The sequence below is a fragment of the Capricornis sumatraensis genome, chromosome 21, assembly GCF_032405125.1.
Source record: "Capricornis sumatraensis isolate serow.1 chromosome 21, serow.2, whole genome shotgun sequence".
NCBI classification, from domain to species: domain Eukaryota; kingdom Metazoa; phylum Chordata; class Mammalia; order Artiodactyla; family Bovidae; genus Capricornis; species Capricornis sumatraensis.
Genome location: NC_091089.1, coordinates 39,343,988 through 39,488,166, shown reverse-complemented (window position 1 = coordinate 39,488,166; position 144,179 = coordinate 39,343,988). Strand labels below are relative to the sequence as shown.

The following is a 144,179-nucleotide window of genomic DNA, read 5'->3' as shown; positions in this document are numbered from 1 at the left end:
TCATGCTTTATGAATGAAAATGGGCCCAAACAGTGAGATTTTTTATGAGGTTTCAGGAAGAGAGGTGCCCTTTTTTGCTAGACTTGAATAGGAAAATATATGAAGAAGAGTTGTAGCCTCCTTGGTCTAGATTTTGAGCATCACATCAGTACTGAGGACTTTAGAGCCAAGAAATGGAATGAGAGGGATCAGATCCTGGTGACATTGTTAGAGCTCCAGCATCAAGCTTTGCTGAGACAGGAGTAAAGCGTTATTGAGGAATAGTACTAGTGAGAGGAAAAGGGAAGAAGCAAGATTGGGCCAGAGAAAAACTGGATATTTCTTCTTAGCACTAATGGATTAATTTCCTAACAGTATTTCAGGCTCCCAGGCATGCAGCTGACTTCACTATCTTACAAAGTGTGCTTGTTTTAAGCCTACCATTAAGAGGGCTGCTGCCTATTTGACTTACTCAGCTCTACTTCCATAACCTCTTTCATTCTGTTGAGCCCTTAATTTCATATCTCTCCAATGAGACAAATTCTTTGGCAGAAGTATTTAATATCAACTAAAGAAAGTAGAACTGAGAATAAGGAATGTAAAATTTGAGTCAAGTGGCTTGTCTTCTGTAGGTCTCAGTTTTCTGTCTTGGTAAATGAGGGAGGGGGTCCAGATGATGTCTAAGATCCTTCCAGCCCTTAGATTCTAATATGTTGTGGAAACAATTTTGATTTAAGGATTTCAGTTTCAAGGTGACTTTGAAAGGCTACAACACAGTTTAGCTAGATAAGCGTTAATAAAACTAGTAAGGAATTAAAAGAATAATCAATTAAAAATGGATTCCAGGGCTCAAGGATATTATGGAATAATCTTGCAAGATGAAGCCAGAATTAGAGACTGTGGGATAAATGAGGAATGAAGTGATAAAATATTTGGAGAGAATCAGATATTGCAATAGAGGAAGTAAGAATAATTAATTCATTTATTCCATCACATATTTGTTGGAATGTTGTGTATGCCACACCAGTAGGCCTTAGGGATACACAAATATGAAAGACATTACCCATTTCTTTGAGAAGCCAATAATTTAATTATGGAGATGTATTGATAAACAAATGCCATAGTCTAACACGTGCTTCACTGGAATAAAGAAGTCACAGATTTGTAGAGGAGCTTGTATTGAAGGCAACACTCTATTTGAATTCTATAATTGGACTCTACAGTTTCTTTGATAAGTTATTCACACATGAAATGTATATCATAAATTCATAATACCAAATTAATAGAATTTCTATGATTAAATTTATTTCCTAATTTAGCAAAATACATGCAATGCCAAATTTTAAATTTGGGACCAAATCTTTGTGTTTTTTTGAGAAAGATGGGATAAGAGAGATAAAACTCTGAAAAATTAAATCTTGCAATTACTGGAACAATCTTTACCAAGCCCAGCCAATGCCTTGTTATACTCTAAATATAACTTGTCATTTTATGACAAAATCCAATTTTGAGATTAAGTGAAAATCCATTTTAATTTTCAGTTGTTCATCATACTCGAACACCAAAAATTTACAGAAGGCACTTTCACATTTATTTTGTGTCAGGTGATGAGGAATTATACCCTCTGCATCCCTAGAAGATGGTATGATTGATGAGCTGTTTCTGCAGGCAATTGGAATAGACATTATTAAATAATGTATTGTCTTCACTCATTTTAGCTTAACAAGATTTCACCCTAAGTCATCTCTGAATATCACCCCCAAAGAAATTTAATTCATTGATCTTATGCCTCAAAGAATGATTCTATATGGTAGCTGTCTGATGGTTAATATATTTCATGACTGATAATTGTTCTTGGTGACTAACAGAAATTCTCAAAATAATCTGTATTTTAGAGATTAAAATACAACATTTAATTTTCAATATAAGGAGCAGGCAACATTTAAAGCCTGAAGTAAAGGACAAAAGCATAATGAGAAAAATCAAAAGAGCATAAAGAGGCCATAACAATGTAACTGTTTCAAAAACATTCTCTTACTAACGCTTAGCTACAGCCAGCCAAATAAAAATAAATTGTCTTAATGTAGCCAAGTTAATGTAATCAAATTATCAATTAAAAAGAAGCAAGGGGAATTCAATTTGTTCTTGCTAGTTGCCAATTCTTTCCAGGCATGCTTTGAAATTTTGGTCTTCTGTAGACCTTAACTAAATAGTTCTGTTTTTCCCACAAACTAAAATTAGTAGAATTTGATGGTGAGAGGTGGAAATATCTGCTTTTGTAGGAGAAAATGTTTCAGTACAGACATTCATCTTCTTCAGTGGTTAAGGATAAATGTATTTGAAAACTAGGGACAGAACAGTTCTCAAGCTTTGTCTATTCTCTTTTATCTTTGCATTTATAAATATTCTGGTATAATGTTCATGCCAGTAAAATGCTGGAATCTTAAATATAATTACCAACCAAATCAAGATGAGAACATTTCCATTATTCCAAATTTTCTTCTTGCCTTTTCCTAATTAGTAAGACTCTCTCCTCAGAGGTAACTATTTTTTTAACTTCTATCATGATATATTACCTTTACCTGTTCTTGAACTTGATATAAATTGATAGTATAGTTCTTTGATGATGACTTTTAAAATCATGTCTATATCATCACTATAAATTTGTTTAGGTGTCACAATATACCAGATTAGTGCTTCAAACTCATTATGTTCTGTCTCTCCAGTATTGGATTTTCTGTCTGTGTTATAATTAAAAGTGGATTACTTTCACTTAAGTTAAATGACTCTGAATTTAAATGGGATGGGTATGAAGCAGTTCATTTTGGTGGAATAGTGCATCCTGGCAGATCAGGGGGCATCAATTAGGCTAACAGGTAGGCAGAGGGGCTTGCTGTGCTGAGGGGAGGAGAATCATTGACATGTTTCTAAGTCTGGGTTGTTGGACAGAGACTATATTAGGTTCTGTTTGCAGAGATGGGGTACATGGTGAGGCCTACATTTTGGGAGCAGGATAAGAGCCAATATCTGGGATGAGGGGTCAGGGATGAGCAGGGAGAATGTGATGCACCTGAGGGTTTGGGCCATAGATCTGCTGTGATGGTTGATACCAGCCTGCAGACAGAGGTCAGGTGGCTCCCTCCCCCATTCTGGAAGGTGACACATAGAAGTTAGGAAAAAGCAGGACCAGTCTTCTTAGAGTACCTACAAGATAAAGGCCCGGCGCCTGGGCAGGGCGTATGTGCCTCCCGTTAGCTGACCTGCGCTTTTGGTGGCTTCAGCTGCCAGCACCCTGCTAGATGCACTCTAAATTCCAGGGGATCAGAGCTCTGTGTGAACTGCTTCATCTGCCTGCACTGTTCTTCCCCCTTTACCAGCTGGAATAGATGATCACGTACAGATAGGGAGAAAGCAAGCTCAGACCATTGGCTTGTCTGGACACTCCTCTGAGCTCTGTCTCTTACCAGCCTTGTGACCCTGGGCAAGTTACTTTACTTCTCCAAGTCTCAGTTTCTCTTTTGACCGCAGAGGGACATAACAGTACCTACCTCTTGGGGTTAAATGAGATAAATTCTAAGTGACTGGTTGCCCAGTTGGTCACCATTTCCTCCAGATGGGAAAGAATTTATTTAAACTATAACCCCTCAAGAGTTTGGGATGGACATGTACACACTGCTGTATTTAGAAAGAAAAACACCAATACAGTATACTAACACATATATATGGAATTTAGAAAGATGGCAATGATGACCCTGTATGCAAGACAGCAAAAAAGACACAGATGTGTATAGCGGACTTTTGGACTCAGAGGGAGAGGGAGAGGGTGGGATGATTTGGGAGAATGGCATTGAAACATGTATACTATCATGTAAGAATCGAATCACCAGTCTATGTCTGATGCAGGATACAGCATGCTTGGGGCTGGTGCACGGGGATGACCCAGAGGGATGTTGTGGGGAGGGAGGTGGGAGGGGGGTTCATGTTTGGGATCGCATGTACACCCATGGTGGATTCATGTCAATGTATGGCAAAACCAATACAGTATTGTAAAGTAAAATAAAGTAAAAATAAAAATTTAATAAAAAAATTATATCCTATTACCACAGGAAAAAACAAAACAAATGGATAACCAACAGGGACCTACTGTATAGCTGAGGGAACTCTGCTCAATGTTATGTGGCAGCCCAGATGGAAGGGGAGTTTGTGGGAGAATGGATACATGTGTATGTATGCCTGAGTCCCTTTGCTGTCCACCTGAAACTATCATAATATTGTTAATCGGCTATACACCAACACAAAATAAAAAGTTAAAAAAATATAGGCCCTCAAAATTCAACTAAAATAACTCTCTATTCAAAAGCCTTCTCTGATCCTACCGGGAAGAGTAAAGTTTTCACATAGCCCTGTTACAGTATTTCCCACACTTGTGTGTGTTCAGGCGCTCAGTCTTGTCTGACTTTTTTGCAACCCCGTGGATTATAGCCTACGAGGCTTCTTTGTCCATGGGGTTCTTCAGTCAAGAATACTGGAGTGGGTTGCAATTTCTTCTCCAGGGGATCTTCCCAACCCAGGGATCGACCCCAAGTTTCTGACATCTTCTGCATTGCAGGTGGATTCTCTACCACTGAGCCGCCAAGAAATTCAGAAATTCACACTTAAAAATAATAATTTACTTTCTAACTCCTCCTCTGGACACTATACCACCTGAGGAATGGGACTATGTCTTTCTCAGTTACAGTTCTGGTGCTGCCATGGGGTCAGGTACATAGTGGGCACTCAGGAGATTTTTGTCACATGTGTGAATACAGCCTGGCATGCTGCAGTCCGTGGGGTTGCAAAGAGTCGGACATGACCAAGCAGCTGAACAACGGCAACCATGAGTAAAGTCTGTTATTTGGCCATGATATGTTGTACCTCATTGGTTTTTGGTAATTTTCCTTCAATGCACGGTTCATGCTCAAGATTATTTCATAGGGAAAGTATGAGTTTCACTGAGTCTTTCAAATTTACCCGTTGAGTTACTCTAGCTACCTTAAATTGGCTTGACAATCAACACCAACACAAAATTACTATTTATGAACTGATTCTCTGTTGGAAGGCTCAGCAGTGACACTGTGAAAATAGCTGCAATTTAGCAATACAGTAGCATTTGCCTCAGTGAAGGAGTTAGTATAAATAATAACCTTTAGCTTCAGCTGATCCCCTGGAGGAGGAAATCGCAACCCACTCCAGTATTCTTGCCAGGAAAATCCCATGCACAGAGGAGCCTCATGGGCTATAATCTGTAGGGTCCCAAAGAGTCAGACAACTTCAGAGAAACTGAGCACAGAGTGCACAGCAACTTCAACTGAAACCACAAAACCAGTGTCAGACTTCCAGGATGAAGATTTACACAGGAGCCTGGCTATTCATTTCACATTCTGCTTTCACTATTGCCATAATATATAAGTTTAATTCCTGACCATGAGTCCCAGGGCTTGAGAAATGACACTGGCAAAACAGGAAATGTTTCCCCTTACCAGAAATGTAACTACAAGGTTCTTTTGATATTGGATTATTAATATTGTGCCAAAAATAAAGCTTCTCTGCATGCCCACCAGCAAGGGAAGTAAGATGACAGCCACAGACAATTCCTGTAATGGTGCTCACATTTTCCACTCTTCTCCCTGCCTCTTCCTAATGTTTTCCCTAAGGAGAAACACACAGGCGTCCTCTATGTGCCACAGAACAGTTTACATTTAACTGTCTTTATCTACAGAGCAGTTTAAATTCTAAAGAAGCAAAAGTGAAAGTGAAGTCGCTCAGTCATGTCTGACTCATTGCGACCCCATGGACTGTAGCCTAGCAGGCTCCTCTGTCCATGGGATTTTCCAGACAAGAATACTGGAGAGGGGTGCCATTTCCTTCTCCAGGGGATCTTCTCAGCCCAGGGATCAAACCCGGGTCTCCTGCATTGTAGGCAGACACTTTTACCAAACATCCCTAGTATATTTATCTTATAAATGGAAGTCTGTAGCATCTAATTTCCCCTCCCCTTAAAAGTTATGACCAACCTAGATAGTATATTCAAAAGCAGAGACATTACTTTGCCGACTAAGGTCCATCTAGTCAAGGCTATGGTTTTTCCTGTGGTCATGTATGGATGTGAGAGTTGGACTGTGAAGAAAGCTGACCACCGAAGAATTGATGCTTTTGAACTGTGGTGTTGGAGAAGACTCTTGAGAGTCCCTTGGACTGCAAAGAGATCCAACCAGTCCATTCTGAAGGAGATCAGCCCTGGGATTTCTTTGGAAGGAATGATGCTAAAGCTGAAACTCCAGTACTTTGGCCACCTCATGCAAAGAGTTGACTCATTGGAAAAGACTGTGATGCTGGGAGGGATTGGGGGCAGGAGGAGAAGGGGATGACAGAGGATGAGATGGCTGGATGGCATCACTGACTCGATGGATGTGAATCTGTGTGAACTCCGGGAGTTGGTAATGGACCGGGAGGCCTGGCGTGCTGTGATTCATGGGGTTGCAAAGAGTCGGACACGACTGAGCAACTGAACTGAACTGAACCCGCCATCTCTAGTTGCCATGAATCTGATCTCTCTTTATATGCATTTGTTTGTTTCTCTCTCTCTCTCTCCTAGGATTTTCATAATGTGTATATTGGTCCACCTAATGGTGTCTCGTGAATCCCTTAGACATTTTCTCCCCACTTTTATTCAGTCTTTTTGCTTTTCGTTTCACTGACAAAAAATACCTTTGAGTTTATTGATTTTTTTTTTAAGTTTTATGAGGTCTCTTGAACACTGCTACTATATTAAAAAATTTTTTTTATTAAAAATTTTTAAACTTTTTATTTTATATTGCAGTATAGCTGATTAACAATATTGTGATAGCTTCAGGTGGACAGCAAAGAGACTCAGCTATACATATGTAACTGGGAAGGGTTAATTTTAAATTTTCACTGGATCTACTTCTGTGACTTTAACCCTTTTTTGTTACTAAACATACATACATTAAGGCCTGTCTCAGGGAGATTGAAGCTTCCCTGGCAGTTCAGTGATTAAGACTTTGAGCTTCCAGCGTTGAGGGGTGCGGGTTTGATCCCTGGTCTGGGAACTGCTGTGGGGAGGAGCCAAAAAAAAAAAAACCCCAAAGAAACAGTTTAGGACCTCAATGGCTCAGATGGTAAAGAATCTGCAATGAGGGAGACCCAGTTTTGATCCCTGGGTCAGGAAGATCCCCTGGAGAAGGGAATGGGTACCCACTCCAGTATTCTTGCCTGGAGAATTCCATGGACAGAGGAACCTGGAGGGCTACAGTCCATGGGGTTGCAAAGATCTGACACGATTGAGAAACTACATTTTCTTTCAGGGAGATAACATGAGTCACCCACCTGTGAAGGACTGTAAGGAAGTGAGACTAACACATTTCACCTGGCCGAGGCTTGCCATTCTAGGGGATATTTGCAAGGATTGAATAGTCTTTTTACTTTGTTTCCTCACCTCCCCCTTCTCCGATCCATAAAAGAACCTGGCAACCAGGTCCTGACAAGATTTTGAGATCTAGCCTGCCAACTTCTTGGTCAGCTGGCTCCCTCAGTCTTCCTTGCCTCAACCTCTCATCTCTCGGATTCATTAGCCTGCTGTGTGGGGAGCAAAGCTAGCTTGGACTCCGTAACACATATATTATACATGTATCCATTCTCCCCCAAATTCCCCTCCCATCCAGGCTGCTACATAACACTGGACAGAGTTCTCCACGTATACAGAAGGACCTTGCTGGTTATCCGTTTAAAATATATCTGCTGCTGTACTTTTCAATTCAGTTATTGTATTCATCAGTTCCAGAAATTCTATTTTTTAAAACACTATCTCTACTGATATTCTCATTCTGTTCATGCACAGTTTTCCTGGTTTCATTTGGTTGTCAGTTTTCTCTTATGGTTCAGTGAGCTTCTTTAAGATGGTTATTTTGACTCTGTCATATAATACTTAGGTCTTTATTTCATTAAGGTAGGTTTTGGTGCTGGCCTGAGGGAAGAGCTATCCTGGGTTAAATGCAACAGGTTTCTTTATCCATTTCAAGAGGCTGGGCTTGGCTTCACACTTGTCTGGGATACTGTGATTTCTTAACTAGTTTCTGGAGTTCTTGTAAAGGCTTTTTAGATGGTATGTGTTGTTAAATTGGTGTTTCCTTGGGGGAATGAAGTCTGAGGGTTTTATTTTGCTATCTTGCTGAAGTCTCCCTGTAGATCATTTAAAAAGTGTATCCTTTTTACTTATTCGTAATCTTCACAATATGAGTGGCAACTATGCCTGAAGTAGTAATGTTTTAAACATCTCAACGAAATATACAGACATTGTAAATTTTATCCTGAGAAAACCTTGCAAGAGAGCCATTCTATTCTTTTGTTCCAGTTTAGGTAAAAGGTTATCTAAGAAGTTAAAGTTGCCCAAGGTTAACATTAAGTTGGGATTCAGCCTCAGGTCTGCCTGGCTCCGAAGCCCCTGCTTTTCTTCCTCTACCCTGTTCTGCTGTAGGTCTTTTGGCAAAGAACACACATTATCAAAATATATTTGTCACAGAGAGGTTTGTTGTATATATTACTTCTGAAATACTATTGAATGTAACTACCAGTATAAATTACTGCATTAGTAATGCTTTCGATGTGAAGAAGATTTTGGTTGGCTTATTCCCTGAATTTTGCACCTTTTTACTAACAAGTTTAATTTTGTTGTTAAAAGTTTGGGTTAACTTAGATTTTTCTAATAATCACAACGTTGCCATAGGGCATTTTTTTCTTTGCATTCTTGTTTATTAGAATAAAATATGCAGCCACATTAAAAAAAATCTACCAATAGATTTATTAAATAGACAATGCATACAACTGGAAACAGTATTGGCATTAAATATAAGAGCATGATATTTACCGCTACTGAAAGATATTCATATATTAAAAATTAAATAGAAAGCAATCAACAGCATAATAAAACTGTGAAGAAAGGGGATTATTTATAAAGTTGGCTCTTGGCTAGCATCTGAAAACTTAGAAGGGCCATAGGGTATTAACTTCAGTTAACACATTACTATTCTGTTATAGACTTCAGAAAAAAAGATTTTCTCTAAAAATAATAACTTATCTGCAGGCCATAAGCTTGATGCATATCCAAATTAGAGCAAATATTGAAGATTGTCAATTAATGATTATCATTCAACTCCTCTAACTTTACATGAAAAGAAACTAGAAAAGCTGTTAGAGATTCATGGGTATGCATAAGTAGTGATGGTGGAGAATTACCTACCACTCCATTTTTCCATGCCTATTTAATTTTTTTTCTCAAGGAATCAAATATCTTATAGGCATTCTATAGTTAATCTCCATATACCTTGACATTTCTCCATAATTCTGTTTAATTAGAATTAACAGTGATATTAATTATGCAGGCAAATGAAGAATCACTGAGAGTTCCCAGCCTGGCTCTACCGCTTACCACTGTGTGACCTTAGGCAAGATCCCTAAATTTTCTTCATCTCCAAGAAGGGTCTGGGAAACAATAGAACATATTTCCTTGCTGAGTATCAAGGTTTAAATACAATAAGTCAAAAGTGTTTGGAACGTGGAGATAAACCAATGAATGTTAGTATATTTTAGGGAAGGCTGGTACAACTGGAAATGTTTCATCAGTTTATTTAGAAGAGACAAATCTATATTTAAATTCTCCTGAGACATGGAATAAACTTTAAAGAGACAGTGGGATATTTTACAAAATAAAATATTTCTAAAATATGAAAACACCAAAATGATTTTCAACTCAGAAAGTATTGAACATAGTTGCTCTATAAACTTTTATTATCTATCCAGGTGTATTGGGGAAAGCAAATCAAACCTTTGCTCAGGCGATTACAATATAGTTGGGGAAGCCTGGCATGTTTTGAGAAAGACAAATAGAATGTTAAGTGTCAAAATGAGCGGAAACTTGCAATAGGAATTCTACAAAACAGAGCATGGTGAGGGGTAGTGGTAAAAGGCAGCCTCATGAGGAAGAGCTCTGAGCTTGGGGAGTTTGACTGGAGAAGAGAAGACCCTTTAGATGTGGGGCATCGTGGTGCATGCATTCTTCCCTGGTGGCTCAGCGGTAAAGAATCAGCCTGCCAATGCCTGCCAGTGCAGGAGATGTGGGTTTGATTCTTGGTTGGGGAAGATCCCCTGGAGAAGGAAATGGCAGAAGGAAATGGCAAGAATCCAGTATTCTTGCCTGGAAAATCCCATGGACGGAGGAGCTTGGCAGGCTACAGTCCATAGGGTCACAAAGAGTTGGACACGACTTAGGGACTAAACAACAACAACAGATTGTGTTAAAAATTAGCAAAGAGCTTTACAAACATCAGTGATCTATGAATTATCTTGCACACTTATTAAAATGTGTCATCTGACTCACAGGTATAGAGAACAACTAGTGGTTACCAGTGAGGAAAGGGAAGGGGAGAGGGGCAATACAGGATTAAGAGGTACAAACAATTAGGGATAAAATGAGCCACAAGAATATATTGTACAACATGGGATATACAAGCCAATATTTTATGATAACTATCAATAGAGTATAACCTTCAAACATTATGAATCACTATATTGTATACCTGTAACTTCCGTAATATTACTCTATATAAACTATACTTCCATAAAAAAGCAGACTACTTTTTAAAATATACCTTATCGAAAATTAAAGTGCAGACAAAAAACTGAACAAAATTTTTTAAAATGTATGAAAGAAAAAGGGCCAATAACTCAAATAATCATTATTATAGCCATCATCAATGACAAATGCTAACCTCCTTAGTGTAATAGTGCTAATGAACCAATTAACGAAAGGCGATGACCATATAGAAAAATGAGACTAATAAAATTTTATAAAGTGGGGAAATAAAAATTTAACACATTTATTTATTTGATAAATGAAAAAATATTTTTACCCTCATATACAATGAACTGTAAACTAAAAAACAAAACACCAGTTTTTAGCTATAATTTGAGAAAAAAATTAAAACTGTAAATTAATTTTTTAGGGGTATAAATATATACCATATTTCAGAAGTGATGTGGCTGTACACACCCAAAGTCTTTTTTAACATATGCACATGCATGCAAAGTCATTTTAGTCAAATCTGACTCTGTGCAGCCCCATGGACTGTACCTGCCAGGCTCCTCTGTACTGAGATAATAGCCAAATGATTGAGAAACATGTAAAAACTAATGGAGAGCCTATCCCTGGCCTTACCAAGTAGTTAGAAAAGTATTTTGGACCTGTGCAGGAAAGTATATGAAAGTCCATCTGGCTAGTTTACAGCCATTGCCTCCCATTGTTTTAGTCTGGGTTTTCTAACTAGTTAGATTTAACTGGATGGGACAAACTAAATGAGTGATAAAGATGCATCATGACTCTGGGGACTTTGCCTTTCTTACTGTTTAATAATTTGATTTGTAGATTGTTAAATGATTTAAATCCCAGGAAGTATAGAAGGCTCTTAAACTTTTGCTTCCACTGGGCTTTTTAACCCAAAGAGTCAAATGACAGTCTGTGAGACAAATGATAGTGACTTTGTGAGTTTTTCTGGCTTTTCGGCATGAGATTAAGAGGCCAGACATTTTCTGTTTGCAGAGATCAAGTATTAATAATAACAAGAAAGCCCACGTTCTCTGATGTGGAAACAGGAAGTCTGTAAATCTTTGTATCCTGCTCTGTTTCTATTTCCTGACAAGTCGACTACTGGAATGGCCATCCCTCGGAGCAGTTATTCTGACAACATGAAAAAAAAGGAGTTGCTTTCATTTATTTCCTCATTTCCTCATGGGAATTTCCTGCAAGCATGGATAATAATAACTTGATAAGCAAATTATTCTGTATATCTTATTTCATGTTTTTTTCTAAAGAGGCGCTTTCCTTGTTATCCTACCCTCTAAAATTGTAAAACAGTAAAACATTCATGTCTGGTGGACTCCTTGCTTTCCTTTTTCACAAGACAAAGGCACTTTGTTCTGACAAATGTGACAAACCAACTTTAGTTGTAAACTAAGTAGCCAGATGATATAATATATTATTAAGTATTTATGAAGTAATCTGGGGCAATATGCAGCTGGTCCCCTGTTCCTTAACAGATGTAAGAATTCCCAGGGTATTTCCCTGATTGATTACATGAATTTCCTTATTACAGTGCTATATTTGAACACAAGCCTTTAATCATCTGATGCCTTTTCTCTGCAAGACCATCTTTCTGCAATAAAAGGGCATCTGTTTTAACAGCAGAAACAGCATTTATCCAGAGACATTCTAGATAGAAATAGATTAAAATATAGATTGTATACTAGAATTACTTAATTGGAGTTGTTTAATTGTTTGTTTAAAATGAATCATGTTGTCAGCAAGTCACTATATGTATGTTAAACACCCAGCTATTCCTTAGCATGAGGAAGCTATCTTTGGGCTTTCTCCCCAAAATATCAGATTTTTTTCCCTTACATACTATATAAACTCAGATGAATTAAGAAACTCACATAATGCTCTTCAGATAAATTTGCCTTGAACCTGAGATTATGTCCAAAACATGGAAGTCTAAAACCAAACTATCATGAAAAATTCCAGTGACTATAAATAGAAGTTCCAAATTCAAAATGTCATTTCAACCTTCTCCATGTCACAGCTTGACTCTCATAATTGCTCTTGTTGCCTTATTTTCCTTTAGTACACTGTGACCATTTCCTGAGGTGACTGGGTACTGTGTGATCTTTTTCACTTACATTCGGTATCATCGTATGAACATTATTTTATAGGGAAAGAAGCCTAGTCATAACATAAGTAACTCAACATAGCCGACCTTTAAAACTGCTGGTTGCCTTAATAAGACACCAACACTGCCAGCAGCAATGTTATTCTTAAGCCTCTTAAGGGTTCATTTCAGTGGTTGTTTTCCATTACATCCATTAATGTAATCTACACAGCAGGGCTGTCTCTAACTATGTTATTAATTATTATGATGTCCTGCTATGGAAATTGAAATATAGATATGGATTTCAAGACCTTGAATGGGAACATAAAAACAACCAAGTTAAATCATTTCATTTAGCAAAGCAGCGAGTAAAAACAAACGACTTTCCTAAACCACACAGCTGTGGCATAACTGACCTTGATTTCCAAGGTCAGCACTGAATGGAGCAGAATTGATGGTTTTTGCTGACACTTATTGAATAAATTACGCTAGAAACCTTCTGCTACTATGGCTATAGAATCAACCTGAGGATACAACAACAAAACATACAAAATTTTATATCACAGAGAAACAATGGGACATTTTCAAAATTTTCATCATTAATTACATATCAGCTTCTATATTTTGCTTTCCAGATGGCACAATGGTAAAGAATCCACCTGCCAATGCAGGACATGCAAGAGATGTGGGTTCGATCCCTGGGTTGGGAAGATCCCCTGGGGCAGGAAATGGCAACCCATTCCAGTATGTTTACCTGGAAAATCCCATGGACAAAGGAGCCTGGAGGGCTACAGTCTGCTGCTGCTGCTGCTGCTAAGTCGCTTCAGTCGTGTCCGATTCTGTGTGACCCCGTGGACGGCAGCCCACCAGGCTCCCCTGTCCCTGGGATTCTCCAGGCAAGAACACTATAGTCTATGGGGTTGCAAAAAACTGAACATGGCTGAGCAACTGAGCGCACACACAACTTACGTTTTATTATATAGATGCAGAAATGTTTCACTAGTAATTTCTATAGACCACATAAACTGAAAAAATAAAAGGTTAAACAGCTACTATTTAAGTCTTTTGCTATGTAGTTCAGAAATAAGAAATTAGGATTTTCAAGTTGAATAGCAATTTCTTTGAAAAGTCCAAAGAAAATTATCACTCTACCTAGAGATGAGGCCAGAAAGTCACACACCTATGAAGACAATAAAAACTTAAATTTACATAAGAATAAGACAGGTTTATCTCTTCTTCCCCAAAAAAGATTTCCTTCTTTAGTAGATGTTCAAGAGTATTTTATGAACCTGCGTATGAGAACAGAAGGGCGAAGCAAATTCAAATAGTTCATTCAGATAAAATCTGTGTAGCCATTAAATCTCAAAACCTCAGCAATATCTACGGAGTTATTTATATTTCCCTGTGCTCTAAGTTCATGTTAACTATTTCAATCTGTACCTATTTATGATGGTTTCATCTCTTTTTTAATTCCCACTTCTCTGGCCTCAGGGAAAATGCCGACTTTCAACTATCATTTGAAATTAACTTCTCTTTTTCTTATATGTTAAAACATGACTACACCTTTAGTTTATTGCAAATATCAAAGACAGCCAGTAATCTCTTCATCATTTCCCCAACTATGCAACTCAAAGTACGTCTGTTTCCATCTGAAAATATGCTTGCTGATTCCCAAGGCTAAATCCTGCTGTCCTGTAACCTAACTCTCTGCCTTCTCCTCCTGTATTTACCCTCAGTTTATTTAGTAAACAGCCCTCTTCAGTCACCTGGTGGAGTTTTTCTCCTTGATCCATAAACATGTTCTGGTTACTTCTAAATTGAACAACATTATTTTATACTAATGCCTTTTCATTTTCACCCTAATGCCTACACACTGGAAAAGACTGATGCTGGGAAAGCCTGAAGGCAAAAGGAAAAGAGGCGGCAGAGGATGAGATGGTTAGATTGCATAACTGACTCAAAGGACATGAATCTGAGCAAACTCTGGGAGACAGTGGAGGACAGAGGAGCCTGGCAAGCTGTAGTTTGCAGTTGCAAAGAGTCAGACATGACTTAGTGACTGAACAACAATAACAATGCCTTTTCGGGTTCTTTTCTTGCATTTTTCAGGCAAACTGAGTTTATCCATTAAAAGGCACATTATAACAGAATGCTTAATGCCATGGGGGAAATGTTTAAAATATATTTTAAAGGTAAATACAAAACCAAGTAGACAGCATGATTCCAATTTTGTGAAAAATATGTATGTTTACATAGTAAAAGCTGTACAAGGCTATATACACACAAAGAGAGACACACATACACCCAGAGAGATAGAGGTATGAGACAGAGAGAGAGACAGATTTTTCTGGGTAATGACATACATTTTTACTTGAGCTATATCCAGTTGCCTAATTAAGTTAAGTGAGGGAAAAATGTGCAGTACTGGGGAGGTTGCCACTGTAAGGACAAGGTCCAAAGGTTTGGGGTCAAAGATTAGGGTTCAAGTTCTAATTCTGTCACTTACTAGGTTAAGGGATGTGGCCTTAAGCAAGTTCCTTAACCTCTGAGACTCAGTTTTCTTCATCTGAAAATAAGGATAATGCTAAATATTTTATATACTTTGAAGAATTAGTGGTGGGCTTTTCCAAGGATGAGTTACCAATGAGTCATTATAATGGATGCTATTTACCCATCCCTGGTAGAATGATAGAATGATGTTCTATCCATATTTCTCCAAACATATGTGGGTGACCAACTGCCAGAGGGCATAGGGCTTCAGCAGGAGAAACTATAATAATTGCGTGTTTCAGTACAATTAGCAGGTGATCGACTTCACTCTTTCTTGGCAGAGAGTATGCTCCATTCTGGGCTTCCCTGGTGGCTTAAATGGTAAAGAATCCACCTATAACACAGAAGACCTGGGTTCAATCCCTGGGTTGGAAAGATCCCATGGAGGAGGAAATGACAAGCCATTCCAGTATTCTTGCCTGGAGAATCCCATGGATGGAGGAGCCTGGTGGGCTACACTCCATGGGGTCATAAAGAGCTGGACATGACATGACTGAGTGACTAACACTTTTACTGTCCATGTTCCATTCTGCTCTTTGCTGTGGGATGTCATTCTGGGGCAGAAAAACCCAACTCCTAAACTCAAGTGTGCTTTGGGATAAACTCTTCATTTTTACTTTATTAAAATCTAACCCCTATACATTGAGTCACGTGTCTTAACCTCTCATAGAATGGAATTTCTGAAAGTTATATATTTTTCAAGGGTCAGTCCAGGATATACACTGCTCTTGATTTCAATAAATGAGAAACAGAGCCAAAGTCAGAACAGACAGGAGGAGGGATTTTTTTCTCCGGGGTTTAGAGTATCTAATTCCAGTCTGTTTGTTCATTCATTATTAACTTGCCTTGCTTATTATTTGGTTTCCTGGTGAGACTCATAGGGTCGTCCCAGCTCATTCTCTGAAGGTTTATTCTCTCTTTTGGTTGAGTGCACTTTTATTTCTTTAGCAGCATCTCTTTTGTTTTATAAAGCCTCAGATGATATTTCCAACTCTCTTCTGATCCGTTGCATTTTTAAAGGAAAGAAATATTGTGCTAAAGCTAAAGAGACTTTGAAGCAGCAGAGCATATATAATTTATGTCAAAGAAGGGTGAGTGAAACCATCTCTGGGACCAGCTGGTTTTAATGTGTCTGAAAGCTCAAATTTTTAGAACATGACCACATAAATGTCCTTTAGATTTGTAAGCTTGATCAATTTGCTTAGATATTTTTGGACCGGAGAACTTTACAAATGACTTCTATTTCGAAGAAAATGAAACAAAAACAAGTGGGAGTGTGCTGCTTTTGAATTTTTCCTCTTTTAATGGAAATCAGAGAGGCAGCTGCAGTGTAGACAGGACTGATCACATCTCCTGGCAGGATCTGTGCCAGTGCCTGCACACACCCTTCCTCCATTGGACTCTCTGCAGAGCAAGGTGGTTCAGTTCAGTTCAGTTCAGTCGCTCAGTCATGTCCAACTCTTTGTGACTCCATGGACTGCAGCACACCAGGCTTCCTGTCCATCACCATCTCCCAGAGCTGCTCAAACTCATGTCCATTGAATCAATGATGCCATCCAACTATCTCATCCTCTGCCGTCCCCTTCTCCTCCTGCCTTCAATCTTTCCCAGTCTGGGTCTTAGCCAGTGAGTCAGCTCTCTGCATCAGGTGGCCAAAGTATTGGAGCTTCAGCTTCAGCGTCAGTCCTTCCGATGAACACTTAGGACTGACTTCCTTTACAATTGACTGGTTTGATCTCCTCACTGCCCAAGGGACTCTCAAGACTCTTCTCCAACACTACAGTTCAAAAACATCAATTCTTTGGTGCTCAGCTTTCTTTATGGTCCAACTCTCACATCCACACACAACTACTGGAAAAACCCTAGCTTTGACTAGAAAAACTTTTGTTGGCAAAGCAATGTCTCTGCTTCTTAATATGCTTTCTAGGTTTGTCATAGCTTTTCTTCCAAGGAGCAAGCATCTTTCAATTTCGTGACTGCAGTCACCGTCTGCAGTGATTTTGGAGCCCAAGAAAATAAAGTCTGTCACTGTTTCCATTGTTTCCCTATCTATTTACCATGAAGTGATGGGACCGGATGCAATGATCTTAGTTTTTTGAATGTTGACTTTTAAGCAAGCTTTTTCACTTTCCTCTTTCACCTTCATCAAAAGGCTCTTTAGTTCCTCTTCATTTTCTGCCATAAGGTTGGTGTCATTTGCATATCTGTGGTTATTGATATTTCTCCCAGCAATCTTGATTCCAGCTTGTGCTTCATCTAACCTGGCATTTCTCATGATATACTCTGCATATAAGTTAAATAAGCGGGTGACAATGTACAGCCTTGATGTACTCCTTTCCTAATTTTGAACCAGTCCATTCAGAAACGGCCAACGTGCTTTTCACATTCCTATACTTGTGGCTCCAGTGGAAATGAGTTGGGAGCAGTGCCAGGGAGCATTATTTAGGGTCTCTTGGATAGAAACTGAGTTGTGGGTGAATGTAAGTGTGTGTGTGTGTGTGTGTGTGTGTGTGTGTGTGTGTGTGTAGGGCCTGGGGAGTTTAAACATATGCTCTCAAAGGTCATTTGCACTGAAGATGGAAGAGGTGAGATAAGGAAGGAACAATTATTGAGCAGCTCTTAAGAGAAAGGGTGGGCTTCCCTCGTGGCTTAGCTGGTAAAGAATCCGCCTACAATGTGGGAGACCTGGGTTCCATCCCTGGGTTGGGAAGATCACCTGGAGAGGGAAGGGCTACCCACTCCAGTATTCTGGCCTGGAGAATTCCATGGACTAAATAGTCCACGGGGTTGCAAAGTGTTGGACATGACTGAGCGACTTTCACTCACCAAGAGAAAGGGCACTGTGTTTTACAGATGCTTTCTTATTTAATCCTCAGTATAACTCTGGGAGGTAATATTACTTAGGAAGCTGAGGCCAGAGGTGTTGAGCAGCTGGCTCATGGTCACACAGCTAGTAAGAGGCAGCACTAAATTCTGCCTGGCAAGTCCTGGTCTTTCTGGGACACTACCCCATGGAGTCTCAGTAACTGACCCTCTCTAACCCTGTGGTACTTTCCAGGTTCAAAGACAGGAGCTGGGTCTCTTCTAAGGCAGGGGAATGGGTTTTCCACTTCCCGTATTGTCACCAAACACACTTGATGGGGAAGGCAGCTGTGTGATACACGTGGACCTGAATCACCGTGACTGTTACAAACAAACTCGCTCTACCATCTTCTTGCTTTCCTCCTGGCTTTCTCTCCTTAGCCCCAGAATATCATTTGCTATTTCCTCCCTTCTGGCAAAGACTAACCCTTCCTTCTTCTTCAGATCTCGCTTTAGTTAGAAGTTCCTTGGCCACTCCCATCCCTTCCCCAGGCTGGTTGCTATGGTCTACCATTGTCACAGTCCATCCTTACATTCTCTTCTAATTACTTGCTAATTTCCCTACATCCCCGGTTAGGTCATTGGAATAACGTCCTCGTTCACTGTTTTGCCCCAGAAACTAAGATGGATAGCGCATGGTGTGTGACAGACGTGCAGGGTATCGGAACACAGGCTGAGCAGTGTCAGGCCTAGCTGGGGGAGGGGCGTTAAAATCCATGCTATGATCCCAATCCCCCAGGGATCATAGGACCTAAGGAGAAATAGTGTGTTCACACTGTAACACAGCTTCAAGGCAAGTCCTCTACCCCTTCTTCCCACCAGGTGGCTGCCCCAGACTCAGGACACGTTGACTGTGGTGTCACCGAGAGGGACAGAGAGACAAAAGTACGGACTTCATCAGTGAAAATGCCTGAGTTACTTCTCGCTTTCTTTCTCCTCTCTTTTCCTCACTCCTTTCCCCCTCTCTTTTTACACAACATATAAAAAAGATACAGGAAAGAATTATTGCCTTTGGCTTTTGACTTAACTTAGAGATTATTTTAAAATATTTGAAAACAATGTTAAAAAGCATTATTAATTTCAACATTGTAAAATGGATACAAATATATTTTTATATGAGGCAAATAAAACTTTCACTTGAATAAGGATGATTACTATCAATAACAAACCTACCTTCCTACTTGGCATTGAATATCACCAATGCTAACAAAATAACTATTAAGAAATTAATTATTTGTGTATTAGAGCAAGTGTCTCAGCCTTGGGTCTCAGTGGTTCCAGTTATTGGCTTAAAATTCTGGGCACAAGTGGGATTTTTGTTTTTGTTAGGGATAATGACTTTGTCTCCTGTGTACAGATAATAATTTACATAAAAAATTATTCAGTGATAAAACTGATAAACACAGTGTTTGTACAACCCAATTCCACTCATTACCTTATATTAATGGATTTTCATTCCATGTGTCTAGGATGTTATCTTTCTGCTTTCAACTTTAAACTTGTGAGAATATCTTTGTTAGCTCTGACAGTAACAGAAATGCGGAGCCAGTGCAGGGAAAGGATAGAAAGAATAAGAGAACCCAGAAGCACACAATCTGCAGGCGTTAAGATGCTGCCATCTCTGAATGACAACTGAATTTCTGGAAAAGCCAAAGTGTTTGTAGTATGAAAGGCTGGATTTTATTACATTCCCAATCACAGTTCTATAACACAACTTTATTCTCTTAGTCTATAAAAGTATACCTACAGAAAACAGCCAAATCTGAGCATCAGAAGATGCTAGTCTACCTACAGCCCAGTCTATCTGATGCGTGATCTCTGTAGTTCTGAGAAGCAAAAGAGTAATTTAAAATTAGGAGTGTGAAAGTTGTGTGTGTGTGTGTGTGTGTGTGTGTGTGTGTAAAGTTGACTAGATAACTGAGGGGCTTATTGGTGGATAAGTGAGAGTTGGCTGTGGGTGTGTGTATATGAAAGGCTGATCAGTTCTGAGCAATGATGAAAAGGTTTAACTGCAGACCTTTTTAACTATGAAGGTTTCTACACTTGATCTGAGCTCAGGATTAAAAAAGAGTATACCTACAAAATATACACAGATAAATAATGTACATGTATATCATATATATGTATTATATACATACAATTTATGTATATATAAATGAAACTAAGGTAGCATAAACACAGTATTATATACTTATAAAAATAAATTTTGCATTAAAGAGAATCCCATGAATTGAGTAAACACAATCTGAGAATTTCTAGATGTCATGGTGCATCTCCAATTCTCATATCCATACGTGACTACTGGAAAAATCATAGCTTTGACTAAACAGATCTTTATTGGCAAGGTGATGTCTCTGCTTTTTAATACACTGTCTAGGTTTGTCATAGCTTTTCTTCCAAGGAGCCAGCATCTTTAATTTCATGGATACAGTCACTGTATCACAGTGATTTTGTAACATGACCTTTATCAAATTATAGAACTTGCATTTTATTTTTCTGAGTGATACTTAAAGGATCACAATAGATACTGAACTTGTTAAGTGATTTTTTACAAACTTCTTAAACAAATTATTTTTGTTTCTTTTCTTCAGACAAATTTTGGAGTACCTTGAACAATTTTCTAATGTTAAACCAACATTGTATTCCACGGTAAGCCCTCTTGATCAGATATATCTGAAATAGCATGCTGTACAAGTAATTGGAAAATATTCATTTAAACACACACAGAACTCATTTGTGAAAACTGACTTTGTTTTGAATCATAATTTTAAAGAATTAGTATTACACACTTTATGATAGCAGTGCAATTGAATTTGAAATAAATAGTAAAGTGATAATTAGAAACTTCATTTAGTTGAAAATTAAAAAATGCTTACACATCATTTAAACTAAAATTAAGAAATACTTAGTACAGAACAAAAATGAAAGTGCTACACATCAACATTTACATGTTGACACTTTGTGGAAAATGTATAGCTTTAAATACTTTTATTACATTTTTCAGCTTGTGGATTTTAGATCAAGCAGATATCAAAGATTTAAGCCTAAAGCATTTATAAGTGGTCCTACCATTTGCCATGGATTCTAGGGGAAATCTTCAGTTTATTTTCATGTGTTTGTTTGCTTAAGCCTCCATGGAGAGTTTGTCTACATAAGTGAACCTGCCATGCTGTATACAAGAGTGTATTTATATATAAATTCTTAAGATGGCTGATGGTTCAGCATTGATTTACTTCCCTGGATTAATGTTCTGCCCTTGTATTTGGCTTCATACTTTTTCTTGCATTTTTATAATCTCATACATTTACTTAAAAATTATTCTATTTTCAGTATTTTCTTTCAAACATATAAAAGTGCTTTGTAGTAGTAGGTGTTAGTAATTCTCATCTGCTTCACTACTGGAAACTTTTTTCGATCTTATTATTTTTAATATATATTCTTTCAGTTTAAAATATTATGGTATTTCCATGATGATTTCTTCTTTAAATGTAGTTCACAGTGTGATTGCATTTTCACCAGGATCTTCCCCTTCCTTTTTTAAAATTGCATTTCATTTTTATTGCATTGACAACATACTTTGGTTCGTATCAGAGTCCCTTCAGTATTCATGGAAATGCTTTACACTATTATACTGTCCATTTTTATAAAAATTAATGATTCTCTTAAATGTATTTTCTAATTGTTAGGTATGTAGTTATATATGTATAAAGCTTGTTCATCATGCACTCAAGTTCTTATATCTGTACTAGTTCTTGGCTGCTTGATCTATCAGCAGCACAGAGGGATGCATTAATATTTCCCTGTATGATTGTGGATGTGTGGATATCATCTTTAATCTGACACGTTTTCATTTGTGTATTTGGGGCTTTCTTTTTAGGTATCCTACTGGGTTTTTGATCATTTTACTTGAAGGCAACTGTGTCATTGATGCATTTGCTCACCTCTGCTGTTCCCTTTCCTTGTCATTTCTGGCATTATCTCTTAGAACCTCAGTTCCTCCATTTAAAGTGAATTTTTACATTCTGTCCAGTGTTTCCGGAGGTTTGAAGTGGGAGGGTTTTCACATTTTGTTAATACCTTGCCAGGAGGGCCTGAAGTTAATAGATTTCATTTAACCTATGGAACTGGATGAGATCACCTGGGCAAGAGAGTATAAAACAAAGAGAAGTGAGCAGAGGGCTGATCCATAGGAAACTAATATTTAGAGGATGAAGGAAAGTGAGGTAAACCAAGTATGACTTCCTTCTATCCCAGAATCTCTGCAAATTTTTCCCCTTAGAGGGCTCATAAATTTCCAAGTATGCCAAAAAGCAAATTAAACATAGGTAATAAAACAGAAGTCAGTCTTTCACACCGAGTCATTTGTATCTTAACCAAATATATAATATGGTAATAAGAACATTGGCAGATAGTGTGCGTTTTGTGCTCAAAGGCAGTTTGTTTTTTTCTTGTGTATAGAGATGTACCAGAATCGTTCTCCTTTTATTGAGTGTTAAATATAAGGAAAACTTTTACTGCTGGCATTTTATAAAAATAATCTGATGTCTACTTTTATTCGTTTTATATTGAACCCTTTGGCAAAAGACAGCCTCGTCATTGTTTTCTGTCAATCTTCAGATGGGGAAAAGCAGAAAGATTTCAAGCTGGTATACTCTTTGAAAGAAAAAGCAATAGAGAAAATGGCAAAGACAGGTAAAAGAAAATGAGATTTACAATGTCAGCTAAACTTTAGGGATGAGAAAACACGAAAAGATCCATAGTAGAGCAAGACTAGGGTAAATACCGACAGTTCTGACAGATTTCAGAGATATACCAAACTTCCTTGGCTATAAGAAATTGACCAGAAATGTTAAGATAGTTCCTCTTATAATACTGTGCATGCTCTTGCAGTTTACAAGCTATAAAATCACATTGTGCAGAGATGGGATCAAAAACAAAAAATTATCTAAGGGTACAGAGTCAGTGAACAATGATGACTAAGTATTTGAACTTTGGAGAGGGGTAAGGGGGCCACAATGCTGTCACTGAAATTTTTTCTAAAGGGAAAATACCTACAAGTTGCTTCAAAAAAAAAAAGAAGGGAACTTCTTTGCAAAAGCTGAGGCTTTAGATGAACAAATAACTTCTTCAACATTCTCAAATATATTAAACCCAACTTCATATGGTTAGTATGAAATAAAATGGCTGAATTATACTTAAAATATTTAATTCAGAATGTGTAAAAAAAGCAATCAAAGTTAGAAGCAAACAAAAATATGTGTATTTCTTGTATACATTACCATGTGTAACACATATCACTAGTGGGAAGCTGCTGCATAACACAAGAAGCTCAGCCTGGTGCTCTGTGATGACCTAGAGTGGTGAGATGGGGGAGGGTGTGTGGAGAGGGAGGCTCAAGAGGGAGGGGATATGTGTATACTTATGACTGATTCATGCTGTTGTATGGCAGAAACCAACTCAATATTATAAAGCAATTATCTGCCAATTTTTAAAAAAACGTGCATTTCTGCCCAGTTATTACACTCCACTATCATCTCTGCAGGAAAGCAGCATCCTGAACTTTCTATTTTTCTTAGCTTGACGTTTAGCTGACATATTTACTGTTGAAATATTTGTTGGAACTGTGGAATTCTGCATTTAGAATTATCAGCTGTTTGTAATGATGATTTTCCTGAGTCATAACTCTTTGATAGCTAATGGACTGAAATGAGATTACTAAATCTTCACTGATGGAGGCCAGTCAGCAGCCATGATTTTAGAAGCAAAGCCTTTGAACATCCTGATCCCTCTACTAGGTTGCTTTTCTAGCCACTTCTTTCACCAATACCAACTCTTCCTTTCTTTTCTTTTTTTTCTTGCTACAGCACCTGGCATGTGGAATCTTCCCCAATCATGGATCAAATCCATGCCCCCTACAGTCTAAGTGTGAGTCTTAACCACTGGATCACGAGGGAAGTTTCAAAACTCTTCCTTTGCCTCTTAGCTCAAATTTGTCTTCCCTACATCCTCCTCACCTAGCAAAGCTTAGTTCTCTTTTTCTTTTCTAAAAAGATTTATTGAAGTATAGTTGATTTATAATGTTGCATTAATTTCTGCTGTATAGCAAAGTGACTCAGTTATACATATATATTGTTTTTCATATTCTTTCCCTTATGGTTTATCACAGGATATTGAATATAGTTCCCTGTGCTACAGAGTAGGACCTTGTTGTTTATTCATCCTATATATATAAAATAGCTTGGGATTAGCAGATGCAAACTATTTCAGTTCTCTTATGTTGTCACTTTTCTTTCATAACTCTTATTCCCATTTATGGTATACTTCCTTCAATTATTTGATGTATGCCTCTATCCATCAGTGAGCTCTCCATCAGTGAGCTCCATAAAGCCAGTGATGAATGTTCTCATATTCCCAATCACTAGCATCAAGGCTGTCACATCGTAGGTGAAAACATTAATTGAATGAAATGAATGAAATACAGCCATGTACATTGGTGTCATATAGGCTTGTACCTCTAATCTCCTATTTCTTCTCTTTGACCCCTAACTCATCTTCCCTTTTTCATCAACCACTGTTCCATTTTTGGATGTCTCCATAGGGCAGAAAGTGAAGAGGAACTAAAAAGCCTCTTGATGAAAGTGAAAGAGGAGAGTGAAAAGGTTGACTTAAAGCTCAGCATTCAGAAAATTAAGATCATGGCATCTGGTCCCATCACTTCATGGGAAATAGATGGGGAAACAGTGTCAGACCTTATTTTTTTGAGCTCCCAAATCACTGCAGATGGTGATTGCAGCCATGAAATTAAAAGACTCTTACTCCTTGGAAGGAAAGTTATGACCAACCTAGATAGCATATTTAAAAGCAGAGACATTACTTTGCCAACAAAGGTCAGTCTAGTCAAGGCTATAGTTTTCCAGTAGTCATGTATGGATGTGAGAGTTGGACTGTGAAAAAAGCTGAGCACCAAAGAATTGATGCTTTTGAACTGTGGTGTTGGAGAAGACTCTTGAGAGTCCCTTGGACTGCAAGGAGATCCAACCAGTCCATTCTAAAGGAGATCAGTCCTGGATGTTCTTTGGAAGGAATGATGCTAAAGCTGAAACTCCAGTACTTTGGCCACCTCATGCGAAGAGTTGATTCATTGGAAAAGACTGTGATGCTGGGAGGGATTGGGGGCAGGAGGAGAAGGGGATGACAGAGGATGAGATGGCTGGATGGCATCACTGACTCAATGGACGTGAGTTTAAGTGAACTCCAGGAGTTGGTGATAGACAGGGAGGCCTGGTGTGCTGCGATTCATGGGGTCGCAAAGAGTCAGACATGACTGAGCCACTGAACTGAACTGAACTGATCTGATAGGTCCAAATTAAATATCTCAAAAATTTGTGCTCAAAAGATGATCCATAATTTTCTACTGCAAGCTTCTACTTAGTTTGTTATGTTCATTTAGTCTGTTGAGGCTCTGGGGTATTTTTTCCCTGTAGAGCAGATTCATGAAGAAATTTTATTAGATTTGATTTTACAAGGGAAAACAATGCTATTTGGTTTGCAAGAAAGCTGGCAGACTCAGTTTGATTAAAAACCTCTTTTAGAAAGTGCAGTAGCAAGAATGGAAAATGTAATAAAGCCAAAATCAGAGACATAACTTTATCCTTACTTTTTAGTATCACTGTAATTTCCCTCCTGGAGATTGCTTCATTGAAGTATAGTTCAATCTACTTTCTATAACGACTGATTCAGGCCAAGATGGCTGACATGTTTTTGCAATGACTCAGCAGAGAAGGAGCATGTTGCTGTTGGAAGCAAGATCACTTAGTCTCACTGGGTGGCAATGGTAGTACTGGAACTGTCAGGGCTGAGTGCCAGGTTGACACTGAAGGCTGTGGGCACTACTTAGGCAATTAGCTTCTTGGCTGATCACAAACCTCTGACAAAACTTGTTCTCTTCTGTTTGCATATGAAAAAGAACCCTAATTATGTAAGTCACCCTGAGCTGCTGGGAGTAATGTCTGTGGTAGGCAGAATAATGGTCTTCCAAAGATTCCTACATCCTAATCACAATGACCTTGTCCCCTTTAAACACAGTTAAAATCCCAACTCCCAATGTGATGGTATTAGGAGGTAGGGCTTTGGGGAAGGGATTAAGTCCTGAGGACTCCTTACCCTTCTGCCACATGAAGACACAGTGAGAAGGTGGCCATCTATGAACCAGGAAGCAGACAACAAATCTGCTAGCACCTGGATCTTGGTGCCTCCATAACTATAGGAAATAAATGCTTGCTATAAAATCTGCCAAGTCTTTTTTTTATAGCAATGATATTTTTGCTATAAGAATGGAATAAGATACCCTGTGAATGTTGATTCATATGGCAAACAGACTTTGCAGATGTGATTATGTTAAGAACTTTAAGATGCTGAGATTATCCTAGATTGACCAAGAAAGCCCAGTGTAATTACTGCTGCTGCTGCTGCTAAGTCCCTGCTAAGTCGTGTCCAACTCTGTGCGATCCCATAGAGAGCAGCCCACCAGGCTCCCCCATCCCTGGGATTCTCCAGGCAAGAACACTGGAGTGGGTTGCCATTTCTTTCTCCAACGCATGAAAGTGAAAAGTGAAAGTGAAGTCACTCAGTCGTTTCCGACTCTTTGAGACCCCATGGACTGCAGCCTACAAGGCTCCTTCATCCATGGGATTTTCCAGGCAAGAGTGCTGGAGTGGGCTGCCATCACCTTCTCTGAGTGTAATCACTAGAGTCTTTAATAATGGATCAGAGAGGCAGGAGGAGCATCACAGTGATGTGATTAGAGGACTCAACTGGCAATTTCTTATCTCAAAGATGGAGGGGCCACAAGCCAAGGAATATGAGCAGTCTAAAAGCAAGAAAAAGCAAGAAAACAGATTCTCTCCCAAATCCTCCAGAAAGGAACATAACCTTGCCAGGACCTTAACCTTTAGCCCAGTAAGACCATTTTCAGACTTCTAACCTCCGAAACTGTAACATGATGAATTTGTGTTTAAGTCCCTAAACTTGTGATTTCTAATGGCAGTGATAGGAAACAAGTGTTGTGGCCAGTCTCCATGATTAAAAACAATCTGTCAAAGGTCTTTATGACTGTGCCCTTCTTTAAGAAGTCTTCCTGGCCAACTTAGCCTTGATTCCCCAAATCTGAATCTATAAACGTACTTATTAAAGACATTTGAAGAACAAGCTAACTAATATCTTTTGAGCTCCTCAAGGTCACTTCTGTGATGATTTATTGTTCTAGACAAGGCTGTTGACTAAGGCTTACTTGAGTGAAAGAGACAGTCTAGACCTCTGACAACATTACATTATGTTAAGGGTAGAAAAAATCCTTGTAATTTTTGTTTCGTGCACTGGTTTGTTATAAGGTGAAATGTAGTCTATTATAATATATTTTGAAGAAAGAGATTTATTCATACCTTTCTGTTTGAGAAGAAGATGAGAAGGTAAGAATTTCTGGATTTCAGTCAGTTCAGTTCAGTTAAGCTGCTGTCGTGTCTGACACTTTGAGAGCACATGGACTGCAACACGCCAGGCCTCCCTGTCCATTTCCAACTCCTGGAGTTTACTCAAACTCATGTCCATTGAGTTGGTGATGCCATCCAACCATCTCATCCTCTGTCATCCCCTTCTCCTCTTGCCTTCAATCTTTCCCAGCATCACGGTCTTTTCCAGCAGGTCAGTTCTTCACATCAGAAGGCCAAAGTATTGGAGTTTCAGCTTCAGCATCAGTCCTTCTAGTGAATATTTAGGACTGATTTGATCTCCTTGCAGTCCAAGGAACTCTCGAGAGTCTTCTCCGACACCAAAAGCATCACTTCTTTAGAGCTCAGCTTTCTTTATAGTTCAACTCTCACATCCATACATGACTACTGGAAAAACCATAGCCTTCACTGGATGGACCTTTGTTGGCAAAGTAATGTCTCTGCTTTTTAATATGCTGTCTAGGTTGGTCATAACTTTCCTTCCAAGGAGTAAGCGTCTTTTAATTTCATGGCTGCAGCCACCATCTGCAGTGATTTTGGAGCCCCCAAAATTAAAGTCTGTCACTGTTTTCATTCTTTCCCCTTCTATTTGCTATGAAGTGATGGGACCAGATACCATGATCTTAGTTTTCTGAATGTTGAAATTTAAGCCAACCTTTTCACTCTCCTCTTTCACTTTCATCAAGAGGCTCTTTAGTTCTTCAATTTCTGCCATAAGGGTGGTGTCATCTGCATATCTGAGGTTATTGATATTTCTTCCAGCAATCTTGATTCCAGCTTGTGCTTCATCCAGCCCAGCGTTTCTCATGATGTACTCTGCATAGAAGTTAAATAAGCAGGGTGACAAGATACAGCCTTGACGTACTGCTTTTCCTATTTGGAACCAGTCTGTTGTTCCATGTCCAGTTCTAACTGCTGCTTCCTGACCTGCATACAGATTTCTCAAGAGGCAGGTCAGGTGGTCTGGTATTCCCATCTCTTTCAGAATTTTCCACAGTTTCTTGTGATCCACAGAGTCAAAGGCTTTGGCATAGTCAATAAAGCAGAAATAGATGTTTTTTTTGGAACTCTATTGATTTTTCCATGATCCAGCGGATGTTGGCAATTTGATCTCTGGTTCCTCTGCCTTTTCCAAAACCAGCTTGCATTTGGAAGTTCACAGTTCATGTACTGTTGAAGCCTGGCTTGGAGAATTTTGAGAATTACTTTACTAGCGTGTGAGATGAGTACAATTGTGTGGTGTTTTGAGCATTCTTTGGCATTGCCTTTCCTTGGGATTGGAATGAAGACTGACCTTTTGCAATCCTGTGGCCACTGCTGAGTTTTCCAAATGTGCTGGCACAGCATCATCTTTTAGGATTTGAAATAGTTTAACTGGAATTCCACCATCCCCACTAGCTTTGTTCATAGTGATGCTTTCTAAGGCCCACTTGACTTCACATTCCAGGATGTCTGGCTCTAGGTCAGTGATCACACCATCGTGATTATGATACAGCAGTTAGTAGTGTAAAACTTCCACTAAATGCCAACATGTGGCAATTTAGAAATTAAATCCTAGTGGCCTGAAATCTTATATTGTTGTTTACAAAGTAGTGATTTATTAAGTAGTAACAGCCTAACAAAGTTAATGCAGGCTTGTAGGTAGTTTGGCTAGCTACTAGGCAGCTTCTGGGATAGTCTGAATTCAGTACTGAATCCAGCCTGGTATAGTAGTATGCACAATGTTAGCTTAATTTATAAGCCAATTGAGTAAGAAATGGCAACCCACTTCAGTATCCTTGCCTGGAAAATTCCATGGACAGAGGAGCCTGGTGAGCTATAGTCTATGGGGTCAGAGAGTTGGACATGACTGAGTGATTGAGTACACACAGCATATAAGCCAATTAAAAAAAAAGACAAACATAAATAATCATAGTGGGATTAGTACTAAAGAAGTTCCAGTCCTAATCCATCAATTTTGAGGATAATTAAATAATAAAATAATAGCTCATTTTAAACATCTGCTGTGTAATAAGTCTTCTACATCTTATTTGTATTTTGTTCTCTTCTTCTGACCTCACAAGAAGATGACAGTTTCTCTCATCCATCTCTCGCAGTTAGGCAAAGTCTTATGACTGGTTAAGGCTAATGAGTTGTGAGAACAGGTGGTGGTATTCCTTAGTCGCTCAGTCGTGTCTTACTCTTTGTGACCCCATGGACTATAACCTGCCAGGCCTCTCTGTCCTTGGTATTTCCTAACCAAGAATATGGAAGTGGGTTGCCATTTCTTTCTCCAGGGGATCTTCTTGACCCAGAGATTGAACTCGAGTCTCCTGCATTGACAGGCGGATTCTTTACCACTGTGCCTCATTAGTTAGCTAATAATTCTCATAAATCATCAGACTTCTTGGGAATCTAAAAGTCCCATTGTTTTCCTATGCAGCTTTTCCCTGCTTCAAAACAGTAACCAAAAACTCCTCTGTCATATTTGTTTCAAATTATGTTTATTTATGTTGGTGTTTGCTTACTTTATCACTCTGTATTTCCTGATTTTAAATATTAAATGCTTCGATAGCTGATGAAACAGAAAAATGGTTTACTTTATGCAATCAATTTAGGCCACAAACATAATTTCCACTTGAATATTTCACAAATGTCCAATGGAACTTCGGGAAATTGATACATTTTCCTAAGTCTTTTTTTTTTAAAATTTGTCAAATGGGATTAAAAATGTACCAGCTTTATGGTTTTGATGCAAGCATTAAATAAAAGAATGCATTTGAAGAACTTAGCACAGAAAAACGTCCATGCTGTCTATGATGCTGTGTGGAGATGATCACCTAGATCATGCTCAGTTATTCAAAATAACGAGAGAAGCATGTGGCAGGAAGTTCTACATGCCTCCCCAAATCCATTCCTCCCTTTTAGACGGACAAGCTCTGACTTTTAGCTGGCACACTGAAGCCCAAGAATACTGGAGTGGTTAGCCTATCCCTTCTCCAGCATATATTCCTGACCCAGTAGTTGAACCGGGGTCTCCTGAACTGCAGGTGGATTCTTTACCAACTGAGCTATCAGGGAAGCTGTTATTAAACCAAAAAGCCGATTTTTATCCCTGTTTTTGTTATTAGGCCAAAAAGCAGATTTTTATCCCTGAAGACTTTTCTCAAAGCTCCAGAAACAACTTTGCTTTTGAGACCTGAGCCAACTGTACAAAGGCTAAAATCAGGTGTAGATGCTGTTGAACAAGCTGGAAACAATGAGTTTTCTAGGAAGGTGAATTCAATTCTAATGATGTGCTGGTGGAGTCCCTTTGTATGTAACACTGGGAAGAGAAGGAAGGAGAGGAAAATAATCCATACAGAAAGCCTGGGAGTGAGGAGGGTAGCAACAGGTCAGATGAGCCTTGGCAGGAACACTCCTTGGAGTGTGGGTCCGGTGAAGGCCATATGTGACTGTGTGTGTTTCTTTCCTTCTTGCCATGGTGTATTTGCCTTTGTTTTCAGCGCTTAAGCAAAAGGCCTATTGAGTATGTATTATTAGGCTCTAATAAAATAGGATAGCCTCTGTTTATTTTTCTTGTTGTTTACAGACTTGTTGCTGCAAGAGCTTAGGCATTGACAAAGGGCATATTTCCACTTCTTCAAGTATCTTTAAGGGATCAAGGCAGATGAGCTATAGACAGCATAATGCAGGCAGTGCCAATAAGCATGAACTGGGTGTTAACTGGAGTCTGGTTATTGCAGAAATCAATTCCATTGAAAGATCAGAAAAACTTTAACACTGAGAGACAATGGAAGGATTACTGTTATAGAATACCAGATTTTATTTGTTTGGAAATGGGGAAAAGAGACTGTGGAACGTGGAAAGTAGACTGGCTCTTTTGTTTCTATTCTTTTTTTTTTTTTTTTTGGTTTTTCTTTTTCTTTTTTTAAATAATTGGGCTCACAATTTAAACAAAGCAAAAGGAAAAACTAGCTGCAATGCTAGGTTTCTCTGTCTTTTTTTTACTGTAGGAAAATCTGTCTACCTTAGTTGAACTGGCCGAGTCATAGTCTGGGCTTCCTTTTGAGCTATTTTGTAGACGAATAGAGTTATTTCCAACTTCTAGGAAACAATATATACAGTAAATACAAGCCAATGGGTTTTCCCTCTTTAACATCCCCTTCCTCCCATCCCTGACCCCCAAACCTTATTCATGTAGAAAAAAATGTCTTTTCCTGCTAGAACAGCATGGACTCTAGGTCAGTCTATTTGCGCTTTTCTTCAGAAGTAACTCTCCAGGGAGCTAAAATCAAATATCTACACACATACTTGAACAATACTGATGGAGAAATTTAAGCAAAGATACAAACTCTCAGTAATAGTGTATCTCATTCAAAGTTTTTAAAACTCAAGGACCAGTTCCTTTTTCTTTTAAATGTCCTTACGTTTCTGTTTTCGCCAAGATGTTTGTGATCCTAGTCTCTCATTTTAAATTTCCTCTATTATTTTATATAGTGAGTGTCAAGGTCCAGGTTACTCTGAGATGTGTAACCTGGATCTTAGGATCCAGGATCTCTGGGTCTCTGAATTTGTCTCCTTTCTTTTTTTTTTTTTTTAAATAAATAGAACTTTCATTTGAGGATTAAAAGCAATCTTTATGTAAACATTGCACATAAGGCTGTTTTGGTGCTTTAAAGAGCTACACTTCGGGAAATGGATTCAGGATGCACTATTTCTTTTGGGGAATTCTATTTGGAACCAAGAGTTAAGGGACAAGAGGGAAGAACAGCTTTGAGGAAAATAGTCCCAGTTGTTATTTCATGTGAGGATTGTTGTCATTGGTCAGTCTCTCAGTTGTGTCCAACTCTTTGTGACCCCATGGACTACAGCTTGCCAGGCTTCCCTGTCCTTCACTATCTCCCAGAGCTTGCTCGAACTCAGGTCCATTAAGTCGGTGATGCCATTCAACCATCTCATCCTCTGTTGCCCTCTTCTCCTCCTGCCCTCAATCTTTCCCATCATCAGGGTCTTTTCCAGTGAGTCAGCTCTTTGCATCAGATGGCCAAAAAGTATTGGAGTTTCAACTTCAGCATCAGTCCTTCCAATAAATATTCAGGGTTGATTTCCTTTAGGATTGACTGGTTTGATCTCCTTGCTCTCCAAGGGACTCTCAAGAGTCTTTGGTGCTCAGCCTTCTTTGTGGTCCAACTCTCACATCCATACATGATTACTGGAAAAACCATAGCTTTGACTATGTGGATGTATGTTGGCCAAGTGATGTCTCTGGTTTTTAATATGCATGTAAGGATTATTACAGTGATTTTATCGTCTGTGCTTTTCAAGGTTGAGAACAGTAAATACTTTAAAGCATCTTTACAGAAAATGAAACTATGGAACTTCCTATACTGCATCTGAGAGCTGTTATGTCATTTTATAAATAGGCATATGATGTCTAAATTACTTGTAATATAAACTGAAAACATCCTTGGCTTTTATGATGGTTGTATATGATCCAGAGGTACAATTATGAATAATGCATTAGGTTTTGTTGTTCTCTGATTGCCTACTTTGTTATGCAGGCAGGGATTTCCACGACAGTGTCCCAGATTTGAATTGTATAGTTTCTTTTTGTAGCAGCTGCCCCAGAATTATATGAGCTCACTGAGGATATTCATAGAAAATAGTAATCCTTACCCCTGTTCTTCACAGACATATAATCTCAGAACTTTCTCCAAGGATGGTCTCATCAAGTATAATTTAATATGTATCATGAACTGCATGGACGGAGGTTTGTAACATTGTACAGGAGGCAGGGATCAAGACCATTCCCGAGAAAAAGAAACGCAAAAATGCAAAATGGCTGTCTGAGGAGGCCTTACAAATAGCTGTGAAAAGAAGCAAAAAGCAAAGGAGAAAAGCAAAGATAGATCCATCTGAATGCAGAGTTCCAAAGAATAGCAAGAAGAGATAAGAAAGCCTTCCTCAGCGATCAGTGCAAAGAAATAGAGGAAAACAATAGAATGGGAAAGACTAGAGATCTCTTCAAGAAAATTAGAGATACCAAGGGAACACTTCAAAGAAAGATGGGCTCAATAAGGGATAGAAATTGTATGGACCTAACAGAAGCAGAAGATAGTAAGAAGAGGTGGCAAGAATACACAGAAGAACTATACAAAAAAGATCTTCATGACCCAGATAATCATGATGGTGTGATCACTAATCTAGAGCCAGACATCCTGGAATGTGAAGTCAAGTGGGCCTTAGAAAGCATCACTATGAACAAAGCTAGTGGAAGTGATGGAATTCTAGTTGAGCTGTTTCAAATCCTAAAAGATGATGCTGTGAAAGTGCTGCACTCAATATGCCATCACATTTGGAAAACTCAGCAGTGGCCAAAGGACTGGAAAAGGTCAGTTTTCATTCCAATCCCAAAGAAAGGCAATGCCAAAGAATGCTCAAATTACTGCACAATTGCACTCATCTCACATGCTAGTAAAGTAATTCTCAAAATTCTCTAAGTCAGGCTTCAACAATATGTGAACTGTGAACTTCCAGATGTTCAAGCTGGTTTTGAAAAGGGCAGAGGAACCAGAGATCAAATTGCCAACATCTGCTGGATCATCAAAAAAGCAAGAGAATTCCAGAAAAACACCTATTTCTGCTTTATTGACTCTGCCAAAGCCTTTGACTCTGTGGATCACAATAAACTGGAAAATTCTGAAAGAGATGGGAATACCAGACCACCTGACCTGCCTCTTGAGAAACCTATATGCAGGTCAGGATGCAACAGTTAGAACTGGACACGGAACAACAGACTGGTTCCAAATCAGAAAAGGAGTACATCAAGGCTGTATATTGTTACCCTGCTTATTTAACTTCTATGCAGAGTACATCATGAGAAACGCTGGGCTGGATGAAGCACAAGCTGGAATCAAGATTGCCGGGAGAAATATCAATAACCTCAGATATGCGGATGACACCACCCTTATGGCAGAAATTGAAGAAGAACTAAAGAGCCTCTTGATGAAAGTGAAAGAGGAGAGTGAAAAAGCTGGTTTAAAGCTCAACACTCAGAAACCTAAGATCATGGCATCTGGTCCCATCACTTCATGGCAAATAGAAGGGGAAACAGTGGAAACAGTGTGAAACTTTATTTTTTGGGGCTCCAAAATCACTGCAGATGGTGACTGCAGCCGTGAATTTAAAAGATGCTTACTCCTTGAAAGGAAAGTTATGATCAACCTAGACAGCATATTAAAAATTAGAGACATTTCTTTGCCAAGAAAGGTCTGTCTAGTCAATGCTATGGTTTTTCCAGTAGTCATTATGGATGTGAGAGTTGGATTATAAAGAAAGCTGAGTGCTGAAGAATTGATGTTTTTGAACTGTGGTATTGGAGAAGACTCTTTGGAGTCCCTTGGACTGCAAGGAGATCAAATCAGTCCTAAATATTCACTGGAAGGACTGATCCTGAAGCTGGAACTCCAATACTTTGGCCTTCTGATGTGAAGAACTGACTTGTTGAAAAAGACCCTGATGCTGGGAAAGATTGAAGTCAGGAGGAGCAGGGAAAGACAGAGGATGAGATGGTTGGATGGCATCACCAACTCAATGGACATGAGTCTGAGCCAGCTTCAGGAGTTGGTGATGGACAGGAAAGCCTGGCATGCTGCAGTCTATGGGGTCACAAAGATTTGGACATGACTGAGTCACTGAACTGAACTGCACTGAGGACATGGAAGCAACCTAGATATCCACTGGCAGATGAATGGATAGAAACTGTGGTAAATATATACAATGGAATATTACTCAGTTATAAAAAAGAACACATTTGAGTCAGTCCTAATGAGGTAGATGACCCTAGAGTCTATTATACAGAGTGAAGTAAGTCAGAAAGAGAAAGACAAATATTGTATATTAACCATGCATATGGAATCTAGAAAGATGGTACTGATGAACCTATTTGCAGGGCAGCATTAGATACACAGACATAGAGAACAGAACTTGAAGCCACAGTTGGGGAAGCACAGGGTGGGACAAATTGAGAGAACAGTATGAAACATATACGTAACCACATGTAAAAGAGATAGCAAGTAGGAGCTCAACCACACACAGCTCCCTGTGTGCTGTGTGACACAGGGAGCTCAACCCAGTGCTCTGTGATAACCTGGAGAGGCGAATGGGGTGGGAGGGGGATTTAGGAAGGAAGGGATATATATATTATACCTGTGGCTGATTTATGTTGACGTATGGAAGAAACCAACACAATATTGTAAAGCAATTATCCTCCAATAAAATAATAATAATAATAAAATAATGGCATATGGCAGAAAGCTTTATATTTTCCCTTCTTCATGGCTGAATGAGCTCCAGAATCTGGGCCAGTGCTTAGGCTATAGGTAGAATTAGGTAGCTCTTGCCATGAAAATAGTAGAAACACAGGGCAGAAATGTAGGCTGGTGGTGAAATTTATTGGGACTTCATATGGCTGTATTAGTAGTGAATAAATAAATGGCTTCTCCTGTCCTCTACCTTCCACCCTGTCCCCACCCCAAGTTTGGACCAAGATGCAGAAATCAGGTATAAGTAAATCAAAGATTTGTCAGTAACAGAAAAAATTACTTATATCAGGATCTACGTACCAAACAACTCAGATTCATAATCTAGGCAACAAACTGGCTGAACTCATTGAGGCCTGCACCAATCTGAATCCAGGTGAAATGAACTGTGTGCCTTCTAGGAATTTTTACAAGTTCTGAAATTCAGTTATTCTCTGAATCATGTTAATTTCTTCAATCTTGTGCTAGAGAACTAGCACAAGTTGCCAGATCAAAGACCAAGTTTCTGCTTTACGTTTCCACATAGAAGTCTTACGGCCATCTCAAAGTTAACATAACCAAAACAGAAATCTTGATTTTTCTCATGCTCTCCAAAACCTATTCCTTTCCCATCTTAATATACCACAAGATTCTATCCAGTTTCTCAAGCCATTTCAGGCACTATTGGAAATGAGAATATATGATATTTATCTTATTTGTTAACTATACATTTGTAGTCATCATGAAATGGGTCTGCCCCATGAAACCTGTATGTTTCAGCCTTTCCTCTCTATATAATTAATTTGTTATACAGTTCCTCAGTCGTGTCTGACTCTTTGTGACTCTAGGGACTGCAGCACGCCAGGCTTCCCTGTCCTTCACCATTTCCTGGAGTTTGCTCAAACTCATGTGCATCAGGTTGGTGATGCCATCCAACCATCTCATCCTCTGTTGTCCCCTTCTCCTCCCATCTTCAATCTTTCCCAGCATCAGGGTCTTTTCAACTGAGTCAGTTCTTTGCATCCGGTGGCCAGAGTATTAGAGTTTCAGCTTCAGCATCAGTCCTTCCAATGAATATTCAGGACTAATTTCCTTTAGGATGGACTGGTTGGATCTCCTTGCTGTCCAAGGGACTCTCAAGAGTCTTCTCCAGCACCACAGTTTGAAAGCATCAATTCTTTGGTGCTCAGCTTTTTTTATAGTCCAACTCTCACATCCGTACATGACCACTGGAAAAACCAAAGCTTTAGTTAATTAGCCAAATGTTTAATTCCTACTTATTGTTTGTAAGATATTAGACTAAATATACTTCTCTCAAGAGCATTCAGACTTTAGTTAGATGCCTAAATAAAATTTGAAGGCTAAAGAGAGGGAGAAAAAGATTATGTATCAACTATGAATGAAGTGTTGTTGTTATACCTGGCTGCAGCTGAGACAGTGCAGGACCCAAGGGGTCCAGTTCTCCCCATCTTGTGCTATTTTATAGGAAAAAGGCAGGACGAGCTAGTTGAAGAGAAAAAAGGAGAGAACATTTCTTTTGCAATAAAGAAAAAATTCTGAGACATTCTAGTGTCAGAATGATGACTGAATTGGAGCGAGATGAGCAATTCAAATGCTCTCCCTCATAAATCTCACTCAGAAGGGAGATACAAGACAGATCGTTGCACTTAGAGACAAGACTACACCAATCCTAAGAGACAGGACACAATGATACTAAAGTGACAAATGCAGTTTCAGCTATAGGAAAGCTCTGTCATTTGCCAACTGAGCCAATGACTTGGCTAAAATGTAGGGAAGAGTAGAGAATTGAAATGAAAGCTCCAGCAGAAAAAGAAAGGTTTGCATAACAAAATCTGAAGTTAGCTCAAACAATAAAGTCTTGGGCTAGCAATTTCTCCCTTAATTGTTTCTGACTTTGGTATAGCATATTATTGCATCTTGCATTTTATAATGTGCATGCATACTCAATCGTGTCTGAATCTTTGTGACTCCATGGATGATAGCTAGGCTCCTTAGTTCATGGGATTTCCCAGGCAAGGATATTGGAGTCGGTTGCCATTTCCTTTTGCAGGGGATGTTCCCAATCCAGGGATAGAAACCACCTTTCCTACATCTCCTGCATCGGCAGATTCCTTACCACTGAGCCACCTGGGAATCCCATTTTATACTGACTTATTATCAAATAGCTATTTTCATGTTAGAATAAAAAATTTAAAAAAAAGGATGAAAAATTTAGAAAAGTGTTGTAAAGTTATATTGCTTGCTTCTGAACAGGATTAATACATGACATTCAATCTCTGTAGTAGTTCAGTGTCATGGTAGGTCATTTATATCTGTCTTTATCAATAATACCTGTCTTAGGTTGAAAATTACATGTCAGAGATTTTGACTCCTGCCAAATTGTGAAGCAGACACAGTTTTTGTTGTGGCTGCCATCATTTCTTCCTCTCCCTCTTTTGGGTGCCAAGTGCTTCATTTATTCATTCAGTCATAAAACTTTCATTGATTATGGCTATATGCAAGAAGACACTGCATTGATTGTAAAGCGAGATGCAAACTGAGTGAAGTAAACGGTATGATGGACGTCACACACCAAGTGCGGGAGCTCATGAAGGAGGAAGAAGCTAACGTGCCTATGATTCTCAGAAAATTTGGTCTTCGTTAGCACTGTAGTGTAATTCCATTCACTTCTCCTGACAATCAACAGAAAAACATCCAACAAAATGAGACAAAATGTGAATTGTCAGCGATGCTGCTAATTGCCTTTCTCGTTATATTTCATATGAGAATCCCCAGAAGATATTCCCATCTGCTCTTAATACCAAGAGCAGTTGTACTTCTCCTGAATAATTGGTACAATTTTATCTTATAGACAATGAAAATATTGTAACTGACAGTGCTACTTTTTCTATTTAGCAAAAGCCGAGCACAACGTGTAAGTAATTTGTGTATCTTTCTATATTGTGTTGTTATTGAGTCCCTATGTTATGTCAGGCTCTTTGTGACCACATGGACTGTAGCCTACCAGATTCCTTGTCCATGGATATTCCTAAGCTAGAATACTGGAATGGGTTGCCATTTCCTTTCCAGGGATCTTTCTGACCGAGGATTTGAAACTGAGTTGCCTGCATTGGCAGGTGGGTTCTTTAGTACTGAGTCACCATAGAAGCCCTGTAAAGCAATTATCCTCCAATTAAAAATAAACTTTTAAAAAAGGAAAAAGACCTTTACCCTACAACCTTGATCTCAGACTTTGGCCTCCAGAACCATGAGAAATAAACTTCTGTTTATAAACTAAAAAAAAAACCACTTACCTGTCTTGCATGTGTTTTCTTCAGAGACTGTCTACCACCAGATACTTTACTTAAGTTTACTGTGTTATCATTTGCAATTAGATTGAGTTATAGACTTATTCTAAAAAGTAGCTGATATGGAAATTTCTGATATCTAGGCAGGCAGATGGGGATTTTTTTTTTTTTTGACAAGCATCTCTTTAAAATCACATCATATGGGCTTTGGCCAGATTAGTTTACATTGAGGTTGAATTCCTATAGTGCCTCGCATATTTCCACACATAAGTAGGCATTTCCAAATGTGAAAACAGCAATTACCATCATTTGCTCTTACTCCAGAAGGATTCTAAGATTCTAATGAATAAAATTTGCCATCAGCATCATCAAATGTTTACTTCACTTGCAATGACTTATTAATAAAATCCAAATTTCCCTAAGGCAATTTAAAAAGGAGGTAAAGTGACTGAGCATATAGCTCTCATTTAAAAATTTCAGAGGCGGATTAACATCATGTAATAGGATATATTATGGAAACTGTTTATGGTTCTGAATTTACTTGATTTTATTAAGAATTAAAAAATTGATTCTGAGAAATGGAGAGAGTAAAAGAATAGTTTTGTCTTTTTCCTTGGGTTGCTTTCCTTGGTAAGAAGTGAGGGTATGAGACAACTAGGTTTGTGGTGTTAGAATTAAAGAGAAAATGCTCACAAGTGAATATTGAAATAAGGATCTGTTTAAAGAGTGATTCATTTAAAACAAACTTCTTTAGTGGCAGGTTGCATTCAATGGGAATAACCTTAAGTGGGATTCTAGAGGCTTGCAATGCATACATGCATGCTAAGTCGCTTCAGTCGTGTCCGACTCCGTGCGACCCTGTGGACAGCAGCCCCCCAGGCTCCTGCGTCCATAGTACTCTCTAGGTAAGAACACTGGAGTGGGTTGCCGTTTCCTTCTCCACCGAGGTTTGCAATAAGCCTGCTTTTTTGTGCATATCTGCTAAACTCTGTTTTATGATCTTCCAAAGAATCCCATATTGCTGGACGATTTGACCTGATGAGGGCAGTGTGTGCCTTCCTGTCTCAGGAGTCTCCATGTTTAACAAGGGAGAAAAATAAGGTAAGCGTGAAAAGCACCATACGGTACTTAGGAAAGGCTGCTGATACCTTCACTGGCAGCTTGATTGTGAACAAAACTGAGAAGGGATCAAAAGGAAAAAATCAAAGTTCTGTCAGGTTTTCCACAGTCCAGTACAAGAGCCGCTTGTCAAAAGATTATTTTGTAAAGCTCCCTAATAGGCTTTCCCAAGCTCTTTCTTAAAGCAGTCAAAAGAGAGATAATGAAGTCTCCCCAAAGATCTGCCTTAAGAACAGTTAATGGATTTTTAGGCTTTTCCCATAGTCATGATTTGCTTATTAGAAATGTCCAGTTCCCTGCACATGTACTTATCTTTATTCACTCCTTTGATTGGAATGTGAGCAGAAAACTTTGTTGCATTAACTTGAAAACTTTTGCGTTTCCTGAGGAATATTACCATCCAGCCAAGGCTGTTCTGAGCATGTGTGGGAAGCTCTAATGATTAGTGTGGAAAGCGTGCTCTTTTGCCTTTGAGACGCATATATTTTCTCTTTCAGCCTCTTAGGCATGAGGTGAAAAGAAAAATGGATCTTGTAATAGGCAACCCTTCCAGGTGTCTCTGTGTCCCTATATTCCCTTCTCATGATGCCTTATTATGACGGCTCACACTGGCTGGAACTGCCCATGTGGAGTCCAGTAATTTCTGTGAGGCAGAAAGGAGAAGCCATTTACTCAAGTGGAATGCTGTCTCCTACTTCAGTTTCTGTATACTTTCTGAAGTGCTTCTAGCTTCAAATGATTAATATTTTCAGGGCTCATTTGTTTATAATTGAAGAGTGTTAGAACAACTTTTCTGTTGCAAAATATGACAAATGTGTACATAAATACACAATAAAAAAATAGAAAGCATAAAGGTTTATCATAAAGCAAAACACCTAGGTTAAAAAAAGAACATTATCTGTATTCTATGTCTTCCTATATTATTTATGTAGTAATTTATATCATTTATATTGTTTACCATTAATAAACTATTATACCTTTAGTTATTTTTAATACTTTGATTTTTTAACTTTCATATAAGAATTAAAAGTGATTTATATACCATTACAATGTTAGAGTATTCTGAATTTGAGTATATTCTTATGCTTTCTGTTAAGTTTCATACTTTCATATGTTTTCATGTTACTGGTTGGCATCCTTTTATACCAACTTGAATAAGTCGCTTTGGTAGTTCTTTAAAGCAGTTCCAGTGGTGGTGAACTCCCTCAGCTTTTGTTTGTCTGGGAAAATGTTTATTTCTCCTTTAATATGGAGGGATAGTTTTGTCAGGTATAGTATTCTTGGCCATTTTTTTTAAACTTTTAGCACATTGAATATATCATCAGGATTGTGTGATGAATCACTCCCTCTTGACCTGCAAGGTTTCTGTGAGAAATCTCTTCATAGCCTTATGGGTATTCCTCTGTATGTGATGAGGTGCTTTTGTCTTGTTCCTTTCAGAGTTCTGTCTTTGACTTTTGAGAATTTGTTATAATGTGTCTTGGTGTAATCTTTTTTGAGTTGATCCTGTTTGGGAACCTCTGAGCTTCATATATCAAGATGATGAAGATGTTCATATGCCTCTGAATACTAGGTGGTTTTCAGCCATTATTTCTTTAAATAAACTTTCTGCCCCTTTTGCTTGATATCGGTTAAGATCCTTAGGTCTTTCCCTACAGTCATAGTTTTTGATGGCTTTTTGGTACTTATTCCCTTCTTGCATTTTATGATGATAGATTATATTGTTTTTTTTTTTAACATAATTATGGAAAATTCAACCAAATAATGAGTTTTACTTTTTAACTTTATTGATTTTTATTTTATTTTATTTTTTAGCCCTGCTGCATGACATGTAGGATCTTAGTTCCCTGACCAGGGATCAAGTCCATGCCCCCTGCACTGGAAGTGTGGAGTCTTAACCACTAAACTGCCAGGGTAGTCTACAGTTGTATAGGTTTTTTTTTTTTTTTTTGTGACTGTACTGCATGGCATGCAGAACTTCTCTGACCAGGGATTATTAAATGCATCCTTGTATCCTTGTTGAGTGTAGCTGAACATAGGCCTATGCAACTGTTTACAGAAATAAAATAATAATGAAACTGCATAAATAAGAGATGGAGGTGATGTTGCTTAGCAGCAGCACATGAAAAAATGAATTAATGACTTTACTATGCTCCCTGGAACTAGCATATTAATTATTTGCCAAAAATTTATGTTACTTTAGGATGTAGTAATATCTAGTACAGGGATGACGATTTGGTTTTCTCTTTAGTACCAAAGAGAGCAGAAGGTAGTGGTGGTCTAGAAGGTTGTATTGAGATTATTTGCAGATGATTCTCATTTAAGCAAACAGAATTCTAGGTGTAATTTGTTGTATCAGCTGTGGGGGTGGAGAATTTAGTATCTGCCTGTGTGTCTGTGTTTGCTACTTTGATTGTGAGGATAAAGGATGGTAGAGACCATCTACTTTGTGACAGACCAAACGTCTAGAGATTAGACTTAAAATGTGCTCATAAGACAATCCCGTCATGGCTAGAGGTCTCTGAATTCTTCCTGATGTGGAAAGCTTTCATGAACTGGAACTGTTCAGTGTGGAGAAGCAAATGTTGAATGACTGTCATGTAAAAGAGAGATTAAATCTGTTGTTACATATTGCCTTATGGGAAGAGCTAGGTTGTGATGACATTTATGGATGGACACAAAGAATAGATAGTGTTTAGTTTAATATAAGTAGAGCTTACCCACAATTAGAGCTGTTTTGAGATAAAGGACCTGAAGTGAGGCAACCTGCCGTTGGAGGTTTAAGAAAAACATTCTAGGGATCATTGGTTGAAAGTAAGAGTAGGGACTGTGTGTGGCTTAGGTTACTTTAAAGTTCCTTCAGTTCAGATAATTTGTTAATTAATCAGTTCATCTCAAAATATTATTGAGTGCCTATTTGATGCCAGGGATTTTTTTTTTCTCTAAGAAAAGGGGATGCAATGGGGAATAATAAAGTCTTTGTTCTCACGGGCTCTTAAAGTCTCATAAGGGTGGGGAGCCAGATATATAACCAATAAACAAGCAAAATAATTTTATATAAATGTTACATAAAAATTAAACAGTGTGAATGAAAATAGAATACTGAGAGCAGGAAGGAAGGACTTTAGACGGCTGGTTTGTGAAAGTTTCTGTGAAGAAGTAGCATGTGAACTGAGAAGTGAATTTTTAGAAGAGAGCATTTCAGTAGACTTCTGGGGGAAAAACTTTAATATCTTAAAAACATCCTTCGGTTGTTTTTGTACAAATGAATGAAATTTTTTCACTGTGATCTGCTCTTGAGTAAACTCATGCTGGCTCTTTTAGACTACAACTTTCCTCTGGTGTAATAAACTATTCTAGAACTTTTTTGGAAATCAATCACTCTCACCAAATTGTATTCCCACAATTATTTTTTCTCTCATTTTGAAAATGGCAACGAGTTTTGCCAGTCTTTTTTCATCCATCTCCTTTTCCGTGGTGTGCAGCCAAATCTGCATGTTCTTTCAGCATGTTGGGCATATTTTGTTAGGGCTACAGGCAGAAGCTGCTTTAAAGCAGCTGTATTTTCTTCTACTCCATTCATTATCTACCTTGGCTGTAATTCCCTCCGGTTTTCTTTCTGTTTCTCAATTTTAAGATAATTTTCCAGGCTGGAAATAATGAGAGAAATAGCATTTAAAATTTTAGAGGAAAAAAAAGGAGCTTTTTGTCTTCTTTCTGCGTCTGTTAACATTTCACCATCTGCCCCAAGCACTGGTTCAATTCCTTTCTTTTTTCCTTCAGTTTTGAACTTACTGCAAATGTGTTTCCCCCTCCTCTTGTTCATACCAGGTTTTCAAGTCTTTGCTCACTCTGCAGTTCTTTCTTGAGTCAATTTGGATATTTTTATTCTTCTTTTGTAGCTTCCATGGTTATGCAGACGTCTTTGCGTTAATTAGAGACTTTCCTTACAAATTAATTTCACTGGCTGCTTTTGCCCTTTTCTTCTTCTCTAGGATAATTTATAGCTGTATTGATAGATCTATGGTTATCAGAACTTCTTAATTCATTTGCACCTTCCTTTCTTTTATAGTGTGTGTACATGGGTTCATCTTAATCTTTTCTGTTTTTGTTGTTGTTGTTGCTGTTGTTGTTGATATCTGCATGGATAATGCATCAGTTCAGTTCAGTTCAGTCGCTCAGTTGGGTCCGACTCTTTGCGACCCCATGAATCACAGCACGCCAGGCCTCCCTGTCCATCACCAACTCCCTGAGTTCACTCAGACTCACGTCCATCGAGTCCGTGATGCCATCCAGCCATCTCATCCTCGGTCATCCCCTTCTCCTCCTGCCCCCAATCCCTCCCAGCATCACAGTCTTTTCCAATGAGTCAACTCTTTGCATGAGGTGGCCAAAGTACTGGAGTTTCAGCTTTAGCATCATTCCTTCCAAAGAAATCCCAGGGCTGATCTCCTTCAGAATGGACTGGTTGGATCTCCTTGCAGTCCAAGGGACTCTCAAGAGTCTTCTCCAACACCACAGTTCAAAAGCATCAATTCTTCGGTGCTCAGCCTTCTTCACAGTCCAACTCTCACACCCATACATGACTACTGGAAAAACCATAGCCTTGACTAGAATGTCTGAAAAAATGAAAGTGTTAGTTGCTCAGTCATGTCTAACTCTTTGTGACCCCTGCCAGGCTCCTCCATCCATGGGATTTTCCAGGCAAGAATACTGGAGTGAGTTGCCATCTCCTTCTCCAGGGGATCTTCCCAACCCAGGGATCAAACCCAGGTCTCCTGCTTTGCAGATAGACTATCTGAGCCACCAGGGACATCCTGCCCATTATTGCCTCCTTGGTTTTTATGAACTTGAAGAGAACATGGCCACTTTTCTTAAAGATTCCCGTTGCTTCTGGTGTTAGGGTGATGCAATAGCTCTTTCTTGCTGGTCAGAATTCAATTCAGACTTATTTTTGATACTCACCACTTTCATAATTAAATCTTGCTTTTGTTCCATTTTCATGGTCATTTTGTCCATTTCCAGAATCTACAGGTATTTTTCAAGGGTATATTAGAGCATTAATACAATGTTTCTGAACCCAGTTTCATCAATGTTTGTGGGGTTTTCTCATACCACAAATACTTCTCAGATACCAGCAGTGTGTCTGAGAATTCATTCAATTCTGACGCTGTCTATATGGAGATAATATTAGATTTCCCAGGTTAAGGGCTCAGTCCTATAAGATGTTAATCACAAACCCAAGTTGTTACCTGTACTTCTGACTGGCTATATGTCAGAGGTTCCCACAAGCCCCTACTTGGGTTCAATTAACTTGCTAGAGCAACTTATAAAACTCAAGGAAACATTTTAAAAAATCTTTAAAATTATCCTTTAACTTTCTCTATGTCTTTGTGTGGGTTTGAAATAGCCAAAGTGAGTTGTTCCAGTTGAACAGGTGAAGTTTGGCTAATGCTTGGCTTGGTTTGCTTCCTGTCAAAATGCTGGGGAAAGTTTCTGTTGTGAAATAGTGACACGGGTAAATTCTATTCAGTGCCCATAACCATGCATCATGGAAATCTACTTTCTGATATTTGTATCCTTGCCCTTTACCTTGAAGAAGGCACGTAGGTCCATAAAAAGACTAAAAATTAGTGTGATGTTCATTCACCAAATGGAAGAGGAAATTACTTTTGTGTGTATAGTAATCATATTTCTTTCATTTTCATTTCCTTTAGCATAAGGCAAATCCTCTTCTCTCTTTTTTTAACTTTCATTCTTGCTAAATGTTCATCAATCTTATCGACCTTTGCAAAGAACCAGCCTTTGGCTTCATTAATTTTTTCTATTGCTTTCCTCTTTTCAATTTTATTGATTTTTGCTCTATGTTTATTATTTCCTTTAACTCACTTTGTTTTATTTTGCTTTTCTTTTTCTAGCTTCTTAAGGTAGAATCTTGGTTAATTTGAGACATTTCTTCTTTTTTCTTATAAGAATATAATACTATATTCTGCAAATTGTTTTTGCTATTTTTTTTCATTTTCATTCAGTAAAAAATATTTTAAATTTTCCCTTTATAATTCTTTTTTTGACCCATGGATTATTTAGAAGTGTTCTTTAGTTTCCACATTTGTAGCTTTTTCTCTCATCTCTCTGATATTGATTTTCAGTATAATTCCACTATTATCTGAAATATATTTTTCATAATTCCAATTCTTTTAAATATTTTAAGACTTGTTTTATGATTCAGGACATATCTTCGTGAAAGTTCTATGCACACCAGAAAAGACTGTGTTGTTGGGTGGATTATTCTATTAATGTTTATTACATCTAATTGGTTAATGGTATTGTTCAGTTCTTATTTATCCTTACCGAGTTTCTGTCTACTAGTTCTATTGTTACTGAGAGGGGAATGTCAAATTCTCTAATCATAATATGGATTTACATGTATCTCTTTTCAGTTCTTTCAGGTTTTGTTTCATTTAATCTGAAACTCCAATGTAATACGGTAAACATTTTGAATTCCTTTGCCTTATTGTGTGAATTGCTGTGCCTTATTGAACTGATCCTTTTATCAATGGGCAATATTTTTCTTTATCCCCTGGAAATTTTCTTTGTTTTGAAGTTTACTTTGTTTGATATTAATATGGACTTTTAGTCCATATTAAAAAGTAAGCAATCAACTTACTTTTGATTAATGCTTGTAACCTATGTATATCATTATACTTGAAGTGAGTCTGCTGTGGACTAGAGTTGATTCATTATGTTTTGAGCATGGTGACTAGTGTGCTGAGACTACCATGTTGAATGGCACAGTTTTAGAATGAATGATGTAAGAGCAGTTATGGATTTCCTTGAGACTTTACTACTTGAGTTCTCTGGGAGGTAGAATATGTTTAGTAATCAAATTATTTATCACATTCTACCAGGGGATGACAGAGATTCTTAATATAACAGAGAAAAAAGATCTAAAAGCATGAAACAAACTCCATGATTTTCATAATATCATGTTTATAACAAGAGACATTAAAATCTCTGTTATTTTTAACTTTGAATAATATATAAATCATATAAAAAAGCAAGAAAATTTGCATTATTCATTTGCATCACCAGGGGAAAATGTTCATTTGAAAATTTGCTATTAAAGGAGTCATCTAAATAACTAGATTTTGATGTAACTTGGAGCAGAATAAACCATCCAATATTTTAATGGGTAAGATTTCAGTAATTTCCTGTTTGTTTCATCTGGAGCACAAATCTGTAAATAAAAAATAAAATAGGCAATGAGTATTTCTGTGCCATAATTTTGAACTGCAGCTTTGTTTCACATTGAAACTTTATTTACAAAGGGAATTGGTAATCAAAGGCACATGCTGTCACACTTCTGGCTTCTAAACCCGTATTTCTTATAAAATCATTATTTTTTTCCTAGCCAACTGCAAGATGACCAGAAAACATGATGGATGATGGAATTCATCTTTATTTTTAGGATGTCACTTAAATGCTTTTTCCAATATTTTGTGTCAGAACTTTGCTACCACGTTATGTTGAAGATTAAGATTGAAGGATAACTCTTAAATAATGACTGTGATATACTCTCAGTAGTTAACCCCCTTGGGAACTGATGGTAAACCCAATTAAGCTGAATGTTAGGCTATAATTCCAGGCATTCTGAGAGAACTTTAGTATTATATTTATGACTGTATGTATGTTCTTTAACTCTAGACTTAACAAAACTATTTTTTTCTCTCGCCACTTAGGAAATTCCTAGTTTTAGAAGTTCTGTCCTAGAAACAGGGGTGAAGACCAAACATACTTTTCTTATTGTAAATCACAAAACCACACCATCTAGTGGTGATTGTAGGCTCTTAGGACACTGCCTGCTAACTCGCGTCAGTTGTGTCCACTCTTTTGAGATCCTATGGACTATAGTCCACCAGGCTCCTCTGTCCATGGGATTCTTCAGGCTAGACTACTGGAGGGTTGCCATGCACTTCTCCAGGGGATCATCCCGACCCTGCGATTGAACCCGTGTCTCCTGTGGCTCCTGCGTTGCAGGAGGATTCTTTACTGTTGAGCCACCAGGGAAGCCCCCTTAGAACACTAACAGTCCCCCAAAATGCAAGTGCAATATATTGTTCTGTCGGGATATTTGTTTTCTGAAGTCAGTTTATTCCTCTAGTATGAAAGCAGTAGATCATGTGAATTTCAGAATTTGCCTCATTCACTGAGTCCTGACATGGAAGTACAGCCTGCTAATATGTATACAGCTGTCCCTCCATATCCATGAGGGACTGGTTCTTTGGTTCTAGGACCACTGTGAATACCAAAATCTGTGGATGCTCAAGTCCCTTAAATAAAATGGTGTAGTGTTTGCATATTCTGCACACATCCTTCTGTATACCTGAAATAAGTAACCTGTAGATTACTTATAATACCTAGTACACTGTAAATGCTATATAAATTCTTGTACACAGCTAATCAAGTCTTGCTTTTGGGAACTTTCTTGAATTTTTGGGGGGTGGGATTTATTTGATCTGCATTTGGTTGAGTCTGTGGAGGTGGGACTCATGGATACAGAGGGCTGACTGTACACAGAAAAGACACTAGAAAGTTGGAGACTTTTACACAGTGTTAGAAGGAAGATCTCTTCCACATTGCTATAGTGTCTCTTTGATCTCAAAATCAAGAAGGCTCTGCGCTCCTCTTTTTGTAGGTTATAGGCAGGTTGGGATGGACTCTGATGTTATAGGGAGGTTTAAAAAGACAGAAATGACAGATAAAAGACAGAGATGGTATTGACCTAACAGAAGCAGAAGATATTAAAAAGAGGTGGCAAGAATACACAGAAGAACTATACAAAAAAGATCTTCACAGCCAAGATAATCACCATGGTGTGATCACTCACCTAAAGCCAGACATCCTGGAATGTGAAGTCAAGTGGGCCTTAGAAAGCGTCACTACGAACAAAGCTAGTGGAGGTGATGGAATTCCAGTTGAGCTATTCCAAATCCTGAAAGATGATGCTGTGAAAGTGCTGCACTCAATATGCCAGCACATTTGGAAAACTCAGCAGTGGCCAAAGGACTGGAAAAGGTCAGTTTTCATTCCAATCCTAAAGAAAGGCAATGTCAAAGAATGCTCAAACTACCGCACAATTGCACTCATCTCACATGCTAGTAAAGTAATGCTCAAAATTCTCCAAGCCAGGCTTCAGCAATACGTGAACCGTGAACTACCAGATGTTCAAGCTGATTTTAGAAAAGGCAGAGGAACCAGAGATCAAATTGCCAACATCTGCTGGATCATGGAAAAAGCAAGAGAATTCCAGAAAAACATCTATTTCTGCTTTATTGACTATGCCAAGGCCTTTGACTGTGTGGATCACAATAAACTGTGGAAAATTCTGAAAGAGATGGGAACACCAGACCACCTGACCTGCCTCTTGAGAAACCTATATGCAGGTCAGAAAGCAACAGTTAGAACTGGACATGGAACAACAGCCTGGTTCCAAATCAGAAAAGGAGTACAACAAGGCTGTATATTGTCACCCTGCTTATTTAACTTCTATGCAGAGTACATCATGAGAAAGGCTGGACTGGAAGAAACACAAGCTGGAATCAAGATTGCCAGGAGGAATATCAATAACCTCAGATGTGCAGATGACACCACCCTTATGGCAGAAAGTGAAGAGGAATTAAAAAGCCTGTTGATGAAAGTGAAAGAGGAGAGTGAAAAAGTTGGCTTAAAGCTCAACATTCAGAAAATGAAGATCATGGCATCCGGTCCCATCACTTCATGGGAAATAGATGGGGAAACAGTGGAAACAGTGTCAGACTTTATTTTGGGGGGCTCCAAAATCACTGCAGATGGTGATTGCAGCCATGAAATTAAAAGACGCTTACTCCTTGGAAAAATAGTTATGACCAACCTAGATAGCATATTTAAAAGCAGAGACATTACTTTGTCAACTAAGGTCCATCTAGCCAAGGCTATGGTTTTTCCAGTAGTCATGTATGGATGTGAGAGTTGGACTGTGAAGAAAGCTGAGCACCGAAGAATTGATGGTTTTGAACTGTGGTGTTGGAGAAGACTCTTGAGAGTCCCTTGGACTACAAGGAGATCCAACCAGTACTTTCTGAAGATCAGCCCTGGGATTTCTTTGGAAGGACTGATGCTAAAGCTGAAACTCCAGTCCTTTGGCCACCTCATGCGAAAAGTTGACTCATTGGAAAAGACTTTGATGCTGGGAGGGATTGGGGTAGGAGGGGAAGGGGACGACAGAGGATGAGATCACTGACTTAATGGACACGAGTCTGAGTGAACTCAGGGAGTTGGTGATGGACCGGGAGGCCTGGCGTGCTGTGATTCATGGGGTTGCAAAGAGTCAGACATGACTGAGTGACTGAACTGAACTGAGAGCAGCATTTAGGCTTCTCTGGTAGCTCAGCTGGTAAAGAATCCGCCTGCAATGCAAGAGACCCTGGGTTGATTCCTGGGTTGGGAAGGTCCCCTGGAGAAGGGAATACCCACTCCAGTATTCTTGGGCTTCCCTGGTGACTGAATCTTTAAAGAATCTGTCTGTAATGCCGGAGACCTGGGTTGGATGCCTGGGTTGGGAAGATCCCTTGGAGAAGGCCATGGCAACCCACTTCGAATTCTGGCCTGGAGAATCCCCATGGATAGAAGAGCCTGGCGAACTGCAGTCCATGGGGTTACAAAGAGTCCGACAGGACTGAGTGACTAACCACAGCACAGCACAGAGCAGCATTTAACCTTTCACGTCACAGAACTGATGTAGGAAGTATAAGTTCATAGGAGTCTTGCACCAGGCCTACTGAGTCTCTGTCTTCTGTGGTGGGTTCTAAAGCATGTCTGCAGAAATCTGGGGCTCCTTGGTACCCATTTGGACAACTACTGCTTTAGTACAAGAATTAGCTGAAATGATCATGTGAGTATTAAGAAAAAAATCCCTCCCCACTGTGTTTAGAATCAAGCATTCTAAGTACTCAATGGATATAAGAGAATGAAAAGGGATGAGACACTTTTTTTTCTAAAGAAAATGAATATTAAAGATATATTTCTAATGGTGAGAATGTCTGGAAAAAGGATATTAGCTTGGCAATAGAGGGAGTCTCATCTCCCCAGCCCCCTACACACACACACACTTTTTTTTTTGGCTGTAACTCTTTCCATAATGCCCAAGTTATTTTTTTTATATGGAATTAGACTCTATTTTTATTCCCAGTACAAAAGATGTAACATGCCTTTTTATTTGCTTTTTGATTAAACTCTCACCAGTTTTGAAGATCTGCAGATAATTACTCAAGGAATCATAGGTCAGTTAAGAATACTGAAATACATTCAGACAATACATATGGTATTTCAATTAACTTTCCTATGAATTTCTCTCAGTTCTTTTCTTTGTACTATTGTCATTGTTGGATAATTTAACATCCGTATGAGCATGCTTAATTATAGTTGGCTTCAGAGTGGGCAAGGTCACAAGGAAAATGCCGTCTTGAGAGGTCAGATTTGTACTGTGATTCTTAGAATTCGCTTTGAGAATCATCTGTTAAAACCAATTGTGCTCCTAAATAAGGGATGTTATCTTTATTTCTGACTTATTTTCAAGTAAAGATGCTATGTAGATTTGATGTGTCATATATTATCACAGCGTAGGTCTTGAAAGTCCTAATTCAGGCAAAACTCAATGCTAGAGAGTCTCAAAGCTGGTCCTGGGCTTCTCCCATCAGCATCCCTCCCCCGCTTTCTATCTTTCCTACCTTGTCCCTTTCATTTCCTTGTCTTCTTCCCCTTTCTCCCTTGCTCCCTAAATGATCTTTCCATTTTGATAGAATGTCCTCTTTCCCTCCACCCAAGATAAATATCCCGGGGACTTGACTTTATCCTTTGCATTATTGCCAATTGGAGTGGGTGGGTGGATTTGGCAAATAAGATGCTTTATGTCTGGGTTTGAATTGCAAATGAAAGTGAAAGTCACTCAGTCATGTACGACTCTTTGTGACTCCATGGAATATACAGTTCATGGAATTCTCCAGGCCGGAATACTGGAGTGGGTAGTCTTTTCCTTCTCCAGAGACTCTTCCTACCCCAAGTTCGTGGCCAAGAATCAGGGACAGGTTAACAGAGAGTTGATCTAAGTGGAACAAGCAGTGTCCAGGTCCATATCCCGGGGGCAGCCTGCACCAGGGTACCAGTGGCCACTTCCGTGTCCAGGGCCAGCCACAGTGGCTGCCGTGGCTCAGCAGAGGAGCAGTGGCATGATTTTCACTGCGTTCTTGGCCAACCAGTGTTCTGCGGTTTCTGCTTATTTTCTGAATGCGTTTTTCAAAACCTCTTGGAAATTCTATGTGCTCTCCAACATCTTTCCAATAGATTTCTTTTATACTTAAACCAGCAGGAGTTATTCCTGTTGTTTGTTGATTGCCATGATGCCCGGGGTTCGTAAGCACCCCTTCCGTATGGCTTCTGTGTCATTACTCCTATTTCTCTCCCAACCATGATTTGTCCTTCCCCTTTTCCTCTCACTTGTAAATGTAGGCTTTCTTTAGTATACTCTCCTAAGTTTTACTTTTCTTTCTTTCTGGACACCCTTCCTTGACTATCTCCTCTGTCTATGCACCCTCTCAGCCTGTATTAGAGTCAGACATGACTGAATGACTTTCACGTTCACTAACCTACATCTTCCGAGCAGGCCTTCTTTAGGACTGCAGCTGTTGTGTCTAGCTGCCTGCTAGACATTGCTCATACAGACAGTCCCGAGGTTTAGTAATGAGACTGAATTCATCACCCAGCTCTCTAGACCTCTTCTGCCTCCTAAATCAGCATCACAGTAAATTACCCAACATTCAGAAGGATCATGAAAGCTCTTTCTCCATTTTTTGTCTTGGCCACTACCTTATTTCAGGCCCTAAATGCTTACGATACAAATTGTATCAGTAATTTCCTAACAGGTTTTCTTCCCTATGAGTCTTAGCCATTTTCTACTTTGCTTCCAAAATCAGCTTTCTAAAGCCTAACTCTAATTGCATAAATTTTGCATTAAGAATCCTCAGCACCCACCCACCTTGTAGCGTATTCTGATTAAAATCCAGATTTATGGCCTTCAAGGCTCTCTCCAACTTGATTTCGGGTGTAATTTCTAGCTTACCCCTCACCTCTGTGCCCACCATAAGCTCCTGCCACCACCCACCAAATGTGAAGAGTTCATGTCTCTGTGCCACTGTTTATTCTATTGCGTCTATTTCCTCATTTTTCTTTATGAAAATCTCACGGTACAGACCTCCTGGCAGAACATAAAAATGCAAAGACATGATAGAGAAATATATTTTAAATTTAAATAATTATTCAGTTTTCTCCTTGCTTTGCCTTTGCAGAGTGCTTGTACCCTCTGCTGAGCCTCTGTCAGGAATACCTTCAACGGACTTGGAGATCCTGTGTGAATTTTCTGTGACTGAAGAAAAGGCTCTGCTTAGTCAAAGTTTAAATGCTAATTTCTTTCATTCTTTTTTTCTTTATTTTATACATTCATTCCTTGTGTGTCTGTGTTAGTCACTCAGTCAGGCCAGACTCTTTGAGCCCATGGACTGTAGCCCACCAGGCTCCTCTGTCCATGGGATTCTCCAGGCAAGAATACTGCAGAGGGTTGCCAGTTCCTTATCCAGGGATCTTCTTGACCCAGGGATCAAACCTGGGTCTCCCACATTGTAGCCAGATTCTTTATTGTCTGAGCCACAAGGGAAGCCCATTCATTCTACAATTCTTTCATGAAGAGCTACTAAGTGCTGGTCACTATTCTAGGCCTTGAAGGGTAAGCTGCTAAGTGAAACTAATATAGTCCTTGCCTTCTGGAGGTCATAGATTAGTGAAGAAACAGTACTAATCAAATACAGTAAGATAAAAGTGACATCTGTGCTGAGCGCTAAGAAGAGGTACCTGGTTTCACTGGAGTGTATCAGTGGGGTGCTGACCTTGTCTGAGGGTTGAAAAAAGGCTTCCCTGAGGAAAAAAATGAATGAATAGCAAAGGGGGAGGAAAGCATTCTGAAAAGACCTTATCCACGAATTGTTGTTCAGTCACTAAGTTGTGTCCAACTCTTTGTGACCTCATGGCCTGCGGCAGGCCAGGCCTCCCTGTCCTTCACTATCCTATCACTAGTTTGCTCAAACTCATGTCCATTGAGTTGGTGATACCACCCAACCATTTCATCCTCTGCTGCCCCCTTCTCCTTCTGCCTTCAGTCTTTCCCAGCATCAGGGTCTTTTCCGATGAGTCAGCTCTTTGCATCAGGTGGCCAAATCCATGTATTACACAGAGGTTAATTTGGAGAAGAAAACTCTCACTTGAAATATGCATTTTACTACTAATTAAGAAGGTGCAGATAGTTAAATGTAGAAATTATATCTTCTAAAGGCTCCTTTGAAAACACAAAGGCATGTTAGGGCCCAAAGTGGCACCTAGAGATATCTTGGCACTTTTGATGGATGAGTTGAGAGGTAAATATTTTTACAGTGCTACCTGGGGTCCCATAAATAACTTTGTGAGAAAGGTCGATATGTGTTGCTTTTCCAAAAATGTTCCATAAGAATAATTCTTACTTCCTTTTAAGAGCCCCTGGCTTGCTCATTGTTTACTCAACAGCTGCAAAACAATTTGCCCTCTTCTTGTAGTTTTCTTTCTCTTTTCTTTTCTTTTAGTGTCAGAAATCAGAGTGAGGTGTTAATCAAGTGCCACGTCTATTATCATTGTCAGCATCAGTTCCCAGTATGTCTCTTGTTTCGTGTTTATATTCTTCCTCCATCTCCCTTGTTCTTTCTATTTCACTGCCCACACCACACATCTCTTTAAATATACATGTATTATATTCAGTGCATCAGAAATGAACTTGGTATCTGCCTCAACCTGCTGTGATTCAGTCTAGTCTCACATGTCAGAACTCTGCACATGGGTAGCAATGCTACCACCTCCCAGATATCTCCAGATTCCATCTGTCCCTCCATCCATACCTCTGCTCCTTGACTAAAATCCTGGCTATTTATCTCCTGGATTACTGAAACTGAGGGCTTCCCAGGTGGTGCAGTGGTAAAAAAATCCACCTACCAATACAGGAGAAACAAAAGACTCGAATTTGATCCCTGGGTTGGGAAGATTCCCTGGAGGAGAAAATGGAAACCTACTCCAGTATTCTTGCTAGGGACATCCCATGGATAGAGGAATCTGATGGGCTATAGTCCATAGGGTTGCAAAGAGTTGAACATGACTGAACACACATACACACAAGTGAAACTGATTAGTCTTCCTAATTTGAGTCTTATTTGCTGCTGCTGCTGCTAAGTTGCTTCAGTCATGTCCGACTCTGTGTGACCCCATAGACGGAAGCCCACCAGGCTCCCCTGTCCCTGGGATTCTCCAGGCAAGAATACTGGAGTGGGTTTGCCATTTCCTTCTCCAATGCAGGAAAGTGAAAAGTGAAAGTGAAATCGCTCAGTTGTGTCCAACTCTTTGCGACCCCACGGACTGCAGCCCATCAGGCTCCTCTGTCCATGGGATTTTCCAGGCAAGAGTATTGGAGTGGGGTGCCATGGCCTTCTCTGGTCTTATTTGCTAAATGCAACCAAAAATGACTTTGCTAAAACACATACCTGTTCATACCACTTTTCTGTTTAAAAACCTTCCATGGCTCTCAGTTTTCTGGTGAAAGTCCTTTGGATGGTGTCAGAGCTCCTCACTTTTGACCCCTGTCTACACTTCTGGCATCACTGTACCCTCTTCAGAAGCATCTACTTTGCCTGCATATTGAGCTTCTTGGGAGCCCCTCACATGTACCTCTTGTTTCTTGCCTCTGTTCCTTAGCATATGGTGTTCAAAAGTCAGAGCTGATTAGAAAAAGATATTTCACATAGAGAATCCAGCCAAAGACCAAGGGCACAATGGAGAGTCACTATAAACAATATTTAGGACAGTGTTCATACAGAGTAAAAGAAATTAAGAATCAAAAAATTGTGCATTTAAAATTACTTTTGTAAGAAAGAGACTGTAAACCAGTTAGAGTGGGACACACAATTTCTACATGAGAGGATTAGAAGGATGAGGGAACTGGGAAGGATAAAGGAAAACTAGTTTTGGAAAGGGGAGTGACGTGAACAGAGTTGTTGGTTCGTTGTATCAGTAGATTGAGCTGCACAGAGAAAAGCTAATAGATTAGGGGTCAGTTAGATGGTGACTGCAGCCATGAAATTAAAAGACACTTACTCCTTGGAAGAAAAGTTATGACCAACCTAGATAGCATATTCAAAAGCAGAGACATTACTTTGCCGGCTAAGGTCCGTCTAGTCAAGGCTGTGGTTTTTCCTGTGGTCATGTATGGATGTGAGAGTTGGACCATGAAGAAAGCTGAGCGCCGAAGAATTGATGCTTTTGAACTGTGGTGTTGGAGAAGACTCTTGAGAGTCCCTTGGACTGCAAGGAGATCCAATCAGTCCATTCTGAAGGAGATCAGCCCTGGGATTTCTTTGGAAGGAAGGATGCTAAAGCTGAAACTCCAGTACTTTGGCCACCTCATGCAAAGAGTTGACTCATTGGAAAAGACTGTGATGCTGGGAGGGATTGGGGGCAGGAGGAGAAGGGGATGACAGAGGATGAGATGGCTGGATGGCATCACCGACTCGATGGGCGTGAATCTGAGTGAACTCTGGGAGTTGGTGATGGACAGGGAGGCCTGGTGTGCTGCGATTCATGGGGTTGCAGAGTCGGACCCGACTGAGCGACTGAACTGAACTGAACTGAGGGTAGTTTAGGGCCACTGATTAGGGGACAGACAACGGTTCATCCTTAAAGGTGGTAATGAAGTGTGTTTTCACATCCCACTGAATAAACTAATTATTTGAGTTTTTCCCTTTTAAAAATGCATCAGTTTGAAATCTGCTACTGTTTATCCAGTATACATGTATAGAAATTATAAATTGGATGGGAATTTATCACTTAATTTAAAATTGATAAACATTTGATCCTATGTTGTTTAATCCATACATGTAATGCACCCATTGCTTACTGTCATGAAGCATTAGGAATATTGACATTGATATTTAAGAATCTAATGAAGAGGACAAAATTCTAATATATCTGCAATTTAGTTTAAAATAATTTGTGAGAAAGCTGTAATTTGGCAGCCATCTAATGAAAATTCTTATGTAGTGAAGCAAGATCTTATTAAAAAAAAGACAGTGGTAATCATATTCGTTTTATGATTTCCTTGGTTGGGAATGAAGCCTATTTTCAGCCTCAGTGTGTTACTTGCCTGTTACATTCTGAGATGGTATCTTTCATCTTGTTATTTACAATCAAACTCAAAAATAGCTGAATTTTTTAAAGGCAAGGACCTAAAATAAAGAAAGTATTTTAGAATTTGTTTTTAATATTGAAACACATAATCAAATTTCAATGCATATTTTAATATATAGTCCCAACCTAAACCTTAGCAGAACTCCTAGAGGTGAGTGAAGAACTAACTTGTGGTTCACTTCCCTGGAACTGAGATCAACTATGCCCTTGGATCAAGACATATTAGACTGGGTTTATGCCTGAGAGTGCTTCCCTGGTGGCTCTGCAGTAAAGAATCTGCCTGAAGTGCAGATGTGGGTTCAATCCCTGGGTTGGGAAGATCCCCTGGAAAAGGAAATGGCAACCTACTCTAGTCTTCTTGCCTGGAAAATTCAACAGTCCATGGGGTTGCAAAAGGATTGGACACAACTTAGCGACTAAACAATAACAACAAGAACCTGCCTGAGAGTGCTTTGTGTCCTGTGCTCTGTGGTGTGTTGATGACCTTGAGAGAGAAGGTGTTACTGTGGGCCAGGTTCACACTCAGTGAGCCTATCTACAGTAGTGCTGTGCCTCCGGCCTTGACCTTCCTGGAGGAAATAGTTATCTTTCAGAAGGTGTGATGTAAGTCTCAATCAAATATCAGCAAACCTAGGCTCCCAGGATAACTGTGATATTGAATGGTTTGCCTTGGAGATGAACAGAGATCATTCTGTCGATTTTGAGATTGCATTCAAGTACTGCATTTCGGACTCTTTTGTTGACCATGATGGCTACTCCATTTCTTCTGAGGGATTCCTGCCCGCAGTAGTAGATATAAGGGTCATCTGAGTTAAATTCACCCATTCCAGTCCATTTTAGTTCGCTGATTCCTAGAATGTCGATGTTCACCCTTGCCATCTCTTGTTTGACCACTTCCAATTTGCCTTGATTCATGGACCTGACATTCCAGGTTCCTATGCAATATTGCTCTTTACAGCATCGGACCTTACTTCTATCACCAGTCACATCCACAGCTGGGTATTGTTTTTGCTTTGGCTCCATCCCTTCATTCTTTCTGGAGTTATTTCTCCACTGATCTCCAGTAGCATATTGGGCACCTACTGACCTGGGGAGCTCCTCTTTCAGTATCCTATCATTTTGCCTTTTCATACTGTTCATGGGCTTCTCAGGCAAGAATACTGAAGTGGTTTGCCATTCCCTTCTCCAGTGGACCACATTCAATATCACAGTTATCCAAATCTATGTTCCAACCAGTAACGCTGAAGAAGCTGAAGTTGAACGGTTTTATGAAGACCTACAAGACCTTTTAGAACTAACACCCTAAAAAAGATGTCCTTTTCATTATAGGGGACTGGAATGCAAAAGTAGGAAGTCAAGAAACACCTGGAGTAACAGGCAAATTTGGCCTTGGAATGCGGAATGAAGCAGGGCAAAGACTGAGAGTAACAGGCAGGAAGGCCAGAGGTCTCCAAATGGAGGAAATAGCCTGCAAGTGTCAGACATTTTATCTCTCTTAAGCGGCAGGAGGAAACAAACTAGCGATATTTTTTCCTTCTCTATACAAATTTAAAAGGAGGTTTCTCTTAAAATTCTGTGTTGTCATAATGATACCTGGTTTCACCTGAAGTTAACCAATGCCTTTTTCTTATGGAAATGTTTATCTTAAGCTATGCTAATATACTATGCATTTACCCCAAACTCTGTCTTCAAGTTGGTTCCGCCTTTTGGGCTCAGAACCTACTTGGTAAACCAGTATGTTATACTCCCATATTGTTCCTCTAATCTATGTAAATGAAACTATTTGTATGGTGATCTGCCCTTCTTCAAGATTCAAGCTAATCATTTTATGGCCCAAGATAAACCATTTGGAGCCAAGATTATCCCAAAATACATCTTATGGTTGAGGGGCCTGGTGCCATTCTAAGTTTTGAGACATTCCTTTCTTTCATTAACAGACTGCTGGAACTATATAACATCCAGCTAAAGACTAGCAGGGGGGTACACTTTCTGCCCCCTTCTGATGCCTATGTCAGAAGCTTTCTCTATCTCCTTTATACTTTAATAAAACTTTATTACACAAAAGCTCCGAGCGATCAAGCCTCGTCTCTGGCCCCGGATTGAATTCTTCTCCTCCGGGGGCCAAGAATCCCGGCGTTGTAATTCAACAACTTTTCAAGACTAATCGAGTTTTGCCAAGAAAATGCACTGGTCATAGCAAACACCCTCTTCCAACAACACAAGAGAAGACTCTACACATGGACATCACCAGATGGTCAACACCAAAATCAGATTGACTATATTCTTTGCAGCCAAAGATGGAGAAGCTCTATACAGTCAACAAAAACAAGACCGGGAGCTGACTGTGGCTCAGATCATGAACTCCTTATTGCCAAATTCAGGCTCAAATTGAAGAAAGTAGGGAAAACCGCTAGACCATTCAGGTATGACCTAAATCAAATCCCTTATGATTATACAGTGGAAGTGAGAAATAGATTTAAGGGCCTAGATCTGATAGATAGAGTGCCTGATGAACTATGGATGGAGGTTCGTGACATTGTACAGGAGACAGGGGTCAAGACCATCCCCATGGAAAAGAAATGCAAAAAAGCAAACTGGCTGTCTGGGGAGACCTTACAAATAGCTGTGAAAAGAGAGGCAAAAAGCAAAGGAGAAAAGGAAAGATATAAGCGTCTGAAGGCAGGGTTACAGAGAAGAGCAAGAAGAGATAAGAAAGCCTTCTTCAGCGATCAGTGCAAAGAAATCAAGGAAAACAACAGAATGGGAAAGACTAGAGATCTCTTCAAGAAAATTAGAGATACCAAGGGAACATTTCATGCAAAGATGGGCTCGATAAATGACAGAAATGGTCTGGGCTTAACAGAAGCAGAAGATATTAAGAAGAGTTGGCAAGAATACACAGAAGAACTGTACAAAAAAGATCTTCATGTCCCAGATAATCACGATGGTGTGATCACTCATCTAGAGCCAAATATCCTGGAATGTGAAGTCAAGTGGGCCTTAGAAAGTATCACTACGAACAAAGCTAGTGGAGGTGATGGCATTCCAGTTGAGCTGTTTCAAATCCTGAAAGATGATGCTGTGAAAGTGCTGCACTCAATATGCCAGCAAGTTTGGAAAACTCAGCAGTGGCCACAGGACTAGAAAAGGTCAGTTTTCATTCCAATCCCAAAGAAAGGCAATGCCAAAGAATGCTCAAACTACCACACAATTGAACTCATCTCACATGCTAGTAAAGTAATGCTCAAAATTCTCCAAGCCAGGCTTCAGCAATATGTGAACCGTGAACTTCCAGATGTTCAAGCTGGTTTTCAAAAAGGCAGAGGAACCAGAGATCAAATTGCCAACATCTGCTGGATCATGGAAAAAGCAAGAGAGTTCCAGAAAAAGGTCTATTTCTGCTTTATTGACTATGCCAAAGCCTTTGACTGTGTGGATCACAAGAAACTGTGGAAAATTCTGAGAGAGATGGGAATACCAGACCATCTGACCTGCCTCTTGAGAAATCTGTATGCAGGTCAGGAAGCAACAGTTAGAACTGGACATGGAACAACAGACTGGTTCCAAATCGGAAAAGGAGTACATCAAGGCTGTATATTGTCACCCTGCTTATTTAACTTCTATGCAGAGTACATCATGAGAAACTCTGGGCTGGAAGAAACACAAGCTGAAATCAAGATTGCCAGGAGGAATATCAATAACCTCAGATGTGCAGATGACACCACCCTTATGGCAGAAAGTGAAGAGGAACTAAAAAGCCTCTTAATAAAAGTGAAAGAGGAGAGTGAAAAAGTTGGCTTAAAGCTCAACATTCAGAAAACGAAGATCATGGCATCCGGTCCCATCACTTCATGGGAAATAGATGGGGAAACAGTGGAAACAGTGTCAGACTTTATTTTTTTGGGCTCTCAAATCACTGCAGATGGTGATTGCAGCCATGAAATTAAAAGACGCTTACTCCTTGGAAGGAAAGTTATTACCAACCTAGACAGCATATTAAAAAGCAGAGACATTACTTTGCCGACTAAGTTCTGTCTAGTCAAGGCTATAGTTTTTCCTGTGGTCATGTATGGATGTGAGAGTTGGACTGTGAAGAAGGCTGAGCGCTAAACAATTGATGCTTTTGAACGGTTGTGTTGGAGAAGACTCTTGAGAGTCCCTTGGACTGCAAGGAGATCCAAACAGTCCATCCTAGGGGAAATCAGTCCTGAATATTCATTGGAAGGACTGATGCTGAAGCTGAAACTCCAATACTTTGGCCACCTGATATGAAGAACTTACTCACTGGGAAAGACCCTAATGCTGGAGAAAACTGAAGGTGGGAGGAGAAGGGGATGACAGAGGATGAGATAGTTGGATGATGGACATGAGTTTGAGCAAATTCTGGGAGTTAGTGATGGACAGGGAAGCTTGGCATGCTGCAGTCCATGGGGTTGAAGAGTCGGACACGACTGAGTGACTGAACTGAACTGAACTGACATGGCCTGATGCACACACAGCATAAATCTGCTCTTACATTTCCAATGTGCCTGCTGTCCTAAATACAATTTCAGTTTTAGATATTTGAAAGGAATAACCAGCTTTGATATATTATTATTGATGTGCATTATCACAAATTATTTGGACCAAGGATAAGTATATCTCCAACCTTTATGCTTTTATCCATTTTTAATACTTTGTGAAAACTTATGAAAAGTTTGATATTACCATTTTAAAATATGAATGAAACACAGATGTATATGCCTGAGTGCTAAGTTTCTTCAGTTGTGTCTGACTCTTTGTGACCCCATGCTTCCCTCTCCATGGGATTTTCCAGGAAGGAATACTGGAGTGGGTTGCCATGCCCTCCTCCAGGGGATCTTCCCTACCTAGGGATCAAACTGGCATCTCCTGCATTGGCAGATGGGTTATTTACCACTAGTGCTACCTGGAAAGTCCTAAAATGAAGATACCAGTTAACAAAAGAACATCTTGCAAAGTTAAACTTTATATTTTTTAGGACTGTATAAATTGGCCTTTCAGAATAGAAAGATCAGAAATTGGTAGTTGCACCTCCGTGAAGACCTGAGAGGCTAATTAATAAATGGAACATTTTCACACTTTTGCTTCACTTAGAACTAGAGATTCTATTTAAAATGCTCTTAGAAAATTTTTCCTTTCCCCCCCCCCCCTGGAAATAAGACCTAGATTGTAGAAAACACTGTAGCTAATGTTTGGTCTCTGAAAGTAAAAACCTCTCACTAAGGACAGTGTTATGAGATATATCGTATCTCCTGATGAGCAAAAAGCAGAGTTTTTACATTTAAGCTGGGAGAATGAGCAGTGGGTACTGGGAAGAGTGAAAAGAGGACAGTAACTAATGATCAAATATTTTAGTGACAAAATGTACCTGTTATAGTTGGACGGAGAAGTGACAAACTCTGTAAAAGCCATTAGCCACTTAAAATTAACATCCCTTCTAAATCTGCAGAAGGAGCTAGAAGAGTAAAAAGCCTGATTTCATCTTTCCAAATAGAATATTTCCCTTTGGAGGGTATTTCAAAGTTCAAAATCAATCTGGAAACCAACCCTGGCTTGTAGTTTCATGGGGCAGAGAGGAAGGTGGTGGGAGTAGAATGTGGAATGTTTGCAGTCCCCCCTGATATTAGTGGAATGATACCCAGGCTTATCCTGTTGTTGTTGTTGTTCAGTTGCTCAGTTGTGTCCGAGTCTTTCTGACCCCATGGATTGCAACATGCCAGGCTTCCCTGTCCTTCACTGTCTCCTATAGTTTGTTCAAACTCATGTCCATTGATTTGGTGATGCCATTCAACCATCTCATCCTCTGTCCCCTTCTCCTGCCCTCAATCTTTCCCAGCATCAGGGTCTTTTCCAGTGAGTCTGCTCTTTGCATCCAAAGTATTGGAGCTTCAGCTTTGGCATCAGTCCTTTCAATGAAATCAGGGTTGATTTCCTTTAGGATTGATAGGTTTGATCTTCTTGCTGTCCTAGGGACTCTCAAGAATTTTCTTCAGGACCACAATTCAAAAGCATCACTTCTTCAACACTCAGCCTTCTTTATGGGCCAACTCTCCTATCCATACATGACTACTGAAAAAACCATGGCTTTGACTCTATGGACTTTTGTTGGCAAAGTGAGTCATTTAAGTCTGGTGGAGTCGCACAGAGTCAGACACGACTGAGGCGACTTAGCAGCAGCAGCAGCAGCAGCATACATCAGATTTGCTTCCCCGATGGCTCAGTGAGTATAGAATCTGCCTACAATGCAGGAGACATAGGAGACGATGGTTCGATCCCTGGGCCAGGAATATTCCCTGGAGGAGGAAATGGCAACCCTCTCCACTATTCTTGCCTGGAGAATCCAGTGAACGGAGGAGCCTGACAGGCTACAGTCCAAAAGGTCCCAAAGAGTCAGGTACAGCTGAGCAACTAAGCACGCACACAAACATCAGCTTGCTTTAGCATTAATTGAACTTTTGATCAGTATAGCAGACTGATCATACGTGGTTTCGATTGCCCACACTAAAAGCATAAATACTGGATAAAATATTTCAGAACATGTGTTTAAGCCATAGGACATAATGAAGTTTAAAAGCAAGATAGGGAGATTTCTAGGTGCCAGAAATGAAGTAGGACTCTGGTGGTGAAGGAGTTGAGTCCATATGATTCCTTTATCAGATGGGTGGTAGGAGGGGTAGAATCTTTAGAGGAGACTGGAAATCTTTGCCCACCAGCTTGGCATTGTAACTGAAAGTGAGCTGTCTACTCTAGGTCTGTAGAGTAGGAAAAAGACACTGGAACACCAAGACTTCCCTATGTGGACGTCTGAGGGCACATGTATGTTTTATCATGGCCCTGCTCTGGGGACTCCAGAGACATCTGGTCTTGCAATCCCAATATCAGCTCCATAACAGTTTCTAGCAAATTTCATTTTCCCTCTACTCTCTGAGGTGTGCCTTTTAACCTGTACCTTTCTGACTGTCTTCAACCTTTTTTAAAAAAAGTCATGCGGCTCCAACTCTATCAAAATCTTTTCTTGGACAATCTGTGACCACTATCACTTCAGATATTGTTTCTGTCCTGTTTTCTTCCCCTGGTTTTGACTGATTTTAAATCTGAGGTCCTGAGGAACCACACATATTCTCAAATAAGAGAATAATTTGGGCAGCAGCTGCCGAAGAAACCGGAAATAATCAGGCTCAAAATAAAACACATCTGTCTGTGACTGAGAAGAAAAAACTCTTGAAATAATGATAGCGATGATAATGATAAAGTTACAGGGCTTTAACTTTAGAACTTTAGATTTTAGTTTCTTTGAACTTTTACTTGCGAGGACAAGAAAATTTTATCTTGTACTATAATGACTTTGGACATTAAACACATAAATGCAAGGCAATTTGATTTTGGATTGAATTGCTTTAGACTTTAAATCCTGTGGACTTTAACTTGTAAGGGAATTTAATTTGGGGACATTAATGTCTCTTTAGGAAATTACAAAGGAATGTAATTTGTATTCAAATTTATGTCTCTTATATGTGTTGGCATTTAAAAAAATGCCATATATTGATGTTGTTATTCAATTTCTTTGCAAAACCTTTGATGACTTATGTTGGATATAGCCAGACATAACTTGGAATGAGAAATTTAGACATAATGTGGCCTTAGAGTTAATTTAATTGGTGACTATTTTCAGAACCTTTCAGGGGCAAATTCGATGCTATCTGCTGGCATTATCTGGAGGATCCACAAGACAACCATAGCTAGTATTAGTGGACAGAGATTGTGAAGGAAGAGAAGGTAATGGCACCCCACTCCAGCACTCTTGCCTGGAAAATCCTATGGACGGAGGAGCCTGGTGGGCTGCAGTCCATGGGGTCGCAAAGAGTTGCATTCGACTGAGCGACTTCACTTTCACTTTTCACTTTGATACATTGGAGAAGGAAATGGCAACCCACACCAGTGTTCTTGGCTGGAGAATCCCAGGGATGGGGGAGCCTGGTGGGCTGCCGTCTATGGGGTCGCACAGAGTTGGACACGACTGAAGTGACTTAGCAGATTGTGAAGGTGGATCAGAACTGCCGTGATGGATTTCTTATCTCCTGTCAGAAAGGAATAACACTCTCCTGGTTGACCATAGGCTTGACAGTTAAACCCAATGGGTTAATAGAACAAACAGCTATAGATTATTCGGGGGAAACACTTCTCAGCTTCTTAGGTCACCGGGACTTCTCTAGACTAACTCTCCTGGCTTTTACCCTCATGGAACAGGAAGGAGGCTCCTGAGAGTAACTGACAGTCTTGGGTGTGACCTTCTTGATTGGGCAGAGCTGATCTGTTACTGAGTGTTCTCTTTTCTCTTCTGTTTCTAGAAGAGGTTTCTAGACCGCAGTCTAGACCTTTGTGGTCTGTGCACCCACACCCAAACTTTCCCTCTGGTGAGTTTCTCAAGTTTTAGTCTTGCAGAGGGTGTTGGTGAACCATTTTTGTTCTATAGGCTAAGCCACATTCTCCAAATGCTTATTTATGATAAAAGTGATATTTTGATTTGCATTTGTTTAGCTCTTAATGGGTTTAGAATTTGTGCAAGAAAGAGAGGGGTGTTATATGCTGGACACATTGAGATGCCAACTCTAGACCTTGACTTTGTTGAGCCCTGGTCTTCTGGCCTGGTTTTCTAACTTCATCTACTGCCTGCAAATAGATAATTTTTTCTATAGTATATCATCTGCCAACTGTCCTTATAACCATCCTAGTATCAGTAATGTAGAAATAGTTGTACTATATTTATTTGAAATGAGGTTTAGTGAAAATTACTTAGGAAATATTGACAGTAAGGTGAAATAATGTATTTGGCTGATGTAAATGGATGAAACAATTTTGAGAGGATGGATTTGCAACCATTCATGTGTTAGACATTGTGTAAATAAAACATTTCCCTGTTCTGGTTGAATTTTTCACTTTTTATCCAAAAGTTTTGTGTCATATAGAAGGAGTAAAAGAACATTGGATTGAATTCCAGCAATGACCATGATTGTCAATTCTCATATCTCGAATATAAATTCATCCTAGGAATCTGCCCACTCACTGAGGTTATTGCTTTTCAGTTTGTTTTCGATCAAATTTTATTACTTCAAAGGATGTCTGCATCCAAACTTCATAGATAGCAAGTTCCACATAAGATATATATACTATAGTTCTTAATGCTCTTTTGTATCTTCTTGTTTCCTTTCAATAAGGAAATAAAACAGGTTTTGTTTTTTTTTTTTGGTATTGAAGAAAAATCAACCGTTAGATTTTCATATTCAAGAGAAGTTAAAAGGTTGCTAAAAGGCACTTCTAATTCTCTCTCACTCATTACTGTTTGGGGGTTACTGCAGTCTAAGATTTTATCTTCCCTCATGTCTATTTTTTAGGCATCATAGTTCGGTATATTTATAATTACATGTTTTTCATGGCCTCTAATTTATTGCTTTTAAATGGAAGTGTAGCAAGTCTCCTATTAATAAATAAATAAAAAACCAATGAATTTATTTGATCCAGGTGACAATAATGAAAAATAAAATTAAGTAAAATCTAGTGACCAAATTATAAGAGGATATTTTTTGTCTTTGTTTTACTATGATTGTGGACACCATGTACTCAATTGCAGAAATACTGGGTTTCTGAATTTCCTTCTTTTTAATTTTTAAGTGTTTCTTAAGAGAGGGTGCAAGCAGTTTTTAAAAGACTGTGTTTCATTATTCAGCTAACCACAAGCCTTTTTTATTTTTGAAAGAGTAGCAAATAGATTTTATATCTTTTGAGGTATCTGTGCAGGATTTATTTTTAAAGATGGAAAAAAAATATTTCAAAGGCAAATATAATGCAAGAATTGGTAAATCTACTTCTCTTCCCAAGGGAAACTAAAAGCTTGACAAATCCTTTGTTAGCTACTAGTTACGTTTTCAGCTGTATATAAGAAAATATAGATGAAAGAACTATGATTTTGTTCATGTACATCATGAACAAAGTTACCATTTATTTGGGAAACATACTGTCTTTTGTTCAGGGCATGAATCTTATTACTGTACATTTGTCTTTGTAAACACAGTGTCAGTATATCTAAGAGCTAGAAATGATTTTGTGTCCACAGTCTCAGATGAACAGCCCTCTCTTGATTTTCTTCATTTTAATGGATTTTGAAACAATCAGTGTAAAGTGGATCACAGCTGTAACTGCCAAGATGCAATTTGGTCAAAGGGGCTGTTTAGCTTTCATCTTGTAATCAGAGCTGACAATCTAAGAAACATAAAGATCTCATGTTTAGTGGATGGGTACTAATAAAAACCACCAACAGAGTTCAGACATCCATTTAAGGCATAAGTCCCTTTGGAGAACTGTTCAAGGCCAGCTTATCAGGTGGTAGTTAATAGTGAACATTATTATGTACCCACACCTGTACACTAAGCATGTGTATTTTTTCTCCTTGAAACAGTGAAAATATTACTTTATTCTTTTACATTATTTTTGGAAATGTCTGAAGACTGAAACACACTGGAGTCACTACTGGCTTCCCAGTTTGAACAAACCAGTGTGAGCAAGCCCTTCTGAGCTTTGCATCAGTGTAGGGAGCAATGAAGGCTTTTATTTTTAGTTGACATGTTCATTTAAAAATGACATAGTGACAAAAAAGAATAGAAATAGTAAATAGCATTTACTTAGAGTGATAAGGTTCTGAAAACAAGCAGTCCTTTCAAATACAAATTAAAAAAATAAATGCTTTAAGATATTTAATTCCACATTGGGGTAGTAATGATAGCAATTGTAACAGAAGTGACTAGTTGATACTTTTGGGTCAGATAAATCTAAATTTAAATCTAGGCTTAGCTGACTACTTGCTGTGTGATCCTTGGGTAAACTACTTATCTTTCTTAATGTTTCTTTCTTCAACTACAAAACAAAAATAGAGTAAGTTGTTTTTTATTTTCCATGTGGGGCAAGGACTAAGACAATGCATATAAGCTTTTCAGCACTGTGCTTGGCACATAGCAGGAATTCAATTTTGGCTAAAATGATATTCACAACAATAGTAAAAATACTGGTAATCATAAGGAGGATAAAAGGGTTGGGAGGAGTACTCTGGTTCTATGGGACAGCAAGATGGTGCTAGTGGTAAAGAACCCCCTGGCCAGTGGAGAAGACGTAAGAGACATGGGATCCATCCCTGGGTTGGGAATATCCCCTGGAGGAGGGCATGGCAACCCACTCCAGTATTCTTGCCTGGAGAATCCCATGAACAGAGGAGCCTGATGGGCTGCAGTCCATGGGGTCACAAGAGTTGGACATGACTGAAGCAACTTAGCAGACATGCAGCATACTTTAAGAAAATTTGGAATATAGCTGTTGATTGCTTCAGCATTTCTACAGGCCTGTGGTGGAGCTCAGGATTATGGAATTTTACAAGCACCACAGTAATTCTAACCTTATGTCCTTGGACCACACTCTGAGAAACACTGTTCTAGACTTTGCTCCTTAAACTGTGACTCATAGACCAGCAGCCTCGCCTCCCATGCAGCTTGTTAGAATGGCAGACTCTCAGGCTCCATCACAGACCTACCGAGTCAGAACTTGTGTTTTAAAACAGTGTCCAGTGGTTTGTGCACACGGTAAGGTTTGTGACACTCGGCCCTAGATGCTCCTTGGTTCCTCAGGGGCTCTCTGCAGATGTAGGACCACGACCTTCAGCTGCAGGGCGTCTCATGGCACCAGCCGTTCATTTCCGTTCCCAGAGATGAAGGGTTTGATCAATGACCCAAGCCTTCCTGCTCTGGAATTCTTAGATTTTAAAAATTGTTCTAAGATCAGTTTCACCTCGTATTGGTTCCTTTATCTTTCTTCAGCTTATTTATTTTCCCAAGCACTTTTCATTGCCCTGAACTCCTTCAGTGTATACTTACTATCTTTTCAGAACAGAGACTTCATTGCTGATTTGATACCATTCTTTGCACACGGTGAGGACTAATTCCTTCACATTAATGATATCCCTCCTGCAGTTCAGAGCTCATTTCTCCTTTTCTTTATTCTCCTCTCTTCAAATGTTCTCCGCCTGTTTTACTATTTTATTTCTGCTTTCAAAAACAAAAAATGTTTTGAATATCTAAAAAACACCAAGCAAATAACCCCCCAAAGTGACTAAACAAACATTTAGCAAATTTTTCCAGAAGTGAGTTAGAGGAAGCCTAACAAATTGTACGCACTTGTCAATGAATCATCACTAATGAGCCCAAATGTCCCCAGGTGCACAGTGCTGAGGTTGGGCAAACACAGATAGGAAGACAGCCTCTGCTGGCAAACCAGTGGGGATTCACACGTATAAACTGTAAAATTCTGTATACAAGTGTAAATGCAAAACTTGAAAATTAAAGTTCTAGGAAAATCTATCAAGATATTTCAGCAAAACAGTTGCCCTCTCTCTTTGTGGTTTTATTTCCTTTTTTACCTCTTCTCTCTTTTTCTTTCCTTCCCTTTTCCGTTTTCTTCTCTCCACTTCCTTCTTTCTCTGCCTTGCCTCCCTTTTTTGCGTTTCATTTTAATTATGCTTAGTTTTTCCCTTACTAACTAACAGCTGCAGAAGGCATAGCATAGGTACAATATAAAGCAACTAATGAATACTGCATCTTGATTTTCAGGTACTTAATAGTAATAGGTTTATCATTCAGCATGCATGAAATCTGAATTGGGTGAAGTCAATCCTGAGGATATTCCCCAAAGGGAGAATTTTGTATTTTGCATTTTTAAGTTCTGTGTGTGATATTTCTGAGGATTAAGAGACGACTTTAAGGAGCAGCCCATAGTTCTGAACTGTAGCTGGTTTATTGCGCTCAAGATCAATATCATCTCTCTACTCTTACTATTTTGGCAGCCATTTAATTTTTTTTTCTCAAAAGTATTTAAATAATTTACAATATTTAACTTAAAATGACACACATGTCATTTACCTTTTCTAAAAAATAAATTTATTTATTTTAATTGGAGGCTAATTACTTTACAATATTGTATTGGTTTTGCCATACACTGACATGAATCCGCCACAGGTATACATGTGTTCCCCATCCTGAACCCCCTTCCCTCCTCCCTCCCCATCCCATCCCTCTGGGTCATCCCTGTGCACCAGCCCCGAGCATCCTGTATCATGCATCGAACCTGGACTGGCGATTCGTTTCACATATGATAATATACATGTTTCAGTGCCATTCTTCCAAATCATCCCACCCTCGCCCTCTCCCACAGAGTCCAGAAGACTTCTATACCTTGTTGTTTTTATATTACAGCCTCTTTGTTCAAAGAACACAGTGTGGTTTCCGTAAGGAAGTTTAGAATAGCTGGGAACATGGGGAACGACAATAAAAAAGGAGAGAATAAGTCCTTCAGGGAAAAGCAATATGGAAAATTACAAAAGTGGTTTCATAGAAACAGATGATGCTAAATCCTTGTTCTATGCAGACAGTGGAAAGGCAAATAGAATTCCCAGCTCTTGGGCGGTGTGTTAGGGGACATACTAGAATCTGGTAAACTGGGAAACTTACCTTGTTTCATTGATTCTAAAAACATATTTCCTTTTCACATTTTATCATCTGTAAATTGGAATAGCTCTGTCAATAGATGGTCAATTATTTAACTGGCAATAGTTCCTCCTCTTTCCTAGCAGGACATAAAATAATGGTGTGGTTTACCTGGAGAAAGGAATGGATACTCACTGCAGTATTCTTACACGTGGAGAATTCCGTGGACAAAGGAGCCTGGCGGGCTATAGTCCTTGGGATTGCAAAGAGTTGAACACGACTGACTGACTATCACTTTCACTTTGGTTCAGTGAAGTACAGGTGTCAAGATGATTCCAGAGGTAACCTAGACATACTCAAGCTCCTGTCCAAAGTATTGTACTTGAGGATTGCAGTCATCCTTATCTTGTTCTTGATCTTATAGAGAAAGGTTTCAACTTTTCACCATTAACTATGAGGTATTATGAAAGTTTATTTTCATAGATCCCTGTACTGGATAGTTTTTGTTTGTTCATCTATATTTACTCTCCACCCTTCTCCACCCTTCTCTGTGCCCAGAGGCTGATTCTGGGGACAGCATCAACCAGGCTCCCTTGCCCCATGCATTCCAGCTGAGTTCAAACAATAGCAGGTTGGGTGTTTAGTCCTGAGGCTCCATCTTGCTGGGATCCCTACCCTGCAGACAGGCAATTGTGCTAAAGTAAATAAAAGTGAAGGGTCTACTAATGATAAGTTGTTAAGACTGTACCTGTTAGATGTACCTTCCAAAACATGTTTGTTTTTTCTTTCCTTTTGTCTTTTACTACACATCTTGAATGTCATGGAGGGATTCCTTGATAGCTTAGTTGGTAAATAATCCTCCTGCAATGCAGGAGACCCTGGTTCAATTCCTGGGTCGGCAAAATCCGCTGGAGAAGGGATAGGCTACCCACTCCAGTATTCTTGCGCTTCCCTTGTGAACCAGCTTGTAAAGAATCTGCCTGCAATGTGGGACACCTGGATTTGATCCCTGGGTTGGAAGATCTGCTGGAGAAGGGAAAGGCTACCCACTCCAGTATTATGGCCTGGAGAATCCCATGGACTGTATAGTCCTTGGAGTTGCAGAGTTGGACATGACTGAGCAACTTTCACTTTCACTTGAATATCATGAAGTGAGGTAATGGTTCTTTGATTGCTGCAGAAGCAAATGACGAATCTCCTAGAATATCTTGCTATGCTAGTTATAATTTGTGAAATTGTACTTTCTTGCTTCTTTTTTTCTCTACAGCACTTTAATTTCTCTTATGACATATTGTCTTCTGTATTACAGTTTTTGCAATCTATTTCAAAATTTTCCTCATATCCACAAGTTTTCTGAGGGCAGGTCTAAGGTCTTATTTTTCTTTACATGAATAGATATTCTTTAAGCACATTATATTCTTTCCTTTTAATTGCTTTGCACAAATGTAATTCTGACAATAATGGAGAAAATTTACATTTCTGCTTACAAGTTAAATATTTTATTTTTTCATAGACACTTCAAATCTATATTCATATGCATCAAGTTACTATCATAGTATAGATACAATTATATACTCTATTGTTTTTACTAATCATTACAGCATAAGCATTCTGTATCACAGTTAGTAGGTATACCAATGTTTACTTAGCCACTTCTCTAGTGTTGAATATTTAGGTATTTTCTATATTTTAGTTTTATAAATTATGCTACAATAAATGAATTTTTTTGAAGATATTTTTTTTTGGAGATTACTTTGTGAAAATTAATTCTAAGATATGCAATGTACATACTATATATGAATATTATTATATTAGAGCTATTGAAATGTTCAATAATTGTTTCATAAAATAAATAATATGTGGCAAAATGACTCTCATAGTAGATATACAGCAATAGTTTGCTGCAAGATGAATGAATGCAGTTCTGTTTGTCTTTATTAGTGAAGTTTTATCAACAGTCAGCCTCTAAGGTTATCTGATTTCTCTATTAGTGCAGGCTGCCGATGTGTAAAATATAACTACAAGAAAGATTTAAATCTTCATTGTATGCTAATACAGGAACATTGTAGGAAGAGATAAAATAGACCCACAGAAGAGAAAAAAAGTAAACCATTTGAGAAATGGAAAAACCAGAGTTTATTATGCTTCCTGAAGCAAGTCTTTGAGTTGTTTTCTTTCCTTTTGATTTCTGAAAGCTGCATCCCAGTGAAGAATATTCCTGATCTTAGAGGCTGCCTAAGAAACAGTTGTTCTCTCATGAAAATCACTTCCTAAAAGACTGGGAACAGCGAAATTTTCTCTTTGTGCTGTTTGTGTTTTCCTTGCTTGTTTCTCCTTTGGTCTCCCTTCACTTTGTTAATGAGGAGTCATTAAGTAATAACAACTTGTTATAACTGAGATGAGGAGAAAATAAAGGAGGGGCTTTTATCCACATTTGGGATAAAGAGAAAAGGAAATCAACAACTTACTCTGAGGAGGAAGTCTGGACCCCATGTGAGAACAGGAACCAAAGTCAGAAGATACCAAAGAAAAAAGTAAACTTGGAAGAAAGATGGGGGCATGTCTTACACAGTATCCCCTTTTGTCCAGAAATAGTTAAAGATAGTTGAGTCCGAGAAGTTGCGAATCTGAGGAGAGAAGCTGGAAGGCAGAGTGGAGGTGGTACAAGAGACAAAATTTGCTGTCGTCTTTTTTATTATTTGCTGTTAAAGTTTTGTGCGCATATCATTTGAATGGAAGGAAAAGATCACACCTTAGTGCTACTCTAAGTGTGAATCCAATGAAACCAGGTGTATGAAATCTTGAATTATTAGCAGTTACATGAGAAAAATTGTGTAGGTAGGCTCAGTCCTATGTATGTTATCTTTCAGTTTTTCAAAGTTTAGATGTGTTGTGCTGTGCTAAGTCAGTTGAGTCATGTCCAACTCTTTGCAACCCCATGGACTGTAGCCTGCCAGGCTCCTCTGTCCATGGGATTCTCCAGGCAGGAATACTGGGGTGGGCTGCCATTTCTTTCTCCAGGGGATCTTCCAAACCCAGGGATCAAACCTGCATCTCTTACACCTCCTGCATTGGCTGGTGGGTTCTTTACTGCTTGCACCACTTGGGACGACCTAAGATTAGATAATCTTTAGCAATAAAACAAGTCCTTAAGACTTCATTTTCTAAGCATGGTGGGTGGCGAGCAGCTTTCTCATGACAAACTGCAGCCTCCTGATTGCAAATCCATAACCCACACTGAATGTGCTTCTGTTAGCCCTCCGCCATGATGGTGAATTGTGGCCATATTTTCATCTTGGGCTCCATCCTCTTAGACTGTCTGAAGACCTTCTCAGAGACTTCACTTCTTTAACTGGGACTGTGTAGCTGGAAAACACTGTAAACTTGACTATTTGTCTGAGAGAGGAGTGGCGGGGGAGGATGGAGCATGCTTGAGAGGGAACTGGGATCTTGATTCCGCGGTGATGTCTCGGTTACAGGGTACTCAGGATAGCTTCTAAGCAGGAAGAAAGATGATGTTGTTGGAGAGTGTCCTTGTTTCTCTCTGGCCTAGTCATGGTGGTGGCCAAGGAATTGAATTATATTCATTTCTTTTGTTGATGTCAATTTGATGACTATTATTTGAGACTTTGCTGAGCTTTCTTAGAGTTATTTTTATTTTTGTGTTACCTGTGACTTTCTTAATTCCTTAGTACATCTCTATTTGTTGTTTTTTTTCCATTCCAGAGACTATATATGGGTGCTACTTTCATCCTTTTAATAATGAGTGGCTTGGCTAGGCAACTGGGCTGAAGGAGGTGAGATGTCAAGAGAGCAACTTCAGCATCAGAGTTAGATGGTGGAAGGGTCCTTGGCTCTGCAATCAGAGTCTGCTGTTGGGTTAATTCCTCTCCTGCTCCTGGTGTCTGTTTTTCATTTGGAAATGGAAATAATGCTGTCCTATGTAATGTTTGAGATTGTTGTGAAGGTCAAGTGAAAGGGTATAAATTAGAGCATTTGCTAGATTTCCAGTGCTAGAAGACTGTTGGGAGTTATTAAATCCAACCATGACGATGAGGAGAAATGAGAGAAAGCTTTGCCAACTCACTAATTAGACATGTAATCTTTTTCCATAACTTTGACTGCCTTTCATTTCCACTATATTCTGAATGTAAACAATTGGAAGGACCTTTTCCTGAGGATGCAGAGGCTTGGGCATCTATGAGCTATGGTTTGATAGAGGCCCTGGGAAACCACCTTTCTTGCAGGGTTTTATTTTGATGGAGCCTCTGAATCACTGTCTGTGCTAGTTCTCTCCAGACACTTAATGTCACAAAGCTAGAGGGTGATAGAACTGTATTTCTGGGAATCATGCTACACAGATGACCTCATGAGCAACTGTCTCTAATTAGTCACTTGAAGTCAATAACATAGAGACGTTTTGAAGCATTTATTCATGGGAATAAACTATAGGTATCTAAAAAGGGATCTTGGCACCTTTCAAGGCATTACCAATTCTATGAGCTCTATGGACTCAACTTGTGATTATGTCTGATAGTATGAGAAGAAAATTGGAGGATCTATTGATGTTTTCCCCAGACTTTGCTATGGGAGAGCCATTTTTAAAGTTTAGCAAGTATTAATTGACCATATATTATGGGTCAGGAGTATTATTTAGTACTGGGGATAGAGAAATGTTTAAGACACAGTTTCTTCACTCAAGAAATTCATAGTCTGGTTTTACCCTTGGGGAACTCTAATAAGAGACATGGGATTCTCTAGGCAAGAATACTGGAATGGATTGCCATGCCCTTCTCCAGGGGATCTTCCTAACCCAGGGATCGAATGCACACCTCTTGTGTGTCCTACATTGGCAGGTGGGTTCTTTACCACTAGCGCCACTTGGGGAGCCCCAATAAGAGGCAGGAGACCAAGCGCAGACAAGGAGCACTTTGTGATGTGGGGATACTGATGAGGAAAGGAGCTTCTGAGAAAAGCTTTAGTAAGATGTGCATCATTTGCAGGGACCTTAGGAAGGGTCTCTTGCTCATGACTGCATCTTTTTAAAATATTTTTTTGACTATTAGAGTATAATTGGTTTACAATGTTGTGTTTCTGCCATACAACCAAGTGAATCTGCTCTAAGTATACATAATCCCATCTCTCTTGAGCCTCCCTCCCCCGGCCCCACCATCTCATCCCTTTAGGACATCACAGCATGATTGCATCTTTGGTGCATGCTGTCTACTTCTTGTAATGTTAAAAATTATTTCATTTGATATTGCATATTTCCTTAAGAGTATATGTTCCTGTAAACCCAGACTATTTCATGGAACTTTATAAATCTGTGTCAAATCGTAAGCTAAAGTCCCTTCGGCTTTTTGTATTCTGAGCTACCAATTTCCAATTTAGAATCTGTAAATAGTGGGAGGTAGGAGGGAGGTTCAAGAAGCAGGGACATATGAATACCTGTGGCTGATTCATGTTGGTGTGTGGTAGAAACCAACACGATATTGTAAAGCAATTATCCTCCAATTAAAAATAAATACATAAATAAAAAGAATCTGTAAATGCTTTTGACTCTTTTCTTCAGAGCTGTTTTTACACCAGTGAATACCTTTCAAGGAACAAGCAGCTCTTTCTAAATATCCGGTTACAAAATTGCCATGCCTTTACCATTGTTCAGATGGGTGATTGAGGCCACTGGGGTGGATGTCAGGGCTTGTAGCCCATCACTTAACAGTGCTTTTGTTCCTCCTTCACAGACTTATTTCTTGGCAGAATTCTCTCAGAGGCACTTCTGTGGGGGCTACCTCAGACATGGTACTCCTGGCACTGGCTTATGTCTTTGAACTTCAGACATTTGAAAGCAAGAAAGTCCTTGTGATGCTCAACCAGTAGCTCAGGAATTCTCTTCTGTACTTGTCCAAAAAATTGGAAACTTCTTTTTTATTTTTTTGATAGTTAGCTTCCTCAAATGTCAGGGAACATCACTGCTCTTCTTGATGCTTTGCACTTTACAATGTATTAAAAAAAATAGCTTAAGATGTGAGTTCTTAGGTACTTGATGTATTATTCACAACAAATTCATTTGAAGGTGCATCAAGCCTTTACTGTGGGAACCACTTTTTCATGTTGCCTTTGTTTCAGTTCACTCACTGTCTGGGTCTTCGTCTAGGATTCATGGTGATGTGCTCATCCTGATGGGGAAAATGCCTTTTGAAACATTTTGCAAAAGAGCTGAAAGCCTGCTCTGCTTTTCTTATTGCGATTGTTGCTGTTGTCTCTCAATCGTGTCTGTCTCTTTGTGACCCTGTGGACTGTAGCCCACCAGGATCCTCTGTCCATGGGATTCTCCAAACAAGAATACTGGAGTGGATTGCCATTTCCTGCTCCAGGAGACCTTCCCCACCCAGGGATCAAATCTCCATTTCCTGCCTCTCCTGCATTGCCCTAATCACCCTTCAAAGGCCCTGCCTTCAAATACCAAGGCACTAGGAATTAGGGCTTTAACATATGATCTTGGGAGCTGGGACAAACAGCAGTACAATAACACCGCCTCCCCGCCCCCCCCAAAAAAAATCCTTCATGCTGGCCCTGTGCACAAGAGCACAACCCCAGAATCACATTGGCAAACTGAAACCATCAGGCTGACGCCTAAAAGCGTCTACAAGCCTGTTCCCATTCAGTCACCAGGATCGTGACACTTGGTGAAGCCACTAAGAACTGACTTCCTGCATGATAAAGAAAAGCTGGTGGAGGCTGGTTCTTCAACAGTGTGCCTGCCGCCCCCTCAGAGCACAGCCTCCTTACAATAGCATGCATTCAAGATGAGACTCTACCCTGACTCTTTGCACCTCTTTAAGCTCATCCTCACCTCTTCCAAGGAGTTTATAAAAAACTGTGCCAACTGTCTGACATTTCATCATAGTCTACTGAATAAATAAATGCAGTTTTTTTTTTCCCAAAAAATACTCATCGAGGTACCATATGAGAAATTTTATAGCTGAGTTTTGAGTTTATGCACAAAGTTTCAGTGGCATAAACTTGGCAGTAGCAGAGTTCAATTTTTCCTCAGTGTGTGTGTGTGTGTGTATTTGTGTGTGAGAGAGACACACACAGAGGAAGAGAGGCAGGCAGGCTTGAGGCCTGGGAAACAGTGTTCTTTGGCTTGTTAATGTGTGCCTTTATGGCAGAATTTTACTGAAGGAGGCAGAATGATCCTGTGGAGAGGATTCTAACCTTGGTTTTGCTCCTTCCTATTTTGTGAATGTGGATGAGTCATTTGGGTGTTCTGATCTGGAATTTAGTTTCCTCATCTATAAAAAGCAGCATGGATTAGATGAGGTCTCAGCTTCCTTCCAACCCCAAGCTTTAGCATGCTGTGACTGTACCACTCATGTCACAGTCTTTAGAACGAACATGAATTGTGGAGTCAGATTAACTTGGGTTTTGATCCCTGCTCCGTTCCTTTGCTGTGTGTCACCTTTCTGATAGCCCATTTCTTCATCTTTAAAACTGGGATTCTAGCATCCCTTCAATTCTAGCTTGGTTGAGAGACCTAAAATTATATCAGGTGGGTAACATGGTACCTGGTACAGAGCAGGTGTTCAATGTTGAAGGTTAAGATTACTGGTATTTAGGGGAAGGATGACTGTTCTTCAAGTTTGGTGATGAGAATTAGGTGGAATGGGGCTTGAAGCATGTCGCTGAATAAGGAACTGTCAGACCATCCTGGTAACTTTGGTTTGTGATGACATTCGTGTTTATAGTGCATTTGGAATTGGAGACCCTGGGTGTTTTATTTTGTCATTCTTGATTCCTTAAGAAGGTGTTTCAAGCAGAGCCCTCTATCTGTTCTTCTATGCCTCAAATGCCACAAATATGAGCTCAATCACTGTGCTCATACAATCAATCCCAGAAGCCACCTAAATCTTATTTATTCACCTCTCTGAGCAGTCCATTTCTCACAACACCCGAGTTTCAAGTTTTGGATGCCTTGTTCTGTGATTTCAATCCTCTATGAATAAACCTAGTTTTCATTTGTTGGGCTGTAACTGTGCCAGATCTGGTACTTTTATATTATACAATGTTTCGTATGCTTCTGCTGCTTCCATCAAGTCCTCAGGGGCTTTTGTTATTATGTTTCCCAGATGAAGAAACCAAGGCTTGAAAAGGTTGCTGCTAAGTCGCTTCAGTTGTGTCCGACTCTGTGCGACCCCATAGACGGCAGCCCATCAGGCTCCACAGTCCCTCGGATTCTCCAGGCAAGAACACAGGAGTGGGTTGCCATTTCCTTCTCCAATGCATGAAAGAGAAAAGTGAAAGTGAAGTTGCTCAGTCGTAGCTTCCAAATGTTATTCAGCTTCAAAATAGGAAGAAATCCATGACTGTTTCTAAAATTTGGGTTGTTTCTCTGTGTGTGCTCAGTCGTGTCCAACTCTTTGTGACCCCATGGACTGTAGCCTGCCAGGTTCCTCTGCCCAAGGGATTCTCCAGGTAAGAATACTGGGGTGCATAGCCATTCCTTTCTCCAGGGGATTTTCCTGACCCAGGGATTGAGCCTGGGTCTCCTGCACTGCAGGCAGAATGTTTACCATCTGAGCCACCAGGGAAGCCCCTGCTAAGATTAACTGTATCACATAGAATCAACCATTCAAAAATTTCCATGTTTTAATGCTTAAATCATAAATTAAATTGAACTAAAGATAGATTTGTTTTCCAATATTTTGAGAATTTTTCAACTACCTCTGAGATATCTAAAGACACCCTGGATAGGCTGACTCCAAAATAGCTTAAACATTGCTGACTGGAATGTTTTGCCAAATCAACTCATTGTAGAGATGAAAGAGCAAAATTTTAAGTATCATACAGTAAGTCAGAGGCTGAATAAGGATTCCAATTTTGGACTCTGAGTTCCCCATCTGTTTCTTAATTCCCAAGCTACCTGAGTCCTAATTTTATGTGGAATCTGAACCTATATTTGGAATAAAAATATAAAAGAAAAAAAAAGCATCATTTTAATGATGTCAGGGATTAGGACCTCAAGCAGTTTTTTTAACCTCAAAAATGCTTTTAGTCAATTTTATACCTTCTTTGTCTGAAAATGTGGGTATTTTTCTACATTCAATTCCTCACTGTATATCATGTATTTTTAATATGAATCATATTCGTTATGGCTCTTCACAAATCTTAAAAAGCTTTACTTGAACAGTGGAGATATAATGAATCTGAAGTATATGGGTACCATTTGAGCTGAGCATCCACATAAAATAGGCTATAATCATGACTATGACTAAATGCATCCAGGAAAAGAAAGATGGCAGATAGGACCTGAGCCACGTAGATTAATAGCAGAGAATGATCAGTATGGACCCTGGTCAGTAGAAGTAACAATAACCAATCCAAATCATCATAAAACCCCAGTGAACTGTAAAATATGGGCCTATCCTTTTTGAGATATTTCTAAAATCTTTATTAGATTGAACACACATGCTTTCAAAATAGGAGTCTGCCCTTACTGTATGCCACTGGCTAAGGCCCAGTGGTTTATAAGTCAGAGTGAACATACCTCAAGCATGATGTATCAGTTTGGTTTTTATAGAAGTAAAAGCAGCCTGACAACCAAACCCTAAATCTCATTGGCTTGAAATAACGTTGATTAATTTCTGGGTCACTGCTCTGCTCATCAGCTCGAGTGGTTCTGTTTCCGGTTGCGCACTGAGTTCAGATCGGCTCCAGAGGTCTTTCGTTCTGAGGTTAGTGGCTGCCTGAGGCTTGTGCTTCTTGTGGAGGATGCCAGAAATTCAAAGGGAAAAACAGAAATGTGTGATGCTTGTAGCTGAGAGTTGACTTTCACTCACATTCTCTCAGTGAAAGCAAACACATGGCCAAGCCCCACTGCACCGGGGCATTGAAGCCTTTGCCATGGTGTACCCAACCGTGAACCATGAAGAGAGTATGGAGGGATGAAAAGGTGAGCAAATATAGTCCAGCACATGTAGGGGCTGAGTGTAAAGCTTTCTGAAGACACAAAGAAAGTGAAGCCACAAAGCTTATAACTGTGAATCAGTGGGCTGCCCAGGTGGCACTAGTGGTAAAGAACCTGCCTGCCAATGCAGGAGATGTAAAAGACTCAGGTTTGATCCCTGGGTTGGGAAGATCCTGTGGAGGAGGGCATGGCTGCCCATTCAGTATTCCTGTCTGGAGAATCCCATGGACAGAGGAGCCTGGTGGGCTACAGTCCATGGGGTTGCAAAGAGTCAGACACGACTGAATGGCAGCACGCACACATGTGCATCAGTACTATGTCTAGTGACGCTGGGATTTGGCTGTTGTTTGCTTAGTTCCCTGGAAGTCCCAGGGAAAAGGGGGACAGGAAGGGAGAAGAAGGAACAGTTATTCAACCAGAGAGTTCTAACTGGTGCAGGGACTTGCGTTCATGGCAGCAGAGATGATTGAGTGAGGTCAGCCAGGTCAGACCTTTTGGAGCCTGTCTGCGAGCCTGGTGCTGCTCTGCTCCTTAGCATCTGTGCTTCCTGGGTGCCTCAAGTTCACGGCACCGAGCCAGGTGCTTTGGAGAAGAGAGGATGCAGTGGAGAAAACTAGGAGAGGAAGAAATCCAGGTAAGAAAAGGTGAGGTCTGTTAAGGGGAAGTGATGAGGGAGTGGATGGAGTGAAGAGGCTGGATATCCAGGTGCTCAAGTTTCTGGGGAAGGACAGAAGTTGGAGAATACCTGTGTGTATGTGGTGGTGGTGGTTTAGTCGCTAAGTCATGTCCAACTCTTGCAGTTCCATGGACTGCAGCCTGTCAGACTCCTCTGTCCGTGGGTATTCTGTGTGTATGTGAGGAAATATTTTTTCTTTACCCTCTGAATTCTTGGCTGAAGCACCTGATTAACAAGAGGAAAGCATATACACGGATTCAATGTAAGTTTCGTATGACCTAGGAACCTTCATGAGGAACCAAAGAGGTGCTTAAGCCTGTTTTTGTGTGAGGTTTGATGAGGGGCTGTGGGAAAATGCGATGGGCTGAGAAAGATACAAGCCAAATGTAGTGAATGGGGGAGACAGTGAGGCCTGTTGATTGTGATAGCTCTTGGGGGTCCCTCTGTCTTTGAAGGTAAGGGCACTCCTTTCCCCCAGGAGTAGGGAGGACACTTCTCACTTCAGAATCTTATGATCTGTCTTGGGAGATTAGAAAATCTTTCTGCATCTGTCATTTCTCAGATTCTTTCAACTCTAAACCTTCAGTATGCCAATGTGCCATATTTTTGGGGTAGCTTGTCCTGAATCCTGTCACCTGTGATGAGAATGGAAGACAGTGGTGCATGATTCAGTGACTCATTCATTTAACAAATATTTGAGTATCTTCAGCTCCCCAAGTCAGGAAATATATTACTTGTCAAGAATACAAAGGAGAAGGACACAGTCCTTACCTTCAAGTCATTGAGAGACTGAAGGAGGAGTTGTACAGGTGAATAGACAATGGTCAAGAGATCCTTCAAAGTGCAAAATAATTGTAAACATCAAGTCCTTCAAGAGTCCAGTAAAGGTTATCTAATTCAGACCTGGGAAGTAAGGAAAGACTTCTAGGACCCGCTGATTAAGCCAGGGTACAGAAGAACTTAAGATGACAATAGAGGCTTCAAAAGAAGGAAAATGAAAGTAATTGCAGAGGCTCAAACTCTAGAAGTAGTGATGCTAGGGACTTCCCTGGAGGTCCAAGACTCTGCACTTCCAATGCAGGGGACTGGGGTTTAATCCCCATTAGGGGAACTGAGATCCCATAGGCCATGTGGTATGGCCAAAAAAGTAATGATGGACTGTATCCCACCAGGCTCCTCTGTCCTTGGGATTCTCCAGGCAAGAATACTGGAGTAGGTTGCCATTTCCTTCTCCAGGGGATTCCTGACCCAGGGATTGAACTCTTCAATTCAATCCCTGACCCAGGGATTGAACCTGCATCTCTTAAGGAATAGGTGTGTGTTTTTTTTTTTTTTAACCACTAGCATCGCCTGGGTAGCCCCCAAAATAAATAAAAATAAAAGAAGTACTGATGTGAACAAATCTAAACTGGGAAAAGTCAAAGCAGAGAGAGCAGGACATAAATGTTGGGGTACCAGGGGTGGGGCCCAAGCCCTCTGCTCCTCAGGGGGCAGCTGTAAGTGGGGAGTTCCCTCCCCATTGTGGGTTGCTGAGCTAGGGGTGAGGTTGATGGCAAAGTTGTGTTTCAGCTTCTCTGATCATTTGGTGTGGGTTGTTGTCTCCATCCCCCAGTGTGTAGATGTCACATACTGTGTTTCTTGATTTGCTTTCAGAGGAAATTGTTCCATAAGCATCTGGAGATTTGCTAGGTCCCTTGGAGGGGGTAAGTTCTTAAATTTACATCACTATCTTGAACCAGAGCTCCTGTCACATTCCTTTAAAAGGTTTTCATTTATGACTTTTTAAGTTCAGTAACTATCTCATTAAGGTATGGCCCTGCCTCTTCAAGAACTTTGTATATGCCTGAAGGACAGGGAGTTAGTTGCGCATCACTCTCACCATTCTTGTTTAACATACACTTAGGGATATTGAAATACACTGGAGATAAATGTACGTTAATGGAACTAGTGAAATAGGTGAAAATGTGTTTTATCATAGGTCCCATTTGGGAAAATGTGGAAGAGTGAAGGGAGCAGAGATTTCTAAAGCAGAAAGAATTAAAAAGAAAGTTGAAAGAGACATTCATTTTTATGGGTAATGAATGGTGAGAATTATCTGAATAGAACTAAATAAAATAAATGCAATCAATATATACTATAGTAATATCAGTTCTAATACATCATGCTTATTCGAGTAGTGAGTCAATATATGGACATCTCTTTACTATTAAAGTTTTCAGGGATTAAAACATTAAACATCCCATAGGCTTGAATGAAATTGTTTTCAGGGATAACATGAATGTAAAGTAAATTTATAGGATAATTTCATTACAGTCCATGAGTATTGAGTTTTGTGGGGCACAATCACAAAGATATTCCAAGGAAAATAAGGTCTTACAAACTAAGTGAAACAAATATAGAAAACACTAGTACTTTAAGTGAATATCAATCACGATACTGAAAACTGAATTGATTGAGAACATATTAAACATATTAACTAACTGGGCATTAATTAATTGCTGACATGCCAAGAGGAATTAAAGATCTCATCAAATGATAACCTTTTCTTATATCTTGAGACCTCTATAAGAGAAAAATGATTCTGTAGAGGTGCAGACAACCCCAAATTTCTCACCCACCTGTCCACCCATCCAATATAATAAATAAACAACAAAACAAACAAATAACACTGTTGACACTTTCTGTTTTGTTTTGCCATTGAGTTTTAAACATAGGAACTTAGCAGATATTTAGTGAATAATTGGAGAAGGAAATGACTACCCCCACTCCAGTATTCTTGCCTGGGAAGTTCCATGGACAGAGGAGCCTACGGTCCATGGGATCACGAAAGAGTCAGACATGACGTAGCAACTAAACAACAATAGCAATAAATAGGAAAAGGAGGTAGTTAAAAAATATATTGAAGAAAGAATGTATGAAATTAGGGTTTGATAGAGATAATCTGTCTTAACATGGCTGACTTTCCTACAAATTGAGAAGAAAAATTTCTCAGGAGAATTTTCAGGCCTGTAATTTAAACCTCACCATATTAATATTTAACCACTTTCCTTTACATTTGGGTTGTTTTACTTCCCTCTGATGGTGAATTGTTATGACTTTAAGTTTCAAGTATTGTAAATATTGCAGTTTCAGTGCTTTTAAGTTCCTTAGCTTCAAGTATGTTCTGAGTGCTTTTTCATTACGGTTTAAGTTTGTTGAGAATCTTCTAAATGCTTAATCATGGGTCAGGCAATTTAGGGGATTTTGGAAAAAAGAATACATAATAAGTCTGGATAAAGAGGAAGCATGGAATTTAAAATTTTAGGAATCAAAAACTTAATGAAAGGGGACATTTAATCTCAGATGATTTTAGAGTGACTCTAGAATCTTTATATTTGAAGCAGCAGATATTTTGTTTACAATATTGTGAACTGGGATGACCTGACAACATGGCCTGAGAATTTTAGGGTGTTTCATGTCACCGACTTATTTTATAAGTGAGGAAATATAAGAGCCTTTTCAAATTCGCAGAACTGTTAATGTCAGGGTTCTCAATTCTCAGCTCAGTGCTCCATTTTATTTTATTTTATTTTTTTGCATAGCAGTAATGTCCAGCCATGAAATTAAAAGACGCTTATTCCTTGGAAGAAAAGTTATGACCAACCTAAGTAGCATATTCAAAAGCAGAGACATTACTTTGCCGGCTAAGGTCTGTCTAGTCAAGGCTATGGTTTTTCCTGTGGTCATGTATGGATGTGAGAGTTGGACTGTGAAGAAGGCTGAGCACCGAAGAACTGATGCTTTTGAACTGTGGTGTTGGAGAAGACTCTTGAGAGTCCCATGGACTATGAGGAGATCCAACCAGTCCATTCTGAAGGAGATCAGCCCTGGGATTTCTTTGGAAGGAATGATGCTCAAGCTGAAACTCCAGTACTTTGGCCACCTCATGTGAAGAGTTGACTCATTGGAAAAGACTGTGATGCTGGGAGGGATTGGGGGCAGGAGGAGAAGGGGACGACAGAGGATGAGATGGCTGGATGGCATACTGACTCGATGGAGGTGAGTCTGAGTGAACTCTGGGAGTTGGTGATGGACAGGGAAGCCTGGCGTGCTGTGATTCATGGGGTCGCAGGGAGTCGGACACGACTGAGCGACTGAACTGAACTGAACTGAATGTCCTTTGTCTTGTCATAACTAGTTGAGTGAGAGACACTTGACAAGATATCTATTCACATTTATCAAGTATTTTTGTGGGGGCTTATGTATAGTAAGTTACTTCCTATACGCTTGCCTTTCTTTGTAAGAATCAAAGTAACGTTTGCCTTCTTAACAGTCTCTAGAACACATTATAAAGATAATGGAGAAATGGGTCTCCCAAAATACTGAATTTCTCATTTGCAAAATGAAGAGATTGGTTGAATCAGATGATATCAAATGTTATTTCCAACTCTAAGAGAGATCCACAGTTACCAGATAAGGTGAGATTCCCCCCCCACCCCCAACTTATCTTTGCTGACTCAGGTTTATCCTTTCAAACTCAGTGGAGTCAGCTTCCTCTTCTTGCTCTCTTTAGGGTGGGTACAGCTGCTCACTGCCACATAATCACCTATGCATACCACTATTATTTTCTTTACTAATGAAATGATTATTTATTTTCTTAGTAAAAATATTATAATAAAATATTATTTTCTTTACTAAGTGTATCAGTTTTGTCAAATCAGTGAAAACCCTGAGGTGCTCTCGGCGTCTGAGGATGCTGGTGATGATGAGCTAGCACCAAGGCACAAGTGGTCAGTGTTTGGGAGGCTCTGAATTATGTAGGTGCTTTTTAAGTGTAGAACAATCTCTCTAACCCTAGAATTATTGCCATTTTATCCCTTGGCAAACATGGTTTCTGTTTAAAATCACTTACCATGCTAATCAATTGTTTCTATCTGGAAATAAATGGAGAATCATAAAAAGAATGGAAACATGATCAAAGATAATAGAAGAAGAAAGGAAAGTGAACTCAGGATATGACAATATGAACTGAATCTGTAATCATCATTGCAATGAATTTCACAATAATCATTTTCCATTAGACTGTTACATTTTATATACCTGCTATTAAGATATTCTTTTCTGTGGGCACAAATCACATGTGTTTATTCTTGAGACTGGTTAATGAAAAACCTGAATAGTGCATATTATAATCAGCTCTCTAGTAAATCAGGAAATAAAACACACACTTATTTGACTTAATTGCATTTCAAGATATTACGTTAAAGATGTTTACAAAATAACCAGAAATTGATGTCCAGTGGAGAAAGGGGTTGAAGGAATTCAAAGTGAAAATTATGACATTTTGAAAGTACTGTTTTCTAGAGTTCAAATAAAACAAAGAAGATAAAGCCAATGCATAAAATTGAAGATCGGATATAAATTGTAATGACTTGGCTCTTCACTGACTATAAAAGTAATTTATTAGAAGACAGATCAGACTGACCACAGAGGAAGGAAAATTTTCGAGGCATCAGGTGGCAGTTGGACACCATGACCTTTACTGCCCCTTCCAACCCAGAGATTCAGTAAATGGATGAAAACCAATAATGAGGAATGTGCTAATGACACCATAGTGCCCTCTGTTTTAAAAAAATGAATACTTTAAATGTCAATACCTTATTTGTTTTCAATGCCTCTAACTTATATCATTAAAAATATCCGTGTTACCATTTCTCATTCATGCTCCTAATGATAGACTGTGACCTTTTTCTGGGAAAAGAAGTCAGAGTCTGTCTGAATTCTTGTTACAAAGAAGCAATGCAAATGAAAGCGGTTCCAAGTCCCCAGAAACTGCTAAATGACACCCTCCAACTCTAACCTGCCTTCTCCAGAGGGTAATTAAATTGAGGAAGGGAAATATATCTGTGATTTATTTTTAGGAGACCAGGTTGGAGAAAATAAAATACATCTGACCTTTAAGGTTTTGGGTTTGTGGAGGAATTGTTAGTGCAGTTGGTTGTGACTTTAGATTTTCAGTGTGTGGTGAGAGATTCCAATCTGTGACAGTGCCGTTCACTCTCATGGATTCTTAATAGCAAATTAGAGAAATGGAGTAGAAGCCATACTGAATTGCAACAACAGTTTGCTACACTAAGCGCAGATGTTTTGACTCATTTATGAAGTGTCCTTAAAATTTTTAGTTATGTGCGCCTGTTGGCCAATAGCAGTAGGAAGCTGATCAGGATAGAGGGAGTCGTGCCAAACTTGGAAAGTGGGCAGAGGAGAGTGATCCTTATGTGAACTAGTTTCTGCTACTTTTTAAAAAAATTGGAGTATAGTATGCTTTACAATGCTGTGTTAGTTTCTGCTGTACAATGAAGTGAAGCTCCCTCTTGGACATCCCTTGCTTCCACCCCCCACCCCATCCCATCCCTCTAGGTTATCACAGAACACTGAGGTGAGCTCCCTGTGTTACACCCCAGCTTCCCACCGGCTATCTATTTTATACACGGAAGTGTATATGTGTCGGAGGAGGCAATGGCACCCCACTCCAGTACTCTTGCCTGGAAAATCCCACGGACAGAGGAGCCTGGTAGGCTGCAGTCCATGGGGTCGTGAAGAGTTGGACACAACTGAGCGACTTCACTATCAATTTTCACTTTCCTGCATTGGAGAAGGAAATAGCAACCCACTCCAGTGTTCTTGCTTGGAGAGATCCCGGGGATGGGGGAGCCTGGTGGGCTGCCGTCTATGTGGTAGCACAGAGTTGGACACGACTGAAGTGACTTAGCAGCAGCAGCAGCAGTGTATATGTGTGGAGATAGGGCATACATTGGTCAGTCTTTCAGAAGAATTTAAAATGTTTAATATAAGAACTTGACATTTTGGCAACTTCTCTTTTGTAGAGTGTAAATGGGAAAGTGTTTGGTCAAGATGCCAGCTTCATCTCATCAAATATAAAACCTGGATAATGTTTGGCCTTAGATGTGTGGGAAGATATGATGTACATTTGGAAGCAAGTGTCTGTTTTACTAAATTCATTAAAATTTTTTTCTTTAGACGTTTCCTACGGGATATGAGGGGACTAAGAAAACAGGTGATTACAATTTAAGGAAACACTTAAGGATAGCAGCTTGCAGAACTTTGAAGTGTGGGTGAGTGCTTTACAAGCTAGAGGCTACTGACTCAAATATTGGCTTTGGGAAAGGGAATTGTGCTTTTCTTTCCAGCAAATCTAAAAATTTAGTTCAGGATAGATTTAAAAACTGAGCATTCTTCCTTTTGGGTTTAAGAATAACAGAACTCTGCATGTGGGATTCTTTTTGTGGGAAACCTGAGTCAATTAGATAATTATGTGTGGAAGAAAGAAGAATGCTAGGAAGACCTTAGTTTGTTAGTCTTTTTTTTTTTTTATAAATAGATAATGGGAATGAATGAGAATTAAAATTTAATATTTAGTTACAGTCAGCACCAGACTACCCAGCTTAGCAGTTTTGCACATTTCTGGCTTGAGGTTTAAATCAAGAGGAAAGGGTACACTGTAGAAGGTGGTGGCCTTGGGAAGCTCCTGGTTTAATGTAAAGTGACCCTGATGGGGGAAAATTGAAATCGTCAGATTTGTGATAGATATATGAAAAAATATACAAAGTCACCGGTGTAAATAGTGAATAGTAGATTGGTACAATCTACTCTGTGGAAGGGTAAAAATGACAAATTTTCCATTTAGCTAGTTGAGAAACTACCTCTATCACATGAAATGATCTCTTCCTTTTCTTTCTCTCGAAATTTTTTTCATGCTGCATCTGTGTTCCCCTAAGTGTGAATGCCCCAATTAAGCTACTTCTGTTGTTACTGCTGCCATGGTTTCTGCTCCAGCTCCTACAAGGAGTTCAGCACTTCCTATGGAAGAAGTGTGAACTAATGAATGCCTTGAGATGAATTAAGTTCTCTGATTCTCGCGGAAATCCTGTGAAGTCAGTAGTTTCACTAACCTCCTTTCGTAAGTGAGGAAACTCAGGCTCAGATGGATTTGAGGCAGGCAGTTCAAGTGCTTAGCCTACATCTTAATTGCTGTTCTATGACATTCAGATATTAATGACCCATTTGCCTGGAGGGTTTGAGAAGTTTAGAAGCCCCTCTCTCACCACCGTGACCAAGGACCTCCTTTTCATAGGATGTTTCTTGGCTGGTTCATATTAATACATCATCTGACACCTGAGCTCCAAGCCTGGCTATGGTGAGCAGATTCCAAATTTTCTTTTTAGTGTGATCCACTCAAATATAGTGATAATAGAAAGTTTTTGAGGATTATAATCTTGTCAAAGTCGGTGGGTATTGGTCAGGCCACTCAAGATGGCTGTTCTCTTGCTCTCTGTACATCCCCTGCTGGACCAGTGCCTGCTTCACCCATATCCTTCTCACAGGACCGACCTTCCTACGTACACTTGCTCCAGGCTCCAGCTAGCGATTATTCTAACATTTGGTGGTGGCTTAGTTGCTAAATCACGTCCGACTTGTGACCGCGTGGACTGTAGACCACCAGGCTTCTCTGTCCATTTGATCTCCTAGGCAAGAATACTGGAGTGGGTTGTGATTTCCTTCTCCAGGGGTATAATTGACAAAATTGTAAAATGCTTAAAATATACAGTGTGATGACTTTGTATTCATGTATGTTATGAAAGAATTTCCACCATCAAGTTAACTAGATGTACACCAACTTACTTACTTATTTATTAAGAACATTTAGGTTCTAATCTCAGTAAACTTCAGCTTACAGTACCATATCATCAACTATAGTCACCATGTTATATATTAGATCTGCAGACCTTATTCACCTTACAGCTGGGAGTTTGTACCTTTTTGCTATCCTGTCACCCCTGCCCAATCCCCTGGAAATCACTTTTCTACTCTCTGTTTCTGTGAGTTCAACTTTTTAAAAAAATTTATTTTACATATAAGTGATACCAGGGCTTCTCAAGTGGCTCAGTTGTAAAGAACCCACCTGCCAATGCAGGAGACACAGAAGATGTGGGTTTGATCCTTGGGTAGGGAAGGTTCCCTGGAGGAACAAATGGCACCCCACTCCAGTATTCTTGCCTGGAAGAACCCCATGGACAGAGGAGCATGGTGGGCTACAGTCCACAGGGTCACAAAGTCAGTCAGTACTGTGCATACATGCACACATGCATAAGTATACCATTTGGCATTTGTCTTTTCTGGCTTATTTTTACTTAGCACAATGCCCTTTGGGTTCATTCATGTTGTAAAAAATGACAGAATTTCCTTCTTTTTAAAGGCCAAATAATATTCCATTGTGTACATACATACCACATCTTCTTTATCCATTCATCTGTTGATGGACACCTGGGTTGTTTCCATATCTTGGCAGTTGTGCGTGATCCTGCAGTGACTATGGGAGTGCATATATCTTTTCAAGATAACCATTTGTTTTCTTTGGGTGTATACCCAGAAGTAGGATTGCTGGATTGTGGGGTAGTTCAGTTGGTAATTGCTTGAGGAAGCACTGTACTGTTTTCCATACTTACCAGCTTGCATCCTAAGGAGGTTAGTTTTATAACACAGATCTGAAAGCTGTAGCCTGTGTTGGAGGTAGGTTCCCAGAGGAGGTGACACTGGCTGACTCTTGAGGAAGGAGTAGCAAGTTGCCAGGGCAACAGCACTGGGGACAGGACAAGCCCGTTCCAGCACAAGATTAACACACATACAGCTTCTAAGGCTTGATGTGTTTGGAGAAATTACAATCGTTTTGTAATCAGTGTGTAAATTCTCAAAGGTGAGATAACGTGTCAGAAGTTGAGGCTGGATGGTAGATAAAATTGGCTGACTCTCTGTTTCCTGCGTCTGTATTTGGGGACTTTCAATTTACCTCCTTGGAGCTCTGCCCATCAACCTAAAGCTGTGCTGCTTGGTGAGAGAATCCCTTTGTTCTAAGTGTAGGTGGACTTCATGCTTTCTTTCTTCATTTGTCTTAGCCTCACAGTCCTTGAGATTTCTTGTACCCTGATCATGTACTTCCAGGAAACTCTGATGCAATAATAAAAAAACGGTTGAAAATATGAAGCAATTTCTAGGTTAGGAATATTAACTTTTTTCAATTTAGGCTCAGTTTCTATAATTCTATGCAGGTTAGAAAATTCCATTATTTTGATGATCAACAGTAGTCATAAGCCCTGGGTTCAGATGGCTGGCTGTTTGCTGCCAATGCTGTACTGATACGCCCACTACCTTGGTGGATGCTACTACTATGCCCTTTCAGATGCCAAGCCAGGCTGACTTCTGAGAGTAGGATAGTAGCTTACTTCACCCCTTGAACGTGCTCATGGAATATCATCCTGCCTTTGGAGGGCTGCATCCATCATGGAGCCTGTCAGATGGCTTGGCGTGCTTAGTGGTTCAGATTTATGTGAACTGAAAGCATTGGAAGGTTTGGAGGGCAGATCCACATTTCTTAGTTTTGCTTTGTGCATTAAAATCCTATGCCAGTAGCTAAAATTTGTGTTCACCACCTTTATTTAATATGCAGCATTTTCATAAGGAATTATTTTTCTTGATAGTCACTTGTATTTATACAGTGTGTAATAGTTTACAAAATGTAATAGTTTACAAAGCATTTTACAAAATGCTTTGCTATGCATTAGTTTATCTTGACGACATATCAATGAGACAGGACAATAGTTATTTTCTTCTTTTTACAGGAACTGAAACCGAGGCTTACAGAAGTTGGGTTGTGACTGTTAGACTAGTGCTCTCTTGTTGAAATGTAGTGCAACCCACATATATAATTTTAAATATCCTAGTTGCCACAGCCAACAATGTAAAAAGAAACAGGTGGAATTAATTTTAATAATATATATCATTTAACCCAATATGTCAAAATGTTATTGGTTCTGCATGTAGTTAATTTAAAAATTATTAATGAGATGTTTAACATTCTGATTTTCTTAGTAAGCCTTCAAAATCCACTGTGTAATTTACAACTCAGCCTATACACATTTCAGGTACTTACTAGCCATCTGTGCTTAGTAGCTGCCATGCCTCTATGCTCAGTTGCTCAGTCTCTCAGTCATGTCTGACTCTTTGCAACCCCATGGATTGTAGCCTTCCAGGCTTCTCTGTCCATGACATTTTCCAGACAAAAATACTGGAGTGGGCTACCATTTTCTCCTCCAGAGGATCTTCCTGACCCAGGGATCAAGCCAACATCTCTTGCATCTCCTGCATTGGCAGGCAGATTCTTTACCACTGTGCCACCCGGAAAGCCCGTGGCTCCGTAATGGGTGGTACTGACTCAGCATTGTGCTGCGACCTTTCCTACTGCACGTGACCCATTATTAGTTTGGGTAATGGAGTGGAGTTGTATTCTCAAGCATTATGATGAGTCTAAACAACTTCATATACACACTCTTTTCTTATTTTCCCTGAGAACAACGCCATATATCTTTGCCACACTTGATTATTCACACAGATGTGGTCTGTGATCCTTGGAGGGGCATTCCCTAATAGAGGGACTGAGCGTGAGCCCACAAATAATGAACAAGGAGCTCCGATCAACACTCATTCTTTCAGTGGCCAGTTAGTAATGAGTTCGGTTTTATGTCTTAGAAATGAAAGGGCATAACCAGTAATCTCAATTTTGCCTGAAAATGCTTATACAAATGCTTTTGCATGAGGAAAAGTTCTAAACAAAATTAGGAGTTTAAAGCTAATCTTTCTCTAGTATCTTTCTTTGCTTTGCCCCTATTTTTGGTCTGTGTAGGCCACAATTTCATTCCTATCTATTCTTTAGTGTGGGTGGAATAGGTGGGTGGACATTTTTATTGACTAAATGAAAGATATGCTTTCATGAACTTCATCATCTGTTTTCCTGAAATAGCATCTCTACATTTTCCAGGTAGCTAAAAGGAAAAATCTCAGCCTCTCTAGACAGTTGCTGCAGGATTTTATTTCCATAGTGGTTCAAAGGTCTAAGAATCTTCCCTCCATAGTGGCAAAGAGTGCATATACATGTATGTTTGATCCCAGGAGGCTTCAGTCTTTCCCATCAAAAAATAAAACCCAAACCAAAATAAAACAAACCAGCAAACCCCATATATTTTTGTTGAAAAAACCTTCCAGAAAAAGCATTTGGAACTTCCAAATAACATAAGAACCTGTTATTTTCCAGACTAAGCTATGAACTCTACCGTCTCTGAGCCTTTATTATCTATCTACTACCTCTGAGCTTGTCCTTTGTGCTACCATCAGCCGTCTATCTGCGGAAACTGACCCATCAAGGCAAGTTTTTAATCTTTCATAAATCTTCTCCAATTCCCCCAATTAGAATTAACATTTTCGTCTCCTGGTTCCCATAACACTTTTTCATTCTGTTATAAAAAATAATTCTATTGTCTTCTAAGTTCTATTTGGTTGAACCACATGGGATTGCTGTTTCTTGTAGATTAAAAAATGTTCACTTTCATATGCTTCAATTTATGTAATTAACTTACATAATTCTGAAGATACACACACTCAGGTACATTTGTGAGGCTGACTCTGTCTTGGGTTAACTTCTGAATCTCTCACATCTTGGCCATAGTAACTCTTCAGTAGGGTTTGTGGAACTGGACTGAATGGAATGCATGTTGGGGAAATAGAATCATAGAAGCCAACTTTCCTCCCCAGATAACTGGCAGATTGCCGGTGTCTTGCAGGTTTGAATTTCAAAGACTTTGGGAGACTTCAACCTGGTGCTCTGATATGTTAATTTAAATAGAGGATGTCAAGGGAATTTGAAATAATCAAATTCCAGATTTTAGATAATGCTGATTTTAAGCAGGGAAGCAATTGTATTGCCAATGAATGAGGTATGTGCGTGTGTGTGCGCGCACTATTTTAATTTGTTTTTCTTTTCAGTAGATACAATTTGAGGTAAAACATTTCATAAACTGATAGGACAAAGTCTTCTTAGTGTCAAAACAATTGTTCTGATTGGTTTGGCAGACTAAGCTGACAATGAGCAATTTTTTGTTTATTTACTTATATGCAATAAGGACATAGAGAAACCATGTTTTATCTTTATGCCCTATTTTTATACTGAGATTTAATGAAATCATGATAAAACCAGGTAGCTTCAAAATCAATAAACTATTCTTTGCATTTGTTAATTTTTCAGTGTAGCCCTGTTCAGTAGATGCAACTGGATATAACAATGATACTTGTGTTGCATGTATATGCCAAAAACAATTGCATTAGGGATTCAGAGGAAGAAGGAAGGAGCATCTTATGGACTTGGTGTATCTGACATGAATTTTTGATATGAAACAACCTGGTCAGTTGGAAATTCAAGGCCTCTGAATTCTCGATTAGACCTTGGTCTCAAACTGTGGCTGAACAGAATATAAGTCAAATTGTAGAAGATAAAGTTCAAACTTTGTCTTGGGCTACTATGCATTAGCTCGTGTGGCCATGGAAAGAATACTGCATTAAATATAAAGAGAGCTCTGTGTAAGTTGTCCAGATTTTCCTTTAGGAATTTTCTCCAGCTGCTGGAAGGCAGATACCTCTTAGATTTCAGAGGAGATAAGCCTTTCTCCTGGCCACGTCCCTTCCTGGAGAAGCCTGCAGCCTGTGAATGTCAAGGCAGGAGTACATGGACCTGGCTTTCTCATTCTCTGTCAGGACCAGGGTCATTTCAGCTTCAGAGTTCCCTGGTGGATCAGCTGAGTTGACTTTTTACCTTTGTTGAGGACGACTCTCTCTGTCTTAGAGTCTAGTTTCAAGGAGCCCAATTTATGACAGTATCAAATTAGGAGAGAAGTAATTTGCAAATTGACTCTGAGCTTAGCCATGTGACTTGCTACAGCCAATAGCTCATTAGCAAACATGACCCAAGTGGAGGGTTGATGAGTGCTTGTATAGTGGAGCCTGTCTTCTGGGAATTCTCCATCTTGGAAGCAAGGTGTGCTGAAAAGAAAATTGGGCTAGACGACTCAATGATGTCAGGCTCCTGGAGGGAGGGCAAACTCCCAGTTGATTAAGCCTCCTGAGAGGCTTCAGCCATACTACAGAGAGTAGAGGAACTGCTCCTGTGAGCTCGGAATCAGGAGAATAATATATTGTTGTTGTAAGTCACTGAATTTGAGGTGGTTTATTACATAATGGGATACTGAATGACATCATCTCTGGGATCCTCCCCAATCTTTTGTTCTTCAGTTTGGATGTGAGAATTGGACTATGAAGAAAGCTGAATGCAGAAGAATTGATGCTTTTGAACTGTGGTGTTGGAGAAAACTCTTGAGAGTCCCTTGGACTGCAAGGAAATCCAACCAGTCAATCCTAAAGGAGATCAGTCCTTGATGTTTATTGGAAGGATTGATGTTGAAGCTGAAACTCTAATAGTTTGGCCACCTGATGCGAAGAGCTGACTCATTTGAAAAGACCCTGATGCTGGGAAAGATTGAGGGCAGGAGGAGAAGGGGACGACAGAGGATGAGATGGCTGGATGGCATCACTGACTCAACGGACATGGGTTTGGGTGGACTCTGGTAGTTGGTGATGGATAGGGAAGCCTGGCGTGCAGCGGTTCATGGGGTTGCAAAGAGTCGGACACGACTGAGCGACTGAATTGAATTGAATTGAATAATTGTAAACAGTGGGGGAAAACTTGAATAGAGGAGAAAGCATATGGCGACAAGCCACCCTCTGAAATAATTCTTTCACTTTGGGGAAATGCACATTTAAGCTGTCTCTATTTCATGACCAACTGACAAGTATATAAATACCTTCCACAAAAGGAACACCTCATCCATCCTTCAGTGCTGACTAATCCCATCTGTCTGGCAGGTTGTGTGGACATCCTGGCTCCAAGTTGAGATGAGACTGAAGATACCAAAATCTCCCTCAAATCTTCACATTTCTGAATCTGCAACAGATGTTAAATGTAATTTAATCAACGTTGATTGATTCAACACACTGTTTTCTCATCTATTAAATGAGGTTTTCACAGCGAGTTGGAGGGAAAAAAGGGAAAAGTTAAACAGAACATAAATCAGTGTGTCCACTTGAGAACAAATTTGACTGGGATTTTATATTTGTGTTATTTTTTTTTTTTGAAATAGCTTTTGTTTGTTCTTCCTTTTAAAGAAATTCTTGCTAATGAAAGGTTGGTGGGGTTTTTTTTTGTCCTTCTCAGTAGAGTTACATACCCATCAGTAAAAGGGAGACACAGATCTTGTGTTTTGTTTATTTTCTCTGTTGGCAAATTAACAGATCAGAGAAACACTTTGATTTTATCTTAGTCTTTTTCTTTCCTGCAACCCCTTTCCAAATGACCAAGAACCTTTTTTACCAACTCATTCCTGGGGTTGAGAGTGAAAAAGCATGGGATTCAGTGTGTGTGTGTATAGGGGGTGGGGAACTTGAGGGGGCAGAGCTATTGTTATTCATTGTAAAACTAGCCAAACTTTGTACATTTCCATAAGAAATATCTGATGGCAGATTATTCGCCATCATATACATTTACAGTCCAGTGGATCTGTGTCTAAGGAGAAAATGCTGTTTTATTCTATTTAAGTTTAATTTTATTTTTGGCTATGCTGGGTCTTTGTTGCTGCACCAGCTTCTCTCCAGTTTCGGCCAGCTGGGGCTGCTCTCTAGCTGTGGCGCTTGGGCGTTTCACTGTGGTGGCTTCTCTTATGGAGCACAGCCTCTAGGGCTTCAGCAGTTGCAGCTCCTGGGTTCTAGAGCACAGGTTTAGTAGTTGTGGCACACAGGCTTAGCTACCCTATGGCATGTGGGTTCTTCCTGGATTAGGGATTGAACCCATGTTGCCTGCATTGGAAGGCACATTCTTTACCACTGAGCCACCAGGGAAGCCCCCGGAAAAGCCTATTTTAAATTCAGTGATCATACTAAAAGAATATTAAAAATAGCTTGAAAACAATAAAACAATGATTGAATGCTAGTTGTTTTCCAGACTCTCTACTTTTATTAACTAATTAATTTTTCTCACAAAGCGAAGATGTAGATTCAGTTATTGTCCATATTAACAGTTGAGGAAGGGGGCTATGGAGAAACCACGGAGCTGGCCCAAGGACACTCTGGCAGAGTGAAAATGTCCACAGGTTCTTGGACACTCTCTCACTGAAAGGAGTCACCTCCCAGTGCACCTGTGGGCCTTGGCTAATAGAATATGCTGAAGTGATGCTTTGCCAATGTTTGGGTCCAGTCCTGAAGAGTTTGGCAACTTTCACTTCTTGTCTCTTGACAAAAAGTGTTTGCTCTTGGAGTTCTGAGATACCTTGAGATCATCATGCTGGGAGGAGGCTGATGGGGGCCAAGTGAGAGGACCCCGTGTAGAAGGACTGATGCTCAGCAAGCCCCGGTTGTCACAGCTTAGCCCCCAGCTTTTCAGGTCACCCAGGCGGGGCCCCAGACATTGCATATACAGATAAGCACTTTCTGCTGTACTGTCAGAATTCCCGATGCATGGATTCATGAGTGAAATGATGATTATTGTTTTAAGCCACAGAGCATTGGGATGGTTTACTGTGCAGCATAAGTAGAACAGTCACATGCCTATTACATTTACAGCACAAGTGAATTTAACCCCGGTGGCCTGGCTCCGGAGTGGTGTGTTTAACAAATATTCTCTACCATATTTATGTTATCCAGACACTCTGCCTTCTTAGTTCAAATAGCACTCTCCCACACCTGTCGGGCTTCCCAGGTGGCACTACTGGTAAAGAATCTGTTTGCCAATGCAGGAGATGTAAGAAACTCCATTTTGATCCCTGGGTCAGGAAGATCCCCTGGAGGAGGAAATGGCACCTCACTCTAGTATTCTTGCCTGGAAAATCCCACAGACAGAGTCCATGGGGTCGCAAAGAGTTGGATGTGACTGAGCAGCCGAGCACACACACTCCTACACCTGAAGCACCTTGCATGGACTTTTCCTTTACTCTGCTCAATTTTCCTTCCAAGCCCTATAACCACCTGATGTGTTATGTGCGGTGTACGTGCCTGTTTACTGTCTGTCTCCTTCCTCCCCACTCAAATGGACTATGCACAGGATCACACACATGTGCTCAGCTTGACCCATTCACAGCTGCACCTATAATAGTGTTGGGCATGAAGCAGACATGCAGTAGTTTTGAATGATAGAAATGTTTCATTTTAAAGCTCGTGAAATGGAAAAGGCTTTTTCTCCAGTCATTTGAGACCTTCTGTGTAGCTATCTTGGTTTACTCTTCAGGGAGAAGAAGAATGGTCAGAGAGGGAGGATTCTGTGAATAAAATGGATGATATACTAACCGCCGGGGTCCAGCCCCCGCAGGATCCAGGGAAACCCGAAGGAGAAATGGTGTCGGCGATTGATTTAGAGAGAGAAGGAAAGAAAGTTGAAGATAAGAAAATAGAGGAGAGAAAGAGGCTGATATTCCTTGGTTTACATAGAAAGCCAATAAAACTTCAAGACAAGAAGTTTGTCCTGTTCATGGAGGCCACAGGCGCCCTCCCGGTCTCTCGAGGGAGTGAAGATGCAGAACGTCTTCCCGTTCAGGTCTTAGAAACCCGGGCAGGTAAGTGAACGCAGGGAGCCCCCATGCTCCACAGGATCAGCCTGAAAAAGAGAGGGAGAGGGAGAGAGAGAGAGAAAGAAAGATAGAAGAAAAAACACAGGGTGACCAAGCTTCTGCGAGGCCCAAAAGCTTTATTTTTCAAAAGGTACTTTTATACCTTGCCTTATACATAGAGGGAAATGAAAGACGCAAGGTCATACAGTCAGCCCAAACATTCCAGCAGTTTTGCCCTTATCGAAACCAGGATTTTTCTGCATACCTTTCCCACAAATGATGTTGTATACAGTATCTTCTGGCCTTGGAGGCCTGTGAACATTTTATAACCCTCTTTTGATAAAGGCTGCTCAACCAGAAAACTTACTTTTCCTCAAAGTGTTTTTCCTTTATATTTATAATCTATGTCAGCCTCAGAAAATGCCAAACAGAGTTATGTTTTTCACAAAGCAAAGGTGCAGTGAGTTACAAGAAAGAACCAATTAACTCAAAAGTCTGATATGGTTAAATTCAAGGCTACACTTGTTTTTCTTACATTCTCACTAAGTTAACTAATGCACTTCCAGGTGCACAGTGGATAAGAGATATAGGAACTTAGCAACAAGCATTGGCCCAATAATGAAATCCTACATCAGCACTAGCACTACTCTAATAACTTTTAACTCTTTCAAAGGCTCTATGTTTTAGGCTTTCCATGCCTCTCACAGTTGGGAGGCTGTAAATAATCACATGCGTAGCTGTAAGAGTCTGGATATACCTGCCGAGCAAGCTAGAATGCTAACAGAGGGAGTTTGATTTGAAATATTACTCTCATGTCCAGGAGACTTATTAGCTATAGCCCTAAGTTGATTTCTTCCAGAGAAAGGTGGTCAGGGTTAGCCCCCCGTTAACGTGAGAGGAGTTGGTGAAAGTCATGAAACAGTAAAACAGACAGATTCTGGTTTCGGGGTAGATGCTCAAGAAAGCCTAGGGAGCCCCTTGAGTTCTGAAGCCTTGCTTAACAATTCTCTTCCACATGACCTTGTCATGGGTGGGATCTCCCGTGGCGGCTCCTGGCAACTAATCTCATAAGACAATTACCCAAGTTTAACCAGAACAGGAAAAGCTGGAATGGCAGATGATAAAAAAGCGATTGTGACAAGCTGCATGTTATTGAACGATATTTTTCCTGGCTGCAAATGTGAGAGTGAAATCTGCAGGTAGGCAGAGATGCACCATTGCACAGAGGCGAGCTAGTCCCTGGGGTGGCTTCTTTGTGATCTGATACAACTTGGAAGAATGTGAGTAACGACTGGATGCCTCCAAGAGTTACATTGGTTGAAATAACTAAATAGGTAAAAATAAATCAAGCAAAAAAAGTTGTTTTTGGTTACAGAAGATAGGTATATAGAACTTTCTGGGCTTCCCTGTTGGCTCAGTGGTAAAGAATCCTCCTGCCAGTGCAGGAGATGAAGGGTTGATCCCTGGGTCAGCAAGATCCTCTGCAGGAGGAAATAGTGACCTGACCCAGTATTCTTACCTGGAAAAATTCCATGGACAGAGGAGCCTGGCAGGCTATAGTCTATGAGGTCACAAAGCACAGGGCATGACTTCATGAATAAACAACAACAAAAAACCATCTAGACCTTTCTAGGAACCCTAGAGCAAAGATTGACCCCTTCAGATTCTGGTGAAGTATTAAGGAAAATAAATCTATATGATAGTTAATACAGATAAAATAAATGAATCTAATATACATAAAATAAATCTAATATAATAGATCGCTATAGTACATAGTGAGTTGGAAGCATGACGTAAAATGAGGTCCTGCTGTTACAGCATGACACCCAAAGAGATTGGAATGTGGAATGAAGCAGGGCAAAGACTAATAGAGTTTTGCCAAGAAAATGCGCTGGTCATAGCAAACACCCTCTTCCAACAACACAAGAGAAGACTCTACACATGGACATCACCAGATGGTCAACACCAAAATCAGATTGATTCTAGTCTTTGCAGCCAAAGATGGAGAAGCTCTATATGGTCAACAAAAACAAGACCAGGAGCTGACTGTGGCTCAGATCATGAACTCCTTATTGCCAAATTCAGACTCAAATTGAAGAAAGTAGGGAAAACCGCTAGACCATTCAGGTATGATCTAAATCAGATCCCTTATGATTATACAGTGGAAGTAAGAAATAGATTTAAGGGCCTAGATCTGATAGATAGAGTGCCTGATGAACTATGGAATGAGGTTCGTGACATTGTACAGGAGACAGGGGTCAAGACCATCCCCATGGAAAAGAAATGCAAAAAAGCAAAATGGCTGTCTGAGGAGGCCTTACAAATAGCTGTGAAAAGAAGAGAGGCGAAAAGTAAAGGAGAAAAGGAAAGATATAAGCATCTGAATGCAGAGTTCCAAAGAATAGCAAAAAGAGATAAGAAAGCTTTCTTCAGAGATCAATGCAAAGAAATAGAGGAAAAGAACAGAATGGGAAAGACTAGAGATCTCTTCAAGAAAATTAGAGCTACCAAGGGAACATTTCATGCAAAGATGGGCTTGATAAAGGACAGAAATGGTCTGGGCCTAACAGAAGCAGAAGATATTAAGAAGAGGTGGAAAGAACACACGGAAGAACTGTACAAAAAAGATCTTCACCACGCAGATAATCATGATGATGTAATCACTAATCTAGAGCCAGACATCTTGGAAAGTGAAGTCAAGTGGGCCTTAGAAAGCATCACTACGAACAAAGCTAGTGGAGGTGATGGCATTCCAGTTGAGCTGTTTCAAATCCTGAAAGATGGTGCTGTGAAAGTGCTGCACTCAATATGCCAGCAAGTTTGGAAAACTCAGCAGTGGCCACAGGACTGGAAAAGGTCAGTTTTCATTCCAATCCCAAAGAAAGGCAATGCCAAAGAATGCTCAAACTACCGCACAATTGCACTCATCTCACGTGCTAGTAAAGTAATGCTCAAAATTCTCCAAGCCAGGCTTCAGCAGTACATGAACCATGAACTCCCTGATGTTCAAGCTGGTTTTAGAAAAGGCAGAGGAACCAGAGATCAAATTGCCAACATCCACTGGATCATGGAAAAAGCAACAGAGTTCCAGAAACACATCTATTTCTGCTTTATTGACTGTGCCAAAGCCTTTGACTGTGTGGATCACAAGAAACTGTGGAAAATTCTGAGAGAGATGGGAATACCAGACCACCTAACCTGCCTCTTGAGAAATCTGTATGCAGGTCAGGAAGCAACAGTTAGAACTGGACATGGAACAACAGACTGGTTCCAAATAGGAAAAGGAGTATGTCAAGGCTGTATATTGTCACCCTGCTTATTTAACTTCTATGCAGAGTACATCATGAGAAAGGTTGGACTGGAAGAAACACAAGCTGGAATCAAGATTGCCGGGAGAAATCTCAATAACCTCAGATATGCAGATGACACCACCCTTATGGCAGAAAGTGAAGAGGAACTAAAAAGCCTGTTGATGAAAGTGAAAGAGGAGAGTGAAAAGGTTGGCTTAAAGCTCAACATTCAGAAAACGAAGATCATGGCATCTGGTCCCATCACTTCATGGGAAATAGATGGGGAAACAGTGGAACCTGTGGCAGACTTTATTTTTTGGGCTCCCAAATCACTGCAGATAGTGACTGCAGCCATGAAATTAAAAGACACTTACTCCTTGGAAGAAAAGTTAGACCAACCTATATAGTATATTCAAAAGCAGAGACATTACTTTGCTGACTAAGGTCCGTCTAGTCAAGGCTATGGTTTTTCCTGTGGTCATGTATGGATGTGAGAGTTGGACTGTGAAGAAGGCTGAGCGCCGAAGAATTGATGCTTTTGAACTGTGGTGCTGGAGAAGACTCTTGAGAGTCCCTTGGACTGCAAGGAGATCCAACCAGTCCATTCTGAAGGAGATCAGCCCCGGGATTTCTTTGGAAAGAATGATGCTAAAGCTGAAACTACAGTACTTTAGCTACCTCATTCGAAGAGTTGACTCATTGGAAAAGACTGTGATGCTGGGAGGGATTGGGGGCAGGAGGAGAAGGGAACGACTGAGGATGAGATGGCTGGATGGCATCACGGACTCGATGGTCATGAGCCTGAGTGAACTCCAGGAGTTGGTGATGGACAGGGAGGCCTGGTGTGCTGCGATTCATGGGGTTGCAAAGAGTTGGAAACGACTGAGCGACTGAACTGAACTAGAGCAAATGAACTGTTCATCAGGGAGATGGTGATGTGTTGGGAGATGCCTCCAAATAGAGCCTCTATCTGACTTCCAGAAGAGAGACTTCAGCCTGCATGATGTAACAGATTTAAATGCTGTAAGGAATGGTACCGAGATTGAAGAGTGATGTCACTGAGCAGTGGTCAGCCTTTAAATCAATTGAGGGGGTGGAAGTTAGACCCAAACCAAATCTATGGAGGGGGTAGGTGCGCCATGGGGGTAACGTGGGGACTGCTCTCCAGATGGCGGGGCTGAGTATTAAGCTCCCTCAGGAAACTGAAATAATTCTCCATGGGCTCATAACTCATGTTTCATGATGTGAGTTTTAGAATTGTTTTCAAGAATTGGCACATAAAAGTCAAGCTGTAACATGAGCCTAAAATAAAGAGATGAATCACTTCCTCTAAACAGAAATAGACAGTTCAATGTTTCTGAGGAAAGGGAGGGTAAGTGCTATTCATGTGGGGAACTAATGTCAAAAGGTTATGGTTAGTTTTACTTAATGACTTAATGTTTCAAAAAAATTTTATCAGTTATGTCTGTTATGAAGTGTAGCTCATAAGAAGCACCCTGTGTGTGAACCTACCCATGTGCTTCTACAGTCTGGGTAGGCATTCTGTGTGTGTGTGCTCAGTCATATCTGACTCTGTGACCCTGTGGGCTGTAATCCTCCAGGCTCCTCTGTCCATGGAATTTTCCAGGCAAGAATACTGGAGTAGTGTGCCATTTCCTTCTCCAAGGGATCTTCCAGACTCAGGGATCAAACCCACGTCTCTTGCGCCTCCTGCATTGGCAGATGGATTCTTAACCACTGCGCCATTGGTGAAATGTAAATGTCAGTGAATTGGGCCAAGTTTTGGGAATTGATTTACCACGTGGCCACTTTAGACATATTTGTTTATTTACAGCGATTAGAGTGTCTTAAAACTTTGATCTTCCTCCATTCATTTCAGCTTTTTTATTTAACCTCCAAGGGAGAGCGCAAATACTTCAAAAATGAAGGTAGGAAAATACTGACATAATTGTCATGCAAATATTTCCATAAATCTTTTAATATATTAGTGACTTGTGCTGCTTTCTATTATACCAGGAGAAAACTGGCATGTAATTGAAATCATTTTGCCATCTTATATTTTACATTCCTTACAGATTAGTCGTTTGCTACTGTCCAAAAGACCCTGATGCTGGGAAAGATTGAGGGCAGGAGAAGGGGGTGACAGAGGATGAGATGGTTTGATAGCGTCACCGACTCAATAGACATGAATTTGAGCAAACTCTGGGAAATGGTGAAGGACAGGGAAGCCTGGCATGCTGTAGTCTATGGGGTAGCAAAGAGTCAGACACAACTGAAGGGCTGAACAACAATTACTGTCCAAAAAGGAAACAAAATGTCTATTAAAAAAATTTTGATGCATCTGTATTTCTATGATTAGCAATTACAACTCAATTCATTGCAGATACTATTCATTAGTCTATTAAATTCTATAGCTTTTTTGACTGAGTGATAATGATAGTCAACATTGTATGCTTCTAGGTGTTAGGCATCTTTCATTGCTTTACTTATATTCATTCACTTGATTCTGTATCCGCTTACTCGCATTTCACAGATGAGAAAATAGAGGCACAGAGCTATTGGGTAACTTGCCTGAAGTCAGGACTAGAAAGTGGCAGAGCTGGGATTGGAATAGATGGAGTCTTACACCACAGTAAACACTAGGTCACACTGCTTCTCAGTCACTGCCTGGAAGGTGGCGATTTTGCATTTTGTCTCATAGTCTTCTCAACTGAATTAGTGTAGCAATATTGAAGTAGTATCCATTCATCTATTAAAAAGTGAAAATGTTTTCCTTCTGTTATGGTCTTGATTCAAGGAAACCAGAATGAAAATTTTATGGCTGGTTTGGAAGGTGACTGTAAGAAATCATTTATGTTGGTTAAAAGAAATCAGATCTGTGTGTGTGTATGTGTGGGGAGGGGGGTGGTGGTGGTGGTGGGGAAGATGGTAACCTGTTAGAAAGGAAGTAATTCAAAGTGATATTCTAGAGCTGCTGCTGCTAAGTCACTTCAGTCGTGTCCGACTCTGTGCGACTCCATAGACAGCAGCCTACCAGGCTCCCCCGTCCCTGGGATTCTCCAGGCAAGAACACTGGAGTGGGTTGCCATTTCCTTCTCCAATGCAAGAAAGTAAAAAGTGAAAGTGAAGTCACTGAGTCATGTCCACCTCTCAGCGACCCCATGGACTGCAGCCTTCCAGGCTCCTCCGTCCATGGGATTGCCTTCTCCGATATTCTAGAGCATTGCAGTACAGTTCACGGGTGCGCCTGGTGCTGTAATCAGCGTTACGGAAACGTAAGTAGGTCTGTTTCAGAGACCATATTGTTTTATAAGGTTGTAAGGAATATGGATAAAATAAAATGTGACTGTGATTTTGAAGATGGAGAGGTTGAGGAGTAGAATTTGCCTCAGGGTGTTCACACAAATCAGTGGCTGAGTCAATTTGAGAAACCAAAATTTAGAATTATGTGCTATTAGTACTGGGGAGATGCGGAGAGTACAGTACCTAATCATCTTATTTCACAGATGAGGAAAGGAGGCTAGGTGTTTTCATAAGCTTTCTTCCTTTCATATGTATGCACCTCAGTATTTCTGTAACTATATATATCTTACCTTGTTCCCTGAGACCCACAAACACAGCTACAGTACCTCAGGACTCCTATGATGATTTAGTTACTAAGTCGTGTCTGACTGTTGCGACTCCAGGGACTGTTGCCTGCTGAGCTCCTCTGTCCATGGAATTCTGCAGGCAAGAATACTGGAGTGGGTTGCTGTTTCCTTCTCCAGGGGATCTTCCTGACCCAGGAATCGAACCCAGGTCTCCTGCATTGCAGGCAGATTCTTTACTGACTGAGCTACAAGAGAAGCCCCCCAGAGCTTCTAACAGTGAGGGAATTATGGTGAAGAGAAAATAAAGGATGGAATGATGGGCTGTGATGAAAGGAGGAAGTTAGAATGTACAATGCCTGTTGTTGAGTTCCCAAACGCTGTTAGAGGACTGCAGGCGAGGCTCTCAGATTCCTAGCAGCCCACACTAAGAGGGAAACATGAGCTGTTGTGCCCGTGAGACATAATACCTATTTCTAAAAACATGTACAATTATTTGTGGTCCTGATCCTTGAGAAAATTTATTCTAAACGACCTCATAGCAAAGGATCTGTTAGTAAAATAAACAATTTCTTCCACAACAAGTAGGACGGGCTTCATAGGACTGTTTCTTTGCCATCACTCTGGGTAGGCTGTTGGCAGCACACATCAGTACAGCTCAGCAGGAGAATTATATGAGCTCCCGAAGCAATGCGGGCCAGGTGTGAGCATGTTCTGGGGTCCTCTTAACTTAGGGATGGATCAGCTTTTATAGGAGTGAACAGACAACATATAACGCAGGCAAAGTTAGTCAGGCTTCCCAGGTGGCGCTGCGGTAAAGAATCTGTCTGCCAGTGTAGGAGATGTGGGTTTGATCTCTGAGTCGAGAAGATCCCCTGGAGAAGGAAATGACAGCCCCCTCCAGTATTCTTGCCTGGAGAATTCCATAGATAGATGAGCCTGGTGGGCTCCAGTCTATGCAAAGACTCGGACACAACTGAGCACACACATACAATTCAGGCAATTCTGTAAAATGCATTTCTCTCTGAACCAAGCTATTAACTGAAAATGTTGAGTAGCTGTGTTTGACAGTATCCTCTCACATCAGTGTTTGGGGTTACAAGTGGTCCGTGCTCTGGTTAAATGCAGACCCGCACACCCTTAAGCCCTGGAGTTTTCTGAATAAGGGACAGCTCAGCTCTCTTGTATTCTTCTTTGCTTGTATTTCCCCCAGTCTAATGATTATACTTTGTCTTTTTGATAGTGTGTTTTTCCTTGCAGAATTATGTAGGAGGCCATTCTAACTCCACAGAGTGATGGACTGAACAAGTACTGAGGTGTAAGCCAAGATTATCCCTAAAAATAATTTCTAGTTTATTCCAGCACATGAACAGATGGGTGACCAAGGCCCCGAAGGCATGGCCACAAGAATTTTAGTTTGGAACACTTTCAAAGTGGGGGTTGACAAATGCTCACCATGGTCATAAAAATAAACCTCAGGCAGGGACTCACAGAAAATCTAAACTCTAAGCAATGTGATTTCCTACAGAATCCTCCAAGATAAAGTGATTACAAGATAGTTCCCTGATGCTGAATGAGGAGTGACAAAATATAACCACATGTAGATACATAAGGGGTTCCCAGGTGGCTCAGTGGTAAAAGAATCTGCTTGCCAGTGCAGGAGATGTGGGTTTAATCCCCAGGTCGAGAAGATCTGGGAGAGGAAATGGCAATCCACTCCAGTATTTTTGCCTGGAGAATCCCTCCCCAGAGAGGAGCCTGGTGGGCTATAGTCCATGGGGTCACAAAGAGCTGGATGCAGTTTAGCTACTGAGCATACACAGATCCCTGGGAATGTACCTATGATGACTGTTCAGTCCTGGTGGCCTGAAGAGTCCTAGGTGCTTAAGTGCCTGTCATCCTGGCATGACTGTTCATAGCACTGCTTTTATTGTCATAAGTGTTCAGTTCCTCTGATACCTTTTGGAAACATTCCTAATTGTAGAAGATGTTTACTGAAAATGTTATGCTAATGGCAAGTATTTTTTCCAGAAATTTTGCTTTCTTGCTTCTTACTGGTTCTGCCTCCTGCATTTGAGATGAAGAAACAAATACGAACATTAAAAACATCTTAAAGAACGATCCAAATTTTAATTTTAACCTGATGTTGAACATTTTAATGTGTGTGTGTTGCTCCAGTTTTAAACATTTAAGGCATTTCAGTATTGTGCAGATCCACAGCCATTATAAAAGGCCTGGAATTGCCCCCTTGTCTCTGAAGATGGAAAAAGTCCTGGAATTGCCCCCTTGTCTCTGAAGATGGAAAAAGTCCTGGAATTGCCCCCTTGTCTCTGAAGATGGAAAAAGTCCTGGAATTGCCCCCTTGTCTCTGAAGATGGAAAAAGGCCTGGAATTGCCCACTTGTCTCTGAAGATGGAATTAAACCCAGTAAGAATTACTTCCATGGGAAGGCTTATATTGATAACTGTGTTAATCCTCTAAATTTTAAGTAAAAGTATAACTTCTGGCATATGCACAACAGTGTCCTGGCTTGAATGATAAATTATGCCATCACCCTACTCTTACCTGATTCTCTGGAGTCAATGTCAAGAACTTGATACAAGCTGTGATCATATGCTATTTTTATGATGGCCGTTGGTAAACACTAATGTGCTATGCATGCATGCTTAGTCGCTTCAGTTGTGTCCAACTCTTTGTGACCCCATGGACTGCAGCTTACCAGGTTCTTCTGTCTGTGAGATTCTCCTGCCAAGAATACTGGAGTGAGTTGCCATTTCTTCCTCCAGGGGATCTTCCCAACCCAGTGACTGAACCTACATTTCCTGCATCTCCTGCATTGCTGGAGGAATCTTTACCGCCAAACCACTGGGAAGCCAGTAATGTGCAATGCCTTATATCAAATACTAATCTGAGAAACTGAGGTTCCCAATTTATTAATGAGACTTGCCATACATTTGAAATAACCATCAAGTCCCTTAATTTGTAGACAGAAGAGGTGGTTCTTTAACACAGTAAATGGATTATGTCCTCAGTAATGATAGATTGCATAAATACGTGGGGGAAAATTTGAGCCTGTAGCTTGGAGTGTTCCTTGAACAATTATGAAGGGGAGAAATCTTTCTCCAGGAGTGTTGTATAGATTGAACTTTTAAGAAATAATCTGTTATACAGTGTGAGAAAGCAGTGTCCTGATAAAATCATAGAATTGGCTGGGGTTCCTAAAATTCGGAGCCATTGACCTCGGTTTATCCAGCTGGGACAAGTATGCAGCTTAAGGATCAACCTGAATCTGACTTTCCATGACCTCTTTCACCAAATTTACACTCAGGTAACTCGTTTAAGCCCTATTGTTATATCTAGGGGCCAGAGTCTGGACCTTCCGCAAGGATTTATTTATCTAAGTTCTTTCAAGGCACAGGGCTTTAAAATTATAGACGCAGGTCCTGACTTCAAGCACTGTGGCTGCTTCTTTGTCCAGATGCTGATATAAGTGTAATTGTGGATGGAGTGAAATGTGAAGCAATGCACTTGAGTTGAATTCTTCCCGCTCATGGAGAAACAACTTGAAATCACATTTTCAAAGATCTTCTGAACTTCTCTAACCTCAGGCAGAACTGATCATCCCTCTTTTGTGTACTTGCTGACTCTTCTCTGTATATCTATTATCTGTATCTCCCATTCAAGTATTTGTTTATGTATCCATCACCCATCAATTTTGAATTCTGCAGTAGCAAGGGCACTGCCTTTTTTAACCTGTGCACAGGGTCTGTCTTGAATACAGGGAAAATGTGTTTTATCCACTTATCTAACAATTTTTTAGGGCTTCCCTGGTGACTCAGGTGGTAAAGAATCCATCTGCAGGGCAGGAGATCTGGGTTCAATCCCTGGCTTGGGAAGATCCCCTGGAGAAGGGAATGGCAACCCACTCCAATTTTTTGCCTGGGAAATCCCATGGACAGAGGAGCCTGGTGGGCTATAGTCCATAGGGTTGCAAAGAGTCGGACATGACTGAGTGACTAAGCAAGTGCACAATTTTTAACTAGAAAACTTTCAAAAAGAAAAGTCCAGAAATGATAAGACAGACATTGACTACTTATATTTATGAAATATTAATTTTTCATATTTGCTTCTGGTAGTTTTGCAACTCACTTTATTAGTTTCATACTTTATTTTCAGTATTTATCTGTATTGACACATGTAGATGGAGTTCATTCATATTGATTGCTATATTGTATTATGTCCTCATGGCTCATTCATTCCTTTACTGAATAGACATATTAGGGTCGTTTAAAAACCCTCCCAATTATGAACCATTCAGCAGTCAACATCTTGGTACAAATCTTGCTGAGTACATATGTAAGTTTTTCTAGGATATATTCATATAAAAGGGAATTTCTGGATTTTTACAACTAATCCTATTATTATTTCTCCAATAAGATGTACAATTTACACCACCACAAGCTGTGTGTAGCCATTCCTATTTTTCCATCTCACCTGTTCTTGGTGTTGTAAGGCTAAAGTTTTGTCAGTGTGACAGGTGTGAAACAGCTCTTTGATAACCAGTGAGATTGGAAATCTTTTCATTTTCTTATTATACACTCATGCTTCCTTCTCTGTGAATTGCCTATTAGTGACCTTTGTCCATTTTTCTATTGAGTTCTATGTATGTATCTACTTATATATCCCGATCCAAATCTATTGTCAGTTACACGAGTTGGAAACACATTTCCCAGTCTGCCGTTTGTATTTTAGCTTTAATAGCTATTTTGTCAGATAGATTTTAATGTAGCTAAATTTCTCAGTGTTTTTCTTTTTTTTGTGGGACTTTTCTGATTTAAGATGTCCTTTGCCACTTCAGACATAGAGACTCTGCAGATTGTCTCCTATAATTTTTTAAGTTTTGCTTTTCGTACTGGTGCCTTTCATTAATCTGGAACTAATTGTCAACATGGAATGAAGTAAGGATCTAGTTTAATTTTTTTCCCATATGGATAGCATTTTTTTTCTTCACAATGCGATTCTCCTTTACTGATTTGAAAGCCACATGTCATACATCAAGTTTCCATTTAATATAGTTCTGATTTTCAGCTCTTGACTCAGTCCTATTGGCTTATTTATAGATCTGTCACCAGAGCCTCTTTGTTTTTCAATAACTTTAACTTTTTACTGTGAAATGCTATTTGGTAAGGCAAGTTTCCTTACCTTCTTTATTAATAAAATTATATTGACTATTCTTTGCATTTTATCTTTAATATGAATTTCAAGATTATCTTTTCAAAATTGATAAAAAGCACTACCATGGTCTGGCTAGTGATTACACTAATTTTATTATTTAATTCTGGTGGAATTATTATATAGAATCTCCATACATTTTATGACCTTGGTATATTTATCCATTTATTTATTCATTTAGTTTTTTCCCTTTAATAAAATTTTATAATATTTTTGTGTTCCATAAAGGTCTGGAGTATTTATTGTCGAATTTATTTGTAATTGTCTTATAATATTTGTTAATAGTGAGTGGGAGTTTTTAAAATTATATTTTAAAATTATATGTCTCTCAGTCAGTTCAGTTGCTCAGTCATGTCTGACTCTTTGTGACCCCATGAATCGCAGCACACCAGGCTTCCCTGTCCATCACCAACCCCCAGAGTTCACCCAAACTCATGTGCATCGAGTCAGGGATGCCATCCAGCCATCTCATCCTCTGTTGTCCCCTTTTCTTCCTGCTCCCAATCCTTCTGAGCATCAGGGTCTTTTCCAATGAGTCAACTCTTTGCATGAGGTGGTCAGAGTATTGGAGTTTCAGCCTCAGTATCAGTCCTTCCAATGAACACCCAGGACTGGTCTCCTTTAGGATGGACTGGTTGGATCTCCTTGCAGTCCAAGGGACTCGCAAGAGTCTTTTCCAGCACTATAGTTCAAAAGCATCAATTCTTCGGTGCTCAGCTTTCTTCACAGTCCAAATCTCATATCCATACATGACCACTGGAAAAACCATAGCCTTGACTAGATGGACCTTTGTTGGCAAAGTAATATCTCTGCTTTTTAATATGCTGTCTAGGTTGGTCATAACTTGCCTTCCAAGGAGTGAGTTTTAATTTCATGGCTGCAATCACCATCTGCAGTGATTTTCAGTTCAGTTCAGTTCAGTCTCTCAGTAGTGTCCGACTATATGACCCCATGAATCACAGCACGCCAGGCCTCCCTGTCTATCACCAACTCCCAGAGTTCACTCAGACTCACATCCATCGAGTCAGTGATGCCTCCCAGCCATCTCATCCTCGGTCATCCCCTTCTCCTCCTGCCCCCAATCCCTCCCAGCATCAAAGTCTTTTCCAATGAGTCAACTCTTCGCATGAGGTATATGTCTCTAATATACAACAATTCTGTTTATTTTGATATACTGACTTTTTAAATTGAAATGGAATTCACATGACATAAGATCAACCATTTTAAAGTGTACTTCCACAATGTTGTGCAATCATCACCTTTATTAAGTTCTAACACATCTTCATCACCCCAAAAGAAAATCCCCTACCCGTTAAGAAATCACCATCCATTTTCCCACCACTCCATGCCCCGGCAATCATCCGTCTGTTTTCTGTCTCTATGGGTTTACCTGTTCTGGATATTTCATATAAATAGAGTCATATAATACGTCACTTTGTGTTTTGCTGCTTTCACTTAGCTTATTTTTAGGTTCGTCCATGTTGCAGCATGTATTGGCGCTGTATTTCTTTTTATGGCTGGATAATATTTCTCTTTTATATATGCCACATTTTGCTTGTCCACATATCCCCTGAGGGACATTTGGCATGTTTGTACCTTTTGGGTATCATGAATAGTGATGCTGTGAACATTTGTGTATAAGTATTTTTTTGAGATCTGTTTTCAGTTCTTTTTAGTACATACCAAGAGGTGGAGTTCTGGATCATATGGTAGTTCTATGTTTGACTTTCTGAGAAACTACCATACTACAGTGACTACACTATTGTACATTTCCAACAACAACGTATGCGGCTTCCTTTTTTTTTTTTTTTACATTCTCAAGAACACTTGTTAATTTCCATTAAAAAAAAATCCATTCCATCTAGTGGATGTAAAATGATACCTCATTGTGATTTTGATTTGCATTTCCCTACTGGCTAATGAACTCCGGGAGATGGTGATGGACAGGGAGGCCTGGTGTGCTACGATTCATGGGGTTGCAAAGAGTCGGACACGACTGAGTGACTGAACTGAACTGAACTGACTGGCTAATGATGTTAAGCATCTTTTCATGTACTTGGCCATACCAAGTACATGAAATGTTTGTTCAGGTTCTGTGCCCAGTTTTCATTTGGGTTGTTTGTCTTGATATATTCTGGATACTAGACCCTAATCAGATATATGATTTGAAAATATTTTCTCCCATTCTCTAGGTTTTCTTTTCACTTTGCTAACAGTGTCCTTTGATGTACAAAAGTTTTAAATTTTGATGAAGTACAGTTTACTGAATTTTTAGATTGTTTCTTGCACTTTTGATGTCATATCTAAGAATCTATTGTCAAATCCAAGTTCATAGAGATTTACCCTATATTTTTTTCTAAGAGAGTTATAGTTTTAGCTCCTCTATGTAGGTCTTTCTTTAAGTATAGGTTTATTAAATGTATTCTACAGATAACTTGAAGTGCTTTATCAATATGATTCTTTTTAAGTAGTATGTGATGTTCAACCACTCTAGTTTTAATTAAAAATATTTTTTTCTGAAATCTATACACTTTTATACATGCTTCTTTAATTATAGTTTTGATTTTATAATGTTTTTATTTTAAATGTAATTATTTTAGAATGTTTTCCAGATTAGCATATGATGTCAAATCCTTGATTGTACTAATCCTGTTGTTTGTTATATCTGCTAAATCTCTCTCCTAATAAATCATTCTCTTGAATAGTTTATGCGCTGTGAATTTTCCAACTGAATATAAATTAGCCAAGGGCTTATACATTTTTCAGTGACAGAGGACTTCACTTTGAGAGAAGGCCTGAGTTTATGCACTCGCTGTGTGACCTCAGATAATTCATTTAAACTTTTTAATTGTTGAATTTTAAAAAAATCTCCAAATTGAGGTTTAATAACACCTGCAAATGGTTATTCCTGGAAGGATGAAGAGAAATAATTCCAGGAAAATGCTTGCTGAGTTGCAGTTCTATACAGAATAAGTATATTGTGTTCAGGACAAGCCATATTGTAAGATGATTATTTTTCAGTAATGCTTATACATGTCAGTGACTATTGACTAAACTGGAAAACTTTTGAGGATGGGTTATGGTTTATTTATGTTTGTATCCCCCATATAGCACAGATCTTCGGACACAGAAGAAGCTCAATCATGATTGCTAAATAAATCACCATAGAGATGTTTTTACCTTAATCTCCTCTATGACCAGTACCACAGATTTATGTGAAAACAAGGTGGTAAGCTTAAGAACAAAGCTTTTCTTTGTGTGAAAATAAGTGATCTCTGAGTATTAAAGTTCTGCATTTTCCCTCATTAGCACCAGAATCTAACCTCTTCAATTAATGGGATCAGACACAAATTTATATGTGTGTGAAGCTACATCGTTCTTTTTTGTGCAGTGAGTCTCCTAACTTAAGAGCCAAATAACCAATAGAGAAAAATATCAGTTGTATGTTATCAGAGGGGTTGGCAGTCAACATGTTTCTCTTTTTCCATGGCCTAAATTGTTCTTCTGCAGTAAATTTGGTCATTGGGTAGTGAATTACTAACCTTTTTAAGCTATAGGATGGAGTAAATACATAAAAAGAACATCTAAAAATTCAAAGAGCTATTGCTTCTTTGTAGCGCATGTCAAGGCTATGGTTTTTCCAGTACTCATGTATGGATGTGAGAGTTGGACTGTGAAGAAGGCTGAGCGCTGTAGAATTGATGCTTTTGAACTGTGGTGTTGGAGAAGACTCTTGAGAGTCCCTTGGACTGCAAGGAGATCCAACCAGTGCTTTCTGAAGGAGATCAACCCTGGGATTTCTTTGGAAGGAAAGATGCTAAAGCTGAAACTCCAGTATTTTGGCTACCTCATGCGAAGAGTTGACTCATTGGAAAAGACTTTGATGCTTGGAGGGATTGGGGGCAGGAGGAGAAGGGGACGACAGAGGATGAGATGGCTGGATGGCATCACTGACTTGATGGAGGTGAGTCTGAGTGAACTCTGGGAGTTGGTGATGGACAGGGAGGCCTGGCGTGCTGTGATTCATGGGGTTGCAAAGAGTCGGACATGACTGAGTGAACTGAATGCATGTCAAGGTTTACATTGTCACCTGGTATATTTAACTTCTATGCAGAGTACATCACGTGTATTGTGGACTGGATGACTCACAAGCTGGAATTAAGATTGCCAGGAAAAATGTCCACAACCTCAGATATGAAGATAATACCACTCTAATGGTAGAAATTGAAGGGGAACTAAAGAGCCTATTGATGAAGGTGAAAGAGGAGATTGAAAAAGCTGGCTTAAAACTCAACATTTAAAACACTAAGATCATGGCATCCAGTTCCATCACTTCATGGGAAATAGATGGGAAAAAATGGAAACAGTGAAAGACTATTTTCTTGGGCTCCAAAGTCACTGTGGATGGTGACTGTAGCCATGAAATTAAACACGTGCTCCTTGGAAGAAAAGCTGTGACAAACATAGTGTGTGCTTCAGTTGTGCCCAGCTCTTTGTGACCCTATGGACTGTAGGCTACCAGACAAACCTAGACAGCCTATTAAAAAGTAGAGACATCACTTTGCCAACAGAGGTGTGTATAGGCAAAGCTACAGCTTTTCTAGTAGTCATGTATGGATGTGAGAGTTGGACCATAAAGAAGGCTGAGTGCCAAAGAATTGATGCTTTTGAACTGTGGTGCTGGAGAAGACTCTTGAGAGTCTCTTGGACAGCAGGGAGATCAGTCAATCCTAAAGGAAATCAGTGCTGAATATTCATTGGAAGGACTGATGCTGAAGCTGAAGCTCTAGTTCTTTGACCACCTGGTGGGAAGAGCCAACTCATTGGAAAAGACTCTGATGCTGGGGAAAATTGAGGGCAGGAGGAGAAGGCGATAACAGAGGATGAGATGGCTGGATGGCATCATCAACTCAATGGACATGAGTTTGAGTGAACTCCGGGAGATGGTGAAGGACAGGGAAGGCTGGTATCCTGCAGTCCATGGGGTCTCAAAGAGTCAGACACGACTGAGTGACCAGACAACAACGATAGATAATGAGACGACATTATCGGCTTTTGAGCCAGTGAAGTAGATGTAGTCTATAATAGCTTCGCCATTCTGTGGAGAATGACTTGGAATTGAATAGCAAACTAGAGAAGGAGAGATTGGCAGGGAGAATTAAGAAGTGGGTACCAGAAAGGGAAGAAGAAAATGCAGATTAAAGAATTCAACCTCTGAACAAGGGAAGGGATGATGCCTGCTGCTGAAATGGTGGAGGAATGGACAAGAAGTGAGAGAGTGAAAGGGTGCCTGCCATCCATCCTGAATGAGGAGAGAAAGGAAGGCTAGAGGGGCTGCTGAGAGAAAGTGAAGGAGTCCACGTGGCTAGGGAGTGCTGAAGGAGAGAAAGGGGAAAGGGAGGGGGCGGTCAGACTATTCATTTCAGATGTGGTGTGGCTCTGGAGAGTTCCTGTTGTGATTTTGAATGGCTATGGGATACTGAGGTAAAGCTAAAGAAAATGTAACTGGAAATAGAGGTCAAAGAATTGAGGTCAGAGTGTTGGGAATGTCATCCAGCATGTTAGTTGCTCAGTTGTGTCCGACTCTTCGTGACCCCATGGACTGTAACTTGCTGGACTCCTCTGTCCATGGGATTCTCCAGGCAAGAACACTGGAGTGGGTTGCCATTTCCTCCTCCAAGGCATCTTCCCAGGTCTCCTGTGTAGCAGGCAGATTCTTTACCTTCTGAGCTACCTTTAGTCTTTTTTTGTTTAATGTCATGGTAATGTGGTAATGTGTCTGTTCTTTGAAAAAATAACCTAACTCCTTTCTCTTGGGCCCAAAGTGAAAGTTATATTTTCTTAAAATTTTAGCACAAAGTAAGCAGAAAGTGTTAGTAGCTCAGGCTTCTCTGGTGGCTCAGATGGTAAAGTGTCTGCCTGCAACGCAGGAGACCCAGGTTTGATTCCTGGGTTGGGAAGATCCCCTGGAGAAGGAAATGGCAATCCACTCCAGCACTCTTGCCTGGAAAATCCCATGGTGGAGGAGCCTGATAGTCCATGGGGTCGCAAAGAGTCGGACTCGACTGAGTGACTTCACTTTCACTTTTAACTTTCATGTCCAACTCTTTTGACCCCATGGACTGTAGCCCACCAGGCTCCTCTGTCCATGGGGTTCACCTGGCAAGAATACTGGAGTGGGTTGCCATTCCCTTCTCCAGGGGATCTTCCTGACCCAGGGGTGGAATCGAGTCTCCTGCATTGCAGGCAGATTCTTTACCATCTGAGCCAACAGGGAAGCCCCAAAGTAAGCAGAAAATCAAGGCAAAATAACACTGTTCTATTCGGAGCACTTGTAGAGAAAGGACATTAACTTTTTAAACTATGAGATCGCACACTAGATAGCTGAGCACATAATTAAAGGCATGGTGAGCCGTCAGCTAAAGTTCTCAAGTTCATTCTAGGAGTTCCTTTGTATTATGATTGTAAGGATATTTTGTTTCAGTGCAGGAGACAGCCATTATAGTTATCTCAGTATCATAAAATGTAGATTCCTTAACTTGTCATATATACAAACATACACACTCCATTTAACTCAAGAGCAGTGTCAGAGTTTAGAAAATGATCTTCAGGAATGATTAGAAAATAGTCTCTGGGATACATGAGAACATGTCCAAATAATCCTCAGAGTAATTCAGTGAACATTCTGCTGTTGAGAACATTTTCTCACAAGCTGTTCTTTTATTGCTTAAAATAAGGAAATTACACGGGAAAGATGAATTACAATACTTAAGGCAAGAGAAAATTTACCTTATCCATCATTACACCACCCAGCAAGAGGACTGGAATTCCAGATACTTTGGAATAATGGCCAGGAAATGCAGGGCATGTTCAGTGGACATTTGGAGGATGAAAGCAAAAGTTCAGCTTGAGAGGAACAGGTGGGTGAGGGATTAGGCTGGAGAAGTATGTGGGGTAGGTGATGATGACTTTATATTTCTTGCTGGGACATATAGACTTATAAGGACCAGGAGGTGTAACTGATGGATACTAGGCAGAGGAGCAGAATTACCAGAATATAGCTTAGAAAGACTATTTAGTAGCTTTGTGGAAGGTGGCTGGAGAGAGAAAGACTATGAAAAAGAACCCATCAAGATGTAACTTTGTAAAGCAATTGTCCTCCAATTAAAAATAAATGTGAAAACAAAAAGATGTAGTAACTGAGGGTAGAAATGATGGAGGCATGAATGAAGCAAGGATGGGAGATGGTCAGACATTGGAAAGAGGTTTGGTAGCTAAACCAAATGATATAGAAAGAGGGGTCCAGTAGGATTCCAAGGATGACCTTACTATTGCTCTAAGGACCAGAGACTCAGGTCAACTGCAAGGGAGGTTTGATCCCCGAGTCTTTTTTATTATCTTTCTAAATCCCCTCTTCTTGTACAGAACCCTGAATATAATGTCCTCATGATTTTCATATTTTTTCCCCCAACTAGTTCATTTCTTTTCTTTCCCCTAAGCCTATGAACACCATAGATATTCCCACTCCTCCTGTGTAAACTTTGTGAGACCTAGAGGCCAATTCTTTCTTGAAGATGTGGTAAGATGTTTCTTATTTTGCTGAAATTTTATGGGCAATAAAATTTTTATTTTATTTTGTAACACCTGTGGAATAATATAAAAGTACTTATTCTATACATTTTACTGAGATTGAAAACATGTAGAAAAGGATAATAATAACAATAAACCTTTTTTAAAATAAAGTTTTAAGTATACTGACTTGGTCTTGAGTTGTCACAACAATCCTATAAAATAAGACTATGACAAACCCCATTGCACAAATGAGGAAACTGAGGCAAAGTTATGCAAATTATCCAAGGTCACACAGGTGGCAAGTAGCAGTTTGGCTAAGGTGAGTTCACAGGTGGCAGAGCCAAGGTTTAAACCCAGGCTGTGTGACTATAGGTCACCTGTCTACACTATGTCATCTCTCAATACCAGTAGCATGATATAATAGCTAGGGAGCATGGATTTCTTATGCTAGAGAAATGCCATGATGTTTATCTACTAGTCAGAGATCAGAATAGCACTTGTGACTCTGGGCATTTGGAAATTGGTAATGTTATACCTGACATCACCAGCAAGGGGGAGGGAGGCGATTCTTACAGTTGCCTTTAATCATCCTTGTTTACTGCCTCAATTCTTCTAAGGTTGCTGGTGAAAAGTGAAAATATTAGTCACTCAGTTGTGTCCAGCTCTTTGTGACCCCATAGGCTGTGGCCCGCCGGGCTCCTCTCTGCATGGCATTCCCCAGTCAAGAATACTAGAGTGGGTAGCCATTCCCTTCCCCAGAGGATCTTCCTGATCCAGGGATCAAACCTGGGTCTCCTGCATTGCAGGCAGATTCTTTACCATCTGAGCCACTGGGGTCCAATTTCAGGTAAAGTTACCCACGACTGTTGACAACGGTAAACAAATGGGAGGATCTGATGGTATAACCTTGTCAAGTTCAGTTCAGTCACTCAGTCTTGTCCAACTCTTTGTGACCCCATGGACTGCAGCACGCCAGGCCTCCCTGTTCACCAACTCCCAGAGTTTACTCAAACTCATGTCATGGAGAAGGAAATGGCAACCCACTCCAGTGTTCTTGCCTGGAGAATCCCAGGGATGGGGGAGCCTGGTGGGCTGCCATCTATGGGGTCGCACAGAGTCAGACATGACTGAAGTGACTTACCAGCAGCAGCAGCAGCAGCATGTCCATTGAGTCGATGATGCCATCCAATCATCTCATCCTTTGTCATCCCCTTCTCCCACTTTCAATTTTTCTGAGCATCAGGGTCTTTTCAAATGAGTCAGTTCTTCATATCAGGTGGCCAAAGTATTGGAGTTTCAGCTTCAACATCAGTCCTTCCAAAGAAATCCCAGGACTGATATCCTTTAGGATGGACTGGTTGGATCTCCTTGCAGTCCAAGGGACTCTCAAGAGTCTTATCCAACACCACAGTTCAAAAGCATCAATTCTTTGGCACTCAGCTTTCTTTATAGTCCAACTCTCACATCCATACATGACCACTGGAAAAACCATAGCCTTGACTAGAAGATCTTTGTTGGCAAAGTAATGTCTCTGCTTTTTATTATGCTGTCTAGGCTGGTCATAACTTTTCTTCCAAGGAGTAAGCCTCTTTTAACTTGTCGAAGATGGTGGTTAATATGTGGAGGTCTATCTATATCTATCTACCTATCCATCCATTATTTATCTTCTAACCATCCATCCAACCTTCCCTCTGTCCCTATATATTCCCTGGCTTCTATATGCCATATGCTTTTTTTGACTCTGTTTTTTTTTTTTTTTTGAAGAGTGACTCTTTCACATAATTAATTTTTAAAGGCTTGTAATACCACTACTTTACAGATGAAGAAACTGAATCTAATAAGGAGTTGGATTCAGGTTCTCAAGCCTGAAGCCAAGGTTTATAGTCAAATTTATCTGACCCCAAAGTAAATATCCTTTTCCCCTACCACATAATTCCTATGCTAAGTTTTTAAAATTTGGGACTAGATATTCTACTTATTAAACTAGATTATTGCTGGTTCAAGGTTTTTTTCAGATCATCCCTTTAATGATCTCTCCAGAATATACCCAAGTTAATATTTATCTTTTGCAATACTGGTAATGGGAACTTTAAGTAAAACATTAATGGTCTACATAACTGATACACTAAGAAGAAAATCTATTCAGTACAGGCAAGGAAAGGTATTTACAGACATTGCAGGGGATGCTCAAGATGAATCTTGCTTCTGTTTCAGATGGATTGTATAGTTATATGCTCCTTCTCTTATTCTTATTCTGTGAAAGTTTTGAGAAAAGGGATGCAGGGGAGATTGGAGTAGCAATGCCTATTTTGCCATATACAGCATAATTAGCATGTTAAAATAATTTTAATGATAACATGCTTACTGGACAATCAGTTAAAGCTCCATTTTTCAGTGACATCCTAGTTAAAGAGTGCCCAGCTTCTTTAGGTAGTAGGAATGAATGACCTAGGTAAGGTGTCTCACCTTTTATTCTTATACATTTACTTTATGTATCATTCAGAATGTCTGGTTACTGTGACAGTGAAAATTATCACAAGACCATCTTGATAAATATGCAGAAGAGTTAAAATATTTTAGGGCACATAATTTTTTTCTTTAAGTTTATTTCCTTTTCAGGCTGATGATCAAAATAATTTTATGCACCATAACTAAGCAGTTCGTATTGTCTTCATTCATGGCACCTCGAAGTGTAAATTACCTTACTAAAAACAGAAAACAATATAAAATGAATGAACACAGTTATAATATGCATCATACATAATAGGAGCAAAATGAATTGCTAGCTTAATCCCTACCATATTGCTTCCATAGATCTTAGCTGGGGAGACTATGAGGTTTTAGAAGAGTACTCTTTCAAGGATTTCCACCTGTTTTGGGCTAAAAATCAGGGTTTTCGGGTTTTCATAAACAGTGTTTTTAATTTTCTTTCTTTCCTTTTGGGGAAGATGGAGGATGAATTTCCCAAAAGTTCCATTCAGAATTTATTAAGCACCTACTCCTTAATAATAAAGGAATTTAATATCATTAATAGCTATGACCTTTAAATTTTGTTCCAGAGGATGGCATTTACTGAAATTAGATTGTAAATTTCAAATGTGTAAACACATCTGAGCTGCAACTTTTATATAACTGTATTTCTGTTCTGCTTGCTTACTGGTATTTACATGTACAAACTCCTGCTAATTGGTTAGTGTTTGTAAAGTCCCCTTGAGATGAAAAGCTAATGATCGCAATACCATAGGAGGGCGTGGGTGGCTGCCCTGACAGCTTGCTGAGGTGTCTGCTGGAGGTGTGACTGCAAGGGCATGCCTGTGGGCTCCCGGGTAATGAGGAACCCCAAATGCTCCCCAAAGACCTTTCTTTTCAATGCTCCTGGTTTGCCAAGTCAGTCTTTGGGTATAGTAAAATTCATCGTTCCTGCAAGGTATAAGAGGAAGAGTCTTCAAAGATTTTTACCCAATTACCACTAGAGTTTGCTCTAATGCAGTTGGACAGCATCTGCTATTTCATTACCAAAGCAGCCATGATAGTAATAGAAAAACATGAAAAGTTAAAAAATATGTTGCTTTTAAAAATTAAGGGCCCGTGTTTTCTTATTTTATCTTTATTTTCTGTGCTTTAAAGGGAGTCACATTTTTATTTATATTCAGGTAATGAATTATGAAGTGAAGTGAAAGTTGTTCAGTTGTGTCTGACTCTTTGTGACCCCATGGACTATACAGTCCATACAACTCTCCAGGCCAGAATACTGGAGTGGGTAGCCTTTCCCTTCCCCAGGGGATCTTTCTAACCCAGGGATCTAACCCAGGTCTCCCTCATTATAGGCGGATTCTTTACCCACTGAGCCACAAGGGAAGTCCTTGTCGGACTGTATTTTTAATAAGTAGACTAGGAAAAACGTAATTGTGAACTGATAAAATTTTCTAGCATTTCTAACACCTATATTCAAAGGGAAAAGAGTTTTTTAAAAAATGTTATTTATTTAGCTAAAGTAGTTACTGAATTTTCTTTCAGTGCATGAGAATGATATTTAGAGTTTCAAAGAAAAGCATGATTCTCATGCTGGAGATTTTTTTTAAAACACCACTTGTGTGTGTGCGTGCTTGTGTGTGCTCAGTTGTGTTTGATTCTTTACAACCCCAGGGACTGTAGCCCACCAGTCACCTCTGTCCCTGGGATTCTTCAAGCAAGGACACTGGAGTGGGTTGCCATTTCCTCCTCCAGGGGAACTTCCCAATCCAGGGATAGAACCCATGTCTCCTGCATCTCCTGCATTGGCAGGTGGATTCTTTACTTCTTTACCACTTGAGCCACCTGGGAAGCCCAAATACTACATATTCAATAACACTATCATTTAGTATCATTAAATACTACATATTCAATAACTTCCACTTAACATTAAATACTACATATTCAATAGCATTATTTAATATTATTAAATACTGCATATTCAATAATACTACATGATAATATTGATTTTCTTTTTGTTGGTTTATGTGCCTGCTTTGTGTAAGAGCTATATCTAGTGTTTCCTGGATCACTTCTAATCTTTCCTGTTAGCATTTCATAGTCACAACACTAGTTCACCTGACTGCATCACAGGTCCCCGGGGGCTCCCTCCTGGGGAGTGTGCAGTCAGTCCTGTGAGGGAAGTGGTGTCCAGGAGGACCCACATCATTGCCAGATTCCCCTCCAGAGACACAAGATTTTCCGCTATTTATCTTTAATCAGCTGGTGATCACTATACTCCATAGAGAGTTTCAGAAGTGACAAAGCAGATACAGTTCCCATAGCACACAAATTAATCCCTTAGCAAGGAGCTACCTTGACTTTTGCCCAGAACTGTACATTTTCACACCTGTTGCTGATTTGTTTTGAAGCTCTGCCGTACTTACCAAGGCCAACTTTTAAGTTCTCACAGGTTTTAAAACTTCTTATAGAATTAGAAGCTCCTTCAGAGTAATCAAAACTACAGAAACAGCACAAAGACATTTTTAACATTAAGTTTTCCATAATCAAGCAAAATGAGAGAAAGTTGAGTGCCCCAAAATGTAGACTAGCAAGACAAATAAACGCACAGCCCTTTAATGTGCATAATTGCATGACCATGATGAAACATGCGTGTGCTTGTGCTATTGTATTACGTAAACAAAAAGCAGAACATAAAAGTGATAGTAACATATATTCTCAACCATGTAAAAGAATCACAGAAACTGAATGGAAGGAAATAAAGCAAAACACTGAGTGATCATGTTCTTCTTAATGGTTTTCATCACGAGCAAGTGTTTTTCTTTTTCCCTCACTTTATTTTTATTTATTTATTCCTTTAAAAAATAATTTATTTTAACTGGAAACTAATTACTTTACAATATTGTGGTGGTTTTTTTGCCATTCATTGACACTAATCAGTTATGGGTATACATGTGTTCCCCCCATCCCAAACCCCGCTCCTGTCTCCCTCCCTATCGCCTCCCTCTGGGTTGTCCCAGCGCACTGGCTTTGAGTGTCCTGTTTGATGCTTCAAACTTGACTGGTTATCTGTTTTACATATGGTAATATACATGTTTCAATGCTATTCTCTTAAATCATCCCACCCCTGTCTTCTCCCACAGAGTCCAAAAGTCTGTTCTCTACATCTGTGTCTCTTTTGCTGTCTTGCATATAGGGTCATCATTACCACCTTTCTAAATTCCATATACTGTAAATTATATATTCCATAATATACTGTATCAGTGTTTTTTGTTCTGACTTGCTTCACTCTGTATAATAGGCTCCAGTTTCATCCACCTCATTAGAACTGACTAAAATGCATACTTTTTAATAGCTAAGTAATATTCCATTGTGTATATGTACCACATTTTTCTTATCCGTTTGTCTGGTGATGGACATCTAGGTTGCTTCCATGTCCTAGCTATTGTAAACAGTGCTGCGATGAACCTTGGGGTACACGTGTCTCTTTCAATTCTGGTTTCCTTGGTGTGTATGCCCAGCAGTGGGATTGCTGGGTCATAAGGCAGTTCTATTTCCAGTTTTTAAGGAATCTCCACACTTTCTCTGTAGTGGCTGTACTAGTTTGCATTCCCACCAACAGTGTAAGAGGGTGCCCTTTTCTCCACACCCTCTCCAGCTTTTATTGTTTGTAGACTTTTTGATAGCAGCCATTCTGACTGGTGTGAGATGGTACCTCATTGCTTCACTTTCGTTTTAAAATGATTATTCAAAACATACTAAAATATAGAGAATGACATACAATAACAGGCATTTTTGTATCTGCATGAGATGTTGGATGCTAACTTTTTGTCTTGTTTGCTTAGATATTTTCAGGTAATTTTTGAGATAAAGTATTTGATTTCTCTTTTCCTAGAGGTAATCACAATTCAGAGGTTTATGCTATTTATATTTTTGCTACAGTTGTAACCATCTAGAAATAACACATAGTATTATATATATTTTAAGCTTATGTATATACATAAGCTTAGTTGTATACATACCATTCTGCTCAACCAATATTTTTAAGATTTATTCATGATGATGTATGTAGAGTCAGCTTGTTTTAAAATGCTATATAAGATCCCACTCTATTGATATACAATAATTTATCTATTCACTCTCCTAGTAATTCTCTAAGTAGCATATCCTCTAAAATTGTTTTCAATTTTTTGCCCTTATAAAATCCTGCAATTAATATTCTTAAAATGCTTCTTGTACACAGAATCCCTCTAGGATAAACCTAGATGTGGCATCACTGGCTTGAAGATATCTATGTCTTTCATTTCACCAAACTATCCTCTGGTTTATACTCCCAACAACTAAATACCCAATTTCTATTTCTCTGTATTCTTGTTAACACTTGATATTAGACTTTTAATATTTGCCAAATGGATAAATATTTTAAAAATCTTTTAAGGGTCTTTATTTGCTTTTCCCTGTTTTTGTTGTTTAGTTGTGAAGTCGTGTCTGACTCTGACCCCATGGACTGTAGCCCTCCAGGCTCCTCTGTTAATGAGATTTCCCAGGCAAGAGCACTGGAGTGGGTTGCCATTTCTTTCTCCAGGGGATCTTCCCAACCCAGGGATTGAACCTGAGTCTCCTGTACTGGCAGGCAGATTTTTTACCACTAAGCCATCTGGAAGACCCTTTGTCCTGCTTATTAGAGTTTAATATTTACTTTGGTGTGAATTGTCTCCTTGCCCATTACTCTGTTAGGTCATTTGTTCTTGTCCTGTTGATTTTTCAGCTTCATGATATTCTTAAGATACCAATTCTTTGTCAGTTATATGCATTCACATGCATTTTTTCAGTCTGTAGAATGTCTTTGTATTTTAAGAGTTTCTTTTGGTGAACAGAGCTTTAGATTTTGGTACAGTGGAATATATTAACATTTTCTTTAAAAGCTAATATCTTTTGTATCTCGTTTAAAACATATTTCACTATACAATTGATATATTCTTTTATAATAATTTATTTTTTCATGCTGTGATGTAAAAAATCTAAATTTATTTATCTCTTGTGTAGCTAATCATTATCCTGACATGATTTATTAGGTGGTCTGTTGCTTCCACACTATGTAAAGCTGCCTCTATCTTGTCAACTTTTCAAATATGAGTGAGGTGCCTGTATATTAATCTTGTTGTTGTTCAGTTACCAAGATGTGTCCAACTCATTGCAACTCCATGGACTGTGGCATGCCAGGCCCCTCTGTCCCTCACCATCTCCTGGAGTTCGCCGGAGTTTAAGTCCATTGACTCTGTGATGCCATCCAACCATCTCATATTCATCTTATTTGATTACATTTTCACCAACATTTCTGTGTGGTATAGCTGACTGAGTAAATTTGAGGGCAATGCTAGCACGGGACACAGAGAAGCTTAAGTCGTTGGAGAATGGGGAAATCCTGCAAGAGAATGGAGGACCTAGTGAAGCTCAGGCACAGATTGTTCTAGGGAATGATTAGCATCTCTGAGGACCTCTGGGGGCCTTCTTGACCTGTTTGCCCTCAGTAACACAGCCTAAGAATGAGGGCTGGTGGCTGGATAGAGTGGCATTTGCTGAACTGGCTTCTGGAGATCACCCAGTCCTAGGGTCACAGTCCTTGGCGGGGCAGGATTCCAGCAGAAGAGGAAGTGATGGTGTGGCCACTTCACCCATACTTCCACTGAATAGGGATGCCATCCTGTGTCTTATAAACACTTTCAAAAGTGATCAAAATCAGGGACAGCATCTCTGAATGTAACTCTTGTTGAATTCATCTCACATTCAAAAGTGCCTGCTGTGTTCTGCTGTGAGAGAGGGGGTCTCTGTGAGATCATTAGGTCTCTGCAGAGGTCTGCTTAGTAGAGAAGATGGGTGAACACAAGCAGTGTTAACACAATGGGAGGCTTGCTGCTACAGTGGTATGAACAGATGCCATGGCAGCAAAGGTGAAGGAATAAGAAATCAGTTGATTCAGATGAGGGGAGTGAAGCAGTAGGGAAGCCATCCCAGAGGCTGCCATGATGACTAAGGTGTGGAGAGAAGACTAAGACTTCCTTCTGCAGGTGATTCAGACCCCCATTCAGTAACCCACTGGAGCTGAAGTCCAGGGTGTAGAGGAGGTGAGGTTGGACTCGAATTGTGAGAGACCTGGTGTACAGTATTTACCTTCATTTGTTTCAGAGATGTTTCCTCTTAAAGTTACAGAGATTGACCTTTTTTCCCCCACTTGATCTTATTTTAAATTTACTTTCTGTTTTAAATTATACTATCTAATGCCTGGAGAATCCCAGGGATGGGGGAGCCTGGTGGGCTGCTGTCTCTGGGGTCGCACAGAGTCGGACACGACTGAAGTGATTTAACAGCAGCAGCAGCAGCAAGGTAATTCTAAGGTATACCTATCTAAGGTAAAATATCTAAGGTAATTCAGATAACCTAGGATGTTAATAATCAAGACCCATACTCCACAGATGCATCCATAGAAGAGATGCAGGATTTTGGTCCAGTTTCTGCTCTTAGAGAAGTAAAGGAAAAGGCAGTTCTATTTTTAATTTTCAAAGGAAACTGTAATGTTTTCTAGGGTTTCCCTGGTGGCTCAGCAGTAAAGAATTGCCCTGCAATGCAAGAGAACCCAGGTTCAATCCCTGGGCTGGGAAGATCCCCTGGAGGTGGGCATGGCAACCCACTCCAGTATTCTTGTCTGGGAGAATTCCATGGACAGAGGAGCCTAGAGGGCTAGTCCATGAGGTCACAAAGAGTTGGACATGACTGAGTGACTAAGCTGCTGCTGCTGCTAATTCGCTTCAGTTGTGTCCAACTCTGTGTGACCCCATAGATGGCAGCCCACTAGGCTCCTCTGTTTCTGGGATTCTCCAGGCAAGAACACTGAAGTGGGTTGCTATTTCCTTCTCCAATGCATGAAAATGAAAAGCAAAAGTGAAGTCGCTCAGTTGTGCCCAACTCTTAGCGACCCCATGGACTGCAGCCTACCAGGCTCCTCCGCCCATGGGATTTTCCAGGCAAGAGTACTGGAGTGGGGTGCCATTGCCTTCTCCAGACTAAGCAGCAGCAGCAGCAGCAGCATAATGTTTTCCGTGGTGTCTCACCAACTTACAATCTCACCAGTAGTCACAGAGGTTCTATTTCCTCCACAACCTCACCACCTCTTGTTGTCTCTTGTCTTTTCGATGCAGTCATTCTGAGAGATGTGAGGTGATATCTCATTGTGGTTTTAGTTTTCATTTTCCTGATGATTAGCCATGTTGAGCATCTTCTCATGTGCCTGTTGGCCATCTGCATAGCTGCTTTGGAGAAATACCTATTTGGTTCCTCTATTTTAAATCAGATTGTTTGAATTTTGTTCTTGAGTTGTATGAGTGCATATTTTGCATATATTTGAATATTAACCCCTTTTCAATGATAAAGAAAATGACGTTATGTGTCGACTCAGTAGCTGCTTACATTTGGATTTTATTTTGTTTCCTTTTAAAGTCCTTGCCATATACCTCATTCACTTAGCCAGTGAAATAAGAATCAACCTAATTGGTTTGCTCTAATGTAATTATAGGGAGAAATAAGAGATTTTGAAATTCTATTGCATAAAAATAAGTCAGGGATATTATTTTTAGTTGACTGTTATAATACTAGGATCTTTATCCCTGAATGAGGTAGGGATAGAATCAGCAAGACTCTACAGTTCTACTATGACAATTTCACATCACACACTATTTATGCTACCTGTGATTTTCTGAAAGAGATGCTAATAAGACTTGCAAAATAGTGTGCTTAGCATTTTACTCAAAAATAATGATTTTGTTCCTCACCTTTATTTATAATAATTGCAAAGTTATTAAAAGGAACAAGATGGGAAGCTTTCACTAAATGGGTAAAGCTTATTAGAATACTTTCTAGATTGTATGATGTAAGAGGAAGAAACTGTGAAGACTGGGGCTGAAATCTTTAATATCATGTATAATTATGTGTATGCTAGACCCCCAATTCACAGGAGAATGGGTGCTATTCTGATTTTAGTTTTAATTAAAAAAATCAGAGTAAATATGACAATTGCCATGCTAGTCAGTTTTACTAATTGTTCTTTTATCCAATAGATCTATCCTTTTATATCTATATCTATATCCATTTATTTACCTACCTAGATATTTTAGTCCTACTGGGCATTGAATCGAAATACAGCAAAACATAGTATCTAGTTTCTTTGGTCATTGCCTCCTCTACTTTTGCTTGCCTAATGTGGGTACCTACGTCTTCTTTAATGTGGGGTCATCTCTGGTTTGAATTTGTGAGCCAGAAATGCCCACAAAAATCTGATCATCTGTGGTAGTTCTGAAATTGTGAATAAATGGGGATTAACTTCATGCCACCTACTGCAATCAGATCCCCTGAAGATTTGAAACTAAATTGCAGAAATGGGTGAATGATGTATAAACATAATGTGATGTTTTACTCATGTTTCTTTGTCTTCAATACTTAAGTACCTGAATGTTTGTGAAATAAGGCAAATTCTGAAAAATATTAATACTCTTTCTAAATTTTTGGTACACTTACAGGTTTAAAACCATTCAGTACATTTAGGAGGAAGACATTGCAATTATTTTGCTGATTGGTTGAAGCTTTACAAAAGATGTTATACTAGATTAATTTGAAATTGAAAATCAGAAGGAAATACTATTATGGGATGGTTCTAGGCTTTGAGAAATGAGCAGAAAGACTCCATGTCTCACACGAAGTTATTTCATTAATTGGCCTTTAGGTATTAACCAAATTTTAGAAGTAGAGCCAGAAAGATATACATATATTTTAAAGTATAGGGTAAGAATGATGACTTGCAGGAAAAGCAAAGCAAAACAAAACAAAAACCCAAACAAATAAAAAACAAACAAATACAACAAATTAGGAGAGGAAATTATTATGTGAAAAGATTAAATATAACATAGCTGGCTTATGTTATGGTAGTTTCAATGTCAGGTACAAAAGAAAACCTGTGCTGAGCTGGTCTTAGTCATGTGTGACTCTTTGCGACCCCAGGGACTGCAGCCCGCCAGGCTGCTGTGTCCATGAGGATTCTCCAGGCAGGAATACTGGAGTGGATTGCCATGCCCTCCTCCAGGGGCTTTTCCCAATCCATAGATCCAACCCAGGTCTCCCAAATTGCGGGTGGATTCTTTACCAACTGAGCCACCAGGGAAGCCCAAGAACACTGAGGTGGGTAGCCTATCCATTCTCCAGGGGATCCCAGCCCAGGAATCAAACCAGGGTCTCCTGCTTTGCAGGTGGATTCTCTACCAGCTGAGCTACCAGGGAAACCCTGAAAGAAAACATATTTAGTTGTTGGTTTCAAAACAGGAACCATCAAATTTAGAAGTGGAATTTCTTAAAATGTTTTCATTCACTTAGCAAACATGTATTAAAGGTGACTCTTTATTCAGGCACTAGGTAAGGCAGTTCCTGCCATGAGGAGCTCCTAGAAGAGGGTAGGAGGTGTCAGGAGGTGTGTTGGAGACCAGTGGATCCTTTCAGGGTGAAGGATGTAGTAGTGGGTGGATGAAGGGGGACATTCAATTTGAACTTCTGCAATTACTAAGAGTTCATTATAGTTGGGATCTTTGGAAGTAAGACCCCTCTCAAGAAAGAGCATAGGTAGGACTTCTACTTCTTATTTGTATAGTTCAGAACTTGGAACTCTTTGTCATCTGTGCCATGCATGGCATTCAGAAATATCTACATAGGCTAGGATCTTGGAAGCTCAGTTGCTTAGTTATGTCCGACTCTTTGTGACCCCATGGACTGCTGTCCTTGAGGCTCCTCTGTCTATGGAATTTTCCAGGTAATGGAGTGGGTTGCCATTTCCTTCCCCAGGAGATCTTCCCAACCCAGAGATCGAACCCAGGGATCGAACCCACGTCTCTTGGGTCTCCTGAATTGGCAAGCAGATGTTTTTACCACTGCACCACTTGGAAAGTCCTTGGGTCAGAGTATTAATATCATCTTCAAAAGGTTGCTGCTCCTTGATTTTCTTCTTGATTGAACTTTGATGTCATTCAGTCATGCACACATAAGTTCCAAACCTTTCCTAGGCTCCTCTCACGGATACTTCTTGATGTCCTTGTCTTACTTCTTACAGGTTTTCCAGTCTTTCACAGTCTTAATTAGGCTTATCGATTGATACTTAATATACAAGAAGCAGAGAATGAGTCCAATTTATATCATGCATACTTTCGGGAACTCCTGACATTTAATTATGTTTTAACCAATGTGTGTTTATGAGCTGTGTTTTCCTCCTTAAAGTTAGAAATAATTGGACAATAGTCTTAATATCTGTGGGCTTCCCAGGTTGTTCAGTGGGTAAAGAATCCACCTGCAATGTAGGAGACTCAGGAGATGTAGGTTCAATCTCTGGGTTGGGAAGACTCCCTGGAGAAGTGCATGGCAACTCACTCCAGTATTCTTGCCTGGAGAATCTCATGGATAGAGGAACCTGGCGAGCTACAGTCAATAGGGTCGCAAAGAGCTGGACATGACTGAAGTGACTGAGCATGACTGTGCTTAATATTTGTAAATTATATTCGTGCAAATTTTAGAATTTTAGAAGCAGATAGAAGAAATACTTACTTTAAAACTTTAAGTGTTTAACATTGTGTTATATATATTAATATTATTATAACATAATATTAAGTTGTTATAATATTTCTCTTTGCTGATTGCTATAGTCAAGGCTATGGTTTTTCCTGTGGTCATGTATGGATGTGAGAGTTGGACTGTGAAGAAGGCTGAGCGCCGAAGAATTGATGCTTTTGAATTGTGGTGCTGGAGAAGACTCTTGAGAGTCCCTTGGACTGCAAGGAGATCCAACCAGTCCATTCTGAAGGAGATCAGCCCTGGGATTTCTTTGGAAGGAAGGAGGCTAAAGCTGAAACTCCAGTACTTTGACCACCTCATGTGAAGAGTTGATTCATTGGAAAAGACTGTGATGCTGGGAGGGATTGAGGGCAGGAGGAGAAGGGGACGACCGAGAATGAGATGGCTGGATGGCATCACCGACTCGATGGACGTGAGTCTGAGTGAACTCTGGGAGATGGTGATGGACAGGGAGGCCTGGCGTGCTGCGATTCATGGGGTCGCAAAGAGTCGGACATGACTGAGCAACTGAACTGAACTGAGCTGATAGTAACTTTTAATAATAGTAAATAATTTGTAATTTTTCCATTAAAATAAGTTTAAAAATTACCTAATAAATTTGCCAAAACACTTTCCCAATCAGAATGCATAAGGATGAATATTACTAAAATAAATTCTCAAAATAGTGGTATATTTTAATATAACTTTTTATTGTTAAATTATGCTTAAAGCTAGAATTGTTTGAAAGTCAAACATCTTAAAGATTCTCTTCTTTAGAAGTAAGTTAAAGTAGAAAGTTGTTCCCAGGTTTAAAAATATACTTTTTTTGGGTCTAGAGTTCCAGTTTGTTTTCACTTTTTGTATTTGTAAGTCGCTTTTTTGAATTTCTAGATCATCCTTCAGGAACACACATTTAGAATATTTTAATGAATTATTATGCTGAAAATCTAGAATTCAGGATAACTGGATGAATCATTTTGACCTGACCTAATTTAGATGCTCACTGTCATTCATTGCATACATTTTAATAAGTTTTGGTTAATAATCTCAATGATAAAAAATCATTTTTATATTATTTCTGTTGACAGGAAAAATATCTGATAGAATTAATAAGATTTCTTGCCTATTAGAGATCAAGCTCAACTCTTTGAGGAATGATAAAATTGACAAATCTCTCTTGTAAGCATAAATCCTCATGGGTTTTATTATATGAATTTTAAACTGTAGATTTTAAATGGCAGTTTTAGTCCTTTAACATTAAAGATAATCTCATAAAAAGAAAGGTAGGAGGATTTCACTTCTAATAAGAGAAGTGAAATAAGATGATGAATAGAAGCACAAATGTAAATTATAAATAAATCTTAGCATACGAAATATGAGTAATTCCCCATATTTTACAATGACATTAATTATGTATTGTTTTTCTCTCAAATTCTATCCTCTTTCAACATAAACTCACTAAAACAGTGACAATGAAACCTTGAGGCTTCCTTAGTTGTTTGAAGGAAGTGCTTTTTTCCCCCCAGAGCTAGTATGAATTTCAGTTCAGTTCAGTTCTGTTGCTCAGTCGTGTCCGACTCTGCGACCCCATGAATCGCAGCACGCCAGGCCTCCCTGTCCATCACCATCTCCCAGAGTTCACTCAGACTTGCGTCCATCGAGTCAGTGATGCCATCCAGCCATCTCATCCTCTGTCGTCCCCTTCTCCTCCTGCCCCCAATCCCTCCCAGCATCAGAGTCTTTTCCAATGAATCAACTTCACATGAGGTGGTCAAAGTACTGGAGTTTCAGCTTCAGCATCACTCCCTCCAAAGAAATCCCAGGGCTGATCTCCTTCAGAATGGACTGGTTGGATCTCAGTGTTGCCAAAACTTGTGAAAGGAAACTTGATTCAGTCAAATTTGTATACATGTGATTTTATGTGGGAGGAAAAGTAACAATTAAGGACTTGTTTCTTTGAATTGCAATAGAAAATTTTATGAGGGAGGTGGTGAGGGAAAAATCAATCACATTTGTATTGTAGAAACAAACTGAATTTTTAAACAGTAGATGTTTCTTACATATTTAAATAGAAGACTATGTTTTCTAGTTCATTTTGTGTAATGTTTTCAGATCTCATAGAGGAAAAGAAGTGTTGGAAAAATTTAGTCACTCATTCTACAAATATTTATTTATAACCAATCACTTTTCTAGTGGCTGGAGACATACAACACAGAAAATAGGTAAGATTTTCTGCCCACATAGAGTGTGCACAATACTTACACTGTTAGCCGACTGATTGAGATGAGAACAGGACTTAAACATGCATATGTGTGTATTTTTCATGCTTGTGTCTTATAAATGAGACATATAGTTTTTAAAGAATTATAAGCACAAAAAAGGAGGGGATGTTTGTGTTTGCCTAAATCCATATGCTGGGCTTCCCAGGCGGTGCTAGTGGTAGAGAAACCACTTGCCAATGCAGGAGACATAAGAGATATGGGTTCAATCCCTGGGTCAGGAAAATCCCCTGGAGGAGGGCATGACAACCCACATCAATGTTCTTGCCTAGAGAATCCCATGGACAGAGGAGCCTGACGGGCTACAGTCCATAGGGTTGCAAAGAGCCGGATATGACTAAAGTGGCTTAGCATGCACATCCACCCAAATTCATATGCAGAAGCTCTAATACCCAAATAGCCTTTGGGAGGTAGTTGTGTTTAGATCCTGTATCGGAACAACCAAGCTGTCTGCAGATTGTATCTACTACACACACCTCATCTTATACACTACCAACATGTCCTGCTGGCTTCCAAACTAGTGTTCAGGGCCTTGGGCATGTGCCAACTGGTGTTGGGATGTCACTGGCTATACCGGTAGAAGTTAAATCCTGTCTGAATGTTTCTTATAACCGGAGTTATCAGATAAATGAACATTACCCTTGCATTACTCAATGCTTTGAAAGGTGATTTTATGTGAAGGTAAGACCTGACCCAGACTGTTTGTGACTTGAAGCTCTGGGGCAAGCTTTTTGTAAAACTTCTCTTCAAAAGGAAAGGGATCCAAATTTCATCAGAACTCTTCAGATACCAGCACCAGGAAGACTGACTATCCCTTCCAACACACCGTGAATATCTGGGAGGACTAAGGTAACACTGAAAACACTTTAACAGTGTATATGTCAAATCCTGTTAAAACAGATTTCTATATGACACATTTTAAAGCCCCAAGTGATGGTCCAAATATTTCAAAAATATTCAACTCAACAGAAAATTTGGACAGACTCCAAATTTGCTGTTTTAAGATTTGACCTGTGGTGGGCTCTGGGCCTAATGTTGGCTTATTTGTCAGAGATTAATGTTTATCTGTGGACTTGCCAAACATTTTTTTATGAAGGAAAGTTACAGTATTAATTTTTGAAGAGATCATTTTTTTTAGTCTCCAGTTTTGATTTATATTTTTGATCCGCATCTGCAAATGAATTTCTGACTAAGTTTCAACTCGTGAATTTCTTTGCTATACCAGTCAATGTGGTTAAAAAAGTTTTTTTTTTTTTTAGAAATTCTAAATAGCTCCCTATCACAGATAGTATAGGTATCTGGATTTAGGTACTAAAATTAATATTGGAGTAGATTTCTTAAAATCATGGTCATACATTTTTCTTGTTTTTCCCCTGTGATCAACCTCAAGTCTTTAGAATTAAACACATTTAACTCAGAATTTGTACTACTTGGAAACACTTAACTGTAATGCAACATGCTTTGGGAATGTTATAGTATGACTACCTTAATAGCATAGGTTAGTGGACTCCTGTTAGAGTGTGTTTTCAAATGAGAACATAATTGTAGCTTAGAATGAATGAAGTGATGGTTCCTGTCGTTCATAATACACCTACAAGTTTTGCATTTCTCAGTGCAATCGATTTATACTCAGATTTGATATTATTCTAAAAAAGTTTTTTCAAGAAAAGGTGTAACTGTAAAATGTCAGTACTAGAATAAAGTCCCGTAAGTTTGTTTTGAGGTGGAATGTGGCCAGGGTAGTTCTCAGTTTGTGCTAGAGCAGCACTTTGTTACATGGAAGACAGGTTTTATAAGCAGCCTTTGAATCCAGCTAGTCAAGTGTAACAGAGAAGGCAATGGCACCCCACTCCAGTACTCTTGCCTGGAAAATCACATGGACAGAGGAGCCTGGTAGGCTGCAGTCCATGGGGTCGCTAAGAGTCGGGCACGACTGAGTGACTTCACGTTCACTTTCACTTTCACTTTGTGTTTAGATGGAAGTAATGAGGGTGAGGCCCCCATGATGAGATTAGTGTCCTTCTAAGAAGAAGAGAGAACAGAGCTCCCTCCCCCACCTCTCTCTTGGTCCTGTGAGGGCACAGCAAAAAGAAGGTGGGTGTCTGCAAGCCAGGAAGAGGTTCCCCCCAGGAAATGAGCCAGCCAGCATTTTGATCTCGAACTTCCACATCTCCAGAACCTTGAGAAGTAAATTTGTATTTTTTTACACTACCCAGTCTGTGGTATTTTGTTCTAGCAGCACAAATGGACTAAGAAAGGGAGCGGAAAATTTGTGGAGGTCTGGGAAGACTTGTCTTTGGTGATAAGAGAGTTAACTTAGACAGGCTGATAAGAAGTTCAAGCCTAAGCCCGTTTAAGGAGAAGATAAACACCTTTCTTTTCACATTCTTTTGCCTTGGGCATGTAGGCCTCATAGGCAGCAGTATCTCTTGTTCAAGGATATGCTTTTTCAAGCTCAGAATGTATGTTAGGGAGAAGGTCTGGGTAAAACTGGTTAACCGGTTCCTTCTGACTAATCTCATGCTGATGTCATCCCGGGATGTATGTTACAGGAAAGGATCTGGGCAAAATTTTCACAGCCTTGAGGTATTTTTTTTTTTTTTTCTATTTTCAGCTGCTACCACAAAAATATATAATGCTTTGCTTAAACTAGTGAGGTGGGGTCTTTCTGTCCCCTTCTGATGTCTATGTTAGAAGTTTTTTATGTCACATCACTTAAAAAAAATTTCTACTACACAAAGCTCTGAGTGACTGAGACTGTCTTTGGTCCCGGAGTTAAATCTTCTTCAGAGACCTTGAATCCACCGGAACAATGTAAGCTTTCATCTATCATCTTGGGGGCTTGTCTGGGATCCCAAGACAAGGTGTAAGCTATCATCATGGAGGCTAAGCTATAATGCTATCAGTGACTTCAGAAGTGTAGTTTCATTGGAATGATGGTAGCCAATGCTTGATTAGTGAATGGGTTCAAGAGAGAAAGAAGGGAGAATTTGGAGGCTGTAAGTTTAGGTAACTCTTTTGAGGATTTTTTTTTTTCTAGTAAAGGACATGTGAAGGGGTTGGCTTCTGTTTGGAGCATGCAGAATTTACCTCTGGAAACAGGAGGGCAAGCAGAATACATAGGCACTGACACTGGGGGATGTGATGATGGGAACTTGTGGAGGTTCTTTTATGATTTGCTTTTACTCTTGAGCCATTCCCAGTCAAGCACTGGCCACCATTATTCCAGTGAAATTGGCAAAAGCTGTACTTTTCAAGTCACCAGTGACACCATGTTGCAAATCCAGTGGTGGATTTCTACAGGATTTTCTTTCTTCTGCTGCTGCTGCTAAGTCACGTCAATCGTGTCTGGCTCTGTGTGCAGCCCACCAGGCTCCCCTATCCCTGGGATTCTCCAGGCAACAGTACTGGAATGGGTTGCCATTTCCTTCTCCAATGCATGAAAGTGAAAAGTGAAAGTGAAGTCGCTCAGTCGTGTCCGACTCTTCGTGACCCCATGGACTGTAGCCTCTGTAGCCTCCTCTCCATCCATGGGATTTCCCAGGCAAAAGTACTGGAGTGGGGTGCCATTGCCTTCTCTGTTTCTTTCTTCTAAGACTACATAAAAAGGTACGATACCCTTATACACATCTGAAAACACTGCGGGCAGCCAATAGTGAGATAGAGAAAGTCACAAGAGAGTATTGTCCCCAGGATTAATCTTTGTTCTACTGAAACCCACCTCATCCTCTCACCCAGTCTTTAATAAACTTGAATCGCTTCATTTGTATTGGTCCAGCTTGGTTTCCTTTAGGTAGCACACCAGCAACCTCTCCTAGAAGTTATATACCCAGAGGCAAGATTACTAGGGCTTTGAATGTAGATAACACGATTTCTTTCTGATTGCTATCCATAAATATTCAGTCATGCTAATTTCAAAGTCTTTAGATCCATACAAATATTGGATAAATTCTGAATCTGTCACTTACTAGCTTTGTGACCTTTGGCAAATTGCGAACATTGTCTGAGCCTCAATTTCATCTGCTGAAAGTGTTTTTTTTTGTGAATAGGATTGTCTTGGGGATTAAGTAAGATATTTATGTAAAGTGTTCATCACAGTGTCTGGTCATAAGGCACACAATAGTGCTCAATAAGTATGTTAGCAATAATTATTTTGTTATGGTCATTTTTAATAAAGGCTGTTATGATGATGGTATTATGCTAATGGGGATGAATGATGTAAATATTGTAACTTATGGTTCTCCTCTCATTCTGGGTTTATTGGAGGATTAACATCCTCAGCCCCTTGGAGTTAAGCATGTCCATGGTTTACTTTTGATTAATGAAACATTGAAGAGCTGGTGTGTGACTCTGCATTATTTTCCCATCTCTCCTTCCTTGGTTATCGCAGAATCATTTATTGATAAAGGTGGGCCCTTTAGAAGACTGCAGTCCTGGAGAGTTTAAGCCATTAAGATTTTGGTATAGAACAGTCTTTTGGACTCTGTGGGAGAGGGAGAGGGTGGGATGATTTGGGAGAATGGCATTGAAACATGTATAATATCATATAAGAAACTAATTGCTAATCCAGTTTCGATGCAGGATACAGGATGCTTGGGGCTGGTGCACTGGGATGACCCAGAGGGATGATACAGGGAGGGAGGTGGGAGAGGGGTTTAGGATGGGGAACACGTGTACACCCGTGGCGGATTCATGTTGATGTATGGCAAAACCAATACAATACTGTAAAGTAATTAGCCTCCAATTAAAATGAATAAATTTAAATAAAAAAAAGATTTTGGTATTATTACCAAAGTATAATTGTCTTACTGTGACTGATTCACAAGTTCAGTGAAGGAAAAATTGGTATTGTAGGTGATCATTTCTTTGATGAGTGTGTCTGCAAGGAAAGTTAGAATCTCAGCAGTGACCAGAGCAAATAGCTCTAGAGATGAGCAGAGAGTGGTTAAAACATAATACAAGGGCTATGGTGACGATGGGTGTTTTTTGGCTAAGCTGTCTCTGAGTGGCATAGACATAGATGTCGGTCAGGCAGAGCAACTGTCCCAGTTTTATCCGGAGCACTATGCAGTCACTGGGGGTATGAAGAAGAGGTTCAGCACCCAGTAAGGGCCAGCCTTCAAGATTTAATTACCTATAGAAAACTGTTAAGTCGCTCAGTCATGTCCGACTCTTTGTGACCCCATGGACAGTAGCCCACCAGGCTCCTCTGCCATGGGATTGTCAGGCAAGAATACTGGAGTGGGTTGCCATTTCCTTCTCCAACCTATAGAATAGAATTTAACAAATAAGTTCATCCCTAGGGAGTGAATCAGAATGCATATTAGAAAAATAAGGAAGAAAATCATCTCTTGAGCTTGATAAGTAAGCTTGATAGTAAGTGTGGGGCAGAGGGGGAAAGTTTGATGGAATGGAAATAGGAGAAATGCTGAATTATGCTATCATTTGGAATAAGATACTAAAAATGTTGCATGTGTTTTAACAACTTTAGACTCAAACTATCAGACAAATGAAACCCAAAGTCCCAGAGGAAGAAGTCATACAATTAAATAATAAAAAATTAAATCTGGTATAGATTTCACTTCTGAAATTTCACTAGAACTTAATAAAATTTAAGTAATTTAATACTGTAATACAGTAATTAAACATGAAATTGTATAGCTTGCAAAAAGGAAACTGAACCCTGCCAAGAAGTGATCAGATCACAAAGCTATTAATTTTGTATTATAGTTATGCAGAAAGTTTGAAAGAAAAGAGTCCTTAGGGATTTTTACTTGTCTGTTAAGAAGAATAAATCGATGGATGGAGTCATGCCATTTGAAGAGTTAGTGAGCTGTAGCAAGAATATTACCAGTCAGTAGGGCCTATCTGCTAGGTGGGAAGGCCAGCCATCTTCAAATTTCTTGTAAGTAGCTCCAGGTCTTGTTACCATGTGGGGCCTACTGCTTGTTTTTATTTTCTGCTTTGGTTCTCTATGGCCAAATAAAATATTGATTTTTCTGACATTTGCTAAAGAAATTTTTACTGTTGCTACTGCCCCCTGGTGTAATGGCTGATGTTTTCCATGGGCCAGTGTTGGTAGAGTGAGTTTATAGCAGCTGCACAGAAGAAGACTGGTACTGTGGCTTCATGGCCAATAGGATTCTAGCTTTCCTCTGGGGCTAAGTGCCATCATTTTAGTTGGCCTCCATCTGCAAGGCCTTTTCATTGCAGGCCATGAACAGGAGGAAATGCAGAATATGCTTCTCTCATCAGCTTCCATGAAAGAGCTTTCCAAGAGGCGGCATACAGCATTTCTGCTCACATTTCATTGGCATAGACTTAGCCACATGACTCTGCCAAGCAACAAGGCAAGCTAGTAATTTCAGGTAGTAGGGAGCTCCCTCTACTGCTCTGCTAACAAAATCAGAGGATGAAGGTCAGAGGGTAAGTAGCTATCTGACTTGCACAAATGCTTCTGGGGATTTATGACTTCCATGTACAACTCAGGGTTTTTTTCCTAAATAAAAAAGTATTTTTCATTAAAAATAGGCAGATTCATTGGACAGCTCATGGAACATACAGTGACATGAAATAAAAGTATTAACTATTTTCTCTAATTGCATAGTCCAAAAATAACACTACTGACATTGGTATATATCCTTTTGGAATTTCACATATATTATGCACTTATATTTTATATATATAAATTAATAAATATATTTATATGTTGCAGGTTATCAGTCAGTCAGTCAGTCAGTCAGTTCAGTCACTCAGTTGCGTCCGACTCTTTGGGACCCCATGGACTGCAGCACGCCAGGCCTCCCTGTTCATCACCAACTCCTGGAGTTTACTCAAACTCATGTCCATTGAGTCAGTGATGCCATCCAACCATCTCATTCTCTGTCATCCCCTTCTTCTCCCACCTTCAACCTTTCCCAGCATCAGGGTCCTTTCAAATGAGTCATTTCTTCGCATCAGGTAGCCAAAGTATTGGAGTTTCAGCTTCTGCATCAGTCCTTCCAATGAATATTCAGGACTAATTTCCTTCAGGATGGACTGGTTGGATCTCCTTGCAGTCCAAGGGACTCTCAAGAGTCTCCTCCAACACCAGAGTTCAAAAGCATCAATTCTTCGGCACTCAGCTTTCTTCATAGTCCAACTCTCACTCCATACATGACTACTGGAAAAACCATAGCATTGACTAGACAGATCTTTGTTGGCAAGGTAATGTCTCAGCTTTTTAATATGCTATCTAGGTTGGTCATGACTTTTCTTCGAAGGAGCAAGCATCTTTTAATTTCATGGCTGCAGTCACCATCTGCTTTGATTTTGGAGCCCCCCCAAATAAGGTCATTCCACTCTTTCCCCATCTATTTGCCATGAAATGATGGGACCAGATGTCATGATCTTCGTTTTCTGAATGTTGTTTTTTAAGCCAACTTTTTCACTATCCTCTTTCACTTTCATCAAGAGGCTCTTTAGTTCTTCTTCACTTTCTGTCATAAGGGTGGTGTCATCTGTGTATCTGAGGTAATTGATATTTCTCCCGGCAATCTTGATTCCAGCTTGTGCTTCATCCAGTCCGACATTTGGCACAATGTACTCTGAATATAAGTTAAATAAGCAGGGTGACAGTATATAGCCTTGATGTACTCCTTTCCCGATCTGGAACCAGTCTGTTGTTCCATGTCCAGTTCTAACTGTTGCTTCCTGACCTGCATACAGATTTCTCAAGAGGCAGCTCAGGTGGTCTGCTATTCCCATCTCTTTAAGAATATTCCACAGTTTGTTGTGATCCACACAGTCAAGGACTTTCCCAGTGGCTCAGATAGTAAAGTGTCTGCCTACAATGTGGAAGACCCAGGTTCAATCCCTGGGTTGGGAAGATCCTCTAGAGAAGGAAATGGCAACCCACTCCAGTACTCCTGCCTGGAAAATCCCATGGACAGAGGAGCCCGTTAGGCTACAGTCCATAGGGTTGCAAAGAGTTGGACATGACTGAGTGACTTCACTTTCAATCATACAGTCAAAGGTTTAGTGTAGTCAATGAAGTAGAAGTAGATGTTTTTCTGGAAATCTCTCACTTTTTTAATGATCAAATGGATGTTGGCAATTTAATCTCTGGTTCCTCTGCCTTTTCTAAATCCAACTTGAACATCTGGAAGTTCATGGTTCACATACTGTTGAAGCCTGGCTTGGACAATTTTGAGCATTACTTTCTTGTGTGTGAGATGAGTGCAATTGTGTGGTAGTATGAACATTCTTTGGCATTGCCTTTCTTTGGGATTGGAATGGAAACTGACCTTTTCCAATCCTGTGGCCACTGCTGAGTTTTCCAAATGTGCTGGCATACTGAGTGGAGAACTTTCACAGCATCATCTTTTAGGATTTGAAATAGCTCAACTGGAATTCCATCACCTCCACTAGCTTTGCTCCTAGTGATGCTTCCTAAGGCCCACTTGACTTGGCATTCCAGGATGTCTGGCTCTAGGTGAGTGATCACACCGTTGTGATTATCTAGGTCATGAAGATCTTTTTGTACAGTTCTTCTGTGTATTCTTGCCACCTCTTCTTAATAACTTCTGCTTCTATTAGGTCCATACCATTTCAGTCCTTTATTGTGCCTATCTTTGCTTGAAATTTTGTTCCCTTGGTATCTCTAATTATCTTGAAGAGATTGCTAGTCTTTTCCATTCTATTCTTTTCTTCTATTTCTTTGCGTTGGTCACTGAGGAAGGCTTTCTTATCTCTCCTTGCTATTCTTTGAATCTCTGCATTCAGATGGGTGTTTCTTTACTTTTCTCCTTTGCCTTTTACTTCTCTTCTTTTCACAGCAATTTGTAAGGCCTCCTCAGACAACCATTTTGTCTTTTTGCACTTCTTTTTCTTGGGGATGGTCTTGATCCCTGCCTCCTGTACAATGGCGCAAACCTCCATTGATAGTTCTTCAGGCACTCTGTCTATCAGACCTGATCCCTGGAATCTGTTTGTCACTTCCACTGTATAATCGTAAGGGGTTTAAGTCATACCTGAATGGTCTTCTTCAATTTAAGTCTGAATTTGGCAATAAGGAGTTCATGATCTGAGCCACAGTCAGCTCCCAGTCATATTTTTGCTGACTGTATAGAGCTTTTCCATCTTTGGCTGCAAAGAATATAACCAATCTGATTTTGGTATTGACCATCTTGTGATGTCCATGTGTCGAGTCTTCTCTTGTGTTGTTGAAAGAGGGTGTTTTCTATGACTAGTACGTTCTCTTGGCAAAACTCTGTTAGCCTTTGTCCTGCTTCATTTTGTACTCCGAGGCCAAATTTGCCTGTTACTCCAGGTGTTTCTTGACTTCCTACTTTTGCATTCCAGTACCCTATAATGAAAAGGACATCTTTTTGGGGTGTTAGTTCTAGAAGGTCTTGTAGGTCTTCATAGAACTATTCAAATCAGCTTCTTTAGCATTACTAGTGGGGGCATAGACTTGGATTACCATGATATTGAATGGTTTGCCTTGGAAATGAACAGAAATCATTCTATCGTTTTTGAGATTGCATCCAAGTACTGCATTTTGGACTCTTTTGTTGACTATGATGGCTACTCCATTTCTTTTAAGAGATTCCTGCCCGCAGTAGTAGATATAATGGTCATCTTAGTTAAATTCACCCTTTCCAGTCTATTTTAGTTCGCTGATTCCTAAAACGTTGATGTTCACTC

At 39.7% G+C, this 144,179-nt stretch overlaps 1 non-coding gene and 1 pseudogene across 1 annotated transcript; both read left to right on the top strand.

Moving 5' to 3' along the window:
• Window positions 1-19,884: 19,884 nt before the first annotated feature.
• LOC138097788 (small nucleolar RNA U2-19) lies at window positions 19,885-19,978 on the top strand (annotated as a pseudogene).
• Window positions 19,979-20,133: 155 nt separating this feature from the next.
• LOC138097787 (small nucleolar RNA U2-30) lies at window positions 20,134-20,203 on the top strand. Its single transcript, XR_011146527.1, has one exon. It is a non-coding gene; the product is annotated as a small nucleolar RNA U2-30 (small nucleolar RNA).
• The last annotated feature ends 123,976 nt before the right edge of the window (window positions 20,204-144,179 follow it).